General features: G+C 37.3%; 10 protein-coding genes across 18 annotated transcripts; 5 read left to right on the forward strand and 5 right to left on the reverse strand.

Annotated features, from left to right (window-relative positions):
• Positions 1–827: 827 nt before the first annotated feature.
• On the reverse strand, positions 828–4,883 carry LOC129359712 (centrosomal protein of 55 kDa-like). Of its 3 annotated transcripts, none has more exons than XM_055029545.1 (10): positions 4,420–4,883; positions 3,697–3,858; positions 3,487–3,576; positions 3,031–3,090; positions 2,716–2,866; positions 2,354–2,474; positions 2,071–2,260; positions 1,839–1,913; positions 1,505–1,627; positions 828–1,260 (listed from the first exon to the last, which is right to left on the reverse strand). In XM_055029545.1, exons 2-10 carry the CDS (start codon positions 3,847–3,849, stop codon positions 1,069–1,071), a joined length of 1,155 nt encoding a protein of 384 aa, XP_054885520.1. In that variant the 5' UTR covers positions 3,850–3,858; positions 4,420–4,883; the 3' UTR covers positions 828–1,068. The 3 variants fall into 3 exon arrangements, with proteins under 3 accessions (XP_054885520.1, XP_054885519.1, XP_054885518.1); XM_055029544.1 differs by having other exon boundaries at positions 2,354–2,477; positions 4,644–4,882; XM_055029543.1 differs by having other exon boundaries at positions 2,354–2,477; positions 4,420–4,881.
• Positions 4,884–5,824: 941 nt separating this feature from the next.
• On the forward strand, positions 5,825–27,229 carry myofl (myoferlin like). The gene is made up of 54 exons (XM_055029542.1): positions 5,825–6,041; positions 6,466–6,521; positions 6,610–6,701; positions 8,565–8,673; positions 8,882–8,972; positions 9,417–9,586; positions 9,949–10,077; positions 10,353–10,415; positions 11,331–11,381; positions 11,534–11,564; positions 11,646–11,761; positions 11,853–11,979; positions 12,073–12,176; positions 12,248–12,316; positions 12,396–12,439; positions 12,523–12,605; positions 12,701–12,724; positions 12,876–13,000; positions 13,091–13,204; positions 13,365–13,542; positions 13,667–13,791; positions 13,878–13,987; positions 14,075–14,267; positions 14,359–14,514; positions 14,827–14,958; positions 15,042–15,205; positions 16,023–16,137; positions 16,465–16,567; positions 16,664–16,803; positions 16,881–17,045; positions 17,289–17,376; positions 18,021–18,098; positions 18,193–18,374; positions 18,472–18,639; positions 18,715–18,816; positions 18,921–19,082; positions 19,843–20,008; positions 20,099–20,169; positions 20,978–20,992; positions 21,074–21,172; positions 21,526–21,654; positions 22,016–22,168; positions 22,304–22,395; positions 22,488–22,658; positions 22,806–22,954; positions 23,959–24,098; positions 24,360–24,448; positions 24,538–24,633; positions 24,738–24,879; positions 24,969–25,068; positions 25,888–26,063; positions 26,176–26,285; positions 26,376–26,523; positions 26,677–27,229. The coding sequence occupies exons 1-54, from the start codon at positions 5,954–5,956 to the stop codon at positions 26,713–26,715; spliced, it is 6,132 nt and encodes a 2,043-aa protein (XP_054885517.1). The 5' UTR covers positions 5,825–5,953; the 3' UTR covers positions 26,716–27,229.
• A 1,082-nt stretch (positions 27,230–28,311) lies between these two features.
• parga (poly (ADP-ribose) glycohydrolase a) lies at positions 28,312–52,631 on the forward strand. 2 transcript variants are annotated; one of them, XM_055029980.1, is made up of 18 exons: positions 28,312–28,353; positions 28,989–29,040; positions 29,838–30,479; positions 30,581–30,704; positions 31,778–31,900; positions 32,025–32,105; positions 32,586–32,660; positions 36,886–36,978; positions 38,326–38,480; positions 41,233–41,312; positions 41,402–41,462; positions 41,582–41,657; positions 44,461–44,608; positions 47,175–47,253; positions 47,381–47,489; positions 47,668–47,773; positions 49,082–49,210; positions 50,228–52,631. In XM_055029980.1, the coding sequence occupies exons 2-18, from the start codon at positions 29,024–29,026 to the stop codon at positions 50,404–50,406; spliced, it is 2,277 nt and encodes a 758-aa protein (XP_054885955.1). In that variant the 5' UTR covers positions 28,312–28,353; positions 28,989–29,023; the 3' UTR covers positions 50,407–52,631. The 2 variants fall into 2 exon arrangements, with proteins under 2 accessions (XP_054885955.1, XP_054885954.1); XM_055029979.1 differs by having other exon boundaries at positions 28,317–28,470.
• An 8,903-nt stretch (positions 52,632–61,534) lies between these two features.
• Positions 61,535–73,457, reverse strand: chata (choline O-acetyltransferase a). The gene is made up of 15 exons (XM_055030329.1): positions 73,280–73,457; positions 72,562–72,626; positions 72,119–72,310; positions 71,058–71,176; positions 70,919–70,972; positions 70,664–70,844; positions 69,851–70,028; positions 68,690–68,859; positions 67,704–67,804; positions 67,488–67,616; positions 67,273–67,395; positions 67,048–67,189; positions 65,774–65,836; positions 65,546–65,683; positions 61,535–62,803 (listed from the first exon to the last, which is right to left on the reverse strand). Exons 2-15 carry the CDS (start codon positions 72,607–72,609, stop codon positions 62,411–62,413), a joined length of 2,031 nt encoding a protein of 676 aa, XP_054886304.1. The 5' UTR covers positions 72,610–72,626; positions 73,280–73,457; the 3' UTR covers positions 61,535–62,410.
• An 861-nt stretch (positions 73,458–74,318) lies between these two features.
• Positions 74,319–76,835, reverse strand: slc18a3a (solute carrier family 18 member 3a). The gene has a single exon (XM_055029125.1). The coding sequence runs from the start codon at positions 76,390–76,392 to the stop codon at positions 74,830–74,832; it is 1,563 nt and encodes a 520-aa protein (XP_054885100.1). The 5' UTR covers positions 76,393–76,835; the 3' UTR covers positions 74,319–74,829.
• A 5,874-nt stretch (positions 76,836–82,709) lies between these two features.
• rgra (retinal G protein coupled receptor a) lies at positions 82,710–91,240 on the reverse strand. The gene is made up of 7 exons (XM_055030042.1): positions 90,831–91,240; positions 90,386–90,542; positions 87,622–87,743; positions 87,075–87,228; positions 86,719–86,836; positions 85,001–85,114; positions 82,710–84,397 (listed from the first exon to the last, which is right to left on the reverse strand). Exons 1-7 carry the CDS (start codon positions 90,907–90,909, stop codon positions 84,254–84,256), a joined length of 888 nt encoding a protein of 295 aa, XP_054886017.1. The 5' UTR covers positions 90,910–91,240; the 3' UTR covers positions 82,710–84,253.
• A 2,717-nt stretch (positions 91,241–93,957) lies between these two features.
• lrit1a (leucine-rich repeat, immunoglobulin-like and transmembrane domains 1a) lies at positions 93,958–99,310 on the forward strand. 3 transcript variants are annotated; one of them, XM_055030270.1, is made up of 5 exons: positions 93,958–94,302; positions 94,677–95,137; positions 96,090–96,395; positions 97,357–97,568; positions 97,683–99,310. In XM_055030270.1, the coding sequence occupies exons 1-5, from the start codon at positions 94,181–94,183 to the stop codon at positions 98,412–98,414; spliced, it is 1,833 nt and encodes a 610-aa protein (XP_054886245.1). In that variant the 5' UTR covers positions 93,958–94,180; the 3' UTR covers positions 98,415–99,310. The 3 variants fall into 3 exon arrangements, with proteins under 3 accessions (XP_054886245.1, XP_054886246.1, XP_054886243.1); XM_055030271.1 differs by having other exon boundaries at positions 97,357–97,544; XM_055030268.1 differs by having other exon boundaries at positions 97,357–99,310.
• A 606-nt stretch (positions 99,311–99,916) lies between these two features.
• lrit2 (leucine-rich repeat, immunoglobulin-like and transmembrane domains 2) lies at positions 99,917–104,931 on the forward strand. 2 transcript variants are annotated; one of them, XM_055030286.1, is made up of 4 exons: positions 99,918–100,293; positions 100,508–101,298; positions 102,329–103,074; positions 104,389–104,931. In XM_055030286.1, exons 1-4 carry the CDS (start codon positions 100,184–100,186, stop codon positions 104,413–104,415), a joined length of 1,674 nt encoding a protein of 557 aa, XP_054886261.1. In that variant the 5' UTR covers positions 99,918–100,183; the 3' UTR covers positions 104,416–104,931. The 2 variants fall into 2 exon arrangements, with proteins under 2 accessions (XP_054886260.1, XP_054886261.1); XM_055030285.1 differs by having other exon boundaries at positions 99,917–100,293; positions 102,329–104,931.
• Positions 104,932–105,906: 975 nt separating this feature from the next.
• On the reverse strand, positions 105,907–118,192 carry cdhr1a (cadherin-related family member 1a). Of its 3 annotated transcripts, XM_055030073.1 has the most exons (18): positions 118,059–118,192; positions 117,436–117,531; positions 117,042–117,187; positions 116,911–116,961; positions 116,279–116,368; positions 116,083–116,169; positions 115,429–115,545; positions 115,009–115,152; positions 114,640–114,718; positions 114,446–114,546; positions 114,055–114,258; positions 113,297–113,449; positions 112,213–112,377; positions 111,303–111,370; positions 109,276–109,339; positions 109,111–109,143; positions 108,756–109,013; positions 105,907–107,872 (listed from the first exon to the last, which is right to left on the reverse strand). In XM_055030073.1, the coding sequence occupies exons 1-18, from the start codon at positions 118,117–118,119 to the stop codon at positions 107,312–107,314; spliced, it is 2,478 nt and encodes an 825-aa protein (XP_054886048.1). In that variant the 5' UTR covers positions 118,120–118,192; the 3' UTR covers positions 105,907–107,311. The 3 variants fall into 3 exon arrangements, with proteins under 3 accessions (XP_054886048.1, XP_054886047.1, XP_054886049.1); XM_055030072.1 differs by having other exon boundaries at positions 109,111–109,339; XM_055030074.1 differs by having other exon boundaries at positions 107,771–108,576; positions 109,111–109,339.
• Positions 118,193–124,575: 6,383 nt separating this feature from the next.
• Positions 124,576–130,728, forward strand: chst3a (carbohydrate (chondroitin 6) sulfotransferase 3a). The gene is made up of 4 exons (XM_055029134.1): positions 124,576–124,711; positions 126,514–126,671; positions 128,022–128,570; positions 129,139–130,728. Exons 2-4 carry the CDS (start codon positions 126,592–126,594, stop codon positions 129,833–129,835), a joined length of 1,326 nt encoding a protein of 441 aa, XP_054885109.1. The 5' UTR covers positions 124,576–124,711; positions 126,514–126,591; the 3' UTR covers positions 129,836–130,728.
• The last annotated feature ends 11,194 nt before the right edge of the window (positions 130,729–141,922 follow it).

Here is a 141,922-nt window from a genome sequence, read left to right on the forward strand (position 1 = left end):
TCCTCGGCTATTATTAGCGCTAATCATTCAAACAGCTGACATGCATCACAGCTTGGGTTCCACTGTATTTGCCTGCAGAACATCACATTGACAAGGCCTCTTCCTCTTTGCCAGAAATGCATGCTGAGAAGACTTCTGGGAGTCTTCACCACATAATTCCTCAGATCCCATTAGAGTTGTAGGATTAATATGTTTACTCACTGTATGCGCACCAGGTCTGTCTGGGAAGAAGCTTTTTAAAAGGTCTCTAAATAAATACACTGTGTTCTCCACCTCCTGTCTCCCTGTCCCTGATGTGATTACACCATTAGATGCCCAGTGCCAGTTTACAGTTCTGCCTGTACAAATGAAAGCAGGGCGTTTCGAGGGGTAGGGGTGGGGGGCTGGTCTGGATGTCATATTTTGATGGTATGCAAGTGTATTGTGCCAGGAAGAAAGAAGTCTCTTCTTCTCAGAGGAAAAATGTGGACTCGAGTTGGAGAAGCCGAGAAACCAAAGTGTTTTTCTCACTTTTAGTTTTGCTGCACTACATTCAGAACACTGGATTTCATTGTTGTGCTGGTTGGTGATGGAGTTTCATAAATGTCATGATTCACAGTGTGTATAGTCATATTCTTTCAGTGGAATTTGGGGCAAGTGTTCTGTGACTTATATAACTTCATTTCCAGCTTTTTCAATGCACTTCCTCCCTTTGGAGATATTTCAGATCTTTGAATGATTAATTATACACATAGATTTTACAAGGCACTTCACCTCTGGCATTTGGCCTTTACTTTGTTATGGCTTTCTCCACTGGGGGAACACAGAGAGCTCCGCTTCATGTCTGATCAATTATTAAAGGTTTAATCAGTCATTTTACATCAATTTATTTTCACAAAGAAACAGAACAAATCTTCAGTTACATTTATCTTAATGAAAACGATGCTTTAAAAATTCAATTAAATTTGAAATCATTTCAGAACTGAGGTTCTAAAATACCATCAAGCAAAATTGCAGTTTATTAACAGGCATTGAACTTGCGCTAGGACGTCTAAACAAAGAAACAGAACTGAACTTTGATGGGTAGATTCATTCCAGACAGGTTTCCAGGTGCTTCAGCAGCTCTCTGTATTCGCTGGCCGGGTACTCATTCTGGCAGCTGGGACACTCCAGGATGCTTTCATTCAGCACGCTGGTGTGAGTAGAGGACGTCAGGCTGTCTCTGGGGGACGAGGAGGGTGGCATTGCCTCTTCACATGAGTGAAGGTCCTGCTGGTCTCTCTGACACAAACAGAGCCAAACGTCAGTTCAGATCTAATGTCAGGTTAAACCCGATTTCTAGGCGAATCAGTAATTCTTGTCCTGTGACACTCAAAGCTGCACAGATTTCACAGTAAGGATGTGTATGGTAATAAAAGCAGAAGCGTACAGTGCTTTCAGGTAACCTTGGCCCATGAAGCAACGCGTCTTAATTCTGCTTTAAGTTTCATCACAGAGAAGAACTGAAATCTGTATTCATGCCAACCTTTGGCTGATCTGGGGAAAGGCCGTCTTCTCTATGTAGCTTCTTCAGAATTCTGAGCATTTGCTTCTTTAAATATGAATTGTCCCGCTTTGCATCCTCAAGGTCTTGTGAAGAAATCTTGATCTAGAATTAAAAAAAAAATTGCCAGTGCAGCAAAACTTGTAAGTGTAATGATATTGGGAGAATATTTCAAAGTTTTTTTTATAAGCAAAACCTCATGAAAGGAAGGACTAAATATTAGTCTGTTCCTATATGAATTAGGAGAATCCAGATGCTTTGTGGGTAAAAAAAAATCAGAACTGACACAAGTAGAACATGTCTGTTTCTGTCCTACCTGTCTTTCCAGGTCTGTAATCTTTTCCTGGTCTGCATGGTGATAGTTTAACATGTACCTCTGATAGAGGCTTGCCTGAGAAACAAGCAGACATTTTTGTTTTCTAGTCTAAAGTCTTGATTTTCTGACATGAATGGAAAAAATTTTCATAACTTGTTTCACAAACAACTTACTAACATTGTAGTTTTAAGAACCGGACTGTATTATAAGTTGACATGTCATGAGTATTTACCTGCAGCTCAAAATTTGTAGACCTTCGTTTCTCCTCCTTCAGCCTGGCTTGGAGTTCTTGGGTCTTCTCCCTCAGCTGTTGCTCTTCCTCCTCAGAGTTTAGACATTCTTCTTGTGGGCTTCCTTTGCTTATTGTTTCACTCTTCATTTGGTAGACGAGAGCCTCCAACTCTTCTTCTCTTGCTCTGAACCTAGAGATGAAGTTCTTATGTAGCTTACAACCATTTACAATCTTCCCTGTTTAAGACAGAACTGAATGGGTCTTATTTTGCCACACGCCATACCGTTTTTCAGCAATGATCAGCTCCTGATGAGTCACTTCAACTTGTTTTTTAAGCATATCCAGCCAGACATCAGCCTGTTTCAAGAGGCTTTCAAAGAGTTCTTTAAGCTGTCTTTGTGGCTCTGCTGTATTGAAAGGATTACAAGGCAACAGAAAGATAAGTAATGGAACTTGTTAAACACTTTTACTACACACTGTTAAACTGTCATCTCGAAGAAAATGCTGCAGCTGGTGACAATCTCTGTCACTATGGGATACTACAAAACTATCTAGATGTCTTAAAAAAAAACCTAGTTGTGACAGTAGGCTGCCCTCTGTTGTATTAGTGGTGAATGCTTGCTGCCCACTGTCCCTTTGACTCACCATCTGAATGCTCCTCATTGTGCTGCTTTGAGTGGGCCTGATTGGTTTCATTCAGATGCTTCTCCAGCCATAACATTTTGTCCAGAATTGCCCTAACATAGGCCTCTCTCTGCTGGTCATAATCCAGCCACTGCTTGTTCTTTTCCAAAGCCTTGAAGGATCAGATAAATGAATAAGAAGAACACAAAGACACAGCTGGACGAGGAGGGGAATGTGAAGTGCAAATACTTAGCGACATGTATGAATCTGTCGCTAAGATTCATACTTTGTTACATGAACAGCTAAAGAGAGTAAAGTAATTTTCACAACACTTGCATCGTTGAGCTTATGCTGAAGATGTGAGACAGCTTCATCGCTGGAGAATGATGGGGAATCCTACAAGACAAGAGAAAAGATAGAGCATTCCACATTACAAAATCAATCATAAAAATCAACATAATTTCAAAGACAACAGTGAAAATCGAGCCATGCGAAAGATGGCTAGTAAAAATTCATAGAAATGAACATGAGGCATAATCAATCAAAAACGAAGCGTGAAAGAAAAACTGCTGCCATCTAGTGGTTTAAATCAAGTAAGACCGGAACTCCCTCAGAAAAAGATAAAAACATCAGGTGGTTTAGCAGTGGTGCTTACACATCAAATATTTCACAACACTGCGAAACATTTCTCCTCCTCTTTCTATGACATCACAACAATTAATTGGTGTCGACTCAACTTTTATCATGCTCACATCAATTTAAAAAAAAAATCCGAACAACTGCAACCCCTACCTCTGAGGACAAAGTAGTTTTTTCATTTTTTGGTGGAAGCTGCTGCTGCTGACGACTCTCGAGCCGCAGAGTTTCAAGAGCGAGGAGTTTCTGTAAGCAGGTCAACAGCGAAAAGTGGTTTCCAGAGCCACATAAATAGACAATATAAGCAAACTCTCACAAGTTCTTTCCAACAACAGCTCAAACACAATTTATCTTCGCTGTGCTTACCTCCACAAGCTTATTGTGTTCGGCATGATGATGGGACACCTCAGCTAGAATCTTCTTCAGCTGGATATTCTCCTTCTTTAATATGCTGATGATCCTTACAAGCTCTAAGCTGAGTTTTTTCTTGAGTGAAGCATTATTTTTATAGGCTGTCATCTTTATTACCTGATCAGAAGAATTAGAGCCAGTAGAACAATATGAGACAATATAACAGTTGGTTATTATAGTTTATATATATATATAATTTGGTATTTTAAAACACAGACAGAAGACACCAAGTTTTGCTGTGATTTACAAGTGATTATTTCTCAAAATAGCATATATATTTCCAAAGCTTCGTGATCCAAAGTCATTTAAATCACAGGAACAGAAAAAGGAAAGTTTAAGTGGTTCTGTAACCAACCTTTAACCTTTTGGTACCAATAACTCGGCAATTCCTACCAGGCAATGACTGTTTTTACCAGGAGTTAGTTTTGTTTGTCTTAAAAGCACAACCAAAAAAATCAACACTGATAATATTTTATCTGAAATTATCAATGGTTAACTTGGGCTTTGGGGGCAACTAAGCCCATTTCTAGAAGATAAATTAGCTGAAACAATCCTTTTTAAAGCCTCATTTTTACAAACATAAACATAGAGGTCAGTGACCCATATAAACTTGTTTTTAACTAACCTCAGAAAGCTAAACAAGCTAACGGTTTTGAGCATAATGAGACATTTATTTACCCAAAGAAGATCATCTTCCGATCTGGTAAGTGCTTCTCTTCTGTCTGTCTTGATCTTTTAGAAATATTTATAAGTTCTCGGCTCTTCAGTCTTATTGTCTAAGTTAGATTTAGCTAGCTGAACAAATTAAGCTAACGCTACCGGTGCTTTTCTGGAAATTTAACATGTAAAGGTCAACAACGTTTTCAACGAAACTCGTTAGAATTGGTTTCATTTTGTTTTACCTGAAAACGTTGGTTGCTACATCAAAATATGGCCTTATTTTTCTGAGTTATCCTGTTTTTTTGAGGCAAAACTCTCCGCAAGCGTTGGGCGCGAAAGCTTCCGTTTGGAGAAAAAGAAAACAATTATTTCACTCCAGCAACGTTTTGGTACAAACTCAAAGTTCCGTTGCAGTTAATCGTGTTAGGAAGATAAGCCAAAGACAAAAGAGAAAAAATACGTGGGAAAATTTGAAATCCCAAGCTATGCTGTTCTCGGATATTGAGACTCCAGGGGGCGCTGTTGCCTCTATTGAATTTGAATTAATAACACTGGGTTTTATTAAAATACAATCTATTGCCTCCTTTTGTCAAGAAGGGCAATAGTTATTGCTGCTACTCTTGCTATTAACCCATAGAAATTAATACTGGCCCATAATTACAATTCATTTCAGTTTAATTCAGATATTTATGTAGGCAATATTGTGCCAATTCACAGCAAATATTATCTTAAAGGACTTCACCAGAAAGTCCAAATAATGTCTACTCTTGGAAATATGTAATCAAATGTATCCAATACAATCAAATCGTACAATTATGTTCAAATTCAATTACAGACATTTCGGATACTATTTGTAAAGCAATTTAGTCAAAGTCAGTTTACAATGCAATTTGATGTAAAGTTATTTAAGGAAGCCTGAGAAGTTATTGGCATCAGTACTTCTTGCAGATGCCATTAAAATTGTATTAAAAAATATGAAAATACATCGTTATTGTTCACCTCAATATGCCTGTGCTTATGAATCATTGAAAGGATAACAATGTCTTGTTATTGTTGAGCACCTGAATAAAAAAAAAAGAAAAATCTGCATGATTGCATTTTTCAATTACAGCCATCAGAATGTGTAACCATCTGTGTTTCAGTCCAGCTTCATGCAATCGGTACTTCCAAATAAAGTTAGGGAGAGTGAACAGTAGCAACAGCGCCCTCTAGTGTCACAATATCCGATGGTCACCTAATTCTGAGTTACAGCGGCAGTACCAATATGTCCACTGGAGGGTGGTGTTGCGCACTAACTTCGCTGGGGGGATTAAAAGCGATTAGGCAATTCTGAATATTTAAAAAAACTGGCTGCTGTGTACACACCCATTTCTGTTCCTCATTTAAAGCCACCTCAGAGGTAGTGTTTTTTTGGCCGCGATGACTCATGAATGAGGTTGTCCTCATCCTCTTCTGCAGTTCTCTCCTCCTTTCATCTCATTTCTGTCGGAGGAGTACATACTCTCCTGACGGAATGTGTCGAGTCGCCGAGTAAACTTGGATTTTGGTCACTATGCTGCGGGTCATTGTCGAGTCTGCGAGCGGGATTCCTAAAAAGAAACTAGGAAACCCAGATCCAATTGCTACTGTTCTTTTTAGAGGTGAGGAAATCTCATATTAATTTAACAATTTTTCTGTGTCAGCCAGACGAGTCATTCACATATTTTAATTTATATTTTAATCAGTCACCTTCTTTGTAGTCCTTTTGAGTATCAAAAATGTCACAATATCTCCTTAGTTAAGGAATCTTTTTTCCAGAGGGCTTAAGTCAAATATTTGGGCAGCGATTCAGCAAATGAGGGAGATACATCCTTATAAGGTCATAATATCACCTAACGTCTCAATCCTTGTTCTTGGACTTATTCATATGTTTTCATTTGCACATAAATGAGATTTAGTGCGTTTCACAAGTTTGCAACAAGTTTAGCTGAATAGCTCTCGAAATAAAAACATAAGGAAGTTATAAAGTGAATAAAAAGCTGCTAAAGCCCAACATATAAATTATTCCCTTTTTTGTGCTTGCAGGTGAAAAGAAGAAAACAAAAGCAATTAACAATGACCTGAACCCAGTTTGGAATGAAGTAAGTGAAGAATTACAGTGCTTTTAACTTTATTTTGAACTTTTACAAGTTGTGCACCGTTTTAAATGCTCTTCATTTTGAATTACAGGTCCTTGAATTTGATCTGAAAGGCTCTCCTCTGGATGCATCCTCCTACATTGATGTGGTAGTAAAGGACTATGAGACAATTGGGAAACACAAGTAAGTGTTCAGGATACACTGTCACATTTGCAACCTGTATTCGGATTGTAATGGTTTACGCCGTAATGTGTTTTGATTAAAACTAGTCAGGACTTCCCCAACAGAACATCTAGGTAATGGGAGAAAAAAGGGGAGAAGAGAAAGGAAAGAAAAACAGAAATAGTTCTGATTGAGGCAAAGGAAAAGAAACATCCTTCTTGAAATATTTGTGTTTCCAGGAATAAGATAGTGATTACCATTTAAAGCTTTGTTGAGGACAGGTTAACATTTCTCTAAATTCTGAACAGCATGTTGAAACTTCACTTAGCTGCGTGTCTCAAACGCACTGAACCATGTTAAGACTTGTCAAAAAGAAGTGCTTTCTTCTTCTCTTCTTCGGACAAATAAAATCTCGCCCTAAGGAGAGATTGAGCTCTTTTACTTTCTAAACTTCACGTGCATAGCAACACAAAAGACTGTGACTTTATTGTTTTGGTTAAATAGCTACTGCTCTCTTAGTGACATTCTTTCACCAGTTTGCAGGCCAAGTAAAAACATTTCCTTTGAGTCACTCCAGTGACCGACAGTAACAATGTAAACTGATTTGCAACCAAGAAGGGGGAGGTGATGGTGGGTGATGGGTTCTGTCTCCCTTATGATGAATGATACTTCATAATCAAAAGAGCTTGTGGTGGTGAGTTTTTGGGCCAAATTTGATGACTGCAGTTCTGGCAGTAATGGCACTTAAAGGGCTTTGCAAAAGTGGTAGTCTGATGTCATCAGAGCAACTGCCTCCACAAGTCCCCAACGAAAGCACAAGCAGGACTTCTAAGGGCTTTCTTTCAACATTAGGTGTTACTCTTATTCCTACATTCTTGTGGACAGCAGAACTAATAGTTGTCATATCAACAGATTCCCTGTGGATCTCTGCAGCTCCCCCAGAGTTACAATAGACTTCTTGTCTGATGTTCAGATTAATTCTCTATAAGTTTTCATCAGGCTGAACAATTTTTCTTAATACAATGACAGCTTAGGATATTGTTTTATAACTCAAGCTTGTTTTAAACTTGCTTTATACTGAGAATAAATGACAGGCAGATGGGCTCTATTTACCAATTAGATAATGTCTGAAGGTCATTGGAAGATTTTCTAGACAAATATAATAAATACAATGTAGAGAAAAGACAAAATTGTTTACTGATAGTTGGGAATGTACAAGTAAGAAACTTCAACAAGAGCTTCAATCTTCTGTTAAGAATGACAAAAGAAAACAGTAAAATTCCACATGCATTTTGTAGTAATTCAGACTATTTTGTGCTATTATTTGTTATTAATGTGACCACAAAGCATCCAGCATCAGCCAGTGGTACATTTAAAATACGTTTTACTTGCACTTCCTCAAAGTATATCCTTGAAATTGCATGGCAACTGTTGACTAATCAGGGATAATCCTTTCTGCCATTGCAATAACATCCTTTCACAATTGCATTTTTGGTTCAAATTTAGTTAAATTGAAAGAGTTGGCATGAGTTTGGAGAGTTTCCAGGCTGTTGCAATATAATGTGATTATTAATCATGGCTGTAGAGCTTCTGTTTTTCACACAAAGGGACTACAGTAAGTTTCCATGCTATATTCAGGAAGCAATGAAACTGGGAAGTTAAGATTATTTGTCATGGTAACGAGAAAAAAAACTATTACAAACATTTATTCTGGTTCCAGTTTATGTTATGTTTATGTGTTACTATTTGTTGAAGCATAGCATCCTTGAAGTTCTGTTTGCGACGAAAATTCACAGATATGTTTTTTTTTTTAATCAACGCTCAGTATTACATGTGTGACTCGTGATGTTTTGCTGAACATAAATTAATGTGATTGCTTTCCAGGTTTATTGGTTCTGCGAAAATCTCACTGAGAGATTTGGCCAGTGGTCAAGTGAAGTCCCTGCCATCTAAAAATGTCCCTTTGATCAATGAGAAGCAGCAAAATGTGGGGGTAAATAAATTCGCTTACATCCGTCGTAAATGATCCCATGTATATTTAAAACCTTAGTATGTTAGACCTTCACAGCAACTTCAGTATCAATTTATCGATTGTATCAATTTATTCTATGTTGTATTATATTCATAGTAGACAGTGGATTGGATAATAGTACTTGAAATGTATGTTCTATGTAAAATGGTATTTATTCATCATTCTCCAGGCAACCATTAATTTGGGCATTGGCTATGAGTCACCTTCTAGTCCAGACCTGAATGATCACACTAATGTCGACGTCTCCTACACAGAAGCAGGTAAAAAACACAACAGTTCATTTCTATTAAAATGGTCAGACTTTTATTATGACATTAAATGGTTATATCTTTCTAGGTCTCTGGTAAACTTATACATTTGCCTTTGAAGTTATAATATATATTTCTAATGAATATATATTTAATCAGAAATATATTATAATATAAAGTAGACTAAACTTAATTTAACACAGCCATAATAATTTTCTTAAACTTTTCATATAGTAGAATAGCACCATATTGGGAAATGTATAAGAGGATTGAATTTAATTTTATTTATTTAGTACATCAATAAACATTTAATTGTAGGGAAATATTCTAAACAATATTTCAGCTTCACCTATAATTATGCATTTCTGTTTAAACTATCAACTATTTAATTATTGAGAAGAAGACTGCGCATAGTTGCATTGCTTGTTCCTAGTATTTTTCTTTTGTGTTGTTCAGGAGATCATGAGGAGGATGATGAGACACAGGATGTTATGGATGGAGCTGGTCAGGTTGGAAGTTCAGGAATGCCTCCTTCACCAAACCATCCTGGAAAACCAAGTCATAAGTTGCATCGTTTGAGTAGAAAGAGGCACAAGGTTCTGGCCAATAAGCCTCAAGACTTCCAGGTTTTGTTTTGTTGTGATTACTTTTCCTGCATAACAACAAACACCAAACTGATTCAGGAATGTTTCTATGATGCACAAGAGCATGTACAATCAGATCAAATGTGGACTTAAAATCATACCAGAAAGTACATCACTAAAATTTTTGTAATTCTGTAAAACTGAAAATTTATCTGTTGGTGTTACATATTTTCACACAGTTGGTCCTTTGCGTTTGGAGTAGTTGTGTTTGTCAGCTTCAGTGAATAAGAAGCTTACAAACAGCTGCCCCACAATGTTTAATTATATTTTCAAAATAAAATGTAATTAAATCCATTTCCTGACTGTTTCTTCATCTGTCATTTCTTCTCTATTTTAAAATCCAGATTCGTGTTCGTGTTATCGAAGGTCGTCAGCTGCCAGGCAACAACATAAAGCCGGTGGTGAAAGTGAATGTTTGTGGACAGACCCACAGGACCAGAATCAGAAGAGGAAACAACCCGTTCTTCGATGAGGCAAGTTACGATAGTCTTTGCTGCTCTGTTATTCTCTATTTGCTCTCCAAATATCCTCAACCTTTTGTAAAATGCGAGGCATTTCTTTCTTTGTTAGTTGCAACAATGAAATGGCCATGTTGACTCAAGTACTTTATCCTTTGCAATCAGGTCATTTTGCAAGACTTTTCATTTTCTCAGCTTTTGCCATTGTGAGAATCTTGGTCTCACTGTGAAATCCTAAAACACCCACATATTTACCCAAGATAAATGTTTTTCATTTTTTTCTGTTTCAGATGTTTTTCTACAATGTTAACATGCTGCCTTCAGAGCTTTTTGATGAGAGCATCAGTCTTCGAGTAAGTATTATGTTTCTATTCATGAAGCAGCCTTTCTTTGTAAATATATTTCTAATGAGTCTGTAGATTTGTAATCCACACACATGGCCAATCTAGAAAGTTTACGTTTTTTCTTCTAAACCAACAGAGCATTTCCTTGCCTGTGTGTTTGTGGTCATTGTCTTGGTGAAAAATCATCTTCAGATTATCATTATGAAGGTTTTGATGAATTTCTTCATTCGTCCTTCACCTGCCCCACAATGTTCCCACCTCCAAACATTCTGTTGATACTGCATTTTTGGGGTGCTTTGCAAACAATTCCTGCTCTGAACATGGCGTGTATACTGATATAAAGTCTGGTCAGAAGCGACCTCTGTAATCTCCCAGTATTTCATTTGCTTGTCCAAATGTTATAGACTAAATTTTACATTATGCTTCACCAGGCTTCTCCTTCAGCAGAGGAGTCTTGTGCTGAAGCAGACAACTGGACAACTCTTCAGGAATATTGTGACAAACTCTTGGTTCTGTCTAGTTAATTGTGTTATGTTTATTTTAGTATTGTGGCGCCAATATATGGAAACATTCATTAAATACACTGATAGGAAAAATAGATTCTTTATCAATACTCATCATTTTTATTGGTTTTCTTGGCATTACACCAATTTTTGCACCTAGTTTTTCTACAGAATTATCATTCAGTCGTCCACTTTTTCCAATTTCTCTGACACACAGTCAAAGGAATTGACTCTATATGTCAATTCATGGAAATGCATCTATTGAATTTCATTTCAATAGCTGCATATGGTGTGAATTTCATGTCAATAGGCCCACTAGAAAGAAAAATATATTAAGAAAAAAGTTGACATGTTTTAAGCTTACTGTCACAGTAGTAGATGGGGTGTTTTTACCAGCTCGATGCTTTGCTTTTCGTCACAGGTTTATGACTCTTTCTCCCTCAGAGCAGACAGTCTCATGGGAGAGTTCAAGGTATACTGCACCACTTATACACCAATATAAACACATGCAAAGACATACCAAAGCTGAAAGATGATGTTTAGATGTTAAAGTATTTCTTAGAGGAGTTAAAATTCTGTTAACTGACAGTACTTTAATATTTTTCTTTTTCCTCTTTTACTTAGCTGGATGTTGGCTACATCTATAATGAACCTGGTCAGTTTTACCAAAGTGAAAATTTGAATTTCTTTTTATATTTGTGCACCGATGTAAACAAATTCTCCTCTCCATTTCCAGGCCATTGTATAATGAGAAAATGGCTGCTCCTGAGTGATCTGGAGGAATCCAGCACAGGGGCCAGAGGATACCTGAAAGTCAGCATTATTATTGTCGGCACTGGAGATGACCCACCGGTACAGGCAATATTTTCACACATCCTACAGCAACTTTTAAAATGATTATCTAAAAAAAACAAACTCTTATATCCTTTTCTTTTGGTTCCAGAGTGAGAGAAGAGAATTAAGTGAAGAGCAGGATGATATAGAGAGTAATCTTTTGGTTCCAGCTGGTGTCACGATGCGATGGGTCACTCTGAGCCTTAAAGTGTTTCGCGCAGAGGATATGCCACAGAGTAAGGGACAGAGTAATTGATGCACAGAAATGCATCAATTTATTCAGTCAGATCACCTCCAGAAACCTAATTTCAAAAGCTTTTGCCTTACAGTGGATGATGCCTTCGTTCAGACAGTGAAACAAGTGTTTGGAGGGGATGGAGACAAGAAGAATCTGGTTGATCCATATTTGGAAGTCAGCTTTGCTGGAAAGAAGGTATTTTGTCTTTGATTTAATAACATAAGTCTGCGTATGACTATTGTTTCTTACTCTTAACAATGTTTTAGTTCTGCACCAAAATAATTGAAAAAAATGCAAATCCTGAGTGGAACCAAGTCATCAGACTTCAAGTCAAGGTGAGAAATGTTGCAGCTCACCATCATCTGAACTTCATAATGATAAACATTTCTGCACAAATAACCTCTGCTTTTGTAGTTTCCATCCATGTGTGAACGCATCAAACTAACCATGTATGACTGGTAAGTTTTGACATTATTCTACAGACAAATCCTTGGATTAAATGCAAATGTCAGTAATTAGTATTGCTATCTACATTTGCAAGGGATCGTCTGAGCAAGGATGACGCCATTGGAACAACATTTTTAAATTTGAGCAAAATGTCTTGCTCCGGTGGGGAAATTGAAGGTAATTAGGTTTTTTTTTTTCCCTTTTCACTTGATTTTACACATTGATGTAAAATCAATGAAACACCTTCAACAGCTTTGTTTTATTTTAAACAGATTCCAGGACTGAAATTTCTGAATGTATGTATGAGAATAACTTTTAAATTACAAAGTAACTAAATACAATATTATATATATATAAAAAAGATATTGCTCAACATGTACAATGACCAGGAAATAAATCTGACACTTAAAATTGTTGAGGTGGTTTTAAACATGTGGTGCTTTCCAGTGAGCCCTTCAGCATTAGAGGGGGGGTTTCTCCCTGCTTTTGGACCTTGCTATGTCAACCTGTATGGAAGCCCCAGAGAGTTCACCGGCCTACCTGATCCTTATGAAGAGCTGAACTTTGGGAATGTAATAAAACTATACGATCTAAAATGACGCAGTGATGTTTTAAAATGTGACAAAACATGAATGAGGTTTTTGGTTTGTGATGTGTCCCAGGGAGAAGGAGTCGCCTATAGGGGGAGGGTCCTTGTTGAACTTTCCACTCAGGTGGATGGAAAAGTTGATAAGAATGTGGATGATATCTACAGTGATGACATCTTAGTGGCCCAGGTAAACATCATGCAATGCAACCCTGACATACTGTTAAAACCATTAAATACTGTCATGTGACTGGTCACTTTTTCCTTAAGTGGTTTTCATTAATATTTGTAAATATCATGGTGAAAGAAGTCTTTTGCTTCTAACCCTCCATCATGCTTTTTAATTACAGAAATACCAGCGCAGGAGGAAGTACTCCCTCTGCGCCGTTTTCCACAGTGCTTGCATGCTCCAAGAGCCGGGTGAGCCAATCCAGTTTGAGGTCAGCATGGGTAACTATGGCAACAAACTGGACTCCACCTGCAAGCCACTGGCGTCCACCACCCAGTACAGCTTTGCTGTGTTTGACGGTATGACACTTACAAACCACAAACCAAAACTGCTGACTTGGAGTATTTCAGTAGGAGTGCACAGTTTCCACAACATAAAACATGTGTTTAAAATTACTTGGTATATTTACTGGGATTGCCGCAGGGAACCACTACTATTACCTGCCCTGGGCGGACACAAAACCAGTTGTGATTCTCACGTCATACTGGGAAGACATCAGTCACCGCCTGGACGCTGTCAATGTTCTCCTCTTTATTGTTGATCAACTGGTGAGACAGGTTTTAGATGTAAAGTCTGCACATGCCGTATGCTCCTCCTTAATTACAGTTTTTATATATTTTGTTATTTAATTCAGGAGAGCCATCTAACTTCTCTGAAGAAAGAAATCCAAGCCAAAGTGTCTGAGGCACAGCTGGCAGAGGTTCTGCTCAGGCTGCTCAACCATTTGATTGAGAACATCAACAAGTAAAACATTTTTTTTTTTTTTTAGAGGATGTATCATATAATTAAACATTAGTATGTTTTGAATAAACACTGTTTTACTCCTGAAAGCTTTCAGCTTCCAGCACTTGAAGGTCAGCACAACATCACAGCCCTGGATCTCCAAATACAAAGTCTGCGCGAGGCTGCTTTAGTCAGTATCAGAGCGGCGGCCTGTCACATGACAGAAGAGACCCTGGATGTCAAGTCGGTTGTTGGAGACATTGAAGAGTGGCTTGAGAGAATCAAACTGCTTGCAGATGAGGTCCTTGCTTCATCTGTATCCCCTTGGATAATATAATATGTAATGTTACAGGATGTGATTAAAACTTAAAAACAATTCTTTCGTATGTCAGTCTCAGAACAGCATGCCAGATGTGATCATATGGATGCTGAGAGGGGAGAAGAGAGTGGCGTACGCCCGAGTCCCAGTCCACCAGGTCTTGTACTCTAACTATAGTGAGCAAGCTTGTGGCAAACACTGTGGAAAAACTCAGACCATCTTTATGCAGGTAAAAAAAAACAGCCAACATTCCTAGAAACTGTCATTGAAAGCCTGTTTTGCAGTCTAACTGCCTTGCAAAACTATTTATTGCCCATAAACCCTTTTTTTTGCTATGTTATAAGCACAGGCATCAAGGCAGTTTGTATGATACTTGATAGGCCAACACTTAGCAGTTTCAAATTGTATTTTTGCAAATAAAATCTGATAAGTGATGCATACCTGTTTTTTAAAAAATAAGTTTGTGGTTATAATGTGGAAAAATGTGAAACTATTTATATCTGTTCTTGTTGCATATGTAATCACATTTTTGCTTTGCCAGTACCCCATGGACAAAAACAAAGGAGTGAAAATCCCTGTTCAGTTGCGCATCAACATGTGGTTAGGCCTCTCTGCTTATGAGAAGAAATTCAACAGTTTCTCAGAGGGAAACTTCAGTGTATATGCTGAAATGGTACAACTCTGACACTACTCTGGTACATTCGCTTATTTCTCAAAACTCTGCCAAACACACCTTTCTCCTCTCATTCTCTGCAGTATGAGAACCAGGCCCAGGTCTTTGGGAAGTGGGGAACCACTGGCCTGGTGGGTCGCCACAAGTTCTCAGATGTGACCGGGAAAGTGAAGCTCAAACAGGAGCGCTTTCTGCCTCCACGAGGATGGGAGTGGGAGGAAGACTGGTTTGTTGATCCAGAGCGGTGGTAAGTTTAAGAGCCTCACGTAAAACACACAGTCCTGTGCTGTACTAAGAGTCATGGCTGCACAGTTGGTGTGTAAACATCCTGTTATTCTCTTGCACTTTAGTACTTTCAAGAATTTTGTTCATAGTTTTTTTTTAAATCAAATTACTTCTGCAAGATGCAGTAGATATACAGACTCCAAGTACAACAAATTTAGATTTAATCTTTTCCCCTCTTTTAACTGAGAGATTTAAATCTGTATAAGTAGAAACATAGCTGATTGCTCAAAGTCCCAAAACAAAGAACACAAAGTATTTTCTTACAAAGGTTTAAACCTTCAGTCTAGTCGAGACAAACTTACATAGTTTGCACTTTTACAGACAGCTGTTTTCCTTTTTTCCAGCTGCTCCTGATCTTTGCCCTCTTTTACTTGTCAAAAACCTTGGACTCTTAGATTATTTAAAATGCTGTGGAGTCCAAAATAGAAAGATTTTTTTAAGTGTATTTAATTAAATTCTGTTGGAATTGACAGTGAATTTTCCCAGTATTTAATCTTTTATAAGTAATTCTGTAGCTAATAGAGCTAGCAACAGAATATTATCACTGTAATCTCAGAATACCAATAGAAATTTAAACACTTTGTAGTGTTTAAATTTCTATTGGTATAGAAATTTGGTCCTCTGAGGTGTTTACATTCTCTCACAGGCTCGTTTAAATGGCCTCGCTTTCTGACGCATAACATCCTGGGCTGGTCGGATAACTTTATCATTGTTCTGCACAGTGTGTGTGTGAGCCTCCCCTTAACCTTTACGGTGTGGTGTACTGGTGTTTTCTGCAGCCTCTTGACAGAAGCCGACGCAGGGCATACAGAGTTCATAGATGAAGTTTATCACAACGAAACACGTTTCCCAGGTGGAGAATGGAAACCTGCTGCGGAGCCTTACACAGACGTGGTACAATGCATGGTTTTCACTCAAACACACAGATTATGTTTTCACTGTAGGGCTCAGTAAACCTTGGCAGCAAGTATTTAAGTGTGTTTAAGATACTTTGTCTAATTTCCTATTGGAAAGAAACTTGTTGCTAAAATCACAATAATTTAATATCTAAATCTGCCAGGAGTAGAAACAATTTGCGCTTAACTGTCCATATAGAAGTCTGTTAATGCAAATGAGTTGGAAGTTAAAGCAGAGTTAGCAAGGAATTGCATGCTGTTGCTATTATTGAATTGTGAGCATGCTCTTAGAAAATGAATGATAGTGTTTATTTTTATTTCACAGAATGGAGAAAAAACTCAGAGTCCCGAAGAGTTTGAATGTCCACCTGGTTGGAACTGGGAAGATGTCTGGAGCTTTGACAGCGACCGAGCTGTTGATGAGAAGGGTATCATGATTGCAAGAATCTCCTGAAACTAATTACTTCTTTCTGTTTCTATATGTAAAATAATATATTTACAGTAGTTACATCTTTCACCCCGAGGTTGGGAATATGGAGTGATAATTCCACCTGATGATAAACCCAAATCTTGGGTTGCAGCAGAGAAGATGTACCACAATCACCGCAGGAGGAGACTAAAACGAAAAAGAAGAAAGTTTTCTGACAAAGTTACTGCAACTGAGGTGAGAAAAATATAGAAAAAAAAAAGAGTGCTCATAAAATATGCTATGAGAGCAATCTTATATTTTCATTGTTATAGAAAAGAGAACCAGGGGAAGGCTGGGAATACTCCTCTCTGATTGGCTGGAAGTTTCACAGAAAGGAACGCTCCTCCGACACGTTCCGGCGCCGGCGCTGGAGGAGAAAGATGGTCCCTTCGGACTGCATTGGAGCCTCTGCCATCTTCAGACTCGAGGGAGCACTAGTGAGTTTTGCTTAAATGCTCCAAGTGAGTTTTCAAACGATGTGACAATTAAACCTGCTTTCATGGCAACTGGTATAATCTGAGGCTATCTGTGTCACATCCTCCCATTATTCCCCAGTTCCAGGAAAAAGCTGGCACATAACTCAGGAACCGTGATGTTACGCTTGACTCTGTGCTTCATAATTTGTTAAAAACTGTTCTTGAGTTTTCCTTTCAGTACCTCGACATATGTTTTCTTAACAGGGGGTTGATGTTGATGAAAAGGCCAGTAAAACGGATGCAGCCAAGCCATTTGGTGCCAACACACCCACAGTTTCCTGCCATTTTACCCGTGAGTAACTGGGGCAGATGGAATTCACTCTTGGACATTGATTAAAATCCCTTTGATCAGATTGTTGACTGTTGGTAATTAAAGATAACACAGTCCCAGGCTTACTGGCACCAGTGGTAGAAATGTGCAAAGTGCCTTTGAGAAATTCTCTTTCATTGCTGTGGCCCAAATTGGCACTGAAATGTTTAGATAAACTTGTTATTTGAGGAAATTTATTGAGTGTTGAAAAATAATCATGTTTGGAATTTTTAAAAATAAAATCAACAATGATTCTCCTGTTGGCATACTTGCAGTTGGATTGTTTATGCAACCCCCTTTTTTTCATTAAAACAACGCTTAAGTGTTCTTTAGCATTTAAAAAGTTGTGAAGAAAGCTAGATCCTGTCTTATGCTTTTCTGTTTAGTTCACCCTCAGTATTTCCACAAGATGTGGGTCTAGTGAAAGATTTTCCTCAAAGAAAAACAATTATTTCCTAATGTTTTTTGCTGGAAAATATATTAAAATTTAAAATTGTATTTATTGCTAAAGCATAAATTTAGAGTTTATGCTTCAGCAATTACAGATTATGTTATTTTAAAGCTGTTGGGTCATCTTTACCATTGTTGCCAATAAGGATGAAGGATGCTATGTTTTCTCTCTCCAGGTTTCTATCTTTACCACCTTAGGGTTTATGTCTACCAAGGAAGAAATCTCTGTGCAATGGACAAGGACAGTTTTTCAGGTAAAAACTAAATATAACTGTAAGCTGACAACATAACTATAGTTTGACGTGATTAAGAATGTGACTAAGAGAGTTCTGCCTTGATCCACTCCAGATCCCTATGCCCATGTGTCATTTCTGCATGTCAGCAAGACAACAGAAGTCATAAGAACCACACTGAACCCCATGTGGGACCAGACTCTCATTTTTGAGAACATTGAGATCTTTGGAGACCCACAGACGATTGAAAGCAACCCACCAGATGTGGTCTTTGAACTTTATGACAGCGATCAAGTGGTGCTTTACAGTTTTCATTTGGGAATTTTAGAAAGCCCCAGTGGTAGATTTATTAAGATTCACTAAGACCTGTGTACCAATGTGGTTTAATTACCAGGGAAAGGATGAACCGATGGGCCGCTGCATGTGCCCCCCGGTGGTAAAGCTCCCAAGTGAAAGCCCCAGTTTGTCTGGCAGTTCAAAACTGCAATGGCTTCCAGTCACTAAAAAAGGTTGCAGTGCTGGAGAGGTGCTTGTTGCTGCTGAGCTTATACTAAAGGAGAAGGTACAGAACATACTAAAATGTGGCCAATTACCTTTATATTTGCATAAATGATTTAAAATAGTGGCTGTTTAACAGGGCAACGATGAGAATCTTCCTCTAGTGCCTCCACGACGGGGGGAGAACCTCTACATGGTTCCTCAGGGAATCAGGCCAGTTGTTCAGCTAACTGCGATTGAGGTACTATATTTTTGATTCCTCAGTGAACACTTCTAAATTTATCTTCTGAAGCTTTCTTCTTTTTCTCTTCCTCAACTATGATCTGTTCCTTTCACTCATCCTAGGTTCTGACTTGGGGCTTAAGGAACATGAAGACCTTTCAGCTGGCCGCAGTGTCGTCCCCCAGTCTGATAGTGGAGTGTGGCGGGGAGATGGTTCAAACGGCTGTTATCAAAAACTTCAAAAAGCATCCAAACTTTCCTGGATCTGTGCTGCTCCTCAAAGTGGTATCAGCTCTCTGTCTGCTTTATCCACTGAGCAAACATGTGGCAACAGTAGAAAATGACAACTCTCTGATAGCAAGAAGATGCTCCGACTAATCTGTTTGAATCATGACATCATAGGTCAGACTCAAATGGCATAATAAACAAACATGGTTGGTCACAGAAAAGCAGAGAAAAGCAGCTGATGTTCAAAGAAAAACTTGGAACGTCCTTCACAAAGGCTGAAGAAATATATAATTATGAAAGATTACAAAATCCAACTTCTCTCCTCTTCTCTTCTTTACCCATGATTGAAATAGTGTTTGCCATATTCTAGTTTCTCCTGAAATCTACAATCATCTCTTTTATTTGATTCACATTTAAGATGAGATGATATTTTTTCCACACAATGCCACAAATTGTTGGTACATCAGCAGGAATAGAATCAGTTATTTTGGTTTGATCAGGGCTCCTAACTTAAAATCATATTTCATAAGCATCAATTGGCCCCAATAGGGATCCCAACCACTACAAGGCACGCTATATGTTACTGTGATAATAAAATGCAGTTAAATCCATTGTGTGATATTTTAGCATTTTTTGACTAAAATAAAATACTGAACAACAAAGAGAAATAATCTAAGTTGCAATGGTTAAGAAACTGATTTGAGTTGATGCAGTAAAGAGCGAAAGAGCGTGCTGATGCTGACACATCTGACATGGAATAATAGTAGATTATAACTTTCTTTGTTGAATTATGTGTAATCTCTCACTGTGTTTGTAGCTCCTGCCTAAGGAAGAGATGTACGCCCCTCCGATTGTACTGAAAGTAGTCGATCACAGACCATTCGGCAGAAAACCAGTGGTGGGTCAGTGCACCATTGACTGTCTGGACCAGTTCCGCTGTGATCCATACCGCCCCAACAGTGACGTCCGCATGTCATCCAGAGGTCTTCTTAGACATCTATTACTTCCAACACATTTACACATCCTTTGCGCCTAACAATTCAGAATCATTTTTTTTATATTTGACTGTGTAGTGGCCATGATAACTGAAGCCCAAGGAGATGTTGTCATAGACATTGAGGAAGGAAACGTTTTAAAAACTCAGGTAAAGCAAAGGTCACTACAGCTGTTGCTGTAATAATGCTTCAAATTATTACACTTCAAATCAGGTTTATTGGCAAAATATGCAAAATAAGACCTTCATGCAAAACAAAAACAAAGCAAGAGCAAATGAAATAGCTCAGCATAACTAATATTACAAAGGGTTCCTCCACATTATGGTTGCTGCAGTACCAAAACACATTCAAACCCTTCATGATTCTAAAACGTTTTGGACCCAGATCTCTGGATGAGGAATATTCTTGGGTTTGTGCTCACCAACAGTCTTTCTCATCAGAAAATTTCAATAGTTTTAGTCAGGATAGTATGAAGGCCACTCTTGTGTCTTACAACTCAATCTCTGCTGAAAGGCTTTTGTGTCCTACTCCTTGTTTATGAAAGACAGTTCTCTTGACTCGGCCATATTTTTAGCATGCAGTGAAATGTTACCACCAGCAGTCCAAGATTTTGAACGTGTTTCATCATGAGCAGAGATTATACACCATTAAGTGTATCTAAGACCAGTCCTGAAAAGGAAATGCTGCTCAGAAACTTTTCAGGGGGTTGAAAATTTGTAAGACTGCAGTAGGTTTTGAAAATAAAAATTTATTTTACACTTTTACAAAGATCCTTGCAATTTTAATGTCATTTAACTATTCAGGCTGTTTTTGTGTAGTTTGATTAAGTGCACTTGAAAAATGTTGAGTTCTGCCAATAAATCTGACATTGTAAAACTTTTAGGCACAACTAAGAATTCTGACAGAATCATTTTTGTTTGTCCTAATAACATTCTCTATTGGCTTTTCACTTGACAGATGAAAGAAGCAAAGGTAAGTTTGATCCATTTACAGATATTATATTAGAGAGTGTGCAAAACTATACAATGTAGCTCCATCCTCATTTCTGTCTAGGAGGACGAGGCAGTAGACTGGTGGAGTAAGTTCTACGCCTCTGTTGGAGAGCATGAAAAATGTGGACCTTACCTAAAACTGGGATATGACACGCTACAGGTGAAATGTTTAACACAATCCAGAAAAAAGCACTTAAAGCTTTGCTCTTTGGGGGGTCTTTACTAAATTCATGTAGATTGAGGTCTATAACCATTAAGGAACTCTTTCTGTTATAACAGACGATAGAAATAGACTTTTATCGTCCTGCAAGAACAAAAACAAACAAACAAAAAAAAAAATGATAACAATATATTGTATGCTATTATACCATAACATACTGTGTACTTTTCAGAAATAGAGATATCAAGATTCAAGAAACGTGCAACTGAGACGCCTTGCTTTTTATTTTTTTATGTACCCAATATGCATGCATACTGAATATTAATAAGACAGACTTGATGTTGGGTTCACAGGTTTATGACACTGAATTAGAAGAGGTCCCAGAGTTCCAGGGTCTGACTGATTTCTGCAGCACTTTCAAGCTTTACCGTGGAAAGACCGAAGACGAGGAGGAAGATCCCTCTGTGGTGGGAGAGTTTAAGGTAACAAACTGTCACTGTAATGAGGAGATGGTTTGAATTGTTTCTTGTAGCTTGCAATGTTTAATTACTGACCCAAAAACAAGATAAGGAAAATTTGCCAACAAGGCAACTAAATGTGTTTTAAGTTACTTAAAGGTTAAGGTTAAATCTTACAATTAAAAGACGATGTTATATACCGTTGCCAATAACTATTTTTCTCTTGCAATAGAAATCTTTATTGTGACCAAATCATGGCTTTGTCTTTTTTTTTTTTTTTAGTCTTATGTTGCTGAATTTATTCTGGACATAGAGTAAGAAGTGCAGAGATTGTAAGTGTGTTCCAGTGATAAGCATTTGCTTGGTTGACTTTGGTGGCCTTTAGGGTTCCTTCAGGATGTACCCTCTCCCTGACCAAGGGGAACGCGCTCCACCTCTCCAGTTCAGAGAGCGTCCTGAGCTCGGACCACAGGAGTGCCTGGTCAGAATATATGTGGTGCGTGGCATTGACCTCCAACCTAAGGATACAAATGGCCTGGTGAGCTTCTTATGAAAATGATTAAGATAATGAAATAACAACTTCATTTTTGATCTTCTTCTGCAAATTCACTTTGAATATGAGTGAATTTGTCTCTTGAGTTTATTATTTTGCGTTTCTTCGTGTTTATTTCAGTGTGACCCGTACATTAAGATAACGCTTGGGAGAAATACGATTGATGACAGGGATAACTACAAACCAAACACCCTCAATCCAGAGTTTGGAAGGTGAAGTTTCTTATTCTCAAGTTACTTTAAGACCAGAAAAGTTTAGTCTGTATGACTGCATCGTCTTTCCACTTCTATTAATGTCTAAACAGGATGTTCGAGCTGTCCTGCTTCCTCCCTCTGGAAAAGGATCTGAAAATTGCTGTATTTGACTTTGACTTACTGAGCAGAGATGAAAAAGTTGGCGAGACGGTCATCGACTTGGAGAACAGGTTCCTGTCTTGTTTCAGGTCTTGTTGTGGGCTGCCAGAGACATACTGTGTGTAAGTGGAAACTTTCTTCTTTGCAGAAGTGGCATAATATCTTTACTTACCTGAAATTGGTCTTTTAAGGTTGATGGTTGGAGCTCTTTGTTGTTTTGATGCTTTGGCTTAATTGATCATTTTTATGCATTTGACATGTGATTGTAGGTCTGGAATAAATCAGTGGAGAGATCAATTGCGACCTTCCCAGATCCTCCAAAATTTGGCTAAAGAAAAATCCCTTCTTCTTCCACACATAGACGAAAATGGAAGCTCTCTATCTTTTGCTGGAAAACAATACAAACTGCAAGATTATGGTAAAAATTTCTATTTAAGATTTCTTTACTTCTCTTTCTTTCTTCCTTCAGGCTTTTGCTTTGTCAGCCTTTCATTTCCAGTGTTGAATTGACTAATCTTGAATCAATCAACGTACTTGAGGAGGTCATGTCAAAGAGGAAATACAACAAAAATGATATTTCAACAAGACAATACCCCTATACACGAGTCAGCAAGTAGTACTTTTTTCCACATCAACAAGATTTGCATTGTAGAACAGCCTGTCCAATCAGCTGAACTTAATGCAACACAAAACTTGTGGTGTGACATATAAATGCTGCTTTTGTTGCAAAACTACTAAACGAAGAGAAACTGTAAAATTCAGTCATCCTGGGTTGGAATACCTGTTTACAGTTGGCATCACACAGCATTTTTCATTGTCTCAAGTTAATGTATTTTTTCTAGTAGTCTAAAACTTCCTCTTCCCTGACTTCCTGCAGAGTGATTTTTGCTTTGGAATAGAATCTGCAATGTTTCCCATTCATTTTCTTGTATGAAAAATAAAACTCTTAACACTGTTACATGCAGAAGTGCGTCTTGCATAAAATGATGCACTGAGACTCTACCTTAAGTGACCCAAAGACGGCTGTCACATTCAGATGAATATTTCAAGGCCCTTTTATTAGGGAAACAAATTTCTAATTTATCTTTGAGTTTGTGATAACTCCAGATATAGTAGATCTTATCAGGCTGAATGGACACTGAACATATCTGCTTTCTGTTCTTATTCTTGTAAGAACTAATAAAGTGCTGTTTTCAGTGAAACTCACCAATCACTGCTTAGCAACTCATTGTGACAGTTCATCAGGAAAAACTCTTTTTTTCTTCATTTCAAGTTTTTCTATTACCAACCATATTATATTTTCATATTTTAATAAGAAATATACCTATTTTATTTGCATAATTGTGGGCCTGAACTTGTTAATGAAGTTTTGAATAAATGAGTGAATGTATTATTTTGAATAGTGTGTGATTCTTTTTCCAGAGGAAAACTCTGTGATCCACCAACATTTGGGACCAGCTGGAGAGAGACTGGCCCTGCATGTCCTTAGAGACCAGGGTTTTGTTCCTGAACATGTGGAAACCAGAACCCTGCACAGTTCACACCAGCCCAATCTCCCTCAGGTAAAAAAAAACACAACAAATCTGACTGCCTTTGTTAAATTTCACAGAATCTTCACTTGATATATGCAGTGGTTAACAAAATAATCTTGCCACTTGGAATATTTGAGCTAGTAATAGGGAAATTAAAATAACCTTTGTGATTGTAGCATGATGACACTTGAAACAGCTCAAGTGATGTGAGCATTTTTTCCAGACACTGTGAGATCAACAACCATACATATTTTGAAAGATTGGATTGAGTTTTCTTTTTCACAAATGCAGGGAAAGATTCAAATGTGGGTAGATATTTTCCCCAAGAGTCGGGGGCTGCCTGGACCTCCATGCGTTATTACTCCTCGGAAAGCCAAAAAGTAAGAAAAGTTTCACAACTCTGGTACAGGTTAACATTTTGACATAATCAATACAATACAGAAAGCACTGTGACAACATATTTAAACAGATACTTCCTTCGAGTCATCGTTTGGAACACGACTGAAGTCACTCTGGATGAAACAAGTATCACTGGTGAAAACATGAGCGATATTTACGTTAAAGGGTAAATTATTAACATTGTGTCTAACCAAAATCAATTCTCTGTATTTTGGACACTGAGATATTTTTCCACAAGACATCGTGTTTGGGTATTTGACTATTTTTTAGGTGGATGCCAGGAATGGAAGAGAATAAGCAGAAGACAGATGTCCATTACAGATCTCTGGACGGCGACGGAAATTTTAACTGGAGGTTCATCTTTGGGTTTGACTATTTACCTGCAGAACAGCTGTGTGTTTCCTCAAGCAAAGTAAGTGAATCCACCAGTCAGGAAGAAGCCATTCAATGTTTTATGTGTTTGAATATAATAATCAACAGAAAACATTTGACGATTTCTAGGAACATTTTTGGAAACTGGACAAAACCGAGCACAGGTTTCCTCCTAAAATCATCATCCAAATATGGGACAATGACAAATTTTCACTTGATGATTACTTGGGTAAAATATTTTGGTTATTTACTCAAGATATGTCAGGATTAAGGTTGAAACCACAATTATTCACAATATATACAAGACAGATGTAGTGATTATTTTCTGTCTTACATCAAAGCAGTCATTGAAGTCATTCCTGTTTTAGGTTAAATAGGATTAATAAAATGATTTCTGTTTGCTGAATGCTTTCTTAAACAGCTTGATCTACCTACTTTAAGAAGTGCACCAATCCCTCCTGCAGCAAAATACCTCATAACATAATATTGTCACCTCGGCAATCCACCACTGCCCTGCATTTTCCCTTTTCCTCCAAATGCTATGATGGTGATTATGGCAAAACATTATTCCTTACTTTCATCAGACCTACAAATGACAAAAGACAAAATGTTAGCCTCAGTGCAGTTGCAAACTCTAATCTGGTGTTTGTTGTTTTTGAAGTAATACCTTCTCTGAGGAATGTCAGACAACATTTGACTCACTGTGTAAAATGACAAAGTCTCACCAGCTTCAGCCAGCACTTTACAATGTGTTTTCTTATTTGTTCTGAGATTGATACATATTTCATACATTCAGAGGAGTACTTTCAATTAACCTAATTGTGAAATGAACATGAACTTCCCCAGATTCTCAAACATATCCTATCATTCCGGTTTTCTAAATATAAATGATTTTACTAATACAAAATAACCTAAAACAAGACATTATTTGGTCTGGTTTGATGTAAGATAGTGATGGGAAATAATTCTCTCTTTTCATACATTGTATATAAATACCAGGTGTCTTGTGCGCAAAACAACCTACAGTGTGATCATATTTCCTCCACAGGCTCTGTTGAACTTGACCTGCTCAATTTGATGCCTCCTGCCAAGACGCCAGAAAAGTGCAGCCTGAAGATGCAGTCGGGAAAGATGAGAAACGTCTCGTCTTCACTTTTCTCCCAAAAGTCTGTGAGGGGCTGGTGGCCATGTGCTGTTGAGAAAAATGGGAAACATGAGCTTGGTGTATGTTTGATAATGTCCAGAGCAAGATTTATGTATGTTGGAATTTTTTTAATGTGGAGACTTTTAAATGCAGTGTTTGTTTGTTTGTTTGTTTGTTTTTCTTTTTAATTAGGGCAAAGTGGAGATGACGCTGGAAATTGTGGAAGAAAAAGAAATGGAGGAGAGACCCGCGGGAAAAGGCAGAGACGAGCCAAACATGAATCCAAAACTCGAACCACCCAAGTAAGAATGGCTCTCTCCTTAAGCAAAGATCTGGATTATTTTTAAGGATCTTTCTGGGTGCTAACAATGCTGATTATGTTTATGCCACAGCCGCCCTGATACTTCATTTTTCTGGTTCACAAATCCTTGCAAGACTATGAAGTTCATTATATGGCGCAGATTCAAGTGGGTTTTCCTTGGACTGATTCTCCTTTTGCTGGTTATCCTGTTCCTTGGAATCTTTTTCTATTCACTTCCTGTAAGACTTCTACATTTATCTTTCACTATTTGTCAATTACGAGTGATCACATTTTGTCAAAAACTGGTTCGGTGTTTATTTTGTTTCATGGTAGAAGGAAAATCTCAGCAAATATTGTTTAACTCAATAAACTGAATTTTCTTTTCTTCACAGAATTACATCTCAATGAAGATCGTGAAGCCTTTCTCTTAAAAAAAAAGGAAAGAAATGCATTTCTACTGCAAATCTGCAATCATGCGCAGTGTTTCTATAAGCAATAATTTGCCAACCAACCATGTTTATGTTACAGGTGCTTCTTTCCTTTCTCAAAAGGAAGCATCAGATGTTATTCATAAGTTAAAATGATAATAATGCAAAAATAGTTTTTGTTTTTTATATGCATTGTCTGTTTTTATATTTTTTAATGTTTTATGTCCTTTCTATTTTTTTAACAACGATTTACCACTAACATTGTACTCATACAGCCATATTTCTAACTGAGAGCCTTAGAGACAATAAATGGTTAACATGTAGATTTACAACTAACAATTTAAGTAATAATATATGCTAAAACAGAAAATCATAACTTCGTTTAGTGACCACCGTTACATTAATATGAATGTAGCATTTCAAAAAAATTGGAATGTACAATATTTGATACAAATATAAAAATGATTGTTGTTTTTTGCAAATAAAGCTGTGGCTTGATTTAAAAGCTCTGTGTTGAACTGTGGTCTCTTTCATTAAAATATTTTAAAACAAAACTGGTTTAATTGTTCTTGTTGAGCCACAATTCAAAAGCAATATCGAATTTGCATTGTCAATTTTCAGTAGACTTTAATTTTACTAATACTTCTCTCAGTTTCAAATTGTTTCAGTGTCTATTATGGGGTTTTACAGCCACTGACAAAGGGTAATGACAATTTTATCCTTGTGTGTAATGTATATTAAAGCAGGAAACCTGTGACTGCTGTTAGTTAAATATTTAGTTGGAGCATCATATAGAACACAACATAGTTAGAAATCAGTTAATTAGATATCAACCCAATAGTACCATTGCCCATAATACCTTGAATTTAACCTGACACAGTTGTGGATTTCAGTAGAGGCTGTTAAAAAGAAAGAACATAAATAAACATTTTATTTGTCCAGTGAAGTGTTATTATATTAAAAATCCTAGAGACTATAGAAGTAGCAGTCATTGTTCCAGAATTCAGACTTTAAATTGGGAGCGAATTATATTGGACAATCTAGATACAAGAAATTGTTGCATTGTTGGAAACAGAAGACAAAACATCTAGCCATTATGTTGAGATTTTAGTTAATTCTTAGTTCAGTAAGAAGTCATTCAGAAATTTTCCTTATATCCTAATAAATAACTATCATTAAAAAAAAATGAAAATAAGGAAAAATGGCAAAAATAGAGGACAGATTAGATTAAAATGTGGTTTTACAGAATTTAAAAGGGAAGTTTGTAGAAGTTTGACCTTGAAGAAACAGAATATAAAAGGATCATGACTGCTACAGCTAGGACCCTCAGGACTTAATGCAACATTAAAACGAGGAGATGAATCTGAGAATGATTGAGGAAAGAAAATTCAAGGGGAACAATTGAACGTGCAGGAAATATCAGAGAGAAAGAACAGACTTAATAGGTCTCCAAAAGGTAAGGACAACACACTGTCATAATACTTTCATGTTATTTTTCTTTATTTGATAAATTCCAATTCATACTCCTTACCGCACGGTGGCGGTAAAGCACCAGATTGCTCTTTGCCAACCGCTACTAAAAAGCAAGCAAGAAGAAGAACGGTTTTGATTTGGTGGTGTCACCGCACCTGGAGAAACGAGGTGAAAGTTAATGTTTAAATAGGGACATTTGGAGCGATGCAGTTTGCATGCAGAGGTATTAAGATGATTTTGTGATGCTTTTATCGTCGAACGTCTCCCTTTAAGAGGTGCACCGGTGTAAGTAGACATTTCTTTGCTAAAAGGAAAAAGACAGTGCCGCTAGCTTGCTCGGGGTGTTTGTATTCTGTTTTCCAGAAGCTCAGACGATCTAAAAGCGCTTATATCTTTTCTGCCAGTCAGAGACAACTCGGGTCGGGATGTGCACCGCAAGATGTTTTAACAGTCAGGCTGGGAGAAAAACAATATACTTCAGAAACACATTCTCTACCACCCATTCCTCTGGTTTATCGATTGTGAATAAACTAGTCAATTAGCTTGCTCATCTGAGATTGTGGTCCTACTTTCCGCCGACAGCTTGTTTACTGTCTGGTTGTCTCTTTTATTTAACAATTTCACATACATTTCTCCGTGTTCTGAAATATTTACGGCGGCCAATTGATCTCAATTAGCCTTAAAGTAGTGAGGGGCATGTTACCCAACTCAAATCTTGTTTTAAAGATCTTGGAGTAGTTTCTTGTCGATTTGTAGTAATTGTAGCGCAGTTTATTGTTTCACTTCGTTGTTTTGTTTCACAGGTGTGTTTGCTTTGACTTGTAAGAGACTGATAGAGATGGATCATCAAAGCAGGTAAAGGGTTACATTGCATGCTTATTTTATGTTCTACTTTGAGAAGCTTTAGGCTGGTATGGATGCTATTTGCTTTGCAGGTTTCTGGTAAAGAACTGCAGTTGTACTCCTTCATGTCGAACTTTTTTCAATTCTTGTATTATCAACACAAACTGTGATGCTTATGTAAATTATGCAAAATTGTAAAGTGCATTCCTGAACATGTTTTTTTTTTTCTAAAGTCCTGACAGTTCCCAGTTCCCACGCAGTTTTATACTTGGACAATTTGCTGACTGGTCTACTTTAACAAATAAATGCTTGGTGTAAGCCATTTCACTGTAGCTCTACTTGAATGTTTAAGGTCTAGTCAGATTTGAGACCAACTTGGTCTAAACAAGTTTTCGCCCAGGATTGCCAAGTGTTAGAAAGAAAAAAAAATAGAACCTGTGTTTATACTGAGATTAAATTACAAGGTGTTCTCTATTTACTAAGTGGATTACTTCTGAAGAGAATTGGCTTCACTTGATTTTGTTCAGTGGTTTCAGACAAAAGGAGAATGAGTTCTTTACCTTTTCAAATTTGGTTTTGTGAAAACTTTGTCCTTTCCCTTAACTTCAACTATGCATGACGTTTCATCACATTAATTCCTAATAAAATATATTGACATTTGTAGTTGTATTGTGATAGCATTTAAAACTTTTAAATGGTGTGAATACTTTTGCAAGGCACAGAATTGTCATTGGAAAATTGTTTTAAAGAGAGCAGCTCTATTGTTGAGCTGCTTTCTTGAGTTCCTTATTTTTCCTTTTCTGCTACAGTTTGACTGATGACCCCAGGCCAGAAGACATAAAGAGCGATATTCAACAAACGGATGCAAAAAGAGAACTTCAAACGTCCAATCAAACTAAAGACCACATACCATCAGAGAATGCATCCGATGGCCTGGCTTGTCTAAATTCAGCAGACTGTGTGTCTGTGGGTGTAGGGGATGAATCGGTTACTTCAGAAAGCAGAAGTGACCAAGCTCACAACAGCAATGGACAGAAATCAAGGCGAGCCAGTTCACCCGGTCCTCACCAAGTTAAAACATCCTGCGTTGCTGCACACCCGTCAAATCCAAAACTCACCCTTTGTCTTAGTAACAGTCCCAGGAAAATTTCTGGCACACCCAATGATGTGGAAATGCTCAGTCCTGACAGTCCATCATATGACACCGTAGTCAACAGTATCTCAGATTGTTGTGATGGTCCGGTTGGCTGTGTGGAGGACTCTGCAAAGGATCTGGGTATAAAATCTCCGCAGGTTGTCAAAGATTCCGACTCTGGAAGTTTTACTCAAAAAAAAGTCTGTCCTGTCACCACAAGCACCGAAGAAGAAGATGCAGAGATGGGGGAGTGCAGCGGCTTGTCTGATACGAGTCAGGACTTAATTGAGAGCCAGCCAGATGCGACTAGTAAAAGGTACAACTTCTATATATGGTGTTTGGTGTCTTTGAAAAAAAAAAGACTGTTCAGACAGTGGGATTTACTTTACTCCATTCTCACTGACCTGTGCTTTTCAGTTTTCAGTGTAACATGGACAAAGCATGGCTGGGGACTCCCATAGATGAGCTCAACAGAAAACCTCAATGCGCTCCACCTCTGTCTCACTTAAAAGCAACGCCAAATCATACTGTCACAGTTAGGGTGAGTTAACAACCACTTTTTTATTTATTAGTAAGAAAAAAAATAATAATTTATTCTCACCAAGAATACAAATGGTCCAGAGCATGATTCACTTGAAATATCTTCTGTTTTAATTAGTGGTAAGAAGCTGTAAAACATTCTCTTTTAGATGTAGAGGTACAGACAGCATGAGAAAGAAAATGAAATAGACGGCACTGGGCTGAGCTGAGCCATCCTCTGAGATTCCCTCAGGGTGTCTTGTCAGTAAAGATTCTCTGCCTATCCTCCGCTGCCTGTCCCACAGGAACTCTGGATGTTCTTGTGTGAGGCTACAAGAAAGCTGTACCATCAACTTCCAGGCCAGCCAATCCAGGCAACGGTGCATAGTTATGGCATGAAAACTGATTACTGTGGTTAAGCATCACACTTTATCATGTCTCAACTGTAATAATTTCACAGACCATAATAATAGAATTATTTATGTTAGAAACTGAGTTATAATTAGTGACAACCCTGGCAATAATTATCTTCTGATAGAATTATATATATATTGCTATACATCTACAAACATATATATCCACCTGTAGCTTCTGACTTTGTAGAAAGTTGGTGGCTTCTGGTCACTGTGAGCCTCAGTGTTTACGAACTTCGCTCTGTGATTTTATATGCTCTACCACTTTTTGGTTTTTCTGTTCTCTGTTGCTTCCACATTGGTTTAATACCACTAATGGTTCGCTGTGGTTTTTTAACTAGTAGTTATTTAGTCACGGATGGACCTTTTGGATAGATTTCAGAGTATCACAGTAATTTCCTGAATAGCAACTTATTGTCTCAGAAACAGTCTGCATGACTCAATACTGTTTTTTTTATGACGATGATGGCAGTTTGGTGTACGTTATCTTTTGTCTTAAATGTATTGCATTTCTTTTTTTTACAAGTCACGTCATTATTGAATCACTTGTGTTTGTTTATGTGTTTGTGTTAATTGTTTGAGTTTGCTTTGGACAATAATTTTATTCCATATGGTTACATGGAACAAGATCATAAAGCAGAAGAGGTGCTAAAGATGGGATTTGTTGTCTTTCCTGTTACAGACGGATCTCCTCAGAGAGGGAGAAATCCCCGTCCCATACCCCTCCAAGTTCAGAGATGTGTGGGATGATTTGTCCGTTAAGATGCCCTGCTCTGAGAAAAACCTGTTTCCTTTGGAGACTGAGGTATATTAATTATAGTTTCATGCTTTATGTTTGCCACAGACTCCCTTTAGATCACATGATTGCTCTACAAGATCTCACTGTTGTATGACAAGTATTATGTTTTTCTTTAATAATAACTATAAAGGATGGGAGTGGTTTCCAGAGTCGGTGGGAACTAATCCGTACTGCCTTACACAGAGGATTCAAAAGTTGTCTGGATGTCAGGGTAAGAGCGTTTTATACTTGTTTCCTCCATCATAAATTCATCTCATTGTTGTTAAACTATGCAATTCAAATGTCGAATAATTCATTTCATCAACTTTTTTCTTTATGCATTTCGTCAAAAAAAAAAAATATATATATATTGTAGCTTATTTAAACAGTTTAAATAACTTTTTAACTGATGTTCAGAACCAAAGAGAAGAAATGCCATTGGGTTTTAAAAAAAACCTCTAGCCTAATCTGTAGAGTTTCTTCTCTGTAGAGTTTTTAGTTTAGCTCTTTTAAAACATTTTATGAATGTCTAAACATATACCACAAACAACCACATGGTGGCAGAGTCTGCAACTCTTATTGTTCAGGTTGTGTATAAAACTTCTCACACAGTCCTATCCTCAGACATTTGAGTTTTCGATTTAAGATCAATGACAGCCAACCTTAACTTGTCGATTTTCTGAAAATAAAGAGCTTCTGTTCTCTTCCTCAGGATGCAATACTGAGGTACAACACGGCCCATGCAAAGAAGTGGGACTTCACTGCCTTGAACCTTTTTTGCACAGAGGTAAGCAGTTCTGAACATGATTGTTTTACAAAGTAAATAAGAAATATATAGTCAACAATGTATGCCAATTTGTTTTCTTTCCCTTTTATATCTGTGAAAACGGCAAAACTGAGCTTTTGTTTTTATTAGTTATTTAAAATATTAAAAACAGTAATGAACATGTCATTATTTTGTTAGTAATCAGTTTTTAAGCCATAGTGATAGTATCTTTAGTTTATTGTAGAAAACTGTAATAAGCTAATGGCATATTACAGTTTAGAGTTGCTTGTGAAGAAAGTCTGCTTTAATTCATTTGACTGCACACATGCTGCTGCTCATCATCCCCATCAGGTACCTGAGGGGCTCCCGGGAGCACCTTTTGAGTCGGCATAGACGAGTGCAGATCAAAGCATCAGCAGCTGTTGCATATAAACAAGAGCAATGGCTTATCTTTTTTTTTTCTTTTCTCACTTTCTACCCTCAGTTTCCTCTAACTATGCAAACAAATATTATCAATATTATTATCAAACAAAACCAAAGCATTTGTTTTGGTGGGAACTCTTTTCTTTGAAATGCATTGATTTCTGAGATGTTTTGTGTTGAGTTATTTGCATACTTAAGGAATATTCTTTGACACATCAACTGTAATTCTCCCTACATTTAAGAAGAAAACATGTTTTAGTATATACATTGATAACTAATCATTTACGTTTTTCTTTGTAAATATGCTGGTCGAGTTGTTACAGTTAATTAAATACGACTGCTAAGACAGCTCTATGATTTCACTAGAAAAGGTATTTATTTCTTACGTTCATTCTCTCATAATGAATTACTCAGACCATTTTCCTTTTCCCTCTTGTGGGAAGTAATTTTTCGGAGTAAGACTCATTGGGTCAATAGAAGCCTAAACCTCCTACGGTTTAATTCAATGTAATTAAAATGTCCCATTAAATCTGTAAAGATACTAAGGAGGGAGGCCAGTCACTTTCCTTTCCTGGCCTCTATGATCAGCATCTCTTTCTGTCCAATTACTTTGAATGTGGACCTTTTGTAGGACATTAATTTATTGTATCACCCTGCGGGAAAAACTGGTGGCACAAAATCCTCAAACAACTCTGTTGTTTTAGCTTCATTATTCCTCCATGTTTCAATGAAGAGTACTAAAGGTATGAAAATAGGTCTGCATGTTACCAGGGAAACATACAATATTAGATAAAGGTGTTGCTGGGATGATATGCCTTCAATTAAGACTTGAGAGTACATTTTTATCTGTTTTTGCTTAATCTTCATTGCTTAAATACTAGTTTGTATCGATACTAGAAAATAATAACGCATATTTTTCTCATTGCAACATGATGGTTTTATTGCAAAACTTTCTAGAAACAGATGCTCAAAAGGCAATTTCTGTTGATGGCTTTTTAAAAAAAAAACAATGACAGTCAAATATATTATTTACTTGCATGAATGTCTGTTATTTTTGTAAGTCATCTGAATTGTTATAAAAGCAATTCCTTGCGATATTGATGATGTACAAACTTTTATCCATATTTTACATATTTCCAGGCCCTGTTTGGGTTTTGGAAATGGAATAAACTTCATTCCAACCTGTAAATGCTGGAGGTTAGGTGTGTAGTAAGTACATGTCCCACCTGGCAACATTTAACAGTTCACTGTTAGTTTTTACCAACTCTCCATAAATGCAGTCCGTTTTTAATGATAAACTTCGGCAACCTTGTCGGAGATAAAGCGGATCCAGTTCCTCCAGTTAAGAGGCATTTCACTTCAAAACAAATTCCAGACGCCGATTAGTCAGTTGCTGACAAACTCACTGGATTGATTGACAAGTGGCTTCAATTGTGGGAGATGTCTATTTTTTTAGGTCTTAATACCAACATAATTTCTGAACATAATCTTATACCTACTGTTGTGAAGAACAGCCACATTTCTTGCATCAGGGTTCACTATATTATGCACCTAATATAGAGCGAGGCTAGTTGTTCAGCCTAGACCTGAATAATCTTGGACACAGAGGCAAGAGTGTGGCTGCATATTTGTATTGAAGACTTTTATTTTCTATCCTGAAAAATATAATGTTGATCTATCTTTCCCTCCTTCCATTCTATTTATTGATCCATCCATCTGTGCACAGCATGTCAAATATGTTGTCATTGTAACGTGCAATGTTTGATATATAATACAATATCTAATATCTGTCTAATTAAGCTGTAATATATTTATTAATCAGTGATTGCAGGGTTGATGTTGTTTTGACCAGTTTTTCACATCGCTATAAAGTTATTTTTATCTTTGCCTATCTGTCAATCCACCTATCCGTTCATATTGTTTGTGGGGTTTTAAAAGTTGTTTTAAAATCCTTGAGTTGAAAATCTGAATATTTGGTAATAAACACGTGAAGGGAACCCTATTAATTAATCTTACAAACTAAATTTCAAGCAGGTTATTGTGAATTTGAAATGAAGCTGTTGGGTTTTGGAAATGGGATAAACTTTTCCAAAAGATCATTTACGTAAATTCAGGATATCCTGAATTTACTCAGGATATCCTGAATTTACTCAGGATATCCTGAATTTACTCAGGATATCCTTATTAAATTCAAAGCAACATTTTGTTCCTGGGGAGATGGGGTAATTGTGTGGAGGCGTATTGCCCCAGAGTCAATGATTGACGTTCCTCTCAATGTGTAGCAGCCATAGGAGGGGGGGAAAAAAAGGGTTATCCAAATTAGAGCTTGTCTGTAAATCGTCGTAGTGTTTCTCCCTCAGCCGAATGAATCTGTCACCGTGTCACTATCTGATGAATATTTGTGAGGACAGAGCAGGGTAACGGTCCAAGAGTAAGTATAACTGATGTAGCTCTTACCAATGAACCTCTGACAGTGAAACAAAAACCCAGCGGTTTGTGTTTTATGTGCTGTTTGTTAAATCATTTTTACTTGTGTAATTTTTTCCTTCACAAAATTACATTTACCTTTTAACCAGACCCGTAATCTCTAATTACTAGGACTTGTTGGAGATGCTTTTAAGTCATTTAAACATGAAAATTGTGTAGTTTGCCTAACCATATGGGACCATGCTGCTTTAGCTGTTTAAATGCAGTTCTCGCCCCTTTCTGCCATAATCCTGCTGCATCACCACCTACCATCTATTAGTCCCACAGGAGCATTTTATGATGTCTGCCAGCTCATTACTTCTGACAGCGTTTAGTCAGACCTGCTCTGCAGCCATATAAATGCTCCTCGCTAAGTCAATCGCAGAAGACTTCCTCTTGAAAATCAACCAACCTGCCACTCTCCCCACAATTGGTCATTTGCATTTGCTCCAGAAGGTCCATTTAATCAGTGCTAGCTTCCCTGCTTACCTTGATAGAATAAGGCAAGTGATTGATGACGGTGACATTCGAAGCCAATACACTCATAAATGATTGTGTTGTAAATCTGGGTGTATGATGGAAAACCTGGATGTTTATTTTAGAGGGAATTGCCCATGGATGCTGAGGTAAGCTGCAGCTGAAGTATGGGTGCTTCGGTCACGGCGGGCTCATTTTCTGATTGATGATCGTTTCCTCTGAAAATGCGTTCTGTGCTGTGAGTGGTTCAGCAGCATTTTTTTTTCTTCTCCTTTTAAAATGTTGGAACTGTTTGACGTCTAAGAGGTGTGACATCAACGCTTTGGAAGACCACATGGACCAGAACAATATGATTGGTCCTGTTGTTTTTTAAGTCCAGCATAGAGAGGGGGGAAGTGAAATACAGAATATGAAATTAAAAAATAAAATGTAAATTAATTATGCATGTGGAAATAAAGCAGAAGAGGAAAAATTAGGAGAGTGACCTAAATAAATAAATAAATTTGAAAGCAAATTTAAAATAAATACGTTTAAAAATGGTCTATCTTTAATATAATACCATAACGCAAAATCATTGTAGGCATTTAAAATCTGAAAATGGAGGATAAATTATAGCAAAGCAGGTTGGGAAAAAATGGTATAAAGAAATCAAATGGTAAATTATTCAAAGGGTAAATTAAATAAACAGGTGTGTTAACACTAGCATAAAATAAAAATATAAATTTATACCATATTTATGGATTTTTTACTACTCAACTTATAAACCTCTGTTTGAGAAAACATTTTGTTGAAATTGGGTTGTTTGAACCTCCAGGAAATACTGGAGGTTCCTCAGATTAATAAAAATTGACACCACTTTTGTATTTTGGCTTTATTTCAGTATCTTGAGCTTTGTGAGCTGCAACAGCTGTTTGAGGGCATACTACCTGATATGGTTGAGCTCGCACTTAGTGCACCTCGCCTCTGCACAATGGTAAGCATTTTTCTACCTTATTTCTTAGTTTATGGCATTGCAGACTGTTTTTCATTAATACTCTTAATATACAAACATATTTTCTTTTATACTTATTTCACTCAAAATGTTTTGTGTTGCATTGTTTTTTTAAATTTGATGGATTTTTTCTTAGATTAAATCACATGCCTGAGTCAGATTACCTGTAGTAAGAGGTAAGAAAAAAACCCCAATTGAATAACTTGGTTTTTGCAAACTTTAGGTACATATTTGTTAGATTAGCTAATCTAATCTAATATTAGATTAGCTAATGTTGTTTCAAGAAAGATTTGTGCAAAAGATTTTTATGTTTGAATGGGATCCAACAATTGCTTTTTGTTTAATGATTGATTATATGATCCATAAATGCATCCAGCTTAGATCATTTTGTTTTTTTTAAATCAGGGCTTAGCAAAATTATTAATTTTCAATCCCTGCATCAAGCCCTTTCTATTATTAAACAGATTAATACGTGTCATATGTTTGTTTGTTTTAGGTATTGCACACTCTGGTTGTTGACCATTTGTCATTCTTTCATTGCTGAAGTTAACATTCTGCACCAGGGATTCCTTTCATTGCGAAATACATTTAGTCTAACCGGGCCTGATCCACTGACCAGAGACCTCTTTTAATTTCTTGGTACACATAGCTGGTCCTTAGAGGTCTGTCTAAATGTCATCTTCATTTGTCTTTGTTTTCAGACTCTGTCATCCATTATAGCAATACAGGAATTATTACAGGATTGGTATTTTTGTAATTGCATTATCTATTACAGAGTCTTCAGTTAATTCAATTTACTGAATTCAACTCCCACTCAGAAAGGAGAGGAAAAAACTCTCCTGTGGTTTTCCAAGCAAGTCAACTGTTCACCACTGTTAGTAAGACTGTAAAGCTGGGAAGTCTAAAGATTGTAGTATTGGGTTTAAAAATATGTTTATGGGTGTGTGATTAGAGGTGGTATCGATCTGCTTACTTGGCGGCCTTGGGAGGCTCTTTAGCCCTAATCAGTAAAGATTGATGGGCCCCATGAGTCTGACTGAACGAACCTGAGGGAGAGCAACAAAACTGGAACCTTAATTACTACCACCCATTTAACTAATGGAGCCCTCCTTATCTCCTGCTTGCTATGTCGCTAAACTAATTTTCTGAACTCATCAGCCCTCCAACCTGCACTACTGCGCCCACAAAACCTTGTATCTATTTTCAGGATTCACTTTTGATTGGCTGGTATTTAGTCTTGCAGTTTTTGTCTGGTTGCATTGACATCATCCTCTAGACTTATTATGCTTATAAATTGTATGTTTGTGTTCTGTTTTTGTCTCCCTCCAGCCAATTCCTTTACTTAAGTCAGGTATGAACCATTCCCTGACTATGTCTCAGGAGCAAATAGCCTGTCTTTTGGCCAACGCCTTCTTCTGCACATTCCCTCGACGCAACTCCCGGAAGTCGGAGTACTGCAACTATCCTGAGATCAACTTCTACAGGTAAACAAACACTGAGGGAGACAGGATTCTTGAAACACAGCACTCACAGTATTGTAAGCAGTACCATGTCTCCCTAATTGAGACATATTGTGAAAATAAATGCTTATTGAATTTTTTTTTGCAAACCTTTGCTTGAAAAAGCCTAGAGAAAGGCTCAGTTTGTGTTGTCTGTTGCTAAGTGTCAGCACAATTAAAGGCTTTGTTAGGAATATGTTGCCCAAGGGCGACATTTTCATTGTATTCCTTCCATTCAAGATAACATTATTTCCATCAGGGGGAGCTACTGCCTTGAAAACCAGTTAAATGGAAGTCATTGTGATTTTTACTCAGTTTGACTAATTCTGTTTGTTGGCCTCCATTCTTACTTTTTAGTTAGAATGTCAACTTGCAGGTTAGTTTACTGATATAAGATCAGTATGATTGATTTTTTTTTTCTTTGTTTTTTTGGTCAAACATTTAGTTTTGGTGACCTTGACATAACTTCATCTATCACTAGGAAGAGTTTTAGACTGTGGGCTGAGATCTATCTTGTTTTCCCCTGTTTCTATGTGGGATGAAGATTGTAGTAGGTGTGTTTTATAAATTGGTGTTTTCTCTTTCAGTCAGTTCAACAGTAAATGGTCTATTGTAGAAAAAAAATGATGAGGACTAATTAAAGCACTTTGTCTTGCCTGTTTTAAAGTACACACATGCCTGGTTTTCTCTGACTTCATATAATTTTGAGGTTTATCTCAAAATTAAACCGCAAAATTTAATTTTTGAGATTAGATGTGAGTGTTGGTGAATGGAAATCCTTCAAGCTAAATAATATCTATAACCCAGGCAGATATAAAACACAGCCATAACAACTGCAGAAGTACAGTTAGAGATTTTCTTATATCATATGGGTAAGGGCACAGAAAAAAGTGAGATTTTACTATCTGCTTTGTCTCAGTTTGGTCGGTAAATGCCTCATTATAACAATACCTTTTCCAGATACTTTTTAAACTCAATTTTCCTGTTTTCTTGGAGCTCCTCCTTCTCGTTAGTGATAGAAAGGAGTAATATAATAACTTGTTGCCTGACAAACTGTAGTTGCTATTTATGAAAAATCTTAAGTGTTATAGAGATAAATTATAAGTAATACAGCTAAACAATAATTGTTATTTTACTATTATTTAATCTGAATAACCCTTAAACTGCTGCTAACAAATGTGGGGCTGCTACACTTTAGAGGTGATCAGTGTCATTTTATTCTTTCAGTCCTCAAATACCTTTTCCATGTTGTGCTTTTAGCTGTACTTTGGTCCTATCTTTCCGTGTGCTATCTGCAAGAATGCTGTAATAATATAAACATTGATTCAATTGCATAGCTGGCTTTTTAGGACCACTTGGACCTCTTATCAGCATTTCTGCCAGCAGCAAAAATGCAGGACAGAACAAGAGCGGGCGGGGTTGGCTGTGGTCTTTCTGAGAAGATGAAATAAGACAACCACTGCAGTCTAAAATGGGTCCTGGATCGTTACCGACCCTCCCTTTCTCCTGGTAATTGAGGGAGTGTCCGTCACTTTGCTTATTGGCTACAGTAGCTCTCCGTCTTGGACAAGCAGAGCAGCAAGCAATCTGCTGATTGCTGTTTTGGCAGAACTGCCAAGGTTTGTCCTCTGCTAAGTGATGGATGTGTTTGCGGGGCAACGCAGAAGGCAGCAGACTTCTTTAACTTGTGTTTTCTGCTGTTTGAGGAGACTGTGACATGTTTTACAGGCAAAATAGTTCCATGCACACCTTATTGTTTGAGTGAAAAAAGCATACGATCAATAAAGATAAAACTCACACAGCCTTTGTGGTGGTTTCTGTACAGCAGATTAAGAATTACAATTAATTTGATTAAATTGATATGTATGTTCATTTAAACCTGTTAACTTAAGTATATTTAGCAGACATTTGGAAAAAAAATGTGGATGAAGCCTTTTATCTGTGAAAATATATGCAAATGGCTTGTAGCTTCCCTTTAATTCATTGTTTTATTTTTAATAACACTTTAAACATCACTCTGAACCCATTTCTCATCCACTGTGTTTCTAAAGCTCATTTTCCATGGTGCAAGATTTACTGTTATTGATCTAGGATGTTACAAATCTTTTTCTTATACTTAGGAGAGAACTAAAGTTGTCCATTTATGCTTGAATTGTATTTACTATATATATATATTTTTTTATCACTAAAAGGCTTTTAGTGCAATACGTTTCTCATTTTATTGCATTCCTCTGTTTTAAATCTTAACTGAACAGAAAACAGTTGGAGAGGAAGATAAATATTTAATTAACCAAGGTGTTTTTAGTGGAGGGTGTCCCAATAAGTAGTGATTTAAGTTTTCCGTCCACCACTCCTTGTTCTTCCTCCTTAATTTGAACTTCCCAAAAACATCGGCAAGGCAGAATCACTGTATTAAGGAAGGAAGGCTGGACCAGACATTGTTCTGTTAGAAAGTTTGTGCTATTGATGATGTGTACAGAGATTTGAAAATCTGAACTTTGAGGTTTAGGTTGATATGCAGTGATGATATGCAGCATCTGATCTAAGCATCAAATCTTTTTAAAGTTTTTTTACAGGGTTCTGTAAAATGTGAATTCCTCTTTTTTCTTGGAACATAAAAAAAATGTTTTTCCTATTATGGATTTTTAATTAATTACTTAGCTAACATCATCATGTAGAAAGATCTCTTTGTGAAACTCTTTGTTGAAGTCAAATGCTTGTTTATTTTTCATTTTAGGTTGTTTGAAGGCTCTTCTCCTAGAAAGATTGAGAAGTTGAAAACTCTGCTGTGTTACTTCAGGAGAGTTACTGAAACAAGTAAGATCCAAAAATTATTTAAGTTTCTTCTAATTTTACTTTGCGTTATTGAGTCAATGAACCATTTTATTCTTTGTGTCTTTTTCAAGGACCTAATGGTCTTGTTACATTCACAAGACAAACACTTACCAGTCCACCAGACTGGGAAAGGTAAATACCACTTATATTATCAACCAAATATATTATTCAAGACTGGTAAATTAGAATACTATATAACTTTTCATCAAAATACACTAGTAGCAGTCTGTAACTGAAAATGTTCTGTGAAGTTCTCAGACTCAGCTGAAGCGCCTACATATCACTTGTAAGGGGACAATTGAGGATGATGGATATGGGATGGTTCAGGTAAGGATTCATGTGCATCTTTGCATTCAGTGCAAAGCATAATTTAACATGACTCAATAATTTTCTGTAGTTACAGATGACTTTCTTCTTCAAATTTTAAAATTCAGCTTTAAAAGCTGAATTTAAGTTTCAACTTTTATTTATTCATTTTTTAATTCAACTTTGTGTCGCTCAGTTTGCAAACTTCAAGTTGAGATTGTAGTTTGCAATTTTAACACGCTTTTGCTTGCGATATTCATACTTGAAGTCTGTCAAAATCTACAGCAACTTTCCATTGGGACAGTATCATCCTGTTATCTTACCAGATGTTTAAAAATGCCAAAGGGAGCAGCCTAAATCCCCCTGGTGGCAGCTTGGAGAAATAATGTTAAACAATTACAACTTTAAGAAATAAAGAGTCAAGGAGGAAAAGCAGCAATTGTGCAACAATGTGCACAATTGCAATTTGATCAACTGAAAATAATTGTGGTCTACATTTTTCAGATTGACAAATTTTTTCTTTAACTTTGTGTTGGATTTTATATAGTATAAGTCAATGTTTTGGATGGGGATAGATACTCTTTATAGAGCAATATGGCAATGACTGGCAATTTTCATTTTTGCATATTTTTAACCCATTTTCTGTCTTTATAACCATTTATATGATTTTAGCTTTTCGTTTCCTTTTCTGCACTGATATTGTTCAAGATTACACACCTACCAATAATCAGCAGCCTTCTTGCTTCTTAGGTCCACGCTTGTACATTTGATTTTTGATTTTTTCAGTCTTTGCACCTCATCTGTATCTCTCCTCTCCTTTTATTTCTTCATAAAAAGAAGAAATAAAGTGGTGAAAATTATACCTATAATTAGGTATTTATTTCTCCCCACTGGATTTTATCCTCCTTCTCTGTGTTTCTTTGTTGCTATTGCATTTATTTATTATTTTACTGCAGTTGACAGTATTGGTATACACATGAGCAGCTCAGAGAGGCAAGGGTGGAGGGGAGGACCCCTGGGTGGGAGGATAGAGGGAAGATGGCACATGGAGAAAATATAAATGACGAGAGTTGGGCATTGCACTGGGATGACCCAGTGGGCCAAGAGTCCTGCAAGAGAATTGACGGCTACCTCAGCAGGCCGGACAGTGGCTGTGTGTTATTTGAATGGGGCAGAGCAGGCTGTCATCCTGTCAGGGGATGAGATTGAAGGGGGGAGGGGGCGAGGTCAAGAGCTGAAGCAGAGATAAAGGTGAGGAGTTGGGTGACTGGTTGGAAAACATGCACATACAAACACGCTTACTGTCACACAGATTGACGTAGCTGCGGGCCACTGAGCAGAACCCTCACTTCTGACAGCATATATAAGTATCTGTTCTGTGACCGGACGGACTATTCTTTTATCTAAACCACACAAACAAGGACGGTGATTTAAGGATGTGTCAGTGTAACATCTGTAAAATATTCCCTCACCTCAAGGGTTTACAGATGATTACAAAGAGAGAATTTTTGGAGGGAGGTTTGAGCATCCTCATTATTGTTGCATAGAATTGTTGATCTTAAATTTAGGCCTATGTATTAACAATGGTCTATATTACATGATCAGATAATGAAGCAATTTTTCAGAATAAAGATAAATATATATTAAGATGGTTGCATCAGTTTACAAACTTCTCGTGTGACAAACTTTTCTAATTTTAGCAATTTACTTCTGTTCAATTTAATCCCAATAAATTAATCAAAATTGTAAATTGTCAGTAATTCAATTCAAGTGAAGTATGTCCATGTCCATTTAATACTTTAAATGTCCATTCATACTTTAAATGGACATACTGCAACAGTGCTGTGTAGCATGGATGCGATCAGTTCGTGTTACTGCAGAAGTGTTGCAGAAGTCCAGGTGGATTTATTCACTCCCTTCAAGACATTTGTGTTATTGGACCTGGTGCCTCTCATTCTTCTTTTGATAATATCCCAGATTCTCTGTAAGGTTTTGGATGGTGGCATATATGTTATCCAAGATTTCTGAGGAACTGAATTTTGGGTCTTTGAGTTCTAAGGCATAATCATAAAAATGACCAGAAATACACACTTTATGTATTCCACCATATCTACTAAATCTATTTCAGTTGTTGAATTTAATTAGTGAAATAAATAAGATGTGCTCCACTTCGCTTTTTCTGAGATCATGATATCTTACTCATTTACCTTTGACTAGCTGGAAATGACGAGGGACGGTCAAATGTCGTCCTTTAGAGATAAAATTTAGTACTTTGTCTCAACACAGCTTTACTGTTGTTCAGATTTTCTGCAGTTGCTCAGCTGTACATTATGTATTTCATTAGTATTTATTGTATCTATTACAATTTCATGTGCATTGTTGTTGTTTTGATTTTCTAATTTGATTATCGCCAAGGAGGAAACGGTCATCTTTAGACATTTGTTTGTATTAAACCTGCTCTGTGGGTGACAGCTAATGGGAAAATAATAGTTGTTTATTCAAGTAATGAGAGTGACAATAGCAGTTCCTGTCATCAACATTGCATAAACTCAACTAGGGTTTGCAAGTAAACTTTAAGTCTAAGTTTAAAATGGGGACATGTTTTTCATATATTTGCTGCAAAAATTTAAATCTACCATATCTAGACCCATTACTGAATGAACCTTTGTTTATTATATTGATGCAAATAAGGCTGTTTCCTGGGGAAAAATTGGTAAATACTTATCAGTATGCGCTATTGTGTTTGAATGGCACATACTGATGTGCTTTCCTTTTTCAGTCTTTGCACCTAACCTGTATCTCTCCTCTCCTCCCCTCTAATTAGGTTGACTTTGCAAACAGGTATGTAGGAGGTGGAGTCACAGGACATGGACTGGTCCAAGAGGAGATCCGGTTCATCATCAACCCAGAGCTCATTGTTTCTCGTCTCTTTACTGAAGCTCTGGAAAACAATGAATGCCTCATTATAACAGGTGTGTGTGGTTAGTCGTGGCCTTTTTAAAAAACCCAAATATTCACAAGAATTCAGACTTCAATTGGTTTGACATGAATTACTTGAAACAACTCTGTCTAAAGTCATAATTACACTTCTTTGTAATTTTGAGGTATTAGCGTTTACTTATTGTGTCAATTCAATACAAATTGCATTGACAAGTCATGTGTCTTGGCTTTATGCTTTTTGTTGTGCTGGAACTGGAAAATAAATCGTAACTTTAAACCAGGTCATATAAACTATGTCAAAACTTCACTTGAAGTCATGTTACATAAACCAACTTGTTTTCCAAAGCCAAATTTTTAGCTTGAATAATGCATCTGTCTGTTAAATACTGAAAATTGTGCTTTTCTATATCTTACTCTTTAATTAATAATTAGTAGTTTGTCTCAAATGAGCATCTCAGTATTGCTTAATTTGAAATCTAACTTGACACATAATCAATGGAGCTGAATAGTATTGACTCTTATTAATCCAGTGGGATTTCTATGTAGCTTTGGAAGCAGAAAGTGACCGAACCCAAACCATACACGGGACTTTAGATGGGGATGTGTTCCCTTGTCGACTTGTCATATTTATCTTCTACCTAATTAACAAAATGGGTAGTTCACTCATGACAATTTCCAATTCATTTTTACTTTAGGGATATTTATTAGGAACATATTTAATAAATTTATCACATAAGACCTTTTGTTTCCACAAGAGGTGGCATAGTGCTCACATTACATCAGATAGTATAACTCGCAGATTCTGTAATCTTTGACTTTAGCTCATTTAATGTAAATAAATAACAAATACAGAGAAAAGGCAAGCGTCTCCATCACGGTTTCCATTTTGTATTGGCTGGCCATAAACTTTAAAGGGGAGAATCTGATATTCAAGCTCCTGCACCACTTTGGTCATTCTCCTAAAACAAAAAAAACATTGAGGCGCCATCTTGTTTTTTCTGAAACTCTCCTTAGTGACCTTCATTGATAAGTCTCCTCCTTCCCTCCCATTATCCCCTTCCCTCCCCCCTTTCCTTCTGCACTTAACATGATTACATTTAGACAGAAAGGAATTTATTGCCCAACTCAGGTCATCGCAGCCACTAATGGAATGGACCCATTACGCCATATATTCATTAAAAACCTCCAGATCATTCTATGCACATATGCAGCGTTTCCTTTTAAACTCTTGACTCTAATTTTAGTCTTTATGTCTGTCCCTAGAGCTTCTTAACAGAACTCATTAAGAACATTTAGAAGTTTACCTTGAGATAACTTGAAAGATAGAATATAAATGCTGATGTGAGTGAGTTTGTAGACGGGAAGGTAGAGATTCCCTGATGTAATCTTGTGATGGAAGTTTGTCTGGCAGGATGCCGTCATGGACATTCAACAAAATAAATTTGATTAACGTGAAGAAGAAGGTGGTCAGTTCCTTTGATGGATGAAGCGATATTGGTGGCCTGTTCTGTGGATTTGCAATGCCACGACCACTACATTTCTCTTTTCTTCATAAAGTGAAGGACTTGTATTTCAAAAACATAACTGTCATGCCTTGGCAAGAGCTGGGTTTCAATTTTGGGAATAACCAGAGAAAATGATGTGCATCCTGATGATGTTTCAAGCAGACATTAATTTATTTAAAATGGGTTTGAAACAACGCCAGAAATAAGATTGTTATTGCTAAAAGGTTCTTCCTATGGGCCAATAGCTCAACTTTTTTACTTTTACCTAATTTTCCTGTTTTATTGCACTTGCGTTAAGAAAAATAAAGAAAAAGAAAAACAAGTTTTTTATAATACACATTCACCGAGAGCTTTGTGGAAGCGTGAGTGATCAGTCTAAAATTGGTCCTTCTTAACGAGAGTCTTAGTACTGCATATCAGAGTGTTTTGATTCATATAAACATTTTAAACTGTGAAATAAAGTTTTCTTTACATTGTATAAAATAGCAGGAACAAGAGCAGGAAGAGCACAACGCCTTGGTGTATAACATTTTTTTGTTATGCAGTACTTTTTCTTACTTTTCCTCTCAATGATAACTGCTTTAAGACAAACATATGCTTCATTGTCTTCCTAAGGGACGCTGATATACCAACTGGGAAATCCAGTGAATGATACAACTTACCGATTGGGAGTCAGCTTCCTGTCTTGAATCACACTCATCAGTAGCTTTAATAGTTCCACCAGGATTTTAGAGCAAGAACCGTAAGCTTGTTGTGGTAGATTTAAGAAGTAAATGCAAGTTAAAATCTTGCTGACATGTAACTGTGTCATACTTGATGAGAAGGTTTCCTTATTCTGGAGTATCTCTTCCTATGTTGGCTAATGGCTTTTAATTTTAAACCTCCAAAGAAGATTACTTATTAAATCAATGGGGGTTTATTTAAATAATCCAATAGAAGCTGATACTTTGTACTCACATAGGAAGCATAGAAAGCACTAAATCTGATTTAGGAAATAAGGCGCTGAAACAGATTTAGGCCCGCTGTGTGCTCCCACCGTCGAGCACCGAATAACAGAGTTTTGTTCCTTGGCTTTGCTTTTGTTTCCCTGCAGGAACTGAACAATACAGTAAATATTCTGGTTATGCCGAGAGCTACAAGTGGCAGAAAAGCTACAAAGACGAGACGCCAAGGTATTTTCTACCTTTGTTTAAAATATGTTTTTTTAACAATTCAAAGAAATTGGATTGTAATCACTTAAAATGTAAAGGAATAAAGATGGATAATGGCCGCTCGTCTTCTGCATTGCTGTGTTTCCAGGGATGACTGGCAGAGAAGGTGTACAGAGATTGTGGCCATTGATGCTTTTAAATACAGACACTTTCTGGAACAGTTTCTTCCTGAGAAGGTTACCAGGGAACTGAACAAGGTGAGGAAAAAAGGTTTCTGGATTTCCTCAAACGATAAATATTCTATTCATATGTACTTTGAAAAGCTGTTTGCATGTTTCATTTCCACATTTTTTGTTTTTATTGGTTTATCATATTTTTAAGTAAACGTACTGTAGAAAGCGCTGCTTCCTTCTAATCCCTGTGCATACTTTCTAGGCATATTGCGGATTTCATCGAAGCAACATTAACATCAAGCACCTCCCTGCTGTAGCCACTGGCAACTGGGGCTGTGGAGCCTTTGGTGGAGACACACGCCTGAAAGGTATTGTTAGTTGAACTGCTCATATGTATGTTAAAGAACTGGTTTTAATTTGGTAGTTAAAAACAATTTTCTAGTTTAAAAAATATATATTATATTAATTAGAGTGATTGATGAGCACAACAGACAAGCATCTGTAATGCCTGTCACAGCCGTCAAGGCTCCTGCTGAAGCAATCCCACTGCTGTGCAGCCTGTACAGTAAGACACAGGAACAGATTCATGTCTGATAGTCAATTAGCAGCTGTCCCAAGGTGCCACCCTCCCATTACTTGCTTTCTGTTTTTGATCTGCCCCCAAAACACTGATGGTTCCCATTAAAATTGAGACTGATTATTGGAAAGAAACAAGTAAAAAAAAACATGGGCGTGACTCAGCCAGAATCCAGACTTTAATCCAATGAACAATATGTGGAGCTGTCAAGTTTGGGTGACGACAAAGAGGTCTTCCAACCTCAACTAGTTAGTGCTCATTGTAAAAGATGAATTATGTGCCCTCTGTGTCTTACTCCTTCACTTACAAGTTTCATTCTGAAGAGTGTGGTTGTCACTGCAACCTGGTAGAGCTTAGGTTGATCCATTCGCTGATGGGAGGATAAAGATAGGATTTTAGTTTCCAACGATAAACTGTTTAGTCCTGGTCACAAGTGGATTACATGCTGTTCTCTATTTGGATGGTGTTTTGTTAAAATGGTTTAGCTGTGTTGTATGTTTTTTTTATATGCATATTTTTAAAGCTGGAGATGTCAGTTTTCATTTACAGAAGGCCTACCAATAGATCCTTTTCCAAGGACTTAATACATCCAAATGTTAAACTTCACCCAACATTAAGAATAAAGGATATTTCTATCTAGAGCTGGTATATTTAACATAATTACTGTACAATTACAATTAAACATAAAAAATGGCTTACTTGACATATGTTGGCTTTATAACACTAAGCTGTCATTTTGTTGTAGAAATTAGAAACCTTTTTGTAGATGATTTGTTGGTCTTGTGAGGTAATAAATAGAAAACTATAGCAGCTGTTTTAAATATTTAAAAGCCTTAAAACCTCATTTACAAAGACCTGAAGATTGAGTGCTTTTGATGAGGCTATTCTACTAGCAAAGCATTATTTACCCATGCAAATTGCTCCTGCCACTAATTTTCTCTGCTGCCTGAAGCCACACCTTTCTTGGTGTTTGACCAAATACTCGTGCCAATAGAAGTTTCAGTGGTCAAATGTTTGATCCTGAAATTATTAATGCTTGTCTAGTTTAGCGTTGCTGGTTTAAGGTTTCCCTTTAACATGCTGCTTCTTTACCTTTCAGCTCTGATCCAGTTGATGGCAGCTGCCGAGGCCGGGAGAGATGTCGCATACTTCACATTTGGAGATGCTCAGCTTATGAGAGACGTTCATGAAATGCACACGTTCCTCACCGAAAAAAGAGTTACAGTTGGTAAGACACAGAGATGCATCCTAATAAATGGAACTTAATGATTAGTTGAGTTAGGCTGTTAGTGTTCGCTGAATAGGTAATCTTTAAATGTCGAGTTTCCACCACATGCAAAATCAATTTAAGAAGAGCAGTTCTCATTCCAGCATTTATGTTAATTATTTTAACATGATGTTACAGTTGTTGGTACTCTTCAATACTTAGTTGACAAATATCTGTCAGCAGTTGTTTCTGGTAACAAACTGGAGTCGTCTTTAAGGTTCCTAAACAATCTGGAACTGTCAGGACTTGGCTTTTGTCATCTTCCATATCTAGATTACCACAATAAATGAAATCAAAGTATTGAGAAAATAATGAGTCTCTCAACTTTATTTTTTATTTTATTCTATTGTCTTTGACAAAAAGTAAATATTTCTAGACAAGTACTAAATATTTTTTTCCTCAATCCTGTACGTCTGTGAATTTTACATTAATTTTCAGAAATTTTTGAAATGTTAAATTAGAAAAGTGTGGTATTTTGATCTGTGAAATGTTTTTGAACCCACACGATACAACAGCCGCTGTTTGCAATCGACTGAGGGATTTTCCATTTTGGCATCAACACACAATCGTCTATATGCATATAACAACACCCACAAGTTTAGTCTTTTGTCTCAGCTCATCCATTCAGGCTGGACAAAGAGTGGATTACTGCCTGAACTAACCCCAGCATTGGCTCTCTACTCCCCGCTTTCCTTCTTTCTTTTTTTTTTTTTGTGCTGACATTTATTGAAGCCTTTCAGAAAAATTCCCCTCCAGCCATCCATTTCCTAAAGTGGAGCTGTGTGCAGAAAAAAAACACATCATGCTATACGTGTGTCTGTGCAAGATTTATAAATTACCCAAAACACACTTTCATTTTTTTTTTCTTCTACCAGTTCCAGTCTCTCTTGTTCCTTGCCCCTCAACCTGTTAGTGCTTTTTGTCTCTGAAATGCTCTTATATTCTCTTTCACTGCACTACTTCTTCTCCCCATCGCAGGGCAGTTGTACAACCTCGTCATGCAGTACTTCAACGAAGAGTGCAAGAACTGTCGCACAACGCGCCCCCACGTCGCTCTCTACAGTTTCATCTTTGAAAAAGTCTCCGCTCCTGCAGCGTCCAACCTTGAGCAAGAGTCTAGGATGTCACATGGGACACCAGAACCTCAAGAACTGTAACTTAAACTTTGCTCCACTTTGTATCTGCGAGACAAAATACAGCTTCAGAGGTGTCAAATACTCAGTCTAGTGCTTAAAATCACTTTTTCACGCACACACTCCCTTTAGGTTTGTGGTTCTGACTCAAGCTACCAAAGCAGGTTTTTGTCTTTTTGCTGGTGGTATTATCGGAGCCTCGTATTGTAACACCACGTCACCATGGTGAAAGATTTATGAAACTAATAGCAATAGTGAATCCTTGTTGCTCTTTGAGGCCTTTTTTTTTTTTTTCTTAAGTGCGATCTTTTTTTTTTTTTTTTTACACCAATTACAGATATGGCCAAATATACATCATATGCACGATTGTGGTAAAGCTTCACTGTTGAACTGGGTAAATTACTGTAGTAATTTACCCAGTTTTTTCTTTCATTTCATTGTTTTTGTTATTTTTGAACAGTTTATCTCCTCTGTTTTCTTGAATGCAGAGAGAATGAGATGCTGTACTGTAGTCTATGCATGGAAAACATTTATTTATCACATATTCTCCAGGTGTTTGCTGCTCTTTTATATACTCTGGCTGTAAGACCCCTCATATTGTCTTTAAGGCTTGTTTCAAAAGCATCACAATAATAATCACTACCGCTAGAGTCGTCTCAGATGGAATATACAGGAAATGAATGGTCACTGTCATCATTGACCTTTATTGCTGAATAACTTTCTAGTTATTAAATATAATCAGTGCTAAGCACAGTATTATCACTGTATTTACTTATAGATTGTGAACAGATAATGAAACGCACGAAAGTCATTATTTTTATCAAAGTTTTTACTCAATGTTTGATTTGATGTGGGTATGGTATTTTATTATTTACTGTATTTTCTTACAGTTTGTTTGACTGGATGATTGGCTTAGACAAAAAATTGGGATGTAAATGTGCTGAATGTTGTATTTTAGGTTGTAATATTTTTATCATTTCTTAATTAAAACATCCCAATAAAGGAGTATTTCTTTGATATTTATACAGTTTGCAAAGAATTGACATTTTAGTAATGAGCTGTGTTTCAGATGTAATTTTCCTCCTAGGAATCATTTTACAAATGCAGGGCAGTGGTGAAGTACTTGTATCCTATGAACATTTCAGTGTATTGCCTTGTTAAACCACAAATTGAATAATGTTTTTGGGAATACTTTTACAAAGTTATGGGTACACATGGACCGATCCATTTATCTCTATGTATAATTGGACATTTTTGTAGATCCCATGGAAAATTGTTTTTTGAAAAAAAATGTCTTTTTTTTGGAACAAATTAAACCAAAACTGTCTAAATGGTCAAATAAAACTAATATTACTAGAACCTTCACCTCAATTCAACACCAAATTCTACTTTTAATAATTTCTGGAACCTTAAAATTGTTAAATGCCCTGAAGGAAACATTTTAATTAAAGCTTGCTTTTGCAAATCAGGTGTAATCTCATGCACACCTGATGGAGGTTTTCATTAGTTACATCAGCTGTCTCTGAGACAAATATTTTAAAAATGACGTTTTGATGCTTCTTAGAAATAATCAGCTCAGGAAAAGTTTGTTGCCCTTCAAAAGAATTTAAAGAGTCAAATAAGTAATTGAATCTTTGGAGATATTACTGCTGTTTTTTCCCCAGATAGGACGTACACCTACAGTTGTCAGAAAAAAACTAATTCAGCCTTTAGAGCGGTCTTATTAGATGAATAAGGGCTTCTACATGACCTCCTGACGCAGACCTTCATAAATGGTGTGTAGGCTTGGCTGAGGTAACTGGATTACACATTATCTGTGTCTCCTTGACTCTTTGTACTGTGCTCTGCATTGACCAAATGAGCTGTGGTCTCATGTACTAAATCAATTTAGCGACTGAATCTGTAACCCTTGTTTACCTTCACCAGATATTTTTGACAAACCAGCGACAGTGAGTTACAAAAATTCAGACACCAAATTGGGATTGAATGTGCCTGGCCGTTTTAATAAACAAGTAATCATAATTCATAGTTGCAGTTTTAAAACTTTTCTTAAAAATGTCTATTCCCATAAACAGACTTTGAGAAAAAGTTGTCTTTTTGCAGTACTCAAAAAGTTAAATAGGTGGCTTAGTTCGCTCCTGTATAGTGATCATTCTGAACAGAATCCTATTTAACGACATGCCTGTAATGTTTCCCTGAGGCACTTCTCTTTTTGTCATCAAACATTGTTAATAAAATGCCACAAAGCAGCCAGTCTTCACTCCATCTCTGTCAGGCAACAAAATCACTACAACAAAGTGGCATTTCAATTCATAATTGCCTGACCCTGCATTGTGCAGGTCAGCTGCAGAATAGATGCAAATAAAAAGATGTAAAGAGAAAACCTCCTTGGTGCGTCCAGTAGTCGGAAAATTATGCAAACGGGTTGATGAGTAAGTATTTCTTTAAAGTTAAAAGGTTTATGCAGCATTTAATCTCGGAACAGAAAAAAAAAAATCCTTGCTCTTATTAGATATGCCTGCAGCATTCTGCAAGTGATGCTGCCTTTTTTTTCCTTTTTTTTTTTGTTTTACCCATCTCAATGATGTTATTGTCAAGATTAATGGTATTGTTCTCCACGTGCCAACGAGTATGAATGATGAAAGTAGATGAGGAGGGGAGTAGAGTTGGAGTGGGGAGAGAAAAGCTGCTGGAGGGAAAGATGGGAGGGCCAATTATCTTATTGTTTAACCCACTCTAGGTAGAGGCCCATCAATCTGGAAACACTTGCTCAAATGACTCATGTTCAGCCTCTATAAAAGTTTAATTGGTCTATATAATTAATACTGAAGAAAAAGATGTGATGTATTCTCCACTGAAAAATGTCTGCGAGAGAAGTGGGAGCTCGGGCTTATAAACACAATTTCTATTATATATTTGTAATATTTCCTTTGAGGCCTTGAGGAATCCCTGTGTCTCACTTGTGTGGTAGATAAAGCAATAGATCTGGCAAGAACAAGTTGTGGTAAAGTTTGTGCTGGGATTCTATCATCTCAGTCAAAAAGCAGCAAAGAAATGTTTGTGGCCTCCACTGGAGCAGTCTTTCTTTATTTCGGCCTTTGAATAATTTCTTCCCTAACATCCAAGGCTCCAGTCCATCTGGTGAGGCATATGAGAGACAACCCCCTCCTCTGCTCCAGGGCTGAGATCTACCCCAATCACCAGACATGGCACAGAAAGAGGCATACGACAACCTGAATGTTTACTCTCATCAAATCAAATGCGTCGCATTCTCCCAGGCCAGCTGTAAGACTCACATGTTCACATTAGTTTTCGATGCAAAGTGGGTTTGATATTTACTAATAAAAACATACTTTTAAGTTCCGTCTCGGGGCAGAATCACAATCTACCTCTCTAAGCTACAAGCCTCTTAGAAGTGTTGGCAACAAAATCCAACCTTATGGGCTTATAGGATGTCTGTACTTGTATTCAAATGAATATGTAATTTGTCACTGCAAGTGTTTTAGCAAATTGCAAGATTAACTTTACCCAAGTCCTTTTTCTTTTAAAGGGAAATATCAAAGAGACTACTTAAACAAAACAGGTGGTAACATTTCTCCTCAGCCTCAAAATTAATTCCAGGATCTATCCGAGGGATTTATTAAATTCTGTCTTTTGGCAACGACGTCTTTTTCATTCCCAACTAGTTTGCAATACTTATGGAAATGTGTGTGCACATGAAGATGTAAGTGCAATGCAGTGTAAGCACACAGTTAATCTGCAGTAGCTCTAAAAACTACTAACATTACATAAAAGCCTGACTTCCCTCTTTTTCTTTACATTCTTTTCATCTCCTTGTATGAATTTGTCAGTGCATGTATGAATTAGCTTTTACCAAACTAAAGTAAACCTTAGGAGAGCTGCATGGTGAATTTTGACTCCTTGATCAATGAGGTTTAACTGAAATAAAGGTGCTTTCAGTTTTAAGGCAACGTGGAACATGCTGAAATATAATTTACAACTTGTCAGTTTTTTAAATTTAAACACAATGCTTATCTCATTGCAATATTTCTCTAAGGAAAGTTAGGCCAAGCTGCAATTTTTTAGGACCTGGAAGAAGATCTGGATGTCTTTATTGACCAAGAATTAAGAAGGAAATATGCAGCAAAAATGTTTGATTGTATTGTCCAGATTCAGATTTTCATTCAGAATCTTGCTGACCAAAAATGGCTTCAAATCTTTTGTCTTCTTGAGGATTAGTAGATTTTAAAAAAAGAAAGAAAAACAACTAATCTTTACCTTCCATATCCATGTATCTCTTCAGAGCACCGAGTGAAATAATTTCAGAATAAAGCAATCCGCCACAATCTTCACAAAGTTTGTGTTGGGCAGCGTAGTGCTGCCAATAATCTCGAACCCTGCTCTCGTTATTCCATTTCATTTAGTGGCTGGAGGATGCAGGATGCGATCGAAGTGTACAGTAACAGTGAGTGCAGAGTCCTTGTTACTGTTGGCTGCTGTTATCAGAGATCAGTACATGTCATGGCGTAGTGTCGCATTATCTGTTATTACAAAGACCCACAGCTCCCTAATGAAAGCTAATGATGGACGTCATGGTTCCTTATTTGTTCTACTGAGTCTACAAGTCTATTCTCGTCCCTCTTTGTCTTCTCCACAGTTTATAATATGGTTTGCACCTGTCTCCTCTTATATAGACTGTGATCTTGAGCCTCACCAGTTCTCTCAGGTGGGCTTTTGTTTGACCAGAAACCTGCTAACTGTCTGTCCACTAATTCTGAAAATGAACCTTTACAAGCCAATGCACAATGCTGGCTATACAATTCTCTGAATCTTTTTTTTTAAACCATCTCCATTTTATCATCCATCAACCTATCAGCCCAGATTACGTTGTTGAAGTCAATTAATTGTAACACATGCTGTGGGTTTTGAGGCATTCTAGGACAACTAATGGTAATTTAGATTATTAATTAATCTTTTAGTTCATATAATATTCATAGATTTATTAACCATTTTGTGTGTAGAATGTGAAAAATTAACTCGAACAACCATTAGGGATTTTCAAAATTATAACAAGTATTTTCACTTCTTTTACCCATGTTTGTACATTGTCAGATATGCATAAAAGAAGTTAATGTTCTAGTTTTGATAAAGGATTTTATGTAACACTGAAACTTACTTAGACCACTGTGCTTATTGCTGTAGTTCTCTGATTTTGCCTTTTGTTTTCACTTAAATAATTCAGATTGTCAATCAGGCAATGATAACCTGGCTAAATTAAAAAAAATAAAAATTGAAAATGGTTTCATTTGGTAAGACAGAAACAAGCTGATTGAAAGAAAAGAGAACATTTGGCCCCTGAATTTAACAGTTGGATACACAGTGAGTTCAGACTAAAATTTTTCTTCTTTCTGAATTATGAACACTGACCTGAACTGAAGGGGGATGTCCTGCTCCAAGTGGCAGAGTTCAAGTATCTTAGGATGTTGTTCATAAATAAGAGAAGAAAGGAGCGGGAGATCGACAGGCGGCTTGGCGCAGCATCTGTAGTGAAGCGGGCGCTGTACCGGTCCGTCTTTGTGAAGCTTTGGGTCACGACCGAAAGAACAAGATCGCGGAGACATTGCAGCCAAAATGGGTTTTCTCCATCAGGTGTCTGGGCTCTCCCTTAGAGATAGAGTGAGAAGCTTGGTCATCCGGGAGCTTGACCGAGCCGCTGCTCCTTCACGTCAAAAGGAGGCAGTTGAGGTGGCTCAGTCATCTAGTCAGGATGCCTCCTGGACGCCTTCCTGGAGAGGTGTTCCGAGCACGACCCATCGGGAGGAGGCCCCAGGAAAGACCGAGGATACGCTGGAGGGACTATGTTTCTCAGCTGGCCTTGGATCGCCTTGGGATTCCCCCGGAAGAGCTGGAACTAGTGGCTGGGGACAAGGAAGTCTGGGCCTCCTTTCTGAAGCTGCTACCCCACGACCCGACCCCGGATAAAGCAGAAAAAATGGATGGACGGACGGACGGACCGACCGACCAACCGACCACCCACCCACCCAACTAAGAGTCTTTTCATTAATTGAATGTATTCCCAAGTGGACCATTTAAAAGCAAACTGTTGATAATTCCACTGTCTCTACACCCTACCAGATTTAAGGGCAAACTGACAGTTTCTTAAACATGATGAATTAAGTAACTCTTCTGGTGTGGACAGTAGCTCTGTGAGTCTAACAGACTGAAGACGTCAGCGCCGTCCCCAGGGAGCTGTAGAACCCACATGGTGTTGTCATGGTATGGAGGCAACGAGTGACACATGAACAAAACCAGCCCCCTTTTCTCTGTGCCTGTCTCATCTGTTCCCTATCATTTCTCCACCGGCCCATCTTTACTGACAACAACCAACCCCCCCCCCCCAAGCTCACAGTGACATACATCATAGTAACTAACCAGAGCCTTCAGGGCCTTTTCTCTTGTCTTGCATTTAGCTCAGACATCTACCTTTCCACGTCAGCTACACTACTGAAGTATGATGCATGAAAGTATCTCTCTGTTTACAGATTTATTCTAAGTCTGCTTCTCCTTAAGTTTTTAAAGCTACTCTTCTCTCATCCTCCACAGCGCCAATTCCCTTTGCAGTTCTGAGAAGCTGAGCATATTGGCATGTTACAGATGAGCGAGTCTCCTTGCATTTCACGATGTACGTAACAGCATGGACTAATGGATTCACTCGCTGTATTTGGATGGGATGCTTGTCTTGCACCTTGCACCCCTTTTCCTGACTAATGGGGCCCCCAGGGCAGAGCAGAAGCATGTGTATGTCTGTGTACATAGGATAAATAGAAAGAGAAAAATATAAGTTTTAGGGAGTAATCTTTTAAAAGGAACAACACTGCCTTAGCTAACTATTACAGTGTCAAGCAAAAGTATTTATACCCCAATATTTCACATTGCAACTTCAAACTTTGGCCATAGGATGTCCTGCAAGAAGGGGAAACTTTGAAAATGTGATACTCTCATAACCTGAACTTTCTAGCCTGCTCAGTTGTTTTTTGTTTTTTTAGCAGTAAATCAAGGCAAAATATTGGTGTGTATTTGTAGCTAAATATTCTTTTTCTTTTCCAGAGATAAATGGCAAAGAACATTGATATGGGAACATTTCTTTTCATAAAATACATTAATAAGTTACGATGAAAATCCAAACTGTTTAAGTTCATGACTTTGAAGTTTGTGTTGTGTGTACTTCAATAGCAACATTGTTTTATCTGACTGAGACAAATTAATAATATAATCTTTGTTTATGTTTTGCCTACTGATATATGTCGAGTCAAAAATCAAGAATAGTAATGACAGTATTGTACTAAAGTAATCCCTTCTACATTCCTTCTTTCTGGCCACGCATGCAGGTTCCAAATACTCCAAAAAGGAGCACTTATTGCAAACAGATATGGTTTTTCACTGTCATGGTGTGTAACAGCGTTTTTACAGCAGCCTTTGACTTGGAACCTTGTTTACTGCCACCAGGGTGAGCTCAGTTTAGGGCTGGGGCTGTTAGCTCATCCAAGGAAAGCTGTTCTCTGCTAGGTGTACCATAAAAACCAGCTGGTGGAGAGCAGCAAGAATGGTTCTTAATCTTTTACGCTCTTTGGTGGTGACAGGCAACCTCTTGTGAGTTACAAGTAGGGTTTTTATTATTATTTTTGCTGTAGTTAAATGTCTTATCAAAGCCTTAATTAGCGCTTCAATAATGTAAAATTCTTTACTGTACAAGTATGTGTTTTTTCAGGTCATGATGTGAGCTTGGGGAAAAATCTGTGCAGCCTCGTTTAAAAGGAAGTCAGCTGCTGCCTCGCTTGGTAGCAAACACAGTGACAGCTCAACACAGGGAGACACCACTCCCCATGACTGAAGGTACAAACAGGCACGTTCTGCAACACAAAACCCATTCAAGGCAGAGCTTGGAAATAACCTCTCTGCATTTTTATTTGGGGGTTTTGAACTCAATCCTCTAATGCCGCCCAGGGCACTTACTCATGTTGCCCATAATCAGAACCCACCACTGGTTATTGCCCGTTAAAAGTAAATTACACTGATTGCACTCATAGGAGTTTGAGAAATGTGAAGGAAAGGAACCACAATTAAATTAAGACTGAGCTACACTTAATCCAATAATGTAGTTGCTCTGATCCTTTCAGATGGTTATCCTGGAGACATTCACAATACAGCCCAGTAAACCTGCTCTGGTCAGGTTGAAAGGGCACACACTGGTATTGTTGTTTCTTCACTGAGCAGTGGGAATGGAGGGAATGATGAGAATCAACATGTAAGCATGACATTAACAATTGGTATTGTCCTATTTGTTATACTTTTTTAATTTGTTACCATGCACTTATCTATCTGTCCTAAGATTTCATAGTATCGGCTCCATCTTAGCGCCTGCTGCAAATGTGTAAAGATGATCATATTATTGAATATCTACATAAATAATTTATAGAATACCAATAAAATGAGTGCTTGAATTGACCTTACATTGTTTAATCAAACATAAACACTACTTCTAACTGAACAGCCTCAATATCAATTGAATAATTTTCTAAAGCTCCTCAGGCAAGACTTTAAAGTCCAGTGACTGTATAACTGTAACTGGATTTTTATCAACTCGTCCACGCCTGCTAACTACTGTTATGTGCTCAGACAAATTCTGCTGCCATTCACAAAACTAGAGAAGTGTAGCAGCAGCATGATTACTGGAGTGAGCTCTGCCTATGTTTTCCTTGGATAAGTGTGCTGGTGCTTTTTGTTTTTATATTCGAAATGTACAATCCTGATTAGATATTTTTCAAGAAGTGTTTCTTTTTACCCAGTAAATTTAGCATTTTCAAAGTTTAGTATTTTTAGTGGATAAAAAAGGACTTTATTTAATTTCTAGGACATACATTTTTGTCAAATATGTGAAAACTGATTTTGTGCCATTTGCCTTGTTTCATTGTGACAGGGATACTCATATAAAATGTATATTTATTGTTTTTATTTTCACTCCAGCTATAATATATTTCACAAAGATTCTCAGATTTGTGGACACACATGTTAATTAAGATCTTATAATTAGATGTTCCTAATTTGTATACAAACTCTTTTTTGGAAATAAAGTTTAGAGATGTGAAGATTTATTTTGGCGCATGCACAACTCTATTTTAGTCTTTTATAGTTTTCTGCCTGTTCTAAGTGATCCCCTGTTGCCTGTGAATGCAATGCTTAGCCAAGCATGAGAGAATTTCTTCTAGAGCAAATTAGTGATAGCGTCTAAAGGGAATGATATTGTTTTTCTTTCTCTTTTTTTATGAACCCCCAAAAGTTTGGACTTGGTTGACTAAGCATGAAGAGCTTTATTTCTTTGATTGTTAAAGAAATGTTTTGTTGGCCCAGTGCTGATGGGGTTTGCTATACGTTACAAGCAGATGAGATTGAGGAGTAGTTATAAAAAAAAAAACATTTCACCTCTGGAGATTTTTGAGTACAAGCTCCAAATGTACAGATGGCATACTCAGGCTGTAGTTTGTGATTAGTGATAGAGTCACTTGTTAATTTGTGTTAATTTGTTTAAGTTTTATTTCAGAGTTTTTTCTAAACGTTTTAATATTTTTAAAATTCACCACCATTTTCCATGTGTAAACCTTGTAAAATTATGTTTATACTAGATCATGTACTGTACAATGGCTTTCAAAAGTAATCACACACACCACTTGAATTTTTTCACACTTTGTCACACTACAGTTACAAAGCTCAGTGTATATTATTGGGATTTTTCATTATAAACCAACACAAAGTGTGCAGTTGTTAAGTGGATTGAAAATTCTCCATGGTTTTCAAAGAGTTGTCGAAGTAAAACCAGTGAAATTTGGTGTGCATTTTTGTTTAACCCAGAGAATCAATGTTTTGTGAATCCACATGTTCCTGTCGTTACAGCTTAAAGTCTGAGATGCTTTTCAGCTTTTCATACCAGAGATGTGGTGTCGAGGAGGTATCTGCGCATATCAGTTTTCATGTCTTTTGTCTGGTTTTATGTGGTTTTAATTATCAACAAAATCCCTCAAGCTCATTTAGATCAGACAGGAAGTGTGTAAACATTAGGCCATTCTAAAATATAGATATGCTTTGATGTAAACCACTTCATTCCAGCTTTGACTTTGAGTTTGGCTTCATTGTCCAGAAATAAGGCACAATTACTTCCATGTTTAAATTCTTTTTGCAGTAAATTTTCTTCCAGGATTACCCAGTATTTACCTCCATCTATTACCTTGTTAACTCTCACTAGCATGATGCTTCCACTGCTATGCATCACCAAATGGTTTGTTAAAGGTGATATACTTGAGTAGTTTTATACTTCACATTGTATTTTGCAAGTTGTCCAGAAAATTGAATGTTGGTCTAATCTGACAGCCTAAATGTTTTTTGTTTCCCTATCTCATATTGCTTGCTTTCAAAAATCTTTCTTCTTGTCGGTTTTCCTTAAAGGACAGATCTGTTGAGTCCATAAACAGTTGTGATTTCAACAGATTCTCCCCCCCTGAGTTGTTGATCTCTGCAGTTCCTTCAAAGAGGCAGCATGCTTTTTAGCTGTTTGATTGGCTGATATTGACCAGGCATTCAGCTTAAGGAGGCGGCCATGTTGCTGTAGCTCATCCATTGAACAGAAACAGATGAGACTTTTAAAACTTGCTGTTTGTTTCCTACTGTTTTCTTACAAACCTCTGAGGCCTTCACAGAACTATTTAATTCATGTGGAGAATAAATGTCACTCAGATGATTTGACTCCTGAAGTCAGGTGTTTGCACAGGATTGTATCAGAATGAAAATACATCTAACCAAGCATTTTACCAGGTATAATTTTTAATCCACTTGCATATTTTATGCCTCTCTGTATCACATAAAGAGCCAATAGAGTAAGTTTGTGGTTTTTAATTAAAAATCACAATAACTATACCAAGGGAAAACTAAAGACTGTCATGATGGTCTATAGCTTTTATTGCTTTTATTAGGCCTTAGTACCAACTTGGTGCTTCTGAGAAACTTTTATAACAAAAATAATGCTGGTCTCATTGGCATTATCATAGTACAACAATTCTTTCTTTGTTTAATAAAAGATAACTAAAAACTGTTTTGGTTTCAATTTGTTTTTTAATGTCTTAGATTTTACAATTATAGTACATCAACATCAAAGAACAATGATAATTTTTCATTTGCAGTTTTCATGTACTTTCTTTTTTAACTTCAACTCCCAGCTTGTTGCATTAAATAAAACAGTTAAATTGTGTCTTCTGCCAATAGATACTAGTAGTGTCTCTTCTAAAATACTGTAAACTTTGATTTTATTTGTACATAAGCACAGTGTCAGTCCCAGTGTGTGGCACACAGTTGATGCACATAGTGAATTTAAAACTAATTATTTCATCAAATGATGTCTTATTGAAGAAACCCCAGAACAGAGAACAATGCTGGTACAATAGAGATGGTAAAAACAACAAAAAACATTACACTGAAGAAGACTGCATTAAGCAAAGTAAATAATTAGATATCAGTGAACAATTAGATCACATTAAGCAGATGGGTGCAATAACTCACAGCTGTAGTCAAGCTTCATTTAAAAGATTATGCTAACATGTAAACTAAAGCACATCATAATTCTTCTTTGGTTAGAATAGCTCTGGTTGTGCAAAATATTAATTTGTTTCTTAAATATGGTTCTCTTTCCCATCTACATATATCTATATATCTATATATATATATATATATCTATATATATTGGCCATTTGAACTTATTTATTCTACTGATATTTTTGACAACAGACATAAAGCTTCACCCATAAAAAATATATTTGAAAGTCTAATAATATTTCACAGTACAGCAGAATTTATTACACATCCATGTAATATTTTTTTATCACAGTTACTTTGTGAAAAAATAAAGTATTGCACCATAATACACTTCAATACACACCACAGGTAATTCGAGTGGCACAGTTTTCTCAGATTGACTTTTGCTTTTTTAAAACTTGCCTTTTGCAGAAGTCTGGGTTTGGGCCTCTGTAAAAGTTGGTTCTGGACTTTTCACCAGAACCTGTGGATTTGTCAGTTGACTCTTGGTTGAGTCTTGTGATGTTTTACCCTTTGTTTCCGTCTGCGTTTGCATCTCCATCGTCTGATTCTTTAATCGTTGCTCGGCTGGGTTGGGTCTACCGTTGCACCTATTGCAAAGGTCCATCATGTCCTGAAGTCCTTGCACCAAGCACTTTACAAATTTCACTGAACATGTCTGCGGGCTCTCATGGAAACTGGACACTGAGAAGATGATGTGGTCGGACTGAGGGTTGTAGCAAGCGCCGTATCCATCGGGCACCACTGGTCCGTAGCAGCAGAACATTTCTACACTTGTTGGGACCTGAGAGAAGAGTTACTGCTGAACTAAAAGCAATTAAACACTTTTATAATAAAGTACAATTTGGAAAAGATGTATAAGTGCTATGAATATGTAAAAACATTTTTAAATTAATCACAGATTTTCAACGCAGCCCAATCATTTTTACAATTTGATAAGTAAATGGTATGTATGTAAGTGATACTAATCCCCTTGTCATGCACACTGGAGGTGTGAAAATATGTTCAATTTATGCAAAAAGACAAGATCTAATCTTGGGTCCACTTGAAAGAAAAGGCGTTTTTATAACATATTGGATAAAGATGATTTTTTTTTAAAACCAGTAATTGTTTTTCAAATCTCCATATGCTTTGAATAATCTGCAAACGTAAAAAAATAATTCAGTTCAGGTTTGATCAGTCCATTTGCTGCTGTTTATGCTTGTCTCAATCCAAGGTGGTGTAAAGTGAAATGGAGTTGACCTCACTCCCACAGGGGACCTATAGCTGAAATAATAATGACGTAACCACAATTAAAGTTGATCAGCGTTTAATGAAGGTTGTTGCTGACTTGTCGTGACGTGAAGTCTAGGAACAAGAGGAACTGAAAGGAGAACAAGGATGATCAATCAGAGCACAAGTGTCATGAGCCCAGAGAAAAGAGGAAGCAAGGAAAGTGGTGTGCTGATTGAGAAACAGATGATCGGTCCAAAAGAGGACCTGAAACTGATGAGAAGATGGAAAGAGCAAACGACGCAATGGGAAAGTGACCTTTTAAGCATTCTCGGGTGAAAAACCCTTAAAATCTACTGCAGAGAAGTGAGACTTGGGCTTTCCTTCTGAGCAGTCAGCTTGCTTTCATCTGAAAGCCAAAAGTGCTTAAAACAAGGTGAAGAGGATCCAGGAGCTGCAGGAAAAGCAGAGGGCTGCTGCAGGTATGAGGAAATCACCCCAAGGATCCCTCAAAACTGCAGCTCTAAATTGGAACTCCAGCATCCAGGATCTGGGGCACCCCAGTGTTCACGCAGAGCTAAAGGCTCATCAGACCTGCTGGGACCCTTTCTTCATCATCAGGCCGGTACTGGGGTTCAAATTTCATCCTCCGTCTCTCAAAGTCTCCTTTTAGTGTGCTCAGTTTCAGTGATTAGAGGAAGGTTAAAGTTGATTTTACCATATTTCTTTGATGATTACTGCTGCTAAATTAAGATGTTACTGACCCCTGCAAAACATTACTAATAAAAGAAGCATACAAAATGATTCAGAAGTTGTGGACATTCAATTAATGTGTCACTGTAATGTTCATTGATTGTAGTAAAATAGTTACGGTGCATGATCCTATAAAAAATAAGAAAGGTGTTCATAGGTTGCTTTTAGCCCAAATATTGTAAAATAAAACAACATCCTTGGGAGCTGACAAAATCACTAAACTAAACCTGGATCTGTTCACGGAGCCTGTTGTGAAATGAGAAGAGCAATCGTTTAGGGAATGTGTTCTCACTTTGGTTGCTGGTTATTCAACAAGTGGAAGGAAACGAGTTGAGGCATTCAGATGTAGGCTGTTAGAATCCAGGCAAATCTCTAATAAACCAGCTAGATAAATTCTCTATTAGTTCTGCGGTGGGTTATACCCTACAGATCAGAGATCTAAGAACCAGAGGGGTGCATAGCTCATTCAGGTTTTAACCCTCCCCAAAGGAGAAGTATGTTGAGGGAGTCGGATGTACTTGTGCAACAACAGTGGTCAGAATCTCAAAAAGTGCTAAAATGTCCTTTTGGTATTTTAAATCAAATATTAAATACAACTCAAACTGTGTTTTAAAGACTCTCTGCCCAGTGTAGGATTATCCGGCTGAGGTTTTAAAGTCTAATGGCGTCTACACAAAACATTTCGGGGCGGGATTAAAACGCCTTTTTGCCCTCTGAATGTATTTTGTGAAGGGATTGATGAGGTGAGTGTGGTCCAAGTCAGCCTGGCTCTGTTATGACCTCACATGGTGAGATAGCCACAGCCCCAGATTGGCTGACTTTTATAGAGGTGAGTCAGCTTTTCAGGTCAGGGGAGGGAAGTAGTGATGACGTACGGTGTGTGTGTTCTGCCAGCAGCAGGATTTACAGCTGGAGCTGAAACACTGTCCTCAAGCTACAGGAGTTCATTTTAGGGAATTTTTGATCATTCTTCTTGAAGCACATGTGTGAGATCAGACACTGATTTTGCTTTTGGTCTGGTTCACAATTTCTACTCTTATTCATGGTTAACCTCTGAAAATAAATAAATAAATAAAATAATAATAATAAAATATATAAATAAGAAAACATCTCCACTGCTCTAGAATGTTTTGCCTGAGGGCTGGATGTAGCTGCTCATACATGGTCAGCTACATGGTTATACTGAATGGTCTTAGGCAATAGTCATGTTCCCAATCACTTCAGTTTCATTAAAATACCACTAAGAGTAGTAGACTTTAAGATATTTGGTGAAAAGAGCATTTCTTGGCTGGACTTATCACACAGTGGACATCCTATTGTGGCAGCATACTGAAATTCACTGGGCTTCTGAGAGCGGCTTGATTTTAAAAATGCTAATTTAATTCAGAAAGGGATTCCTAACATTAGTTGTTTAGTTCTACTTTTGTTTGTTTGAGCTTGAGAATATTTTTATATATATATTTCCCTCTTTTCTTTCACAACATTCACTACTTGGCAGATTTCTTATAATATATGTATACTTCTGAAAGTGTATTACATTGTAAAATTGTTTTGAAATCACCTGACTTGTGGAGAGAATAAAGTGATTACTGATGAGGTAAGCGTCATCTTTGAAGATCTCAGGTTTCTCCATTTTCATTTCGCGAGCCGCCTCACGCAGACCCAGCAGGTGATTGTCTATTGCCATCCCAGTAGTTGCCTAGAAGAATGCACACAAAAAAGGTTATGTCATTGCAATTATTCAATAATTCAATGTTGGAGCAGAAATGATATGACAGGAAAAGGTTACCATAACAGTATACTTTGTCTGTGCATTTATGGCACATCGCAACAACTCCATCTTCTCTATTTCCTGCCAGTGCAGAGGGAAGCAATTAATATTTTGCAATTTTATTTACAGTAAATTTTATAATGTTCTAAAAATAATAGTGCAAAAACGAGCAAAACTGCAGTTTACCAGAAATATTAATGAAACCATCTATTGTTATACACCAAACAAAATGAAACAAACTTTTTTTCTCACTAACGTCAAATAAGATTAAACTTTGCAGTTTTTGATCAGTTAGGATTTTCACCATTTTTATGGTTTTGCCAAATACAAGAACAATGAGTGAGATACATTTCTGAATAAATGTTTTTTTTTTCTTGTTTTCTAGTCCAGAATTTTATATTTATTTTTCTGTTATTTTTTAAATATATGGTTTTGAAAAATGTGTTTATATCCTTCTACAAACTTCTTGGATGAGTTTGCTGTAATTTGCAGGAGTAATTTTGGTGAATTACTCCTGATGTTACTGAGTCAAGTTTGTAGGTTGCCTTGCTCACACACACCTTTACTGTGGTGCTTTATGGTGGCCAGTCCAAAACAGTGACTTTGTTGTCCTTCAGCTGAAGTTATTGATCTAGCCACTTGATTTTTGTCCATTTGGAAAAGCTTGCTGTATCCAAGGCTTTCCTTCCTGGCTGATGTCTTGAGGTCTTTCTGGATTTTTTTGTGTTGCTTTTGAATAATGCCTTCTTCTTCTCTGAGTGGGTTTTCAGGTCCAAATCACAACAGGTCTTTTTCCACGGTGGGAAAAAGCACTTTGCCAAATATCAGCGTCAGCCTCATGAGGTCTTTTGCTATTGGTCAGGATTAAAGGTCACATTTTGCACAAATTCTGGCTGGATATTCTCTCATGGTTGATACTTTAATATAACCTAACAAATGAATGTAGCACTTTCTTGGTCCACAATTCTCTTTGTGACATCATGCCGGGTTTCTTTCAATCTTTCTTTACTGTCACTTGAGGAAGTGGTGTGTTTGAGGTGGGGCTATAAAATACATCCACAGATGCCTCCATCAGACTCAAGTCTTGTGTTAATCTTAGTGTATGGAAACATTCAATGTTTCAGTAAAAAAAAAAAAAAGCTTAAAAACCTTCCCCCTTGTTTATTATACCAAGTAAAATGTACTTTTCACTTTACCAAACACAGAAAATAATTGTCTAATTTATTGTCAGGCTGTGAGAAAAATTATGTTTATTCTTAATCATCTAGTTTCAACTCTTCGAAGCATCTTACTCTTGAGATGAACTTCCTATCAGTCATTGCTCTAACAAAGGCCAAAGCTTCAGGTGTGGCCGAGCGAATGTTGTCAACTCTGCCCTGCTGAAAGCGTCGCGTGGAAGCGCTCTCATATGTCGACACCGCTCTGCCGTGACACCTGTAGCAAAAACCAGAGGAAGGAAATCCTAATTTATGAGTTAAAACAACATAAGGAATAACAACCTTTCATCTTTGTCTTACCGATAGTATGCCAACTGCAGAGCAACCTGGATGTAGGCATCTGGACTCATTTTCTGCTTCTTGATAAACTCTTTCCCATAGTCAGGGAATTTGTGGATGTTCATGTCCAGATTCTTCACCAGTCTGATTAAAAGGGGAACAAACTTTGCAGCGCATCGGAAACAAATGTCCAGGAAAAACATTTTTAATTTCATTGTTCCAGAGTGAATATGAACCTGTGGAGCTTGTCAGCAGAGGAGGTGAGAAGTTTTTGTATCTCTGGAGAACATTTCCAGCGCAGTCTGCGTGGCGCAGGCAGCTCGCTTACACTCGCAGCCCTGACCAGCTTTGATGGGCTGCCAATCCTGATGTCACATGCGGAAAGAAATAAAATAGCATTGCTTTAATAAGAATTTGGTATCTGTTTTGCGTCATGAAAAATGATTTCTTACATGTCTTTAAGGAGATACTCTGAGCACTGCACAAGAACAATTCCTTCAAATGGAGAGTGTTCACACACGACTCCACAGCAGCCATCGGCTCCAACAATAAACTGAAAAAGAAGCATGTTAGTGGGATTCATCATATGCTTAAGATTATTTGACACTTCAGTTCAGTGCAGGTATGTTGTTTAATTCTTTAAACAAGTAGAGGCAATAATTTAACAGGAAGCCCTGAATCAGATTTACTTCTCCTTCCAATGTGATTTATCAATGTCTGAACATGTTATATGAGCATTTATGTCAAAATCAAAACTGACGATCTGCTACAAATTGAATATATAATTTCAAATGTGAACTTAAGTTCTCCGATTTCATTCCTTCAAGCATTACTTTTACACTGATTTTCTAAATAAATTGAATGCCGTTGCTGAAGTGCAAAAGGATCTTTAATCGTTTAGTTTTCCTTTTCATTAAAAAAGCAGGTTAACCCAGTAATTCATTTTTAAATAACACATGGCTTTCTAAGCAACATCTTGGAGAAATGGTCATACTCCTTGAACTTTGCCACACTGAATTTACACAGAGAAGTTTTTTGTTCTTTTTTTAATTGGTGAGTGCTTGTTTGATAGATCAACACAAAGTAGCACAACCCTTCAAAACAGAAACTTCAAAAAAAAAAAAAAAAAAAACAGATACATAGTTTCATTTTTTAAATTATTTTATTTGGTTAACTTTGAGCTTTTACTTGAACTTTAACTGGGCCATTCTAACACATAACCATGCTTTGATCCAAATTCATTCCAACATAGCTCTGGCTGAATGTTTATGTGAACCTTGCCCTAGTTTCAAAGCTTTCAGTCTCTAACAGGTTTTCATTCAGGATTGATTTTAAATTTCTTCATCTACCTTCACTGTAACACTGGCTATTACTGGTTTGCATTGGGCTGTTATGTTAACTCATAATATTGAATACTAAAGGGATTCTGCTCACTCACCTGCATCGACTTGTCGTACCAGCGGTTGCCTCCGTTCTTGCTCGGCCCACCTCCATGAAGCATCATTGCGGCGCGTGTCGTATCACTTTGCTCAGTTCCACTTGCATCATCCAAACAAACCAGGCACAAACATCGCTCTATTATGTCCAGAGAGTCTCGGTTGGTTGATTCTGTTGGAAGAAAAATGTGATAGCTATATTTTGATTTTCTAAAGTTTTGTTTTTCAATAAAAATTCCTTCCACTCTCAAATCTAGCACTAATCAAACTGCAAAGTTCATTCTTTTCTCAATCTTTGAGTTCTAACTGGATGCTATTGACAGAAATTAGATCTATTTCTTATAGAAACATCTGAATCTAAAAATCGTAAAATTCGCACTCACTTAAATGTTAAATAATTACTCTTAGCAGTCACTAGTCAAATCAAGAATTGATCTAGTAGTAATCACACTAATATTTTTTTGCGATAAATCCAGTAAAAAAAAAGAAATACTTAAAATATTTGGTTCTTTACAAACACAAATACATTGGATATATAATGAAAATGAAGCCTTCCCAACCAAATCTTAAACAAGGTGATTAAGCTAAATAAATCCAGTCGGTCTTCTTCTTGCTTCTGTGTGTGTCTGTACTATGGCCCAGAATCATGCAGCTCATAGAAGTTGCCTTTTGTTAAATCATCAAAGACTAATCGATTCAATAGAGAGAGTCTGGGCAATGTGTGTTTGCAAATGATCACAATCCCACCAGAATGTTATTGCTTTAAAAAAAAATTTCTATCTTTTAAAGGAGTGATAACTCCAAAAGAAAACTTGATAGGATATTTGTCAAATTGGAAGCAGTTGTCACTCAAGTTTACCATTATATCTTATTCTAAGGAGAAAATCCCTCAAATGTATTTATTCAATGTTCATAATCCCAAGTAAAAAATGATTGCTTAACCCCTTAACATGCCCTCGAAAGCCGTTCCTTTTTTCCATTGTATTTTCCAGGGGTGAGGGTGAAGGGGTTAAAAACATGCTGAATTGTCAAGTAGAAAAAGACATACTTGTTGTGAACAAATGTGTCTCTACATGTACATGTACATGTGCGAGAATGGCCAGATTTACAGTCATTGCTGGAAACATTTTCATAAGAAAGTTCAGATTCTGTAAAAAATGCACCTCTCATTAGTACACTGCGAGCCTCCGCCCACTCTGTCCGTCCATCCGATGTGAGAAGACCTGTAGGTGGAACAGGCTCATCCTCACTGCCAGCCATCTTGCTTATCTTTTCCAACTGAGTCAGCAGATCACTTTCATTCAGCCTCCGAAAATTAATTACCACATCCAGAACGAAGAACTGCAAAGGGACAGATCAGATACAGGTAGATTTTTAATGCACTGGTTCATCTTCAGTCTCCTTCATGTCAAATGTAGAGCTAGTGGTTTTCTGTATCATGATCACAACACAACATTTAAAGTTCACAAAATCCAAGAAGTAATTTTATTGACCTTATTTGGTGACATTATTCTTTCAAAATGTTTGGGTTGAATATACTTATATCAAAAGCTCCAGCTGTTTGTCTGTTCTTGTTTCTCTCAGAAAGTATTTTCTTCATCTGAAAGATCCTCTGAGCTTAAAGGGTAGACTCAGTCAATCCACAGATAAAAATAATATATTTTACTCCCAAAGCCAATCTTTAAATATTATCATCAAGAACAAAGAAACCTTGGTGGTCCTTAGATATGGTCCGTTAAGTAGCAAATTCATCTTTTGGGCTTCTGACATTATTGAACACGAACATTCAAGCTGAAATAACCCAAGATCATCACACCAGATACAATAATAAAATTAATTGATCTTTTTTTACTCTAAATAATTTTATCAAGTGTCTGTCCCGCTTCTTCACTCAGACCACCAAGATACTTTCTTCGGATTGGGTTTAATACAACTGCTGTTTAATAAATTTAGTTATGCGTTTCTTTGTGTCTCACCTGGTTCTTACAAGCCACAATAATGTGTTCAGGCTCTGGCATCACGCTGCTCTCCAGGGTCACCAGTGTGTCCCTTTCAGGCCCCGGTCGGCGATATGATGTAAAGAGGCGGTAGTACTGCTCCATGCATAGAGGTTTACCAGACAACTGGCCCTGGCCATAATCCACAGGCAGGGCACGGCTGCACATGGGAATGCATGCCTATGACTGTCATTAAGTATTTTTTCTGAACAGGATAGTTTCATGGTGACTTACGCATCAAGAAGCGTCTTGTACTCCAAAACTCCTGATATCAAGTGTGCAGCAAACCTAGAAACAGAAACCATGCCTTGTTTTAAAGCCCAGACCAAACACATTAAGTCCTATCCTTAAAACTGTTTGATTTGTTTCAAACCTCAAAGAGTCAATGGGAGCTTTGAAGTTCTGTTGGGGAAAAACCATCGCAGGACTTGAGTTGACGGGCAGAGCCAGTCTGTTGTTCAGGTACATGTCATTCAGCCAGTAGTCATAAACCTGGAAGGTTTTGCATGAAATAAACAACAATCAAAAGAAGAAAATACAAAAAAGACATCTTAATGTGAACAGACATACAGTTGCCTCTCAAAGCACAAAACTGATTTAGTTCAGAAATTAAAGAAGTGAAACAAGATACATCAAATCAAAACACACAGTGAGATATTTCAATATTTCTTGTTTCTGACAATATTTCTACTGACAAATGTCAGGTAAGAAAAATTATAATGAAATTTATTTTGTTACATAAGAGGACCAGAGTTTAATTTTTAATACAGAAATGTGAATTATAGCTGTACAACCATGAGGAATTGCTGTGACTGTTGTCCAGAAGGCTGTGGACAAGGACAATTAAAGTTGAGTGGAAGGAAAAATGTTTGGGATTAAAGGTAATTTCAAGAGGCAGCTAGAGAAATAATACAGCTAGAAATGCTGGGGAATTCAAAGGCAACCTCTTCTCATGGTCTTATGGCAACCATAAGACCTTCAGTGGAGCCACAGGTTGATCTCCTCTACATTGTGTTGCAATTCAAACAAAATGAGCTCAGTTCTGAGTCAAGTCGCTCTGCTTTTCAGAAGACTGACAAATTTGTAATGAAAATGATTTCCCATTGGTCTAATATCAAATAACCTTATTCAAAATAAACCTTAAATGTTGAATTTCAGCAGAAGTGTAACAATTGAAATGCATCACTCTGCTCTGAATATGTATAAAACACGATCCCTTTTTAAATGGAATTATTGAAATAATCAAACACATTCCAGATCATAGAACTGTGCCTTCAGTTATCATAAACATTTGGTTAAAACTTCTTCTGAGTGTGCTATAAGTTATTTAAGTGGTGTTGTGTCGATAAATGAATCTTTCAGTAATGTCTTCTTAGATTTCTAAATCTTAAATAAATACATTATTTTCAGTCCTTTATAAAAAGTTTGATTTACCCAGTTTGCCATTTTCTCCCTCCTCTCCACAAGTTTGCTCTGCAACAGCTCTCCCACTCCCCCAGGAGCTCCAAATTGCTTCACGATGTTCTGGGTCTTGTTGAATTGTTCTTCAGTGAGCAGATGCTTCATGCATCTCAGGTATGTGTCCAGAGTCTCACTGAGGCTGGGCAACGGTAGCTTTGGCAGAGCCTGGGCAATGCAATTTAGTTAGTGAGCTCTAGCAACACATTACCCACAAAAACCTGAAACTAAATAGCTTAATCAATCACTCATTTCAAGAAAATTCCTAGTTTCTTCTACTTGACAACACAATTCACTTTTTTTTTTATTTTCCTTATTTCACGTCAATAACTATGACATTTCTCAGACATTAGTCAACATTTTATTTTGCAAAATTGTTGTTTCATTCACATTTAAATGCAACTGAAAACCATATTTACATCTCCGCTTGCAGAATTTTTGAAAGTGTCTTGGTTCCGGATTGGCATCTTGGTGACACGAGAGGCTGTCAAGAAGGTAGAGACATGAGAATTGACATTTTCAATTTATATCTACATTTTGAAGGAGTAATATATAATGATGCTTTTATAAAAGCATAGTATTGCAGGGAGAAAACCTTTATTGTATCCATTGTTTTAATATAAATCATCTTATTTGCAATTCTCTTCTTTCATTTTGCTTTTTAAAACACTTTGTTTTTTATTATGGTGCTTCTGTGTGAATAAGCAACCAAAATATTCAGCAGACTGCATTCAGATGTCAGTCTTTAGTCTAGAAGGAAGAAGTAACACAGATATTTTACACCTTTTGTGTGTAAAACCGAGAAGGGTCATCAAGAGGTTGAAGGTCTTTGAGATTTACCTAAGTCTTAGTTTTATGAAAGTAGTGCAACATATAAGCAATTTGTCACACCATGTGAAGACATATAATCTGATAATGTAATATATTTATAAAAGAGTGAAAAATTCCTTTTAAAACATGGGCCTTTTCATGGAATTGTCAAAAAATATCACCTGAATAAGGTGAATTGATGAAATAAAAAAACGAATTAAAACAAATTAAATCAGCAAAATCTTAGAAATATTCTTCATTTTCTTTCAACTAAAATACATGTGGAACCAGAACAATCAATGAAAAGAGATACAATATTTTACTCACCTCACATGCACTATGAAAATTTTACTCCTCCTGAGGCTCAGACAGGGAATTTATGATGCTGCATCATAACTTGAAGTCTTTTGTAGAATAGAAGAAAAAAAAAATCCTCCAAATGTCTCAATTTCTGTCCTTTGTCATTTTGAGCATCTTTTCTCCTCCCTTTCATGGCATCAGTACAACTCCGTTGCTGGCTCAAGAGAGATGCTGAGAGGATCCCTCAGCCTCCAGGCAGCCTGGCTCCTCCCAGAAGTCCTGCTATTCGCGGAGAACTTTGTTTGGTAACTCTGATTGTCACTCCACCTTATTTAGGCGACAGTCAGCAACTGAAATCTCAACACCTTTTCATCAGACACGTGCCAGTTTATGTCTTGTTGTCACTATCTGCATGAAACTGTTTCAAAGAAAAGACTTGCATTTTCAACATCAGAAATTGAAATTAGAACCACTTTTAAACATTATCAAAAACTTCAATTAGTAAATTTTTATAAAAGGAATGTTTATTTTACTGTATAATTATAATATATAATCATGTAATTCTATATATATAAATTCCCTCCTCTATAGATAGATAGATAGATAGATAGATAGATAGATAGATAGATAGATAGATAGATAGATAGATAGATAGATAGATAGATAGATAGATAGATAGATAGATAGATAGATAGATAGATAGATAGATAGATAGATAGATAGATAGATAGATAGATAGATAGATAGATAGATAGATAGATAGATAGATAGATAGATAGATAGATAGATAGATAGATAGATAGATAGATAGATAGATAGATAGATAGATAGATAGATAGATAGATAGATAGATAGATAGATAGATAGATAGATAGATAGATAGATAGATAGATAGATAGATAGATAGATAGATAGATAGATAGATATTACAGTCCTTACATGCCTCCATGTTTTACATTTTTTCTATATTTTTAGAAAAAAACATTTGCTGCCTTTTGACTGAAAATAATTGATAATATATCAATTTATCGAGATTATTAAACGAATAAACGACGTAAAACATCGGTATCGTTCACATATTGTTCTTTTAATTATGTACATGAATATACATGTATGTACAGTCACAGATCATTTCAGGCTTTGCATTCCAGAAGCACAAAATTTGTTTAAAATAAGAGTTTAAATTCTCCACAAGAGGCAGATTCCAGGTAATTCCCGGACTTCTGCCCTTCAACACGCTAGTTTGCATATTTCATTCATAAGCAACATGATTACAGATGGTGCTAGAAGACGCATACATTATATTTCCTTAAAACACATTTGCACAATATTCCCTGAAGAGTCAGATTCTGTTATAGTGATCAGATGATGAACAGACATTAATCCCACCATTTTTTATTTTTTATTTTTTTTCATTTTTATTAAATTCCCACTTTAAAACAAAGTTGAGACCACTTAATTTGACAAACCCCACAGGTATTGTCGCACGTTGATATATTTTCACAATCTTAATCAAAACATTGGCACTTTTTAAATTTCACATACAGCTTAAAGATCTTTATTTTTTATCTAATCTTTTATGCGTATTCTCCTCCTGACGATTCCTCCTCCGAGTGCGAGCGCTGGACAAAAGTCTCGATGCCGCTATCGTCAATAGTTGTGCACAGACCTTTTCTCTTCTTCTCCCGTTGTTCCATCTTAATCGTGTCGTACAGACCCGTGGGGCCGTCCTCCAGCAGCATGTTGCGCTCTGAGAAAGAAGGCTTCATCTGCGTCACGTTCTTCAGCAGAAGGAGCGCCGGCGCGTAAAGGACGTTGGCGAGCCCCATGCCCAAGTTTAGCTGAACGAAGCCTAGGTTGTGTACGATCTGACCGGCTACGACGGGCCCCAGGGCGTAGGCAACGCAGTAGGAGATGTCCGCTATGGCGTACACGCTGCCGTACACTGAGACGTGGCGCACATCTACGAGAAAGCCCAGCGTGGGCAGGAGCGCGGTGTCCACGAAGGCAATGCCGAAGCAAATGCCGCACAGCGGGATCATGAGCTGCCCGAAGTTCTTACAGGCCGGTATCGTGCAGGAGCTGGCCCCTATGAACACCATGCCTATGGCCCCGTAGAACCACTGCAGGTGAGGGTACTTCGCTGCAAGTTTCACAGTGAGATACACCCCCAACACATGCGGGAAGAACGCAGGGAACCATGTCATGCCGATCTCCCACTCGCTGGCATTCATGTTGTCCTCCATCCAATTTGCGATGGTTGGCTCCAGGAAGGCGAGAGGTATGTTGCAGACGATTAGAGCTCCCGCCACCACAGCAATGTAGGGGTCAATCATCAGCTTATAGATCGGGGTGCCCACGGGCATGTTTTCCCTCTCCCTGTTGGAAAAGGGCTTGAGCACAGTCAGACACAGGACTCCATCAGTGAGGCAGATGCAGGCCAGGATCAGAAAAGGCGCTTGTTTCCCGGCAAATTCATACAGGACCCCTCCGAAGGGCGGTGCGACCAAACTTCCGAAAGAGATGAAAGCCAAGGCTATGCCCAGAGCTTTGCTTCGCTCAGTCTCCTCCGTGAACTTGTCCGCGATGAGAGCGATCCCAGAGGTGTCCGCGAATGCCGAGCCGAGGCCCTGGATGCTGCGCGCCAGGAACAGGGTCGCGTAGTTCTCGGCGAAGGCGAAAGTGAGGGTGGAGAGGAACATTATGTTGAGCCCAATGAACAGCGGAATGTCATAGCCCACCCTGTCTATGAAGGTGCCGCTCAGCGGGTTCACCAGCAGCTGCAGGATGGCCTTGGAGGCGAACAGGACGCCTATCTGCAGGTCGAAGTTCCCCTCGGCCGCTTTGTGGATGGTGCTATTGGTGGAGTTGGAGTGCGGCGCAGCAGCTGGGTGTTCCTGATCCGCTGCTTTCTGCAACCCCTCCAGATAATCGGGTATAATTGGCACAATTACCATGTAAAGCATGTTGTCTAATAAAAGTGCAACACACACTATTACGAGAATTATGCGTTTCTGTCGTTCTGGGTCTTGAATAACGTTGCCCAGCTGTTTAGTTCTTTCGCCCATCTGGGACAGTTTTGAGGCGGCAGATTGTGCCACATTAGTAGGTTGCTCCTCTGTGATCCCCTCTGGCTCCATGATTCTTTTTTTATTCTTCCCTTTTTTTGATGTATAAATTCTTCTCCCCGAGTTTGTTTTACAGAATTACGCACATCTGCTCTGCCTCTGCTACCCCGGTGAACTAAATAACTTTCCGCTCCTTTACCTCTTCTCTGTCCCTTGCGCTGTCCTTTCCTCGGACGCCTTCTTCCACTTCCGTGACTCGGACTCGTTTTATCACCATTCCCTCTTGTTGCTTCATAGCCTCACATCCCGTCAGGTGACGCGCGGGTTCCGGACTCCAAGACTCACAAGTCGAGGGTTTCATCCGGAGCGCAGCGGCTCTATCGGCAGGTCCGTTTTTGCTGCTGCGACCCGCCGGCACCCGGTCGCACCCAGCTGTCTCCAGCCACCTGTAACACGCTGAGCTAAGTCATCATTTCACATCATCCGGGTTCGGTTTTTGTCGGCTGATGGAAGGAATACACACAGCTGCTTGTTGACTCCCTTAGGTATCCCCCCCACGCCTCCTCCCATCTTGGTCCATGGCTGTGACGCACCGTCCTGCTGCTCTCCAGCAGATCTTTTATGCTAATTAAACACAAAATCCCGAGTGCGCACTGCTGTCCAGTCAGTCGCATCAAAGCAGAGCTGCAGATGCTTTTTCAGGAGCGTTTGGTTTTCTTATTTTTTTAAACATCTTGTACAGCAGCAAACAGCATAGACTTTTGAGGCAACTTACAATGATATCTAAGAAGCTTGTAGTTAAGAATATAACAACAAAACGAGAACGAAATGTATACAAATTAATTACGAAGCGCATCATTTCAGCACCACACGCGAGTGGACAGCTCCAAAGTCATTTTTTCTTCTCCCGTTCAGTTTGTGCAGAACTCACTGAGGGCATCAGTCTGTCATAACTCTATTCACCACCACCCGACACCCCCCCAAAAAAACAACAAAAATAACTAAACTTTTGGATTTTTATTTTGTTAGTGAATTTCGTCCAATCAAATATCCTCCCCACATCTGAAAATGTAATTATTTGAATCTTACACATTCTTCCTGGCCGCCTTTTAACGTCTGCGACTCTCGCAGAGGTCCTAACAGAACGTTTTCTTAGGTGTTGACTAGAGATGGGGTTCATTTTAAAAGTAACCGAATCAAAAGCCACAGCAGAATTTTAGGAGTTGAATTAGATGCGATACCAAAGTTGAAATATCTTAATCTTCCTTAGGATATTTTGTTTTCAACAAACCAGAAATCCACAGTTTTGATAAGAACACGCTTTTGTTATCTCCTGAAAAGTAGTAGCGTGGTTTTTTCATGTTTTTTTTTAAAAAAATTATAGCAATATGCAAAACTTGAAATCGTTTAGGGAAGAGAGCAGGGCTGAGTCAAAGAGGTTCAACATGACATAACATAAAGGTAAAAGAATATAATAAACAAATAAAATAACAACTCCAACTCAGAATATATTTTCTTCTCTGCATGAGTAATGTATGATGCACAAAACACTGTTTTCCATCCATCCATCCATCCATCCATCCATCCATCCATCCATCCATCCATCCATCCATCCATCCATCCATCCATCCATCCATCCATCCATCCATCCATCCATCCATCCATCCATGTATATTCTCACAGACGCTCACAGACGACTTTAAATGCTTTTCAACACTGCCATCTACTGACACAAACAGGCCTGTGCAGCTGCTGCTGAATCCTTTTTGTATGATTCTCTTCAGAGTTTTGGTTCGAGCACATATTGACGGATTTTGCAAACTTTTACGGCCTCCGTTTTTAGGGTTGACTTTTTGGATAGGAAATGACTTTATTTGCTTAATTAAAATTCTTTAAATCCAGTGCCGGAGTCACTTATTAGTAAATTTAGCCTCACTATGAATCCAGTTCTTCTTCGGAGGCTTCAGAGGTTGGTTAGAGGACACTGAGGAGAAAAACAGCATCTTGAAGACAATGGAGTTCAGTAGGCAGATAAAAGTTGCAGCGTTTAAAACACCACTGAATCCTAAAATACTATCCTTAGCTTTGAATTTCTCTGCAGCCCTGTTCAATCCATGTAAACTTACTGGTCACACAAGAAAGACTTTGGTCAGATGAAAGTGTTTCATTGGGTGGAGGAATGTGTTGCTTAGACAATTTGTGTACACTGAATTAGTTCTTTATTAGAGAGAAGAAAGAAATCCAGAGACAGCAGTGATGACAGACAGATCAAGAGAAACAATCCTAGTACAAAACGTTCCAGCAACAAATGCTTTAACATAGATAAAGTTATCTTTATCTGTGTTAACACACAAACATAGATAAAGTGAAATACTTTAGGCCAAATCATATTCATGTGTTGGAATGGTCCGTGCCCTGTGACAAGAATTTAAAAAGAATGATGTTCACAGATGCTTTTCATTCATAAATAACTCACCTTGATATAAGTTTAGAATCATTTATTGCTCTTGTGTTAATGTCATTGGACAAGAAAGGAACAGGCTAGGATTGATAACATGAAGACATTCAAAAAGATCATATAAATGTGAGAGGTGAATTATGTACATAAAGCCATGGAAACCAGATAAAGAGAGGCAGGAGCATTTTCTTACCATAATGGGAAAATAGCATGGAGATGATAGAATATAAATATTCTTTATTGGTGGAGATGTTTGTGTCCCAGCAGCTCACTGAGATAAGTGAATATTCAGACAAAGGTAAAAGAACAGGACAAAATAAGAAGAAAACACTGCATTTTAAGGCTCAAATTTACAACAAATGTAAAATAATACTATGCTATCATTTAAATGATCTGAGTATGCTATTAAAAAAATAAGCACAGGTTTAGAACACTATTGTGAAACTGAGTAGGTTGATATAGAGAAGACAATGAACAAGAAAAATGTTTACATCAATACTATCTAAGAATTATTTTGAATTTGTTATCTTGCAGAGCCACTTGATAAACAAAACAGTTTCATTGTTCAGCCACCAGAGGTACTCATACCCCTTTTATTTCCAGTGATCAAGTTATTCAGTTTTCATTAGTTGAGTAAAGCATGCAGAGTTGAGGGGTGTGACATAGTGAGGGGTACGGATGGGGAGGGGGAGGCTTTCTGTTGTCTGGTGCTTATTTCTGTCGGTCAGGTGGGTTTTTTTCTTGTCAGGTCACAAGTCCATCATAGTGCAATACAGGCACACATGCAACGTAGTAATAGACATTGACCTCATGCCTTATTACTCACTCATATCTAAAATACCAGAATAAAACATTAGCATTCGACCTGAGCAAAATGAGTGTGTTCTAAACTATAATCAACTTATTCTCAGTGGGCCTGGAAAATATTTTGTCTTTGTGACGCAATTAGATTTTATGATAGGGATGCTTTTTCACACACTATCCTTCCTCCAAGCTTCTGTCCTATTCAGATCAGTGGCTAGTGTTTGGAAAATGGTAGACTTACAAAAAGCGGCAGTAGGAAGGAGTAAGCCAAACTTCCCCAACTACATTTGTTGGCATCCACAAAAACAAACCATAATTCAGATCATTGTTTTCCCCTCATAAAATTTTGTGTGACGTACACAAGTTAAGACCTAGCTAATAAATCCTGGGATTCAAACCAAAAAGAGGCTCAAGCAGGTTTCTGTTTTATTTTTAGACTAAATGTTACGTCAGATGGCGAGCAGCTTTGATAATCACATTTGTTTCCCTCGGTGAACATACTGCAGCTGGAAAGCTTACAGGCAGAGAGCCATGAAGGTCCAAACTCCAGCATTGGCTGCTGGTTCACCCAGGAGGCTGCGCTGGACTTAATCTCTTTGTATCTCAAACACATGCACGCATACACTCAGAAATGAGACAGATAAACAAATGCATTCAGTGATCTGTTAGATTTTATTTTTGTATTTTTTATTTTTCGGTTAATGAATCTGCCCTAATGTGATTTGAAGCTTGTTCGGGAGATTCAACCATGTAATCATCAGCATTTGCCAAAGTATTAATTTCTAGTAGCGAGGCAAAAATCCCCAACCCACAGCAGCCAACATGCAGCATGTACATAACATCAAATATTAACTGACTAGCTGAGGGATCACGGTGTTTGGTTGTTTTTAATGGCCTGGGATGTTTAACTGAACAGTTTTAAAGAGAGAGGATTAGAATATTGCTTGGTACATCAAAAAAAAAAAAAATCATAATTTTGCAAGCAGAATCAAAAATGCTAGCTCAAAGTCCATAGTTTTTAGAATGCTTTTCAGCAAAAATAACACAATATGATACATTTACTGTACACATTAAACTAGTGGGACTTCTCAGATTCAGTGGATTGACTTGGGATCAGCTGTGCTCAGCTTTAGAATTGATTTTCCTGTGGCTGCTTTGCAAGAGATACTGAATGATGGTGCAAGTATCTGCTGTTATGTAATCAGCTTCACTTCAAACAGTCCCTATCACAGAAGGAGAACCAGAGGCGCCAGTTTGACATTTCTCCTCATTTATCATGACCGTTTAAAGCCTGTCACAAGGGGTTCCAGATAAAATCTGACTTTTTTTCAAAAAAGATTTTGCAACTCAGCTTAAAAACTGTTTTCTTTATTGTAAAGTAACAGGGTCCATTGCAGTTTGGGAGAAATGTGATTTTCAGCATATGCAACAATTTAATTTATTATTGTGCTGTTTAATGGCAGAGCTGGCTTATATGGTGTTTGATATGGTGTTTGACAAGCAAAACAATATCAATAACACAATGCAATCTGTGCTAAACCCACAACATGACCTCCAGATTGATTGGGCTGATGATGGAATGCTGTTTTCTCTCCTCATTGTCCAGAAAATGGCTCTCATTCATGCTGCTTCGTTTTTCTTCTCGAACAGTCCTCCCTCCCTCAGTTTCCCTCTTTCTGCTGCACTTGTGCTCATATTGCTATATAATCCTCTCAAAAAGCCCATATGAAAACTTCATTGGTTGACCAGACATAATCCTCAGTGAACTCTAAGTACCTGAATATGTTTGATTGTAAGAGAGGGAAAGCGGATGAGAAAAAGCAAACCCTGCTCTCCCGCCAGCCATTCGGATTCAAAGTATAACATAATCCAGCAGTAATATGATGTAAAATGTTAAGCCTGTATGTTTAAAATAATTAATCTCAGCGCATCATCTATGACGACACATTAATATTAGCTACTAATAATCTCCTTAAATTAGATTTTTTTTCAAAAAAGTTTGATAGCTTAATAAAGTGTCAATCTTAATTCATTCTAAAACTAGAGTTTAGAGTTTTAAAAAACCAAAAAAAAAAACACTAATTTGTTTTTTTTTTTTTTTATTTGCATGTTCTTTTTTAATTTTATATCATAGAGTATGCATGCCTTTAAAAATAAACTGATATTGCTGGTCTTTTGTTATTATTGTTGTTATTGCTTGCATAATGGTCTATGAATCCCTGAAACTCCAGTCAATAGTGACAGTTAACACTTCAGGTTGATGTGGTCAAAGCCCTGTCTCAGAATATTTGGAGAACATACAAAATAATATCAGGGTACCAAGAGACACAGTGGTAGAGCAGGACCACCATTTATGGAAACTACAGACCTCAAAGCAGCTGCTCTGAGTTTGAGTCTGAGCTCCAGGATATTTGCTGCATTTCTTTCCCTTCTCTCTCTGTTCTTCTTCCAGTCCTCTTGCTGATGAGTAAAGGCCACTTGTTCCATAAAATGTCTTAAAATACGCAACATAAAACTAATTTGAATATTTTAAAAAGGAATGTCCCCTCTTGTTAGTTGGTAAATGCATATTCTACAGATAGGTTTATATTTTATTGAACCATAAGCAACATTTTTTAAAGCTTTTAGTTCTAGTTTGACTTCTTCATCAGGAAAGAAGACTTGTGACCTTTTGCAACCTTTGCATCATATCTCAAAGCATTTTTATTTCCATGGCACGGTCTTATGATTTTGAGAGAAGAGTTTGGTTTTAACTTAAAAGTTACACAAAGCACATTTATATTACTTGAGTAGAATCAATGTAATTTTGCTTTTTAAAGTCTGAAATTTCAAGACTGAAGCTCTTAGTGAGCCTTTATTTGAATACACAAGTGCCTCTAAGCCACTTAAAAAGGGGACAATGAAAACACAAACAGTTTCAAAAATATTCACCTTACTAGTACAATTGTTCTTAAATCCCAAACTTAATGACCCACACTGAGTCCTGCACCCGTACTAATATACATTACTGGAGCAAACCTATTCTAATCTTAGTAGTGAATGTTTTTTTAGATACACCTCAATTGAATAACAAGAGAAACAGAAGCTTAGACATAATTATTCATCCATAAACATAAAATACAAAATGTTTCCTTTTTGCCAGTGACTGCAGTACTTTATTAGAGCATTTTGTACAGACAACATCCAGTGTACATTCAAATCCCATCATACAGACTGTTCTCAATGTCTGCTTTTATCATCAGATGCACATCAAAATAACGCAATAAGTAAATATTTTATAAGATGCAACTTTATTGTCTGAATGGGTCTGTTGGACTGTTCAATATTTGTTTTTGGTCACCAATTGCATGTGCAATACAAGGTATAAATAGAATTTACTTAAAATGTATTTATGTTAAAAAGTATCCATCTTTTATTCAAAGTCAGTGACTTCCAAAGACGTATTTACTGAACTGTACTTACTTTGTAACACTGAAAATACCAAAACAATCTGAATACTTGGTTTTTAAAACCTACTGTATGACTTTTGATTATGTAATAACCAGTAAATAACAGCGTGTTTTTATAACATTGCACTTGAAGAACTTTGTAAACTAGAATTTGTGTGCAGAAAAAAAAAAAGCTATTTATTGACGTTTAAAGGTCAAAATGGTAAACATGGCAATTAATCATGTGACACACTAGAGAACATTAAAGCACAAAAGAACAACCATTAGGTGTGTAACAACACACTGGCTCTGCTAATGTAATAAATTCTTTCAAATTGGTTTTGGTTGCTTGACTGAAATCTTTGAAATAAGTATGTGAATGTCAAAATAAGATGCCTTCCCAGTTAATCTAATTGTTCTTAATTTCTGATCATATATCTGAATGTATATGCGTGCATGTGCATGTGTGTAGATATTGAAAAATTTACACTTTGTTCAGAGGACTATTGCATTTTCACCCAGAATTCAGAGTCAAAGAGCAGAAAGAAATGGCTGTGGCTTTTGCACTCTTTTACATTTCGAAAAAAAAAATACCGTCTTGCATCTCTTTTGAACCCCTGACGTCAAGATAAAACTTATTTAACCAAAATCAGATTATTTTGGGGAATTTCCTTCTCAGCCACAGACAAATTAATCATTTTTTTTTCAGCACAGTAGTTCTTCCACAATGAAGAAAAGATCTAGAAGGAGTGTCAGTGCTGAAATGATTGCTTAGTTATGTTGTGTGTGGTAAAGTGATGCACATTGGTAATCTGTTTTGTATAAAGGGGTTTGTAACTATGCTTCGCTTAACTGTATTTTTTATTTTTTATTTTTTTGTCCTGCAACAACCACATTTTGAACATTTGGGTGAAACACACACCAAAAATAAATAGAATGAGGTAAAATTAAAGCCACGTATGAACTGTTGAAATTAAATTAAACCAATAAAACACAAACGTTAAGATACAAAATGAAACACATTCACTGTTTTGCTGCATCCTATATGGGGCAATGAAAAATGACATGATATATGATATATTTTTAGAATATTTCCAGCTTCACATAAACACAGTGGCAGAGGTGATGCAGGAGCAAATCCAGAGCAAATGTAAAGCGTACAAGAGGCAGACGTTCACACTGCTTACGACACATTGTACAGTACAGACTCCCACAGACAGGAACACCTACAATAGTAAGCAGTTTATTTGGACTTATTATCAATTTGAGGTACAGCGATCCTTTCCCCTGTGAGAAGCTGCCAGATGCCTCCTCTGTAGTTCTCATTTCCCAGAGCGTACAGAAGAGGATTAAAGGTGGGCGAGGTCTTAGCCAGGATAGGAGCGATCTGTGGAGACAAACATGAATATCAGAGCCAAAGCGATGTCAGGTGTTAATTTCTTGTACATATGTACAAAAAAATGTAATTGCTTGGATTACACGGATGCTTTAGAAATACATGGTGAAGAAAAAATACAAAATTCCCTCAGATTCCATAGATGAGGTTGCAGGTGGCTCTTTGGATCTTGGTCTTAATTACATTGGAGAAACTAATGTTTTGACCACTGATACAAAAACAAATGCAAATTTTAACAATGTTTCAATTTTTAACGCCACTGAATTTCCACAACAGTACTAGTATTATATTTTTAGTTCTATTTTTCTTGTCTCCAGGTTGAAAACTATAAATACTTTGTTTTCTCCCAAACATCAACATCCCCTTAAAAATGTATCCATCCTCTTTCTGCTAAAAAGGGTTAAGGTTTGCAAAAGGTCAGGCAATTTTTTGTGTCTCCAAACAAGGGTTGAAAAAAAAAAAAAAAAACGGCTCAAGTCCCCTGAATTAGAGTTATGATCTTTCGGATTAAAAGACTACTTAGTGAGTACATCCCATTTGAAATACAAAACAGCTCACACATTTATGCACTAACACACCGCTTACTATCCTTACCATCCTCAGCTTTGGTGAAACGAGGGTTGCATTCTCCACAGCAGCATAGAAAGCAAGAACACCGTAGGGCCCCCAGCAGAATAGCAAAGTCTTCAGAGGAGTGTTGGGGTTAAACTGCAGGTCAACAGTAACAAAAGCATAAATATGGAGAACTCAAAGCTTCAGTTGAAGAGTGGTTTGTTATCCATTCGGCTAGAGGGGATGGGGGTGGGGATGCAGACAAGTATGCTATTCATCATAAGATTTTCCTCCTAGCAGGCTGGAATAATCACATGCCTGGAATAAAGTCCTAGAGAACAAAAGTATGTGGTAAGATCATTATACCAAACAAATCAGAAAAAAGCCAATTCCTGAAGGGACAGGTGGGTGTAATACTAGAGTCAATGGAGATGTTATTCTCAGCTCCACTTTATTTCATGGTTCTAATGAAGCCTTTTGCTTCATTGAATGCATTTTTTCACAGTGCAAAATTCCAAAAAAGAGGCTTTAATAAAGTTCTGTGATTCAAAGTTACATTTGGCATTTCCAAAATAAGTTTCTCTTCCTTGTATGGATGAATTAGAAACATGTGAACTTTTGAACCTTGTGAGACCTACGCCGTAGTCATAGTTGTAAGTTAATTTACAATAGCAAGCGTGTGATGAAAAGTTACCTTGCTCATTTTTACTCCAAGCACATTGCAATGAGAGTATCCGCTGCTAGTTCAGGCAACTGTGAGTAATGGGCTTATGCAACATAACCTGGGGCAACCTGATTCATCCCATGCAGATCTCTTCTACTCAACTAGGTATATTCAGTTTGTTAGTGAAGCCTTGATCTCCCTCTGAGGCAGCAACCCTTATATATTACACTGCTTGCCTTTTATAGTCTGTTTGGTTACTCTGACTAGAGTCCGTGTGAGGAAATGCCTGACATCGAGGATTATTCTGATTTCTTTTCAGAGCATAGATATAAGCTCCGTAGTGCCTGTTTGTGAAGATTTACTTAGTTAGCAGTTACTATTGTTTCATAGCTTGCAAAATGACTTTTGGATTTATGCTCTTTCTGAATAAAACCTTATTGTCTGTGCTGATGAAGATAGATTTCTTGAGTAATATTTTAGTTACATTCTTCCTTACATAGAATAAATCCAGATTACCTGGGCATGAAGCTAACAGCTAATCCAAAGGAAGCCAAGAGCATCAATTCCAATCTCAAAAGCATCAGAGGTGGGTTTTGTGAATGTCATTTCATCATCCTTAATTTGATTGTCACATTTGTAATGAGCAATTATTTACACCGAAGGTGATGATGACAAGGTAAATAGATGTAGGAGATCGGGCCCCACAAACAGTTTTCCTGTGTGAAACATTTACTGAGAATGGAACATGTAAGGCATTTCTTCAAAGCAAAACAAAACAGTTAGTAACATTTAGTCTAAAACAAAAGAAACATCAGAAATCATAAACCTCTGTGATGTTTTTGCACACTGGAGTAGCTTCAATGGGTGGTATACATCCATTACAGCTAATTTAAAGTTGTTTACACATTAGTTACAACTATAAAGGTAAAATATGTTTGCAGCTAATTACTTCATAGCAGAATCTAACTTCTAAAATCCTGGCCTAGCCCTTTAAATGTGAAATTTCTGTGTGTTCTCTTGCAGAGCATGTGAAATTCCAACTAAAGACTCCACGTTCTAATAACGCAGGTGGATCATGTTTTATTACATTACTTACCCTGGGGTTTCCAGTCTTTTTGAATCTTTGTGCGATGGACTGGTAGGAAGACAGAACAACGAACACCTGAATGCCCATGTTGAAAATGCTCATAGGGATCAAGTATGAAACATAGTTCCTGTTGAAAGAAGAATAAATATCAGCCAAGGAAATAAAGACTCCCTTGTGATGGAATAATACATTTCATTATCATTTATGTATCTATATTATCTCTGATGGGCGTCTTATTAAGCCATTCCACACTTTTACTGAACAAAACTTCAAGTCTGTCTTTGCTTAAATGTACATCATGTTAAAAAACAGTCAAGGCACATGTATCTTCAGGAAATTGACAAAAGGTTGTGTATGGACAGCACCTGTCTCCTTTACTGTAATCTAGTGTGCAGCAAGTCCTGAGAGGCTCGTAATCATACTCTCCCCAGCCGATGAGGGGCATGGCTGCCCAAAATGCAGCAAACATCCAGATAAATAAAGCCAGAGAGATGGCGGTGCTCCACTGCAGCTTCGTCCCTGGATAAAGAAAGATTCAGTTTGTCTGTTTTGTGTACATCATACTTGTGAATCCTTTAAGACTTGAGCTTTTTAAACTTCCCTTGATTGGCTACTGTTTTTTAGAGACTATGGTTATAGCAGAGGAACTAACTGATGTAGGTAAAAAAAAAAAGCTGATAGTCATCCTCATATGAAAAATATCACATTTTAGAGAAGAACAAGGCAGCTTGTTTCTCTGTCTATGATCCCATTTATCATAAGAAACTTTCTGCTTCCTCATCATCATGGTTATCTAAAGCAATCTGAGACAAATTTCAAGCTAGCTTCCCAAAGCTGTTAGACTCTGTGGAGGACAGGAGAAGAAATGGGTGAGGTTTTGACACTGATCATTACCTCCAGGAGTCAACTTACTCGTACAGTATTGATGGTATCTGTCCCAAGCGATAGCTGCAATGAAGTGAAGGCTGGCAAGAGCTGTCATGAAGCCCTGAAAACCATGAGTCTGGCAACCGTCTGAGCCGTAAGGCCAGTACCTGCATGGAGGAGGGGAAGTTGTTATGAAAGCTTGAATTTATGGTAAGAAGATGTGCCCCATGTGGCTATATTAAACTTGATCTTACATTAGTGAAACTGGGGTCGCTTTTCAAAGCCTTTTTAAGGCTAAAGAAAGCATTTAAAAGCCTAAATATGGCTTTTAAAACTGTGGCAAAGTTGGCCTGATTCACAGCTTTGAACTAAAAAACATGGGAAGGGATTAAGAAAAATAGCTTTTAAGACATGAAGGTCTGGCAGAGACCCTAAAATTGTTCTTAAGTGATAGTAGCACTACTTCCAGATATGAAGAAAAAGCCATCAAGGAATTATTTAGGTAAGAATTTTAAAAAATTGTAAAAAGGTGACTCAAGTATTGATTAACTCTCTGATTTAATTTATAAAATAAAAATAATCAGGGAGAAAAAAGTAACAATTCTGGTATAAGAAATTGAAAATAAAGAATGACTAGAAATAAACAGCAACCATTAATTCAGGCAGGCAAACATTTCCAACAAGTTGTTTTTAAAGCATACAGTTTTTGAAACCAGTAGTTAAAGAAAGCAATGTTCATATCCTAGAACAATATAAAGTATGATATTGGTGACAAACATTTGTATATCGACTTCATATTGACACAGCAAGCTAAGCAGATTGAGAATAACATAACAATGAAACTTGTGATCACGCAAATAATCTCACTTTAATATGAATATTGACAGTTTGCTTTGTATCAAATGCACTTTTTGATTAGAAAATCTTTGTTTCTCATTTAGTGAAGTTACTCAAGGTCAGAGTCATTTTACCTCAAAATATTATTACCCAAGTAGAGATAAAAAGCTTGTTGCAGCAACTATAGCTGGAAGAACATTTTGTTCAAAGAGTTAGTCAATGAAATGAGATTGAATAAAGGAGTTGCTACCCATGTCTGCCAAGTGGCTTGTTAAACTGACCTTGACTGCTTTGTTTTTATTTAACTGGAATGCATGTAAATTAATTTGAATCTCATCCAAGGTTTTCCCTTCTCTGGAAGTTTTACACTCATGGTCAGAATTATTTGTTTGTTTCTTTGTTTTTTTTTTGTTTGTTTTTTGTTTTTACAAGAATTTGAATAAATAAAAACAGATAATTACAAAATACTATGAAATAAGTTAATATGAAGCATCTGGGAAGCGATATTTCTTGCTACAAAATGGCCCAATTTGTTTTAAGTTGCTCAGGGATTACGGTGAACAGCTGTTTTCAGGTTCCTTTGACTTGGCTACTCGAAACAACTATTGCTGTTTAGATTGTTGCTTCTGCTTGGAAGGAGTCAGTGTTTTTTCTGGAAAATAACTCCCTTCCTAAGTTGTAGCTCAGATATACTGAATCAAAGAATAAAGCAACATTTTTCTCCATTGGTTTTCCTTTTTCTTTTCAAGCCTTTTAGGGCCACCTGTTGAGAAATATCCCCAGAACATGATGGTGGCACAACCATTCTTCATGTTTGTGGTGATATGCAATGTTTGTTGCTCACCAAACATAGTGTGTAGCTAATTACCAAAAGGCCAAGTTTCTTTCTCATAATTCCCAAAAAGAATTGCAGATGACATTTTCTAAGATCTTGTTGCCAGCATTAATTTGTGAAGAACCCATGTGAGAGCTGTTGCTACCCTATCTGAGCCGCTGAATCTTTAAACTCCAACAAGGTCTAAGTTACTTGGAGTTTTCTTTTGTCTTCTTGTTGTAGCAAGTAAATATACTTCATAGAGGTGTTGTAACATTAATCACTCAGCACAGCTTCTCTCTCAAAAATTAAACCTCTTTTTTTTCAGCAGGGATTTGGAGTCATTAATCCAGGTTGGTGCAGCAACTGGCTTTCATTGTCTTTTGCTGGCTTATTGCAATTCACTTTAACAGACATATCCTGTTGACCCTGTCACACCTTCATCTAGTCCAAACTATGGTGGTATGATTTTTGACAGAGGAGCAATGAGACTTCACTCCTGTGCTACAATCTTTGCACTGACTTTTTTATTATTATTATTTTACTTCAGGGTCTATTTTATCATTCTTTTATTTGTTTTTAAGTCTTTTAAAGACATAAAATCAGCATATTTGTCCAGCCGGCTGCAGCCCTATGCTCCATTTGCCTTCAGGCCAGCTGACCAGATGCTGCAGGTGCTTCCTAAACCAAGGAGGAAATTGAGATGTGATTGAACTTTTTCTCTTGTGGCTCCATTGCTCTGGAATGAAACGGCTCTGAACAAAAGAGAAGCTAATAACTCAGTTGGTCATTTTTCTTTTAAACAAACTTTTTATCCAAGGGTTTCAGCAAATTGCAGGTTGTAGGCTGTTCTTTCTATCTATCTATCTATCTATCTATCTATCTATCTATCTATCTATCTATCTATCTATCTATCTATCTATCTATCTATCTATCTATCTATCTATCTATCTATCTATCTATCTATCTATCTATCTATCTATCTATCTATCTATCTATCTATCTATCTATCTATCTATCTAATCTCAGGAGGAAGTCTATCGACAACTCTCTCAGCTCCTAATTTTAATCGGCATAGTTTTCTCATTTGACCGCTTTACGTATAGCCACAAGAGGCCCAACCCTTGCAATTATGAAAACAGTGCTTACATAACTTACCTCAGAAAGCTGGAAAAAGCTGCAATGGTGGCGTTCATGCAGATGCCGATGTCAGCCATGGCTAAACTGAACACCAGGAAATTGCTGGGGGTCCTCAGCTCTCTCACTTTGAGGAAAGCCACGATTGTCACCGCGTTTAGAAGGAAGCCCAGCAGACCTTTAGGCAGAGAGGAAAATAAATGTTTACAGCTTTATGTATTAAAGCCAGTGCGCGCATCGTCGGTTATTACGACACAGGCAAAACAGCGGCACCATAACAGATAACTACATCGCATCCCTTTGTTTATTGACACGCCACCAGAGGATGTAGTATTCAGAAATGACAGAAATGACGCACAGACTCTATGGGACCGGTGTCCGAGAGGTGACAGGTTCTGGCGTGGAGAAATGTGGAGCATCGTGGCCACTTTTGATGTCTGGACGGATTCCTAGATTAAACACTCACCCTCCACCAGCAGACAAGATCCCAGCGAAAACACATCGAACTCGGAGAAACCCTCCGGCAAAGGGTACGGCGTGACCATCCTGGCTGCGATTTGACGCTGTGTGTCTCTTGTGCGCTCAATCCGCTCATTTACAGTTCGCCTCGATGAGACCGTACAGGGTCCGCTTATAAAGGGACATTTCACGTGAAAAGCATGCAGTTTATTATGTAAAGCCCCCCCTCCCTTTCTCACTCTCTCTCGCTCTCTGTCTGTCGCCCCAATCCGCGCAGGAATGTCTTAATGAACATAACCGCACAAACCGTGGCGCTTACTGCGCGTTTGCTCCCGTCGCAACAATAAAGCCCTCAGCGAGTTACACAACAAGCCTTTGTGCGTTGCTGTCCCGATGATGATGCAGCCGCTGCAGCTGAGAAAATGGGTTTGATGTCCGCGGTTCTCAACAGGTGTCCGCGAGGATGCGGTATACAATCAAAGTCAAATTATGCACGTTTAAAGCAACGATTCTGAAAGCATTTGCATTTGACTTCCCTTAGCCAATGACTTGCAATAATATCAGGTCATTGGCTTCAGGTTTACACGTGTGGACAATGACATTTTTGCCCATTTTTTGCAAAATAGCTCAGTCAGAGTAGATGGGTGCCTGTAAACACAATGTTTTTTTAATCTGGACTAAACTTTTGCGATGCAGCTCTGCTTGTCTTTTGTTTTAGATTGTTGTCCTACAGAACTTTCATCTCAAATTCATAGTTATTCCTCTGAACATCTTTCCTATTTATGATTAAGAGACACAACACAACAGCATGATGCTGCCACCACTATGTTTCATGTTAGAAATAGAGTGATGTATAGCCATTCTCAGAAGAGTTGTATTTAACATGAATTGGGTTTAGGTGACTTTTCAAAACCGCACTTAATTTTATTTTGGGGTGTCAGTCAATCAATCAAAGTTATTTGTGTAGCACCTTTAACAACAAATGCATTTGTGGCTTGTTTGTGTAAAGCCACAAAAAAGTTATACAAACAACATACAGCTGAAAAACCAGCTACACACATCACATTTTATCGAGTGTCATCTTCAAGATCCTCAATATTAATCATACTCAAAGTAAAGGGGGCTTTCATATAATTATATGTAGAAAATAAAAAACAAAATTAAATATGCTCGACTTTATAAAAAAATAAAAAATTCAGTAAAATAGTCAGAAAGTTTTACTGTATTTTATTTATTTATTTATTTATTTTTTTTTTTTATAAAAAACGTTTTTACTCAGGACAGCATTCTTACTCTTTCACTGACTGACCCAAAGCAATTTCAGTGAACTAGCAACAGAGTGCACTGGGGATGCTGTTTTGTATCCTCCTTAATCCTGATCTGACTTGCAGGGCCCTCTGAAACGGTCGGCCATCTTTTCGTGCAGCTTCAACTTTTGACAGACACATTGACCTTTAAGGGATTAAGCCGACTGTGTATTCGTTTACAATGATAGAGGATAAAACTAAATGATTTTTTGAACCCACAGATGTTTTAACCAAAGCTTTACTCAAGCTGAAGTTCCTCGGCTGTGACCCTGGCAGACAGGAATATAGGATGCATTGTAGCTGTGACTAAAACATGGCTCAAAAATAGCTGGTTAAAAACAGTGGAAATTGCATAAAGTGTTAGCATTATCCCAAACCTAAAGAACAGCAAATAGCTTACATTTTGTTAGCTGTTAAAAGCATCTGGGGATTTTCGTGCCAATGGGCTGAAGGGAAACAAACATGACATTGTGCTGCTTTAAGGATTACATGAAAAAATGCTGATGAAGTATAGGTGGAAATATGTAGTGTTCAGTCACATGATATTATGAATCACATGATACAAACAAGGATTAATACAAAAGATTAGAACAAATCTTTTTTTATTTTTAAATTGAGTTGCACAAACCCTATAAAATGTTTTTAAATTACCTTATTCAAGTAATCTGCCACCAAATTTTACTGTAAACTGTAAACAGTAAAAGCATGATGATGTTAGATCTGCATCAAGCTGATAAATTACAAAACATGTTGCATGGGCTGTGTTAGGGGTGTTCAGAGGACCCTTTGAATTTCTTGAAATAATTTTGTGTCACTAAATAATAGTTTGTTTTACTGTTTTGGACAGCCAAACATAGTTAAAGTGTTTTTTTTTACTTTATAGTTTAATCATTTAGTGTGTTTGCAGCTTGATCTCTTCGCTTTCACAAGCCTCTCAGCCAGAACTTGGGTCATAATGCTCCAATTTATGACAGTTTGGCTCAGGATTATTCACAAATATTCCAATGTCAGTTCGTGTGCAGAGTTTCAAACTTCACTCTTTTTATAACATTTTACGAAGTCGATGTGAAACACAAAAATATCTTATAACAATCAAAACTTTGACTCCAGAAAAAAAAGTCTGCCAACATAACATGCCATCTTCTTTTCTCTCTTCTTGGCTGAAAACCAGCTGTAAGAAATCCACCGTCTGTTGTTAAGAAAGAAAATATTGGCTGTAGCTTCCCCTCTGACACTGTCCTACATTTTCATTGAAATATATGAGACAGAGAAAAACTTTGAACAGAACACTTGCATATGCTTATCTTTTTTAATTAAATTATAATTATTGATGGCCTTTCTGTGTTTGGAGAAACACATGCCTGCATTTATTCAAAAATCTTTTATGAATCCATCACATCAGTTTAAAGCTTAATAACCTCTGATCTGACATTCTTTTCCACACATTTGTAAATATCAAGGGGTTAATTATTCCCTTTTATTGTTCCATGAAAAAACATTTCCATAAATGTTATAATGCATTTACACATATCTTAAAACGGTCATAAGAAAGCCTTTAGATCCCTTGGCAGGACCAATACACGTGTTTTTAAAAACCTTTCAAAGGCAGAGCCACCTTGTGGTAAAACTAAGCGATGTAGACTTACATCTCAGCTGTCACAGAAAGGCTGAAATGAACAGCCAACAATTCAGTGGAGAGAGAGAAAAAAAAAACATCCCAGTGGATTATGACAGTTTCGGAAGTGTTTTTTTTTTTTTTTTTTTTTCCAACGATGATAAATAGGGACGTCTCCTCGCAGCCTATCAGATTCCGGGATGCTATACGCATCAAAATGAAACGAAAGCCAGTTCTTCCTCTAATCCCAGTCTATCCTTTTTATCTCGGGACTCACAGCAGTCAGATCACTATGGGACAGCAAAGCGGTGGAACAAAGCCATGCAGGCGATAGTCCTTTACATGAGAGAGAAAAAGTAGCTAAGTCTGTTTAAATTTGAGTGAGGCGCAAAGTGGGCGCACAGGCACACTGCGTATGCGTAAAAGTGGGCCAAGATGCTCCTCGTCCTGCTCCTGGGGCTCTGCGTGGCCACGCTGGAGCTTCCCTCCCCAGTGAGCTCCTGCCCTTCGCAGTGCAGCTGTTTTTACCACAATTTGAGTGACGGATCCAAGGCTAGGTAAGGAAACTACAGAACAAACTATGTGAGCGGACCCTGCGTGGTTTATGCGCACAGGTGCATCTCTTCGGATGATTAGATCTAAACCCGAGGACAGATGTGTCAATAAAGGTGAACTGTGAGTAAAACGGTGAAAAATTAGAGTTCATCTCAATCAAATTAGACCTTTAATAAGATTATCTGTTAAAAGTATTTTTTGCATTATTTCTCCACAACATTTTCCACGTTTTTTTTTTCTTACCTCACCTGAGTGTGTCTTTTGGACGTAACTGAATGCATATGTTATCATCCAGTTTTATTAGATTAACAATTGATAAAAGATTTTTATCCTGCCTGTCAAATATAATTTATAAATATTGGTTTGCCCTTTTCAGAAGCGTGATATGCAATGATCCCGACATATCTCTTGTGCCAGTCGGGTTTCCTGTTGACACATCCAAACTGCGGATCGAGAAAACAGCCATCCAGCAAATCCCAAGCGAAGCCTTCAGCTACCTCTCCAGTCTGGAATTCCTCTGGATGTCTTTCAACACCCTGTCGGCTCTGAGCCCGGAAAGCTTTCGGGGACTGTTCAACCTGGAAGAGCTTCGTCTGGACGGGAATGCCCTCACTGCCTTTCCCTGGGAGTCTCTCATGGACATGCCCAGCCTCAGACTTCTTGATTTGCACAACAACCAGCTCACCTCGCTGCCCGCGGAAGCCACGGCGTACATCAAGAACCTCACCTACCTGGACCTGTCCAGCAACAGTTTGCTGACGCTGCCGATCGAGGTGCTGACCAACTGGCTGGCTGCGAAGCCCGTGCAGGGCCCCGAGAGCTCCAAGATGATTCTTGGTAAGAAGGGAGACACGGGCGTCTCCGGGAGGTTTATGAGCTGGATTACCATGGTGGAAGAGCCCATTTAAAAACCATAATAATTTTTTTTGGGAGTTGTAGGATCTCATTCACTACCATTAAAAGATATAAATAAATAAATAAATAAATAAATAAATAAATAAATAAATAAATAAATAAATAAATAAATAAATAAATAAAAAGTTAGTAGTGTATTTTGCTCCCTTCATTATATTGACTGTGCGTAATGGAGAGTTGCTCTTTGATGGCGGCTGAAAAAACAAAATATTTTTAAATGAAACATAATCTCAACCCTGACCTTGATTTATTTTTAAAATATCCTGCTTAATTCTGAATAATCTCTCTCTGTATTTTATTTTTTATTTTATTTTTTTGTAAAATGTGCTGCTTCAAGACTGCAGTAACACTTAAATGCACCTACCTAAAAAAAAGATTAGACTTTTACCTTAGCGGGTGCAAACCTTGTACAGGCAAGTAAGACATTTTTAAGAATCATTCATCTGTTTTAACATCTTTTGTGGCACCATCAGCTTGCTTACTAAATGAAAAGGTGAAAATACTTCTTCAAATACATAATCGCTGATGATCTGTACTGAGAGTTTAACCTTAAAACTCAAATATATACAGACAGTAATATAAATTATAGAACAACATGTTAATACACATTACTGTTTAAATAGCTTACACACCATCATCATCATCATCATCATCATCATCATCATCATCATCATCATCATCATCATCATCATCATCTATGCTGTCATTATTGCCATAATCATAACTATGTAGTTTCTGAATTAAATGTAAATCCTCTTACAGGATTATCATCATAGCATCACAATCAGCCATCTGCAGGCTGCTCTTTCACTTTGCACACAGCTGCACTTTTCTGTCTCCTCCTCAAGTTTTGCTTGTTTCTCTTCACACACAGGTCTCCATGACAACCCCTGGGTGTGCGATTGCCGACTCTATGACCTGGTCCAGTTCCAGAAGTCCCCCACGCTTTCCGTGGCGTTTATTGACACGAGACTCCGTTGTTCGGCACCAGAGAGCTTCTCAGGGGTCTTGTTCAGCGATGCGGAGCTGCGTCAATGTCAGCTCCCACGCATCCACACAGCAGTGGCACGAGTCCGGAGTGCGGTTGGGAACAATGTTCTCCTTCGCTGTGGGACCATTGGAGTACCGGTGCCAGACCTGACATGGCGCAGAGCTGATGGACAAATGCTTAATGGCACAGGTTAGCTGGCCTTTATTCTTATCAGTGGCATTTCTGGCATAAACAATGTCGAGCTCTTCCTTTTCACCATAACAACAGATCCTATGAGTTACAAATACTGTAAAGACTTTACAAATCCCCAATTAATCTACAGTACTTTGTACATGGGTTGGACATTTACTGTATCACAATAGTTGCAATGAATCTCATAATCTCCTTTCATGAATCTCAATAACCTGGTCCAAGTTTGATCAAGGTATTTCAGATTTTTAGATACAATATAAATAGCCCTTTTAATTTCTAATTTCAAACTTGATGTCAAATACCGTTGTGCACGGTGGAGTGCTAAAAAGGCTTATTTAAAGTACTGGAGGAAGGAATCTTAAAGACATTCAAGACTCATGGCTGCTATGGATTCTGACATGTTACTTTATCTTACATGTTCTTATAGTGTTTACACTGTAGACAAACAAAGCTTTCCCATTCTCTACCAGATGGGAATGAAAAATAAAATCAATAGAAAACCATTCAGAAGTAAAACCAATAAACAGTTTCTGATTTGGATCTGATAGATACCTTTATTTTATTTTGCATTTGGTTTATGCTGCTCAGCAAAAGGTATTGCTGAGCAGGCAACCATGTGAGTCATATCAGCTACCGCCACAGGGTCTCTGTGCATAGTACATGCGTTAGGAGGATTTTTATACTCTGTGGTCTTGTTGTTAATTAAACAGAGAGCTACTACTAGATCCAGTTGGACTGTAAGTCTGATTGACAGCTCCAGTCTTTACAGGCAGTTACACAACATAGACGGCAATTGATGAATGAATATTGTGTAATCAGCTGCCTGGCATGGTTTTCTTTTTATTAGCAGAGATCTTCTCTCAGACTCAGGTTCCTGTTAGATTTTTGTCATCCTAAAATGTTGTTTTGCTTTCATAATTGCATAATAAAGTATATCCATATCTCTCTTCTACCACAGTACAACAAGAAACATCTAAAGAAGGAATCACCTGGTCCATCCTCAGCGTCCCAGCTGTGTCCTACCGCGATTCAGGGAAATTCATCTGCAAGGCATCAAACTATGCAGGGAATGCAGAGGCTGTCATTTCTCTGGTTGTCTCTAACCCACCAAGACCAGAAGGGAACCAGACAAGCACCGACAAGAAGGTGAAAGTCAAGAAGCCAAACCCAGTGGGTAAAGCAGCCTACCAGGAGAAACTGGTGGCCAGATACGTAGTTCCAACTTCCACCTCATCAGCTTTTGCTGCTATGGATTCTGACATGTTACCTGCTGACTCCGAACAGGTCAGCTACACCCTAACTGATGGAGCCGCCCAGGATCCCTCCACTTCCCCCAACTCAGACGCACTACTGGATCTGGAGAAGACAAATCTCAGCAACCTGGCGGCGAACACTTCATCCCTACAGCAGGACCCAGACAGGGTGGTCCGCTCTGTGAAGGTGGTGGGTGACACAGACAATACAATATCTCTCAACTGGAGAGCACCTAAAGCAAAGAACACGACTGCCTTCAGTGTGCTGTATGCTGTGTTTGGGGAGCGGGACATGAGAAAGATCAACGTTGGAGCGGGACAAACCCGTGTAACTATAGACGGGTTGGTGCCCAGGACCAAATACATTGCCTGTGTATGCGTGAAGGGGCTGATTCCCAAGAAAGAACAGTGTGTGATATTTTCCACTGATGAAGCAGCGAGTGCCACTGGCACTCAGAAGCTGATCAATGTGATTGTGATCACCGTGGCCTGTATCATTGCAGTCCCCCTCACTGTCATTGTGTGCTGTGGGGCGCTGAAGAGGCGCATTAAAAAGTACTGGGGAAAGAAATCCAAAGACATTCAAGACTCATATGTGACTTTTGAAACACTGTCCCCTGGCACAAAGGCCAAAGGGCTTGAGGGTGAGTACTTAAACAGACTGAATCAAGAGGAGTCCAACCGATTGCTGTCAGCCCGCTCCAGCCTGGACTCCGAGTCAACAGCAAAGATTGAGGGACAACCTAACGAGTACTTCTGCTGACGTCATGCTCCAGCTCTGGCTCCTGCTCCACGCCATCTTCCGCGCAGTCACCCACATCTGCATAGCAATCCGAAGCCCAATGCCCATCTGCACCATTCTTATCATCGCCCACACTCTCACCCTCATCCATATCCTCAGCACAATCCCTACTCTCACCCCACACAACATCCTGACGTCAGTCCTCCTCCCACACGCTCCCATACACCCACACCATGGGATTCCCCTCCACCGGTTCCTCCTCGCTGGATACTGCCACCGACTCCACCGCCACAGAGACCCAACTTCTATCAAAGGACTTTTGCACGTTGCACAATAATGGAAATCTCAGTTTAAAAACAAAATTGGATCGTTCTGGGAAAGACTGTCCATCTTGCAGATGCTCTGCTCTGCATGCAAACATCCACTACTGGCATCACAAAGTCTGTAAGAAAAAAAAGCAACATTTGAAGCTACTTGCACGACCCAGCGAAAAAAACCTTCTTAATCTAACCTAATTTAAAGGGAACACATTGTATATAACATATGTATGTGTTTGATTTGTAAATACCGACTGAGCCATGTACACTTACATATACAGTTAATTCTGTGCCTCTGTATATATCTGTCATTAGTTCAGAAAAGATATACACATAGGCATGGGTCAACACTGGTGAGTGGAGGGCAGCTGGAGCTGGAGAGAAGTACAGAAAGGACTGAACTATGACACACTGTAAATAAGATGGAAATGAAAAGTTAAATCAGTTTTATTCCCCAGCAATGAGAAATGTAAGAAAATCTATGTATCCATTCAAGGCTAGCTAGAGGCATCATTACCCTCATTTAATGTAGATCTCTTCATTCCCATCATGCCACACATTTAAAGATGATTAAATAAACTTTTATATATCTTTACCTGATATTGTGTGTTCATACTAGTGAGTTACTTAACCTCAACACAACCATTATATGATTCTTTTAAAATCATATTTCAGCTCAGCATATTTTTATTCTGTCTTGTCTCTTCTCATTGCTCAAAATGTACCAACTCTTGAGCCTCAGGGTTCCTTCCAGAGATGATCTGAATTAATTCTTCCATCTAATCTGATGAAGACAAGCATAGCCAGATCATGCTGCTACCACTTTTCACTGAAAAGATTTATTTCTTTTGGTCATAATCCACATCCCATGATGGTACATGAGGTTGTTGTTATTGTTTTTATAATGTAGTCCTACTTTAAACTTCACCAAATGTTATCCCTGGCCTTTTTATTGTATTTCTTGATCTTCATGTTGGTGTTTTATTCACAAAGCTTCTTAACCTTCTAAACCTCTGAGGCCTTTACAGAACAGGTGAAATTATACAAAAATTTAATTTGACATTATTTGGTGAAAGCTATTGGCAGTTGGTTGCATAAAATTTTATTTAGGGGAATCAGAGAAAAAGTGGCAGAAACAGAAAATAATGCCTCATTTTTTGGGATTTTATTAATAAAAATGTCTGAAAGTCACCTTCCCTCCATAAAATAAGATAACAACCAATATTTCCCAATATTTTAATGTGACAAAATGTGGGAAAGTTCCAATGTAGCAAATTTCTATATAATCCCTTGCAGTTGTACTTTCCCTGACCTACAAGACAGGTATGCTAAGCTGATGCCAAAGCTGATACCCAAGAATTAGAACTTCCTTCTTCCTAAACATGTCAGGGATTAAGTTTAATAGGCTTCTGTTGTCTGCTGCCATGGGCATCTCTTTACCACGCATACAAACCTCAGACCTGGTCACGGACTATGGACACGATGATTTACCTTCTGGTTGTAATATTAATAAAAGCTGAACCATGTAGAAGTTATGCTCGATGTTTGAGTGGGTGCAGCTGTTTTGATGACCGCCATGGAAGGTAAGACCAGATTTCATTTGCCGACGTCTTGCTATTTTCTGATGCGCTTATCTGTCTCCGTAAGTCGGTCTGGGATTTCTAGACGAGTTTTGCCAAAAAAAAAAAAAAAAAGTAAGAAATGAATAATAATACTCTACTAGAGGTAAACTAGTGACATTCAGTCATTTGTATAAAGGAAAACCAATTTTAGTTGATCAAATACGCTTTTCCACAGGTCACTCATATGTATGGAAGAAAGCGCCTTCGGGGCCATTCCCGACAACCTTCCAGGCGATTTGACCAAAATACGGATAGAAAAATCCCACTTCACTGAAATCCCCAGGGGAGCTTTTTTCAAAACACCCGCGGTGGAAAACCTGTGGCTGAACTTTAACGACATCACAGTGATAAACTCAAAAGGTCTGGAGGGTTTGGGGAACCTAACCGAGCTCCGTCTGCAGGGGAATAAGCTGCGATCAGTACCATGGACAGCGTTCGAGGACACGCCGAACCTCAAGATCCTGGACCTGAAGCACAACCAGCTGGACGTCCTCCCGGAGCACGCCCTCAAGTTTCTGCCAGGGCTCACATATTTAGATTTGTCCTTCAACCAGCTCACGGTCATATCAAAAGAAGTCTTCCAGAACTGGCCTCTTTATCAGAAAATGCAAAATGCAGAGGAGCGGGATGCCGCGGCGTCCAGGACGAACGTTGTCCTGGCGCTGCACGACAACGCCTGGCTTTGCGACTGCCGCCTGAAGGGCCTCGTGGAGTTTATCACGTCCTTGAGTCCTCCGATCATACTGATGAACTCCTACCTGACATGCTCAGGGCCGGACTTTAGGGCGGGCAAGTTCTTCCACGAGATCGAGCTGCAGGCATGCACAAAACCAGTGGTCAGCACGCCGAAGGCGAACATGAGCCTGCCTCTGGGATCCAACCTCACCCTGCACTGCTACGCCAAGGCGAGGCCGGACCCTGCTGTGTGGTGGACATATGGTCTGAAGATAATCAGAGGATTTCATGGTAAGAGTGTTATGGACTGTCAGCTATGCTGCAGCTCAGGCGATACAATTCTGTGAAATTAGATACTTAAACTTACATTTTAATCACAGACATATAATGCTTATGCCAGAAAGAGTTACATTTGGATATTTGGTATTTATAATAATAAGCGCCATGCTGTGAGACCGTTCTCCATCACCATTCACTTAAGTTGTTGTAGACTGAAATGCAGCTGTTTACATAATAACGTCGGGTCATGGTGTTACAGAGTAAAGCTCATTTCACTTGATCTTTAGACTGGAAACATTCCTGCTGTCCATGACTTTAAACAAGAATCTCTATCCAGTGCATTATTTACATTTTCATTGTTTGATTGGGTGATCTCCTTAGCTGTCTGCTGGAGACCTGCAACAGCATGTAATAAATTATGCAACTACCACAAGAGATACATTTACTATGATGAACTCACACATCTTTATTAGAGGTGCTAGCAGAGCTGATCCTTTCCACTTTGATCTAGCTGAGATGATGAGTTGATTCCCCTCCCAACATGTGATTCTAAGCATCACTATTTAAACAACTGCAATAGCATGAAATTTTGCTGTGTTACATAGAAAACTTGATGACTAACCTTAATAGGTGGCTGCAGTCTAAGTTCCCTCAGTGAACTCATATTCATAATCTTTAGCATAATAATAGCATAATAGTAGATTTTTATTTATAGATACTGTTGATTTTTCTAAAATGGTGTCAGATATGAAAATTAGAATTTAACATAACTTTTCTTTAACTATAGGTTTCTTAGTTTACCCATTTTACTGGCACAACATAAACACTTTCATAGAATTAAAAATATTAGTTGAAAATTCAGCTACATTGTTTAATATAATTTCCAATCCATTTATAATTTGGACCTTTCACTTTAGTGGAATCCTTGAGAAGAAGATCGCTTCATGAATTTTCAAATGAATATTTAAATAATTTTGCATGATAGAATATTTTTTGACCTGCAGAAATGTTAAGCAACTACACACATTTTTTGTTTTCCCAGAGTCCCAAGAGAGAGTTTCCGATGACACCATCAGATCCCACCTGGTGATTCCTTCCCTTAGTGCAGCAGACCATGGGGTCTACACCTGCACTGCTGTAAACTTCATTGGGAACTCCTCGGCAAGCGTCCTCCTAGATGTCATCTCTGCTGACAGTGCCTTGTCATCTCACGTCGCAGGCTTTCCAGCTGCAACGGGCATTGCTGATCAAAATGTCTTCATTGACATTCGCATCGCCAAGCAGACAGTGCGTGGCATCTCTATTGAGTGGTTCGCTGCCCTTGAACGGCCCTCCGAGACATGGTTTACCATTCACTTTGGTCAAGCTGGTGATGATAAGAAAGAAATGACCTACATTGGGCCTGGAATTCACTCCTACTCCATCTCAGATCTGATGCCTGCCACCAAATATGAAATCTGTGTGACTCTAAAGAACCAGATGCCTCGGCCAGGCCAGTGCATTGTATTTGTGACAGGAACTGACATCACAGAGATGGAGCAGAGGGAGAAGCTAATCCATATAGTCGTGATAGTTTTAGCTATGGTGCTCGCCGTGCCGATAGGCATGTACGTCTGCACCAGTGACACTCGAATTCCCTGCTATGAGGCCATCATAGAGTCGTGGAAGAGAAGACAGAGAGAAAGCAACTCATCTGGGATGGAACGGGAAAGACAGGGCACTTTTGACAGCTTGCAGGCCGCCAGTGATGAGGAGCTGGTCAATAAAGATTTCAATGAAGACAGAAAGGTGAGGAGGAGGTCTGAAGACAGATTCCGTAAGGGCAAAGCCGATCAGAGCAGACTTACCGCTGAACTATACTGAATTAATAGCACATTAAACATGTCAACTTGTAATCAAAATCCCAATTTGAATAAATATTATTTTAGATGTATAATTTAAATGTTTGTGAAGTTATAATTTTTGCAAAAACATTACAAAAATTGATGAGATTTTCAGAAACAACAGATGTAAAAACAAGAGCAAAGTCAAATAAATTATATGAAATCATTATTTTATTTAGGAAATTGATTAAGTATTCAGTTGACATCTTTTATGGGCAGCTGCAGTATTTCACAATTCAATTATGTAATCCTGAAATTGTTGAGGTCAAGTTATTGTGATCATGGGTAAACTGTAATTTTCATTAGTCCGAATACAGCTCTGGAAAAAATGAAGAGCCCACTGCACTGAACCACACTGCAAACCTCCTGGTTCTTCCACCAAATATTGATGTCTGAATTCTTCCTGAGTTAAAATATTAGTATTTTTATTTTTAAAAGAACATGAACTTGGTTTTTTGCATTATTTTAGGTCTGAAAGCACTGCATCTTTTTCTGCTATTTTGACCATGTCTCATATTCTGCAAATAAATACAACATTGTTGTTTGAAATTTCAGAGACATGTTGTCTGTAGTTCATGGAATAAAGAACAATCCTTGTTTTATTCAAACATATATCTATAAAAAGTAAAATCTAAGAAACTATTTATTTCAAGTGAGCTCTTAATTTTTTCCAGAACCTTTCAGAACTTTCTCTTTATTGTTTACCTGTTGGTGGTCATAATGTTATGGCTTTTTCAGAAACTCAATAAAATAAGATCTTCACAGAAGCTCCAGTTGATATGAAGAATAAATAGGATTTTATTTATCCTACTTAAAATATAAATAAAGTCCTTCAGTTGTTCAATAGGCCATCTATTCACTTTTATTTCTCCCTTTATTTAGTTTGTAAAGCTACAACATTCTTCACAACACTAATAATAATAATAATAATAATAATAATAATAATAATAATAATAATAATAATAATAATAATAATAATAATAATAATAATAATAATAATAAAGTAATATCTATTACCTTGGATAATGTTTTAATCTGAATTGTTCTCTTAGGGTTTCTCCACTTACTTACGATTTTAAATTGCGTCTTTAATTCAGGCTAGTAATGTGGAAACAAACAAGCAAATAATAAAACTGTGTCCACATGTTTTCAAATATGGATTTGTAGAACATGACACAGTTTCATGGTTTGGTTTTAATTCTCTCTTTCTCCATTCTAGGCCAAGGAGGTTGTGGGAAAGCTGTGAAAGATGACTATTGGGTCACCAGAGTATTTCAAGGATTTGCAACAGTATAGGAAATTTATACATGCATATATTCAACCGTGTGCATGTTTCTCTCATCATCATTTATTTGCTGATTGAAGTTGAATTATGAAGTTGCTACTTTGACAGTGATTGAAATGGATGGGAATAAATTTCTACTGTAGCGTTCTGTTAGCTGGTTTTAGTGTTTAGACATAAAAACAGAAGGTAGCCAGCTTCATAAAAATGCTTTTTAAATGAATGTCTTGACTAGGGTGTGTTCTGTTCAGATAGTGTAATATTTCTCTAGATAATTGTCTCATAGAATGTCTACATAAAACATCTAGCTGTGGTTTTATTGAAACATTTTATATTTGTCTTCCTTTTGCCAAAACCTTCCTTCCTTTTGCAATAAACGAATAATTGTTTTTAAGCAAAATTCAGTTTGATTTATCACTCATGACTTGTACAAAATGTATGTAAAATGTCCTTTTCCTGAGTAAAAACTACTGTCAAGCACTTGTTGTCTAGTCTGCTTATTCCACTAATGGATCTCTGCTTAAGCCTTGTGTTGTCTTGTGGGTAAAAAGCGACCCACTAACATGTTTAGGTGTAGAAAAAATACCCTAAACCATCTTTTTCCAACTTGAAATTTTATGACTTTTCCTGAAATGACCCTGTCATTAGAAAAAGTGAACCGAGGTACTAAATAAAACTTACTTTTCAACAACAATGTAATTTATTGAACACTACTTTGTATATTTTCTGCTGCTCTCTCGACTCCAAAATGTAGCTACAAGTCACATTTGCACTGAACAGATGGCACTTCGGATATGCAGCAGCCAATGGCATTGTTCATTTGACATAATACCCAAACACTTGCATCCCTCCCACCGTCACTTTATGATCAGATCAGACAAACCAACCCCCCCTGTCTCTTGCATTTTTCTCTGCTCTCTCAGTGACGTAAAGAGATCAGTTCAGCTGCGCTTGGATTCATTTAGGATCAAGATTTAAAGCATCTGACTGAGATTGGCACCTCTCGTTTTCTGCTGGGCAGATGTTTTGTCATTGTTCACATGTGGTCATGTGATTTTGAGGGTGGTGTAAGGTTGTAGCCTTTTCCTGTAAAATCTTTGGTCTCCATATGACAGAAGAAAATGTCACTTTTATTATTTCCCAATTTAATTTGTTGTAAACACTGCTACAACTTATTATTCATTCATGTAATATTGCCTTTATTATTCATTATTTGCTCTAAAAAATGGCTTTTAGCTTAGTAGTATGATGTGTAGTAGACTTAGAATAGTAGATTTATAGAGCTGGTAAACATTATTTGCCCTCTCACTGTTCTCCAGTCAGAGGGAAAAAGAAGCCAAAGCTCAAAAGTTATCAAGGATGATCTATTTCATATTCACCTTTAATGGTCAAAATGTTACCTTAAGGTATAAGTCTGATGAACGTAAACAATGAAATAAATGTCTCCACATTAGGTGAAAGGAATAACTTTTTTATTGAAAGCATAAATGTTTGAACAATAACAGAAACAATTTATGTCCTGAAATATTTATACCATGAAGTGATAAATACATCAAATGTGAATATTAATGGTAATGCAGTGCTTCACATCTGCACAAAATGTTCAAGACCTTCTTTGTTTGACCACTCTGGCTTTCTTCCCTCTACCTGATCCTTATGAGTTGAAGGACTATAAAATCTCTTGGAAGATGTTTGCACGCTGAGCAAGCAATATATTCCCAACAAAAAGCTGTGTCAAATATGTCTTGTCAAAGTTAACAGATCATTAAAGAAAGAAGGGCTCAGTTATTACAATTATGGGATTATTTGATCAACCACAACAACAACAACAACAACAACAACAAAAGATTATTCATTTAGAATTAGGATTTCAATGAGAACAATAATACATATGGCAGTTTGTATTATAAAATTCACATTATATACATGAAATGAAACAGGTTCATATTTTAGTTTAGCTTATTCAAACCTATAAAAGCTTGCATTCATGTACACAGAACAATGCACACACACATACACACACAGCTCTGTTAATGAGCTGTGTAAATAAGCCAATATATTTTCAGTCTCATCACAAAGTGTAAAGAGTGGCAGCTTGTTCTCATCTGGCTGCAGTAGCGAGACATTTCTCAGAAAACTGGACTTGCCAAAAGGACCTTGTGTTGAGATTGCTTATCTTTTTGAAGTGAGATTATTAACTAATAATTCCTTTACACCTGTATCCAAAAGCTGCCACATTATTGACTTTGTAGAAAATAGAAAAAATACTCCTTATCTAGATGTGATGGTATGAGCCCAATTTATACCTCCTGATCCACTTCAATATCTGCTTATCTGCAAAGCATTGTTGCATTAATTTCTTCATAGGAACTTGCCAATAGAGGTCCACAAGTACTTTCAACAGAACTCCACCAGTAACTTTTTTTACTATGATTTTGGCTTCTCTAGTTACATAACCAAACACATGGCAGGTAAAGAAAACTAATTAAAACTTTGGGCAGAAGAAGAAAAACAATGCTTGTTTTCACAAATACAGTGTGGGAAGATCGGCTGGTTTCCTCATTTGGAAAATGTATATTTCTCAGAGCTCACGGTGATACAAACACGGTGTTGTTAATGAGGCTGTCATAAAAAGTTTGTATATGTTAAAGGCTTGAACAGCTGACCAGATTTTTAACCTCTGCTTTTGCATTTATTTCCACAGGTATGAACAGTTTTACTATAAGCTGATTTGCAAAAATGAAAATGAATTAGGCTACCTTCTAAGTTCTACAAACTCTCCGATATGACATCTGTCTATGGCAGGTAGAGGAATTATTACCAATAATGAAGCTCACTTGACAAAATCTTAACAATCTCTTTACGTGTTATAATGTGATGCCATCTTCTTCTGCTCCAGTCTCATCTTCAGTTCTGAAACTAATGCTTTGTTTACAGTGTCCCTTCTGTCTATCGTCGGCTTCTTTTTGGGTTTGGGGACCACAACTGCAGAGACTGTGGGTACGGTCCAGTGTCGTTCTCCTGGTACATAGGTGGGCAGCGGAGGGGGCAAAGAAGGTGCGCAGGGCGGTGGAGGCCAGTGTCTTACAACAGTACTAAAATTGTTGTTGTAGTTGACATTATTCACAACCTCCTCTGGTTCTTCCTGTTCCTCTTGGACTGTGAAATCCTCTCTTGGGGTCTCTGATGACTTAAATGGGCTTTTGAAGTTCCAGAAAGGCTGTTTCGGCGGCCTTCTCCGTACTCTGCGGTTGGGCAGGATCCGATTGGACTTTTTGTTACGCAGGAATGTGGCGGTGGAGATGATGACTGTGACCATGACCACAAGGCTAATGATACCAACGAGCATACCTATGATCTGTAATGAGTTGTTTCTATTCAACTCTATAAATGATCCCAAAGGCCCCCCTTTCAGTTGAGTCTGTAAAAGAGCACAAGGAGAATTCAAATCCATGAGACTGAAATCACACAGAGATTTACTGTTCTGTAATGCTGGTATTGATCGATTGGTGATATGTTCAGAGCTATAAATTGCTTACAGCTCCGTACTTTTAATTTGGTTTATATGCATTAAATTGATTTTTTCTTTAACTTTTTTAGGTTTTGACAAGATCAGAGAGGTTAATGGAGGAACCAATAGACCATTCAGCATTTGAGGAGAACAATATTAGAATAACAGAAAAAAACTTAAAAATATACTTTGAAAAATCCAATCCAAAAATTTGAAAGGAACAATTCCTTGTTGTGCTGTAATTAGGTGACAAACTTGCAAATGTTAAAAGATTGTGCTCTCTCATGTATTCTTTTACAGACAAAGTCTTGCTGTACTACAAAGTCCCCTGAAAATGAATAGCTGCAAATTCTTGGAACCACAGAGTGAAAACAACAGAGCGGCTGTGCTGAGGATCTCAAGGCAAGTTTCGTTTATGGCACAGGCCTCCGTACAATCTTTCTGATCTTGCCCTGAGGTTGTACACGGGTCTTTTTCACAGATTTCCAGTACATAGCGGTTGAAATGACGATTGTTAGGGAGACAGCAAAGGTCACAAGGGTCAAACAAATCCCAAACACTGCCCCGGGACGTTTCCTTAGACCCAGGAAGTATGAGACAAATCTGGATTTGATCTGAAAACATCACAATTGCATCCATGAGACATTTGTGGCTATAACTTTTCAAAAATATATGTTTTAAGAAAATTCTGCACATTTATGATTCACTCTAAAACAGTCATACTTTGAGGGAAAGTATGAGTAAGAAAAAAATAAATGTGTGCAAACTACAGACAAACTATTACTTGACTTACAGCTTCAGTGATGTCGATCTTGACAACTGCAGTGGTGCTGAAGGACGGCTGACCCCGGTCACGAGCCTGGACTACCAGGGACCAACTGCAATCTCTCTTCTTGGTAATATTCTGAATGATAGCCATTGACTTGATGTAGGACTTTAACTTGATTTCTCCTGTGTCAGCATCTATGTCAAAGATGTTGTTGTCTGGCTCGGCCTTCATGATGGCGTACTCGATAACATTGTTGGGTACTTCTGCGTCGTCGTCCACAGCCTGTAGGGAAACTGTTCTTACATACGGCAGTTGTTCCAAAAAAATATGTTTGACTGAATTTTAATTCATCTACATCCAGTAACATAACAGTGCATACTTCTATTTTCACTGGCGCTCCAATCACCATTGTCTTCTCCAGGAAGTTATCGTTGAAAGCAGGCGGATGGTCATTCAGATCCAACACAGTCACAAAAACTTCAGCCAGACTGTACTTTCCCTCAGCATCCTCTGCCTTCACATAGAAGTTATATTTAGATCTCACCTCAGCATCCAGACTCGCCCAGGGCTGAGTGTAAATGATCCCGGATGTAGGCTGGATCAGAAACCTGTAAATAAATGGAGTTGAATAGAATTTTTCCTAACTTTCACTGAGTGTTTCAAGTAAACATGTTACTCAATCAAATTATTACAGTATGACCAGGTAATCTTAAATAACCAGGATTGGTATTGGAAACAAAAAATACCATAACTGGGACATCCCCAGTGTCATCTCTTCTTAAACTTTAATAAAGTTCTAGCTAAACATAACTAGAACTTTGAGAAGAAAAAAAAAGGATTCCACATCTTCATAATGTAACTGTGAATTAAAAGACAACAAATGAAGTTAATTCTAAGAAGCTTGTGATTCATTGTGAAAAAGCACATGGGTAAGTGCAGCCAAATAAGAATACAGCTTCCGAGCAATTCAAAACATTTAGCAAATCTGACAATCTGCAAATAAATCCATTTGATGAAATGAAATATCATTTTGTTGAACCATTAAAATTTATGCATATAAGTCAACCTCAAAATTTCAGATTATCACCAATTTACTTGGGAGTCACAGTCTAAGTGAGATTTGTGTTGATATGAAACACCCATCTTCCATATTGTTGATCTGTTTCTAATGTGTATTGCAGCAAATAAGTATTGTGAGATAATTGTTAAAAAAATAAAAAATAAAAAAATAACCATTTTAGCTTATGCTGTTTTTTCCTGAAGTAGCACTGTTGTTTTTCATAAGAATTGCAGTGAGTTTGGAATTAGGTCTTATTTACTGCCTTGCTTGCTTGACTAACAGTGAATTTTGTTGGAGTGCAAGGTACGCAGAAGCAAAGAGCAGTCTATTTTCTCCTCCAATCCCATTAAGGGATTAAAGCAGACCAAGGCTGATACATACTGCGTTGCTCTCTGACATCCAAGAGAATATGTCATTCTAAAGTATGGTATTTTACCCATGAAGGAAGAATTTGTTGAAAGTATAACACGGGATAGATGTCAAATGTTTTTGATTAAACAAACATGTCATCGTAAATGTTCCAAATCTCTGGCTGATGCTTATTTTGGAAATCCTTTGCACTGCCATGTGACATCACATATCGGCTTAAACTCATTACTGCAGAACTCAAAATCTGCATCAAATATTCATAAAAATATGAACCACATGAGATTGTTACGGTGAGCAGACCTTGTTAACAAAGCTCGTGTCATAACATAAGAGTTTATTTTAATTTGCCTTTTAGTTTTTAAAAAAGGACACATTTTCAATTTGAAAAGTGATTGCTGGTCCTTCATATGAGGGGATTTTAAAGGAAACAGAAATTTGGTGGACTTTCTTCTGTTCACAAAGGAAGAACAAAGACCCTTTAGATATTTTCCTAGAAGTAGAAATCGGTGGATTCCCGAGGTTACAGCACTGACAGGCATTGAAAGAAAATTAATTTGAAAACAACAAATAGAAATAACCAAAATATGTGATTTTTTTTTTATGTTTCTGTGGCAACAGATATCTTTGCTGTTTTTCTTGTGTTTGTTCCAGGTCCAGATATATTTAAAATTTTATGTTATTCAGTTGCGAAAACATGACACTGGCAATATTGTTGTTTTTATTGTTGGTGTGAAAACAAATTCTCTCTTACACATGGACAAAATACACAAAAAAGCCACAAAATGTCATTTTTAAAGTGCTTGGATGTTTGAGTACATAACATAATGTATAAATTATTTTTACAAAATTTATCTCAATTAATAAGACTGGCTAATTTATGTGGACAATTGCTACTTATCCACATAAATATGCACCTCACATGTTTAGAATATTGGTACATTTTTTCTGAAACTGTGTCCTTTTAATTCTACTTTACAATTATGCTCTGTGCTACCATTTAATTAGGTTTTATTTATCTTAAGAACATGAAAAATTTTAACTTCTTACTTGTGCAAGGTGACCACTGCATTAATAATGTGATGTCAGCCTACATACTGTAATAAAACAGAACTAAATTTCTTACAAATCTTGGCAGTACTCACATGTCAGCCCCCGATCCGTAGATAGAGTATTTGACTTCACCCCACGGTCCTGAGTCTGGGTCTAAAGCCTGAAAACAATCACCAGCGACACATTAGCAAGTGGAAGAAAAAAACATGATGTGCTTGGACTGATTGTATTTGCGAAAGAAATTTCTTATACTCAATAGTTCAGTTTTTTATAAAAAGAGAATCTCATTATATTTATGTTTTATTCACTTGAGTCATGAGAACTCGACTCAGTTTGCTGGATAAACCGGTCATACACATGATGTTACAGGGGTTAGGCCTGGAAAAAAAAAAAAAGAGTGCCTTTTTTTATGACGGAATATTATCCTGGGCTTCGGCTAATCTGTCTGTCTGCAGCTGCTGGGAGGTCTGTTCAGTGTCTCCATGTGTCCAAGGTCACTTGTTGGCTGTTCTTTTATCTGATTGAAATTGCCAGGGATCAAGGCAAAGAGCCTGTGTGGTGTTTGCTCAAGGCCAGGACTTATTAGTCAGACTCCCTGTGGCTTTTGATCTGATATGAACTGACAAGGGCAGTAGATATGTTACAGCAAACATCAATCATTTCAGTGTGTCCTTTAAAGTTTTTGTTTTACACTTGGACATATTTTTGCAGCTATATGTCCTGCTACATGTTGGGGGCTGACCAGGGGAGGGGTGGGGTAAAGCCAGGGAATTTGCTGTTACACAACAAAATGAAAGTGATAGCCATCTGGCAGCTTACCTCGCCTAGCTTTTATCTACATGATTTCACATATTATCCCAACCCCCACAGCCCAAAGAGTCTACATTTAGAGAATTAAAGAGCCCTGTTGAGCATTTTGTCCAAATCACCACTGCGTTATAGCTCTGAGTGACGTATGTCCGTGCTGGCATGTATTTTTAGATAAGACAAGAAGTCTCTCACCGTGACTGACACCACATTTGAGCCGCCGGGTGAGTTTTCGGGAATTCTGGCGATGTAATAGTCCGAGGAAAATTTGGGAGCGTTGTCGTTGGTATCCAGAAGGTGAATGATGATGTGTGCTGTGGCGCTAAATCTCTCTGGAGTGTCAATCTCAACTGCAAGCAGCTGAAAAAGACAAAAATAGCTAAGGCATGTTTTCAACTTCAAAACAGTTTTTTAGGCTATGGCAGGAAGAAAATTGTATTGAATATGTTAGTTTTATCAGTGAATATTTTATCATGGGGGGGTTGTACATAAAATTCTCACAAGAAATTGGTGACATCTCGGGCTTGTCTACAAATCTACAAACACCAATAGCTCATAATTTTGTTTAAAAAGGTGGCATGACCCAGACAAATAAATAAAAAAACTATTTTGGTCATAAAAAAGTTAAGAAGGCTTGTATATGGTCAGACGCATTGCTCAAGCCACTTGCTATCACAAAGTCTTAAAATTTTGGAGGTTCTGTGAGACTCATCTATAAACTCTGACCTTCTGTTTTTGGAGTGATGCACAGTGATTTCTGCCTCCTCCAACAATGGTGTGTGCAGTCACTTTCTGTGAAAGTTTCACAGTATTTCATTGAGGACCATTGGGTTTGACTATATGGCTTCTTGTTTTTATGAAAAAAAAAATGTTTCTGCTAACTTTAGATTTTTGTAAAAGTCCATGGTCTTTGACTCATGGACAACTTTTCTGAAAAGTCCAGATTAACTTTTTTATAGCCCATCAAACAGGTCATAACCAGCAGACATTTCTTACACTGGAAGGGAATAGGACTGTCTTCTAAATCCTGATAGATTAAGGCATCTTCTCGTCTTTTGATCGATTTTTATGTCATCTTTGCTTCCTGTGCAATTATTCCCTGTTGTTATTTAACGTTTTTATGTCTAATCTCATTTATGGACCTAATGGCTTCTATTGTGTGTTGGCCACTTGGGTCATCAATTATAAACTTTTATGCCTGTAGTCCTGTCAGAAAAATGTCTATTTCAGAAAACATTGACATTTTTACGTTTTCCACCATATTTTGTTAAGAGGTCACCTTGTATGTCAGAAAGTGATGCTTCTCATAGTCCATGGCAGCAGAGTCCTCCACTAAGATTGTTACTTGGGCCTCATTGAGTACAGTCTGGGGGACGGCTCGCAGCATTCGCCCTGGTCCAATCAATCTTAGATTAAATTTGGCATTTGCACCCTGCAAGAGCATGAACATACATCAACATGCCATTCAAAAATTCAACACATGTTATGCTCAACCAACAGAATAATCTGAGTTGCATGCTGTCTTTCCTGTTCAAGTAAAAGCTTTTTGTCCCTAATTGCTATAGTAATAAGAGTTAAACCACTCAGATAACAGCTTAAGTAATAATACCCTGAGTGAAACATGATGTTAGTGGACATAAAGAGTCTGCTCTTGTGAGAGCATTATCATAGAAAATCCATCCAGCATCATCCAGTAATGTAGCTTTTAAAAACAAAAGGCGCTTGTGTAAGTTGACAAATGGCACAGCATGCACCTTTCTGACTTGATTTCAAATGCATGGGATATTAATGGGAATGGGTTTTGATAATGGTAGGCTTAGAGCTCTTTCTTAACATCATGGCACTCTCCTAAACACACAGTCATTGTTGATTAAACCTGCTTCTGATTAGATAACGACATAATAATTTCACAAAATTAGTATCATTATATAACAAATCAGACCTGGCAGCCTGGAGTGATGGTGGTGTTTTATTGTTAATGCTACATAATAATATCTGCTGTGGTAAAATTTCTATGAACAACAAGAGATCTCCTACCTTATCAGAGTCATTAACTGTGATTTTCAGCCCCCGCAGTATTTCTCCCTCTGGTGGATGCTCGTACATGGTCAACTCAAACATATTCTGTGGACCATTCTCCCCATAAAAGGTTGGGGGATTATTATTTAAATCCACCACACGTATCACCACTGTGGTCACTCCGTAGTCCACATCTTTGGCTTCTGGACTTATTTCTGTTGCCTGTCCGAGGGGACAATATTGGGTGATTTTGTTTGCACAACATAAACATAGAACCATTTATTTGTCATCTGTCCCTATCTCAAATCACAAAGGAGCAAAATGCTCAGTAAAAGCAAAATAAACAATAATACCATAATTAAAAGAGTTTGAACGTTTGCTTTCCTTATAAGTTAAGGACATGCATTACCCTGACTTTAATGTTGAAGACTTCTCTCTTCAGATAAATGGGAGCAACCAGCAGGGAGATGCAACCGCTTGTCTTATTAATGCTAAATACACCATCATCACCTAGTGAGACAAAAAAAAGGCATAAAAATTAATTATTAATTCTTACTACTTTAGCTTTAAGTTTCCCCACAAATTTTTGCTGTGAAGGCTCACCCTCTTCGAATGAATAACTGACTGGATTTGGGTTTCCCACATCTCCATCTTCAGCACTAACTGTAAATATTTCAGATCCCTGTCAAAGAAAAAAACTGAGTATCATTTTTATTTATTTTTTGCCATTGTGGTCTATTCTAATAACTTTCATAAGCTTAACAAATACATGTTAAATACATCACAATGTGTGTAATAAATTTATGTAATAAATTGGTTTCACCTTTTGAATTGAGTTTATTCTTTTATTTGTCAAAACTTTAGAACAGATATGGATGTTATATGCAGAGAGTTATAATGACAAATTATAATAGGAATGTGGTGTGACTATGTGTTTCATTCAAAGTTCTTGGGAGATGTTTTGACACTCACCGGCACTGAGATTTCGTAAACATAGCCAAAGTAGGGGGTTCCGATAAAAAAAGGTGGAGTGTCTTGTGCATCAATCACATTGATGGTGAGCGTCGCAGTGGATGACATAAATTGTTCCTTGCCATTCAAGCTGCCTCCCCCATCCTTAGACAAAGACATTGAGATGCTCAAACAACCATTTCTTTCCTAATACTCATCTAAGAGATTTTTAAATAATAGTTTCATTGAACAACAGCAATGCTTCCTTCTTTTCTGTTGCATGGCACTGGAACACACTTTAATAGAAACTTGAAACAATGACATGTCTTAAAACATCTAGCAGCTGAAGGTTTAACTTGTTCAAAACTACTCGCAGCTTCATTCAGTGAGGAAAGTGTTGAAGTGCGAGTCAGAGATAAACATTTTTTTTAAAACTTGTACCTTTGCAATGAGAGTAACGAAGTGTGTCTTTGTTTTCTCATAATCCAACATTTGTCCAGATTTGATACGGAGGACTCCGCTGTTTATGTCAACCGTAAACAAACTGGAGTGTGGTGACTGTAACAAAGGAAAGAGCAAGAAAAAAAAGCAGGATTGAAATCTAGTAATACAAGCCTGTAACTGAAAGCCCTTACAAAACATAACACACGTGGAGGTGGTCAGATGAAAGAATTTTAAAAATTGTCAGCAGCTGTTTGAATTATCCAACATCTCTGTATCTGTCGATTTGAATGTACTAAACCCCATGTGATTATAGACGTAGCAGACTGTAGAATGCTGCTATAACCAAATGTGAACACTCCACATTCATCTCTGTCTGTCACATTAAGGCCAGCTGTTCTATAGTCCCAATAGCCCAAAGTGCAAACTAGCACTACCCACCACCCACCGCCAAAGCAGCCCTCTAATCTTTCAGTACCTGACTCTAATGTGATTGTGATGTAATCCCTGCCTTCAAAATAACAACACCACATGCAAGCAAATGAACAAATGTGAATGTGCAACAAAATCTGATTGATAGTAACTAGAAAAGAGCTTCATCTGTACATAGAGTTGGTCATGCAAATCGACATTAGCTTAGTTCATGAGACATACCTGGAGATGGTAGGTAACTGAGCCTCCAGAGCCCGTGTCTCTGTCTACAGCCTCTACTTTGTAGATACTTCTACCAGATTCAGTTGTCTAAATTTTGCAAGGTAGACAAAAACAATTTCACATTTATGTGAGCACTTTATTAGGTAAGAGTCTCTTTTGGTTATGAAATTAAAACTCAGACATCAGTTTATCTTACTTCCAACACGTCTATGATTGCAGGCATGTTTTGGAATTCAGGCTTTTCATCATTTGCATCCGTTACAAATATTGTGACTCGTTCAACAACCTGCAAAGAATAAAAATGATGTCTGATTTATTTTAAACAACAACCAGACTTCATCCTTAAAACTATCCACAACATTAAACCTACTGAAGGGTGAATTAAGCAACACTGAATATCTTGGGTTGTCACACTGGTGATGCTTCTAGTATGTTTTTGGATGTTGAATATGCAATTCTAGAAAGAAGTTGGCTATTTTTTTTTCTCGTTGAGGTGCTTAATATAATGAAAAAAATACATATATTGAATGCTATTAATTGTGGTTCTTAAACAGAAATTAGATTCAGGTATAATAGCAAAATCAGAGCACTAAAACACTAACGGTCTGAAATCATGCAGAAAACTCCAATCAGTGAACCATAAGATTTACAGAATAAGATTTACAGAATAAGATTTACAGAATAACACTTTTCAAAATTCCATTGTTGAAAAGTGGCATTTATTCCAAATAGTTATAGAAGGTGTCTAAAAATCCTCCAAGTTTCTTATATCAATGACATTTTTGGCAAATGGTTTGTTTCCTTGATTCATTATTTTTCTTTAAATACCTGGCTTCTTCCATCTGTGATGCTGATATTAACATCAACTGAATCTTGTTTCTACATAAAAAGAAAGAAAAATACATTTTGTAAAGGTTCAACAATGCTTGTGTGAATTTATGTTTCAGTTTTGTGCTTACCTCTCTATCCATTGTTTCCACTAATGTAATATTTCCCGACTTTGGGTCTACCCTGAAGTACTCCTTTGACCCTGGGTCAAAGGAAAGACCATACCTCACCTCTTGGCCTTCAGGATCTGTGCCATTGAGTTGATAGATTTGTGTACCTAAAGAAAGACAACACTATATCATAAATCGCAGTGATAAAGTTTCCTGACTGATAGAAGGTGAACCACATTCACCGTGATCAAGCAGTTCCTCACATCAACAGATGGTGACAGCAGACGAACATTTAATGAGCTGTCCAACTATCAAAGATTAGCTAGCATTCTGAACTCTCAGACACCAAAGTTACCAAAGCCTCAAACTGGACTGTCATCATTTTAGAGAGGTGGATGAGTGGGGTCTGTCTCACCAACAGGGGTATCTTCAGAGAGGCTGAACAGGGCCAGGTTCCCATTGTTGCTGGATGGGCCATTGTCGTAGAAATAGGGAGCAAAGTCTGCCTGAGCTGAGGATGGAAGCATTATTCCACCAAAGTTTGTGAAAAGAAATGCATTGCAAAACATTTTTTTGCATTTAGCCTTAATCAGAAACTAAAGGTCCTTAAATTCTTGAATGCTTGTCCGTTCTTTCATTTGTTAATTTTGCAGCTAATCCTATGTAATATACCATACATAAATACAGACATTTGTTTTCAAGTCCCATTGGCTGGGATTACATCAGCCTGCTTAGCTGACATAAGCACGCTAAACATAGTCAATACATTTTTACTAAATTTATTTAGCATATATCTACAGACGTAATCATAGCTACACCCCCTAAATATTAATTTGACAAATTAATTAATATAGTGAAATAAGCTTGACATCCATAAACAAGAAAACACACAAAATTTATAACTATGAATTTGTAAATCCAAAAATATCTATTTAAATAAAACTTGCACAATGTAATCATACCAGAGACTCTTAAAATCTTCAACTATCTCATCTTATATAATCACCTGTACGTTGACTATTATTGAAGAAAACTTACCTAAGCAGGTTTGTACAAACACAAAAAGCAGTGGCAAATTAGAAATCTCCACATTCTTCATCCTACAAAATGAAGTGAAGAAGCCGCACCATGAAGACAGCTCTGTTGAGAGTCATGCAGGTGCAGCTCACAAGGTGTTTTCCAATGGCTGCAGAAGGCTAAAAGCAGATGCTTACCTGGTAATCCAATGACTGCTAAGATTTACTCAGTCCAAAAGGGCTTCATCATGCAGAAAGCCATACCATCCTTCAAATACAAAATAGGTAATATCAACAACTCTGTTAGTAGGTCATTTATTTATTTTTCTTTTTGATATTTTTGCTCAGAAACATGTAAAATTGTAAAGGGAAAAGCACTTGATGATCAAAAGTTAATTCCGTTATTATGGTCTTGGTTGCTCTTTTATGGCCAAACAGTTCTAATTTAGTTTCATCAAACAACAGATACACCTTTGAAATTGAAGGTCTTTGTCCCTGGGTGCATTTGTAAGTCGTCATCTGGCTGTTTTGTTTCTAGTTTCCTCCTCCCTGAGTGGCTTTTCGGCCCATGTTGATACATAATACGTTTCACTGTGGATAATGCTTCTGCCAGCATCTTCACAAGGTCTTTGGCTCTTGCTCTATGGTTGATTTGGTTATCACTACTAAGTATCACAAGTATTAATTAAAATACATAGGGTGATGTGGATACATTTCTTTCTTTGTTTTGAATTAATGATAATGTTAATGTAATTCTGTTGTAAGAAAGGAAAAATGTATGTCAGTGGGGTAGATAAGTTTTAAAGTTTTTCCCTAATATCCTACAGATTCTAAATTTTACAAAATAAATCAATCAATAAATAAAATATCTTAGGGTTTTAGGTCACGTTGCCTTTTTTCACACCAAAACCTATTTCTAGAACATTGAATCTCCTTCCTGAACAGTAATATGTTGATCATACTAATGAGCAAATATTTACACAAGATGAAAGCAGCATTTTCTTGCCTGATTTCAGTTTCATCAAATGAAAAAAATGTGTTTGTATTGCCATAAAATACATCAGCAGGTCTGGCTTCGTTACTCTATCACTTACCATGAAGATTTTAAATCTACACTGCAACCTGAGAACGGCAGGAAATACCTCACAATATTAAGAAAAACGGCAAACCACTCAGTAAGTTACTGCATATAGTTTGCATGCAGAAAAAGAAAAACACAGAGACCAAATAAGATTTTTTTTTAAAAGATCTGAACTTCTGTAGCTCTCAAATCCCCACCAATTTTTTACATTTTAACAGTGTTTTCAGACGCCTCCAAGTCCTCTTTCACAAAACCAATCACCTGTTAATCTGCATCTGCTGTTGGTAACGTTCAGGTTGTACCTTCAGGTTTTGCTCTCCTGGTATTGGCAGATGGCGAGCCTGAAGATTAACCCACTGTGCTCTAATCTCTCTTCATCTTGTAATGCACAGACCCTCCATGATGAAAACAGACTCCATCAAACGTGAGCACATAGCACAATTAGCACTTGTGCACAATTAGAGCACAAGTGTAGTCATGTGAACAACACTGTTGGAAATGCAGCAATTGTGTGCTGCTATTTACTTTCCCAAGCAAATAGTGAACATTTTTTCCAGATTTCTTCCTGTTTTTAAACTCAGTTAAACTTTTATATTGTAAATACTAAAAATGCTAAAATAAAAAAAAACATCTAACAAATATAAAATGTGATAGTAAATGGACATAAATATTTGTAGTGTATTTTCAAGAATGAGATAAAATATATGATTAAAAGAAAGGTCGCTGCTCGTCTTTAGTCATCTTCTTAGTTTCTAATCCTGTGACTGGAATCAGTGCAGCACATGCTGATCTCTTGTCCTCTTGGTGGCAGAGTCATTATGCTGCATTGAAAAGAAACTTAAGAGTGATATTTATCTTTACAGCATATGGCTACATGTGACACACTAGATTTAGATTAATGTCCTTGATAGAGATTGGCTTGCCCTGTCTTTCCCTTGATGCAGTCAATGCTGAAGGATTTGTGTTCATCCACTGGCTGATAGGACAATTCACCAGATGGACCAAAAGGATATGCTAACTTTAAAAGGTTTAGACCCAACATGGAAACAAACAAATTTCAAGGAATCAAAAGTACCAGAGAAGGAAGCATGGATAGTAACAGGATTTTCCCTCACATGTGAACAGCTGAAGAAAAACAGACGATGTCTTACTTTTTGACCCGGACACATCAATCAGCCAGTCTTTATCCATAGAGCACTTTTCATTCACAATGAGGTAAATGCAAACGGTTAAACTTTTTCAAAAGAGAGTCAATTAAATCATATGTTACAGGGCATAAACTTGGTTTTGAGCTTTTTGAACAAAATAATTAAGAATTTTACAAGTACAAAAATGAAACAAAAATACACACCTTTACACAAATATTCTAGAAGAGCTGGATAACTAAAGAACCACAAGCAGTTTCAATGTCTTGCATAGATACAAACATATGGGAAAGTATTTGTCCTATTTTGGTGTGCCGTATAAGAACACGTTATTCGTTTGTATCTTGGAACACGTTCCTGGCTGTTCATCAGGAAGCTATGTTAACAAGAAGAGCTTCAAGTTGCATTAGTGTGGCTCAAAGTTGTTTATGTGCCTCTAAAACATGAGGGCAAAAAATTTTGTGAAGTAATCATGTACATTACAACTAAGCAGTTTATCTTTAAGACATGAAAGACATTTTAGACTACAAGATTCCCAAAGATAAAAATAAAACTACCTAAACACACACTTTAAATGAATTATTTTCATTTCACAAGTAATGCCAAACTTGTGATAGCATGGTATATTAAAGAAAAAAAGAGATATTTGTTCTGGCTTGTATTAGGTACAGAGATTTTAGAAGTGAATAAAAATATATTGAATGATAAGTGATTGTTTATCATTCATATTTGAATAGAGTTTTCCTGGCAGAACACCATTTTCCGAAAATGGACTGAAACACATCAGATCATCTGAATCGTGTCAGTCTTAGAATTGAATCCCTCAGTTTGTATGAGCACCTGTTTGCAAGACGCCCAATTCAGCTTTGGTATTTTGGATTATTATTGATAATCTCTTGTGCATTTTGCCAAGGGCAGAAGTCCGCTTTTAGTCCCGGTCCACTCTAAAACTAGGTCATGTCTTTAATCTCTGCATGCAGAACACACTGTAGGTTAGCAGCCTTTTATTTTCATAAATCCCAGAGTGCTAAAGCAGAGTGAATACACAGTTTTAAATCATACAAAATCCTAAAAGATATGACAAACCACTTTGGGACAAGTCATCATCAACTCAGATGAACTGAGATGATTATTAGCAGCTGTCCGTTGAAGAGCTAACCTGATCCAAGTCTATTGCACACATTCTTCTAGTATTTTATCTGCTTTGACCATTTTTACAGATGTATACCTTTATCTCTAGAATATCAGCAGGCAGATAGTGTAACAGCATGGTGATTTACACAAATGAAAAGCTATAATGCAATTGTAGAAGGTTGGGGGGTTTGCCAAATAAAACTGCAGTATTTCAGTTTATCAGTAAAAGAATTTTCTCAGTTTTTTCTCATGGTCAGATAATTCAGATCATAACGTAAATGTCTTATGGGACAAAACCTACCTGATCAACATGAGCTACAGCTTTTGAACGATAAGTTCAGTTATTAATAGAAACCACAAAGCAGCTCAGTCGGGCTCTATGTGAAAAAGTAACTATTCAACCATGAATTTGACTGTAAGGAATCAGTTCAATTTCACAACCCCAAATGAGCAGACATGTAGTCTCATGAAATCACTTGAATAAAATCTACCCAACAATATGAAGTGGGGTAAAAGATTTAAAAAGGAACATATTAATGCCACAATTCAAGGATATTTGAAAACATAACACAAAGTTATTGATATACAGTAATTTTGAAAGATTTGGGACTGCAGTTAACCACAGTATGAACCATTATCTACAAATGAAGAAAACATGGAATAAGTAGAAAGGCCACAAAAGTTACTCCATTGCTTTGTGTAGAGGTCACAGAGGAACCTATGACAACATCTGCAGCAGAGAAGACCTTAATTAAGATTAGGTTTCTTGATTCAACACAAAGAAAGTGACTGAGCATAAGTGTCATAAATGGCTTCCAAACCCATTACTGACAGAAAAGAGCACAAAAGTCTTCTCACATTGTCCAATAGTCATTTCTATAATCTTCCATACTTTAGAGGAAATATTCTGCAAAATAATATTTCAGAAAATTAACACCAGGCTGACAAAAATCAGCCCAGTAGAAATAAATCGGACAGCTAAATTATCACTGGGGACTCTCCCAGATTCATGTCGTGACAAAACTTTTCCTGCTAGTTCCATACAGAAACTTCCTTGTGCACAATTTTCAAAAACATACAGATTGCCGGAGTTCTCAGCACTAGCCCCCAAAGGGTTTACCAACGCTACTCATCTATCCAAACAGAGCGTAATTTATTCTTTAGTTAAATTTTCCCATTTGAAAAGGCAGTATAATATGTTAGTTTATAGGAGAGAGGTAAAAATATTGGTGAGTGACTTGGGATAATTACTAATGTACGTTGCATTGCTTGCATAAGTTCAAATTCAAGTGGTGATTGAGTTACGCTGCTACCCTCTAGTGACAAAATGGTGGCAATCCACTGTAGTAGAAATTCAAATCCATTTTTTTCTGTCACAACAGACAAGTAATGATTTAGGATATGTGTCTATTTGAAGCCGTATTATGTTGTAAAAATAGCAGTGCAAACCTCGTGGGATTTTGGTGACAATGTCAGCATATCACTTCTGAAGGTATGTAAAAAGCTAGTTTTCTTGCATTTTTAGACATCTTTGAATGTACCAGCACAACCAAAAATAACTTTTATAAGACAAATACCACAGCAAAGAAGGAGATCATAGCTTAAATACTTTTTTCTTTCAAACTTCTAAGTTTATTTATGTTTCTTATGGATTTGGTGCAAGTTTGCATCAAACTGTCTGACTTGTTTTAGGTATAGTTCCAGAAGCTTTTCTCATTCATTTTTTGAAATGTTCCTCCGGAGTCCTGACTAGCCTTGATTACACAGCCCTTCAGTTCTTCAGTTTATGCCTCAACCTCATCATGCAATTACAAAAAAGACATAAAAACAGGCATAGCGTAATTGACATAGTGTTTATCCACGCTGGTCATGAAAATGAAATGCAAAAAAAAAAAAAAAAAGGCAAAACTTTTCTTTCCCACCTACAAACAGATCAGTTAAGAATAACTGACTCTTTGCTAAGAACCATAGTTGCTCTACACTCCCTTACATAGGCACACAGTGTTACTCCAAAGCCTTTTAAGGTTCAAAAAAAGGCTTTGAATAATTTTGCTTTACTCTGCTGCCTCCAAGTGGTCCAATGCTGTTTATGCACTGGGAAGGTAATTTATTGCTACTGGTTTAAAGGTATTTCTTATAACAAGGTTTGTAAGTAATCTTAATCACAGTAATATTGCCTCTTTCAACCGACTGGAGACATTTTGTGCTACAGAAAATAAGTGAAGACTCTGAATCACTTTCAGGATGTGTGATCGGCTTATCTTGTGACAATCAACTGTGTCATCACATTCAAATTTATAGAAAAAACAAATACTGTAAACAGTCACATTCACATTCATTCGTGTAACAAAGAGATCAGTTTGTATCACTTTAAAGCCATTCCAGATACCATGTTAAACTAATTGATTAAATCATCCCATTAGCTTCCTGCAGGCCCTCGTGATGAACAAAACATCTAGAGGAATGGACCCTCATTTAAAGAAAGAAACTAACTGCACAATATAATATACAATAGCACTTTGCACTGATTTGTTGCTGAAATGTGCTTTGCAAAAAATTCTTTGCATGGTTTCGACCTCAAACAACTTAACTAAAGTGTCACCTCTGCCGAACTGAAACAGAAACCTGAACACAAAAGAGAAACTTAATTATGTTTACCAGTTAAGGCAAGTTACAAATAAAAGCCAGCAGCAAGAAAAGGCTCAGGAACGGGAGTTTACACATCTAAGAGTTGCTATTAATCCACCCTGAAATGTGATTGGAACAAACAATCCTCAGTAACACCTTCTGTCAGAAAGTGGGTCAAAAATATCATCAAACTATAGTGGAAGCAAATGAATAAACAGCCTTGCTTTAAAGGCAACTCGAAACATACACTCAATTTCAGACAGTGAAATAAAAGTTACGTTTTTTTATATACGGTGTAAGTAAAAATCTGATTTCAGCACTACTATTCTTTACGTCGAGAAATTAAAATGTTTATTATTATTAATAAGATATGTTAGACATAAATCTGTAAACGAACTCTCGGAGGCATTGCCATTACGCTAGGTGAAAACCAGAGGTAGCTATATATTTTTTGGGCTTGGTCGCTCCACCTTCCTCTCTCTTAATTTGGCCTGGCGGTGGCTTCTTGTCGGCGCCTCCACTCTTCATCCGGCAGAGGAGAGCAGCCCGCGTCCCAGCACACATGCAGCACAGTGAGGCAGTGTGTCCGCCACGGAGGAGACAAAGCTGCAGGATGCGTCCAGGAGACGGGGATTTGCGCAGGACAAGGGACGTTTTACTCGACTGCCGCGGAAAACTCTGCAGAAGGTTTGTTAAATCCACTACCTAAAAAAATAGCAAGAGAAAAAAAAAAGCCACGTTTTTTTTTTTTTTTTTTTTTTTTCTGACAGGAAATGAGTGAGAGAGCTGGTCGAAAATAAAACGCGAAGCGCAACAGCCTCGGACGGAGAGCTTGTAACAGATATTAGTTCGCATATCAAGGACTTCAGATGTTAAATATTGATAAAAAACCTGCATGACTTCTATTTGTGGAATTTATTCTCATCCTAATGTACTGATTATAGATCTAAGGTTAAGGGAAATCAAAAAGATATTGTGCATAATTCTTAGAACAAACTAACATTTTACTTAGACTAAACTAGATTAAATTTTAATCTCTTTTTTTTCTTTTATTTTCAGACAGAAAGTAGTATATAAAGTAGTCAGTCATCAACCGTATTTACATAGCGGATGTCCCCTCCCCCTCGACCGCTACATTATATTGAACAACACAGACGCCACATTCACATGGTGGCTGGTGGTCAATATAAGCGGTGCTATAACATCCAAAAATAATCAAGTGGTTTTAACTAAAGTCACATTCGTAGAGAGATAAGAAACAGTGATGCGTGTTTCTGCTTGAAGGGATACTCCACATGACTCACTCCAGTGACTCATGGAGAAGTGACTGTGATTAACTCATTGAGACATAGAGTTAAAGACCTCTCAATTACCAAGAAACTACTGGAAAATTTTGGATGTCTCATAAATTGTCTTGGTAAGAGTGAGTGTGTATTTACCTTTCAATGCATCAAACTATCAATATGTTTTTATATTGCAATAGAAATGATTTACTATGAAGGTTGAACTGCTTTTAGATTCAGGGCATCATTTTTCTGGCAGAAGACAACATTTCTGAACCATGGGAACGTTACTCAGAACAACTTGTTCTTCAAGATTTGAATAAAACCAACTACCTGCAAGTTGAGTCCTGCCTTTATTACAGTCTGGGTTTAGTCTTTCCTTAAACATTGGAGATAACTATCTAGATATTTTAGACCATTTTTTCACAGAAAGGAAACATAACAGATCTGTATAGGTATTCATTGGAACGATGCAGTGGATTTGGAGCAAAACATGCCATTTCAGAGTTATTAAATTCAGCTTATGCATAGTGCACCAATTCACAATAAATTTGATTTTGATGAACTTTGCAAGAAACATGTTTTCAATTAAATCCTAGAACTACACGGTAAATCAAATGTACACCAATAGAAAGACAGTCATGATTGAAATATGGCACATTGCTGTATGTGGCAGTTTAATAAAATTATAAAACCAATAGATCTAAAGTTATGAGCAACGCTACAAGCTTTTTCAATGTCCCTGACCAAACTATACAAAGGTTCACAGACATAATTATTCAGCAAATTGTATCCATTATGGACAAAGAACAGAGGGGTCATAAAATTAATAGTTGAAAAACGAAATCTGTTAATGGAATGTTCTGGGGATGTAGTGAAATGATAAAGAAGAAAGAACCAGTAAAATGTAAATGTCATTCATAACATGATCATAATTTCAAGCAAAAGTGTGGAAAATAAACATCTTTCTGAAAATCTGCTTCAGGTCTTTCCCTGGAGTTGGTATCTGATAGAAAGCAGAATAAATTTGAGCATATCCCCTTAGTGGGGATGATAGTATGTCCCAAATGTTTGTCAGTTAATATAAATATAAACCATAAATGCTTGGATTTCTTAGTGCATAATTACTAATGAAAACAGATCAAAGGAATATAAGACAATTGTGATCTTTGTCCAATTAATGAGCATATATTTAATATGTTGCAGAATGAATCACTAGCCTCTACATACTACCTAAACAAGGACTGGACTCTCAAGCTCCAGTTCCAAAACCAGAACTCAAGAATGAGGACTAAGTATGCAGTCATCTTCATCTGTGTTGTGGCCCTGGTCATCATCGAAAAAGAAAGCAATATTCTTTCAAGGTAAGAAAAAATAATTAAGAAATCAAGAACCTCTTGCAATTTCATATTTTCAAGAGAAATTGTTGCGTCTGCAAAGATAAAAAATAAAATCCCATTTTGACTTCACCAAAAAGTCATTTTGGGTATTTACCTTCATTAATAAAAAGCCCATTTCGCCGTGAAAATAGTCTCAAAATATCTGTACGTGTGTAAACGTATTTGTGCATGTGTGAAAATATCTGTGTGTTTGTAAACCTTAAAATTAAAATAAACCTTCTCCTGCAGCTGCAAATGTTGAAAAAGTGCTGGTTTGATTACAGTACTGACTGGTATTTGGCTGCTCAATTATTCCATGCTAGAAAAATGCTAACTTTTTATGTAAAAGTTAGTATCTAGCTCTTAGAACTGAATCTACTCCTCTTTTATAACTCCTACTGGCTTGTGCAGCAATGTCTCAATGCATACCAACATACCACACTGTCAAGGTACAGTGACTGCTGGATATTACTTAACCCATTCATATCTGGCCTGGATGTGAAAATATTGTTTTACTGTTTTGTGATTCTTACTACACACTGCAGCATCACATGTTGAAAAAGCCATTTATCAGGGCTGCTACAGTCTTGAAAAGTCTGGATTTTTCAGGTTTTCTGTTCATCTGCCAATTATGTTGTCAACACCCCATAGTTGAACTTTGTGTTTAATTACATGTAGAAAGGTTAGAGATACAGAGGTTTTACTAGCTCTTACAAATCTTAACTGTTTTGATATATTAGTTGTCAATTTGACTTTTGCCTGATTCCAAGAAGACTGTTCTTATTGGTTCAAGAACATGCCTCTAACTTTAACTGAGTTTTACTAAATTCTAAAAATGCATCAAGAAACATGTTCTTGACTGATGCAATAAAATATGGGGGTTCTTAGTTTTGATTCATTGAATGAATTGGAAAAAAAAATCCAATTCATTAAATGAGTTGTTTGATTACTGATTAGTTGTTCAGTAATCAAACAACTAATCACCAATGGAGGTTGTTGAAGGGAAAATTGCTTAATCTTAATCTTTAGCTGATTGATGGTCGTAACTCCAAAGTAGCTGTTATCTGATGATTCATGAAAGAGTAAGGCATGCATTATTGAGACAACTACAAGTATCATCATGAGGCTAAACTGATAAGTGTGGCAAGGAGAGTATTTGTCAGAAGCTAAATGTCTAGGGTTATGCATTACTTCTTTCTGCTTTGCATTGCTTTTTGGTTTATCCTACTACATTCCTGTTCAAAATTAAATTACATGGACGTTTGTGGTTGTATTGAGGCAAATAATGTTTCATACATTTTAATATTTCATGCTCAATTATCTATTTTTTAACAGGGTCTCGGATAAGCTGATCCAGAGGCAGATACCACAGCAAACTCCAAGGCCTCCTCAGAGTGACGACAGTACAGCATCCAAAGATTACGTGGATGTTCTAAAAGTGCTCAGCCAACAACCCCCTACAAAAAGCAACCAAACAAATCTCCTAGAAAAGAAAGAAGTGGATGAAACGGGCGATATAAATGTAAAAAGAAACAGCAGAGGTCGCAAGCATGTGTTGCTCATGGCTAGCACACGGACAGGATCATCGTTCGTCGGGGAGTTTTTCAATCAACATGGAGAGACAATGTTTTATTTGTTTGAGCCTCTGTGGCATGTTGAGCGCCGGTTGGCCACAGCAGCAGAGGGGAACAATTCGACGGCTTTGCCAGGAATTTACGGGGACATCCTCCAGGCGCTGTTCCTCTGTAATTTCTCTCCTCTTGAAAAGTTCATCTCTCCGTCACCGCAGAACCACGTCACCCCTAATCTTTTCCGCAGAGAGTCAAGTTTAGCTCTCTGCGAGGAACCTGTTTGTACTCCTGTACTCAAAGATGTTTTTGAGAGGTAGTGTCCAAATACGACTAAACCAACTTTGAAGCTGCAGAATGGGAGAACAAGGGATCTGAAAGATCTTGTGTTGTTAATGCTTCTTTTTGAATTTGATTTTACAAAGTTTATGGTAATTATGTAGGTACAGCATGGCGCAATAGATAAAACTGTTGCCTTGCAGCAAGAAGCTTCCTAGGTTCAAATCCCAGCCCGGAGATTTTCTGCATGGAATCTGCATGTTCTCCCTGTGTATGCGTGGGTTAATTAGTTTCTCTCTGGGTGTGTGTGTGCATGGTTACCTGTCTCTGTTTAACCCTGTTCAGGGTGTTCCCCACCTCTCACCCGAAACGTTTGCTGGAAATAGGCACCAGCAACTACGCTATGGACAAGGGTTTAGTAGTTATATTTACAGGGCTTTACAAAAGCATTCCTTTCCTTCAACTTATTCTTTCAAGATGTTCTTAAACTAACAAATACTTTTGGTAAATTTAGTAAACTTCTTTTTTATGGCTTAAATTGGCTGTAAAAACTCAGAACCAACTCTTTGAAACACATTTGTCTCATGAAAGTATGTTTTGTTTAGGTATCACTGCAAGATTCGCCAGTGTGGACCACTGAATTTGACTCTTGCGTCTGAGTCCTGCCTCTCCAAACAACACCATGCCATCAAGGCTGTCCGTGTGCGACAGTTGGACACACTGCAGCCCTTGGTTGAGGACCCCCACCTCAATGTCTCTATTATCCAGCTGGTTCGAGATCCACGAGCCATCTTAGTTTCACGCATGGTGGCCTTTCCCTCAAAATACCAGACATGGAAAGCCTGGGCACAGGACGGACAGGTGCCTGAAAATGACGAGGAGGTGAAGAGGCTAAAAGGAAACTGTGATCAAGTTAGGGTATCTGCAGAATTGGGACTTAGCAAGCCCCAATGGCTAAAGGGACGCTACATGTTGGTGCGTTATGAGGATATTGCTCGGTACCCGATGCAGAAAGCCGAGGAGATGTACAAGTTTACAGGGATACCTTTCAGCTCCCGAGCGAGGGAGTGGATCCTCAGGAACACACAAACTACAGAGGAAGCTAGTGGAATATATTCCACACAGAAGAACTCTTCAGAGCAGGCGGACAAATGGAGGACTAGCATTCCCTTTACGCTGGTTCAGGTTGTGCAGAAGGTGTGCGGTCCTGCCATGAAGGTGTTTGGGTACAAATTTGTGGATGATGAAAAGACATTAAGTAATAAGTCCATCAGTTTACTTGAGGATAAACAATTTTCATAATCAAGTGGAAATAATAAACAATATCATCACAGGAAATAATAAACAATATCATTCACAGAAACACATGAAAGGAAATTTTGGAGACCAAACAACTTAGCATGCATGGCTTTGTCCTCTGAGAGGAAACCAGGAAGAATCTGTGTATTCACAAGGAGAATATTCAAGCTTCATGTGGAAAGACTCTGGTCAGAATTAAAGAAATTTTGTACAGCTCCAATAAAAAAAGTACAACAAATACATACATATAAACCAAAACACCAAACACTATATTAATCGTGTGCCCAACCTTACCAACTGATAGCCTCTTTTCAAAGGGAAACTATATATTGCACACTGTATTCACTGAAATGCCAGTTTCTCAAACATTGTGCCATGACCTTTTTAGTCAAATATCAGATAAGTCAGCATTTTTAGTGGCCATTATATGAGACATATGGTTTTAGGTTTAGATGGTAGCATTTTCAGAGATAAACAAAAGTGTGATTTTAATATTGGAACAGCCTCTGCAGCACACTGTAAAAAAGAGTAAATAAAAAATTTAGAATAAAATACTGGCGACTGTGGCTGGGACATCCTTAAATTGCTAGGATGTCACAAATACCAATCTAAGTCAATTAAGAGTATCAAATGCCAATATAGTCTCCGATATTGATTATTGATATTTAGATTCAGATTGAGACATTCATCATATATTCATTTATGTACTAATATTATAATTAAAACTAGACTAGAGAGCTAAGGTCTCATTTGATCAGATGGGGTATGTTTTAGTAGTTTTGAAATCTTACTCAGGTAAAAGTGAAAAAGCAGTTCATTGTGTCTATGAGGAGCATTCAAACAGTATGGGTATATGTGTATGTGTATGATAATACTCAGAATTTTAAAAAATGTTACTTTTGCATATATATATATATATATATATATATATATATATATATATATATATATATATATATATATATATATATATATATATATATATGTGTGTGGGGGGTTTGTGTGTGTGTGTGTGTGTGTGTGTGTGTGTGTGTGTGTGTGTGGGGTGGGGGGGTGAAGACCACAGTGGTGCCTGTGGTCATCGGGGGCCGTGGGGGCAGTCACCCCCAAACTGGAGCAATGGCTACAACAAATCCCAGGAAGAACATCAGACATCTCAGTCTGATGTGTTATTTTCCTCACACTAGCCAAAATTTTTCTACTTCCTACTGAATGAGAGGCTTTAGGTGAAGCTTTTTTTCTAATAGCATGTTATTTCTGTCACCATTCTGCCTAAACAAGACACAGGTGGTGTTGTATCAAGGTAACTACTGTGACTATGACTGAATAACATATTTGTGTTCAGCTTGGCTGAGACCCCAGAATGCTGCCATGCTGCTTAAGGAGAGGAGTTTGCTACAGAGATTCATATAGAGCAGATTATTTTCACCTAAGACAAATATAAAATTAATTCTTAACATACCAGGTTGCCAAAGATACACAAATGCCTGACCTTAAAACTGTCAGTGTTTGGAGTTTCTTTTGGAATTAATATAATACGAAATATATATTTATTCTGTAACAAGTCTCAGTTTGTATCTTCATTTCTGAAATCCAAAAGTAAGTATTTCAGGTTTCTTATGCTGACTGCTAAAATGACACATTTTTTTATATTTACCAAATTCCAGCCTTTCACATTTTGCCTCAGGTTCTGCACAAAGGATTCATTCTAACTCCAAACTAATACTAATCAGCCTCATCATATTTAACTATTCTTGCATTTTCTACAAAATTTCTCTCCAGTTTAATTCTCATTTTCTACACCTTGCCATATTTTTTGCTGAATGTTTGCTTTAAGTTGTTAGATTTTTATATTTTTTTATATTTATTTGCGTGAGAAGTGATGAGGATTAAGTATTATTTTCTGGGGTTGGTTTTCATTGCATTGTGCAAACCTACTACTGCCTATACTTTTTGTTGCCATATTTATTGTTTACAGGTGAACGTAGAAGCATAGTGATAGATTACACCTAATTTATTAGAGTTGTATCACACAAATGTAAATGTTATTCTGCTAAAATGATGATTAAATTCCTTTTGATGTGAGTGTTTTGTACCAATGAAGAAATGTTTTCCTATTAAAGTAATATTCTGTCACACATGATTAGCTGTTTTCTTATAGCCTAAATTTACTACATAATACCCCATAACTTTTATCTCTGGCCTGTGTGCTGCTGTAAATATCTTGAAAATACAATTTGTTTTCCTCTATCTTTATAGCTCTGTGTTTCTGCAGAAAAAAATGTTGTTGCAGTATGACAAATATGTGTGGTCCTATTTATATTTACTGCCTATACTTGGAAGTGGTTTAGTCATGCTATAGTTATATAACTATTTGCAAATCTATTTTCAGTCACATAAAATCTTGTTTTTACTTTGTACTAAGTCTTAAACACAAAAAAAACATATTATACCACAATGTAGTATTTTATTACACTTTGAACATCTTTAATGAACAGAACTTCTTCTGACTTTGTCATATGCAAGTCTTTCAATGCACAGTGGATGAGGAATGCATTGGTCAAGTGAGGATGAATGTAGAATTGTTTAAGTGCACCCTGTTGCCTGCGATCCCCATTTGGCAGTGTGTGAATTACGCTGAGACAGGGAACCCATTCAGCTCCACATTCCTCATCGTTAATGTCCCAGCTGCTGCGAAGTTACGACAGCTGTTGGTCAAGGAGAGTATTCAACTTAAGATTTTTCTGTATCAGCACAAGTAGTGGTTTTTTTTTTATTATTATTACTTTTTGACAGTAGTTTCATTTTCGGGAATGGAACCACAGACATCTGCATTGATGACAATAACCTCTGTATATGGTGCGCCTGCTCTACCTCTAAGCCATGTGGCGGCCATCACAACAGTTTTAAAGCTTAAAAATATCTTAAGTTCTTTGAAGATATTTGTTGAAACTGCTTGTTGTAGTAAGTTGTTATAGTGATAAGTTTGTTTATTACAAGTGGGAGCTGCCATGGTTTGATGCTACTTCAAAAGTGAGTTGAAATGTATGAGGTGAAAGGAAACATCTAATGTGAAGTTGTTATTAAAACATGCAGAATCATGAGGTTATGGCAGGATCCCATTTATGCATGTCACAAAAATCTCTACCAGCCCAAAAGCAAATTCCAGCCTTTAATTATGTATTTTAAATCTGGTCAAGGAAGAAAACTGTCATAACTCCAGTTATTAAACTTTTTTTTTAAATTCAAGTAAGGCTTTATATAGATTTTGTTTTTTGTTTTGTTTTTTTACTAAAAAATCTAATTTAAGAAAGTTGTTTATGGAGAAAGATTGTCAATTGCAAAGAAGACATTCATACATTTCTTTATTCAACTATTATGGCTATTTTACATGTGATAGCCAAAGTAATGCATTCAAAATTTGAATGTTTAAGTTGTTTTTGGGCCAGTAAAAATGGCTAAATTGGGAAAACAACAACAGCAAAGCTTTTTTTCTTTACAAGTGTTGCTGTCCAATAAGGGCTACAAACTGAAGCTGTGGCTGCCCAGGCAAACAGAAACTGTTGGGATCCACTTCTGACATTAACACACAACACAAAAAGTTTTAGATAAAAGTTAGAAAGTAACAGAAAGAAATGTTTTGTCATAGTTGTGCAGATAATAGCTAAAGAGATCCGAAAACAACAACAAACAAACAAAAGAAACCAAAAAAAAACAAAAAAACAAAACAAAACAAGATATTGTTGAATTTGCTACCAGGGTCATGGTTTGTTATACTCCCAAGGTAAAGGGTTGTTTTCAGTAGGGATTGACAGATGTATCAGCCTAATTCCAGTATCACTCAATATCCTATTTGCCTCTGGGCAAATAGGATAAAATCAAAAGTAGTGGACAGCAGCACATTTGTATTGGATGTGTTCTAAATGTGTCAGACTGATTTTATCATAAAACCTGCCCTCGGATTTCACATTATACTTTAAAATGCTGCTATGAAAAAGAAAGCAAACTATTTTTTACCAGGGCAACATAGGTCATTTGGTAAGTCGATCAATTTAAGAGAACACTCAGAGCAGTTTGAGAGTGTCTTGTTTTATTTAATTTTACTTGATTAAACATTTAAGCAAATCAAAATCATCACATTCATTCTTCAGTAATGTCATGTGAAATTAATTCCTTAAAATTTTATGGCATATTTTTGGGGACTTTGGAAATAGCAGAAGATTCCAAGGATCTGACTGTCAGATGTCACCTAATAACTAGAATTTATTTGCATTGGGATATGAGGTGATACTTTGTGTGATATTTAAGTGTGCATCTGGTTGTCCGTCGGGTCATATTTAAGTGAAGTCTTGTTTTTACTTTTGTGCAATCAGTAATTGAAATTGAATCAATCACAGTTAATCACAGACATTTCCACACAAGACCAGGTAACTTTGTTCAGCATTTTGGGTTCAATATATGATTTTAAGACTGAATCTGAAAAGAAAAGCAATAGGAATCTTTAAGCAGTACATGTTTTAGATATAAGTAAATTTGTCCACAGTCATCTCAGTATTTACAAGCTCCCCCCCCAAAAAAAATAACAGAAAAACAACACTTTTTAAAATGATTTTCATGCAATATTTCTAGCATTTTTCTTTCTTTGCACTGAATGACAAATGTCAAAGTGCTTCGGGCAATATGACATTTAGATGCACAATTTGCTTTTGAGCACACATGGATTCAATGATGCTGCTTGTGCTCCAGAAGAGAGAGGAAAGAGAGCTGAGAAAACAGGAAACCCACCCTCCTTATTCAGCTTCCGCAGCTTCAATTCATGTTCCGCCTTTTGTAAATGTCTTCTCTAAAACCCTGAACTGAGGTCAATAAAAAAATGTTCCTAAAAAAAATTAAATTTTTCAACAAGTTTTTTTTTTCTGCTTTGTGCTCTTTGGGATGATGACAGTCACTTTCCAGTCACACCATCACGATGCTCTAGTTCTGCTTTCCACTCCCCATTTAAAGACACACACACACACTCTTGGTACCTCTTTCATTGCACACTAAATTTCCCCTTAGTGGGGGCCTGTCAGAAAGTAAATAAATCCTGTGGACGGTGTGGAACACAGAGCGCCCTCATATGGCTCAGAAGTTGCTCAATAAGTCCTTGTTTGTGCTTCTTTAAGTTGTGTCAGTCAGCATGTACAGCTAGGCTGCATATGATTTAGCATGATTTCAATCTGAAACCACAAAGTTTCATGGGTAAAGGTTTATAAAGATCTTCCAAACACGTTTCTGACATTTGAAAGACAAAATTAGAAGCTGTTGCTACGTTGCAGTTATTTCATGTGAGTGCTGTAGAGGGCAGCAGATGCTTAAATATCAATAAGATACCTTCTTCTTATGTGTAAGTATCAGACTACATGTTAGCATTCAGCACAAAACTCACGTGTAACTTGATTTGTCCTTGATGTACCTTGTGTCTTGTTCTTTGGTCTAAAAACTCAAGATAATGTGATGACCATTTACATCTTGTTTTCAAATGTTGATGGTTTCTATTATCAAGTGGACAAAAATTGGGAGAGGAATGAGAATGGTAAAGAGTGCTATTTAAAACACATGGTGTCTGGCAAAAGTACTCAAAACACTTGAGCTTTATGTTTTGCAACATAACAATCTCAAACATTAGTGTATTTTCCTGGGATTTTGCAAAAAAAAGTAATTGGAAACATTTCACATGATTTTAAATGAAAAAGCCAGTGCTCAGGTGGAAGAATCTGTTGACAGGAAAAACTATTAGTCATGCTCTCCACAAGTCCGGCCTTGATGGCAGGGTGGTGAAAGAAAGCGGACATTGAAAGAAAGCTAAAAGACATCAAGCATGTTGGGGAAAAAGCAAAAGAAAAAAAAAACTTGCTTTGGTCAAATGAGACCAAAGCTGAACATTTTGACCTAAATTCAGAAAGCAATATTTGGTGAAAAACATACACTGCAGATCACTCAAAAGCCATTCTCACAATGTGAACATAATGGTTGCATCATCATGCAGTGGGGATGCTTTTCTTCAGCAGGAAGAGGGAATCTTTTCAGAGTTAACACAAAAATGGTTGAGTTAAGTGCAGGTCAGTCCTGGAGAAAACCTGCTATATGCAGCAAAAGACTGGGATAAAGGTTGATCTTCCAGCAGGACAACAACCCTTTACATACACGCCATAGTGTAGATCAAAAGCATGTTCATGCATTAAAATGGCCCAGTAACTACCAACTTTAAAGCCAAACTAATAATTTCAGACAAACTTGAAAATGTATGTTACCTTTCCATTCAATCTGATTGAACTTGAGCTCTTTTGAAGGAATTATGAGGGATAAAATGTACAGTCTCTTGATGTGCAAAGCTCAAAAGAGTTGCTTTCATACAGGTTCGAAGTCAGAAATGACATCACTCCGTTTGGATGTCATTTTAATTTAATTTAAAAGCACCAGCCTCAACACACAAACATCTCTTTTTTTTTAAATGACAGGTGGAGAACCCTTCAGGGGAAATTGGTCCAGACTCACCTGCACCATTGTTTCAGCTGCTCTTCCTGTGTGAGGAGCCCATGTTGTTTGAATACAATGGGGTCAGGGAAATCACAGCTCCCATCAGACAGACACTCCATCATTGTGACAGGGACGACTGGCTAGAAACACTACAAATACTCACTGCCGAACAGTTCCTTTTGCAAAACAGACAAAAAGGTATTTGAATGTGTTCCATACGAATATGCTAGTGGATATCCTGAGTGAGGAATTGTTTCTGTGCTCTGTATTTTAAATGTGTTTCACATATTAGCATCATAATTACACTTGCCATTGTAGTTGTCCAGAATATACGCACAACAAAACCTAAGTAAATTACAAAACACAATAACCATGTTTCAATTTTAAATGATAATTTATTTAAACTCAAACAAAAGACAAACATCTGATATCTTCAACAAAAGCAAAATTGAAAACAACAAAGCTGTTTTTCTTCTTTTTTTAATTTTCAAGTTTCATAAAATAGTGTTAAGCATCATAGAATGCCTCCAAGTTGTCTCCAAGTGTTTTCAATTCCTCTTTATGGCATAGTGAGGTATTACTCAGACTTTGCTCCCAGATTTCATCCAACAGGAAAAATGCATTGAAGGTATTGGAATGGTTCATGTTTACAGAAGGGAATTTTAATGATTCTAATGTGTTTTTATATGACTTCAAAGATTTACAAATGTTAAACTGTTCTCAGCTGATTTCAAATATAACTTTTTTGTTTCTTTGTGGCTTAACAAAAACAGTCCATCTATGCAATGGCAGCAAAAAGTGACGCTAAGCAATTGTAACAATACAAAACAAACAACCAAAGTCTTAATTTCAAGAATTTCGAAAATACATTTCACCAATATGTTTTGAGTTGCCATTTACAATGATCTCATTGATTACTGATGTATAATGGTCTGTTTTAAGGACTATGCATGTGTTACAAACAAATACACATAATGATTATTTCTAAAATATTTTGAAGTATTAGCCAGGGTATATGACTAATATAACAGAAACAACTCAACCTTTGGCTGCAGCGTCTTCTGCAGAGGCAGACATTTTGCAAATAATGCATCATATCATTAGCTCTAATAGTCCTTCCATCCACTCCTAAATATGTTAAAAGTCATGTGCACTGTCAGGTTATTTCTGTTGACAACAGCACATAACAGTGTTCAGTTAAATGTGTGCTTGATGTGAAAGCCCCATCAGCGAAGTCTATTGGACATGTCAGAGTTGTGGATTAAAGCTCGCTCTGGGAATGTCAACTTTGTCAGATAAAGCCGTCCAAATGCCGACACAATAATCTGTAAAGTTTACTGAGCTACACAGAACTCAACTGCTTAATTTAATCCATTTAGATTTTTTTTTCAATATAAATCTTGGGAATGTAATGAAAAAAAAAAGTACTTCATCATTTTAAAATGAGATTATTTTCAGTTTATTATAATTAATTTTATAAAAAGAAAATAAAATGTCTGTTGCTTTCAGTACGCCTCTATCCTGAATAATACGTGAGCCTCCATTTCAGCCCACATTATGTCCTTATAGGCAGTCCTCACTGTTAGCTTATTCTGTGTTGTCTCTTCTGCTCCCCTTTGTTGATCAGTCTCACCGACTTCCTCTCGAGTTACACAAGCTATGATTAGCAATTTCAACCATTATGTATACCCCATGCATAATTCATGCTCTTTGTTCCTCTGACTAAAAGGACGTGGGCCAAAAACGGAATCCCCGCCTGTTATGACAAACCCAGATAACTTACCTAGGGGAGAGCTAAAATAATAGGAATGCGGCACCATGCGACCATTGAAGAGTTTTTAAATTGAAAAAGGGAATGTTATTGGCAAGGATTGCTCCACTATGATAAATAAAATGATGAACTGTGGAAGCTGTTCAGTCTTTAGGTCCTAAATATTCTTATGATCCACAGGTTAAAAATTACTTTTCAGATGCAAGGCTATATTTGAGATGGTGTAACTTTGAAATACAGACTTTGTTTGTAGAAAATTTAGAAAAATCCAAAATATGCAGAAACTTACCAAACATCAGGAGCCTTTTTTGGAAGATTTTTGATGTTTCTTGCTTGAATAAATAAATATTCAAGCAAGAAACATTGAAAATCTTCTTCAAATGCAGTATTTCTAAATGTCTGTGCTTTCCTCTTTATCTGAATGGCCATGTTTTCACTCATTCTGAGTCACTGACCATGGGAATCGTTACAGCTTAAATTCCCTCCATCTCCGTCCCTATATGGGTGTAAGCCTGATTTTCAAATGGCACACGTGGACACACGCAAACACACTTGGTGGGTTTACAGGGTTGTGTCTGCTTTATGGTGTAGCCACGCTTTCATACGCCGATCAATGAAACTTGTGACTGTTTTAATTAAAGGGAAAGTACAGTGACAGCAAAGCATGCAGACATAAAGGGGTGCTAATGCTTTTCTTCCTGTCGACACAACGTTGGCCTCTTTTTCGCAGCAAAACCATCCACTTCAGTTCATTTTTCTTTGCCCCCTTCCTCTTAAACATTTCATTGCTGAGGTAGTTGCTAGAAACAGAAAAAAAATATATATTTTGGACCCAGCCAGGTGAGACATCATTATGTACTCAGTTCGATGGCATTCCCTATGAAAACATGTGTTTTTTGTTAATTCAGGGGCTTTTCTTAAACAAATATTATCAAACTGTTCATTGTGTCTCACTCAGGTTGGCTCCTCAATCAGTTACAGTGTCTCGCAAAAGTATTCAATCCACTGTGGGTTGGGGGCGTTGACCTGCTGTGACCCTTTGTCCCAGTTTCTGGTCTTCTGCAAGACGATCCTGGAAGGTTTTCTTCTTCTCATTCATTCTGACCAGCTGCTCTGTAGCTGCTGAAGAAAAACCTGCCACCTGCATAATTCTGCTGCCACCATTTTTCACAGAGGCTGTGGAATGCTCAGTTTTATATATCTTTGTCCATGTTCCTACAGCAAATCAGTTTTGAGCTAATCTGACTAGATCACCTTTTTCCCCATATTTACTGTGTCTTGAAACATAAAACAACAATTTTTAAAAATAAATATAGGTACTCATCAAGTGACTTTCTCATCTGAGCTGTGGCTTACAGTCGCTCCTCCTTTGGAGCTATGGGCCTGTTGTGCTGTGTCTTTCTTTTATGGATCTTGCCCGTTGTGTCATTTCAGATGTACCATAATGCCTGAGAGTGATTGTGCAGTCCTATTTCAGAGGCTGAACAGTGCTGTGTGAGATTTTCAAAGCTTAAGTTATTTTTCTATATTCTAACAGTCCTTTAAACTTCTCCACAACATTTTCCCTGACCTGCTTGGTTTTCCTGATGCTTTGTTCACCAATATTGCCTAACAAACATCTGAGGGTTTCAAAGAAACACTGTATTTTTACTTAGATTAAATTACCTCCACATCTGATAACCTGAAAGGCACCAGATTGTCAGAATAATGAGTGAAAAATATAAACATTACGAATAACGTGTCAAATTTCTACTTGGAAAACATTTTGACAGTCATGGACCATTTTTATTTTGCTTTACAAATATGTGCTGCTTTACATTGCACTCACACAAAACCTAAATAAAGTGTAATAAAGTCGATTGTACTGTTGTAGCTAAATCTGGAAACATTCAAGGAGTGTGAATACTTTTGCAAGGCACTACACAGATTAAATCTTATTTTCTCATTATCTTCAGAGACTCAGCGGATGTTCAGGGGAAGTTTGGAGATTCGTTTCTAAGTTGAATCAAACAGAATTGTACTGTTTGGTCACCGGTCTGCATCTAAAACAGCTGACAGCTGTCTCTGGGTTCCCATGTTAGTCACACAGGTACAGTTCTCTGTTGTCTCTGTCTTCTGACAGATGCTTCACATGAGGTTTGTGTATGGTGATGTGTGACAAGTCCTCTCTTCCTCTGGGGATCAATGTCTGTCCTGTTCTCTTGCCTATCTGATGTTTATCTGCTGATGATCAATCACACTGCTGACAGCACAAGGGTTAGTGTTACCATCCTTGCTGCCTCTGACTGGCTGTCTGCAGGCTGAACACAGAGGACGAATGAAAACTAAAGAGAGTCAAAGTCTTAATTAAGCATGCTGCACTTTATGATCAATTATGTACATATGATCCTTCTAAAAAAAGCATTTCTTCATTTTTTTTTCTTTAAAGGATTGTTTGAAGAAAATAAATTCTATATTTTCAAGGGTTACAAAATTTAGAGTTTTTAAGCTGCTTTTATTTGTAGAAACTTAATAAATTCAAAACAATGAAAGAAATGGAAAAAAAAACTGTTGAAATAGGCACCAAAAAAAGAAGGGAAAAGGAACTTGATACTGTACACAGTTTTCTGTCTACCAGTCCAAACTAAAGTTTCAGAATGGCTTTTCCACACTTTAAATACATGATTGATGATCAGCCGCTATACTACCAGCAAATGGGCCTGAGTCAGGATTTTTGCTCCTAATGCAGGTGTCAGTAATCCTTCTCAGCCTCTTCAGATGACGGCTTTAGCCTGAGGAAATGCTTGACCAGATTCTTCCCCTGCTGCATAGAAATGGTGTAATCTCTCAATTCTTGACACAGCAAATAAACACTGCACAGAAGGAGAGCCTCGCAACTCTATCTCTTCCTTCCTTCCACATTGTCCTGCTGACAAGTTCCAGAGGAAGAGAAAAGGGGAGACATATTTCTCAGGTCAGAAGCCCAAAGGGGCCGTGGTATGGGACTGAAGGTTAAGTGCATGTACTAATCCTTGCAAAAAAGGAACTTAACACCATGCATATGACACTGCAAATACTTCCTCTTGACCTTCCTTTTGGTTGCCTTCTCTGCCTAAAAGAAGGGAGAGAAGGCCTCGGCATCTTATCCCATTACAAAATACGAGGAGACAAATCTGTCTGTGACATGTCACTCAAATTACTGTAGCCTCACACCTAATTGGAGGTTAATCTCTTTTAACCTGTCTCATAAATTATTTCTTGATTCAACTGAAAATTCAGTAGAATTGCCCACTCTTCATGTCAGCAGGGAAGAACACAATTTGTTCAGAAAAGGATCATACGGTCTCCTCCAAGAGATAATCTGCAGATTCACCTGACTTGACTTTATGAAACCAGCAGCTAGTTGGGCCATAATCTGCTCTGCCTTTCAAATATACTTATCAATAGTAAGGTAAGACGAGTAATTTAAAATATAATAATTATAAAATGCTACATTATGGCCTTTTTACAGATCTTTCTGCATTGGACAAGCCAAAGAAAATTAACCTTAGCACATTTGTTTATTATTAAATGCATCTAATTTTCTGTACTAAATGATACTTCTGAGAAACGGCATAAAAAGTTGACAGTGTTTGTTTTTTCTGGACTCGGGTCACGAACTTTTTAACTAAAGCGGGTTGAATCCAGTTAACCTGTGAGGAGCCACGTCTGCTACAAAATTTCCTGCGTGGCTTCAACAAATACGCAACTCATCTTGGTTTTCTGAGATTTTTTCATTGTTAAATATTAAAGGAACACAGTGCATTTCTGATCAAGCTTTA

Source organism: Poeciliopsis prolifica, unplaced genomic scaffold (genome assembly GCF_027474105.1).
Source record: "Poeciliopsis prolifica strain line A6 unplaced genomic scaffold, Auburn_PproV2 SCAFFOLD005, whole genome shotgun sequence".
In the NCBI taxonomy this organism is placed as follows: Eukaryota; Metazoa; Chordata; class Actinopteri; order Cyprinodontiformes; family Poeciliidae; genus Poeciliopsis; species Poeciliopsis prolifica.

Coding starts and splice junctions, on each gene's coding strand:
- LOC129359712 (XM_055029544.1), bottom strand. CDS start 3,849: ATGACAGCCTATAAAAATAATGCTTCACTCAAGAAAAAACTCAGCTTA. Junction 2,867..3,030: donor TTCAGCATAAGCTCAACGAT/GCAAGTGTTGTG, acceptor TGATCCTTCAAG/GCTTTGGAAAAGAACAAGCA. Junction 1,261..1,504: donor TTTCCCCAGATCAGCCAAAG/GTTGGCATGAAT, acceptor TGTTTGTGTCAG/AGAGACCAGCAGGACCTTCA.
- myofl (XM_055029542.1), top strand. CDS start 5,954: ATGCTGCGGGTCATTGTCGAGTCTGCGAGCGGGATTCCTAAAAAGAAA. Junction 13,988..14,074: donor TTGATTGAGAACATCAACAA/GTAAAACATTTT, acceptor TACTCCTGAAAG/CTTTCAGCTTCCAGCACTTG. Junction 21,173..21,525: donor TGGGATATGACACGCTACAG/GTGAAATGTTTA, acceptor TTGGGTTCACAG/GTTTATGACACTGAATTAGA.
- parga (XM_055029980.1), top strand. Junction 36,979..38,325: donor CACCTCGCCTCTGCACAATG/GTAAGCATTTTT, acceptor GTCTCCCTCCAG/CCAATTCCTTTACTTAAGTC. Junction 41,658..44,460: donor ATGGATATGGGATGGTTCAG/GTAAGGATTCAT, acceptor CCCTCTAATTAG/GTTGACTTTGCAAACAGGTA.
- chata (XM_055030329.1), bottom strand. CDS start 72,609: ATGCCAATCCGGAACCAAGACACTTTCAAAAATTCTGCAAGCGGAGAT. Junction 70,973..71,057: donor GCTCCCATTGACTCTTTGAG/GTTTGAAACAAA, acceptor TTCTGTTTCTAG/GTTTGCTGCACACTTGATAT. Junction 65,684..65,773: donor AGACAAAGTATACTGTTATG/GTAACCTTTTCC, acceptor GCATTCTTCTAG/GCAACTACTGGGATGGCAAT.
- slc18a3a (XM_055029125.1), bottom strand. CDS start 76,392: ATGGAGCCAGAGGGGATCACAGAGGAGCAACCTACTAATGTGGCACAA.
- rgra (XM_055030042.1), bottom strand. CDS start 90,909: ATGGTCACGCCGTACCCTTTGCCGGAGGGTTTCTCCGAGTTCGATGTG. Junction 87,229..87,621: donor ATACCATCAATACTGTACGA/GTAAGTTGACTC, acceptor TTCTTTATCCAG/GGACGAAGCTGCAGTGGAGC. Junction 86,837..87,074: donor GATTACAGTAAAGGAGACAG/GTGCTGTCCATA, acceptor TTCTTTCAACAG/GAACTATGTTTCATACTTGA.
- lrit1a (XM_055030268.1), top strand. CDS start 94,181: ATGCTCCTCGTCCTGCTCCTGGGGCTCTGCGTGGCCACGCTGGAGCTT. Junction 95,138..96,089: donor GAGCTCCAAGATGATTCTTG/GTAAGAAGGGAG, acceptor CTTCACACACAG/GTCTCCATGACAACCCCTGG. Junction 96,396..97,356: donor ACAAATGCTTAATGGCACAG/GTTAGCTGGCCT, acceptor CTTCTACCACAG/TACAACAAGAAACATCTAAA.
- lrit2 (XM_055030285.1), top strand. CDS start 100,184: ATGGACACGATGATTTACCTTCTGGTTGTAATATTAATAAAAGCTGAA. Junction 100,294..100,507: donor TTTGATGACCGCCATGGAAG/GTAAGACCAGAT, acceptor GCTTTTCCACAG/GTCACTCATATGTATGGAAG. Junction 101,299..102,328: donor GATAATCAGAGGATTTCATG/GTAAGAGTGTTA, acceptor TTGTTTTCCCAG/AGTCCCAAGAGAGAGTTTCC.
- cdhr1a (XM_055030072.1), bottom strand. CDS start 118,119: ATGAAGAATGTGGAGATTTCTAATTTGCCACTGCTTTTTGTGTTTGTA. Junction 114,259..114,445: donor TCTTCAACATTAAAGTCAGG/GTAATGCATGTC, acceptor CCCCTCGGACAG/GCAACAGAAATAAGTCCAGA. Junction 112,378..113,296: donor ATCACTTTCTGACATACAAG/GTGACCTCTTAA, acceptor TGTCTTTTTCAG/CTGCTTGCAGTTGAGATTGA.
- chst3a (XM_055029134.1), top strand. CDS start 126,592: ATGAGGACTAAGTATGCAGTCATCTTCATCTGTGTTGTGGCCCTGGTC. Junction 126,672..128,021: donor GAAAGCAATATTCTTTCAAG/GTAAGAAAAAAT, acceptor ATTTTTTAACAG/GGTCTCGGATAAGCTGATCC. Junction 128,571..129,138: donor CTCAAAGATGTTTTTGAGAG/GTAGTGTCCAAA, acceptor TGTTTTGTTTAG/GTATCACTGCAAGATTCGCC.